This window comes from Periophthalmus magnuspinnatus, chromosome 22 (assembly GCF_009829125.3).
Source record: "Periophthalmus magnuspinnatus isolate fPerMag1 chromosome 22, fPerMag1.2.pri, whole genome shotgun sequence".
Classification (NCBI taxonomy): domain Eukaryota; kingdom Metazoa; phylum Chordata; class Actinopteri; order Gobiiformes; family Gobiidae; genus Periophthalmus; species Periophthalmus magnuspinnatus.
In genome coordinates this window covers 28,632,587-28,753,613 of record NC_047147.1, presented here as the reverse complement: position 1 = coordinate 28,753,613, position 121,027 = coordinate 28,632,587, and the positions used below count along the sequence as shown (strand labels likewise).

Sequence of the window (121,027 nt, the reverse complement as noted above, 5' to 3'; positions counted from 1 at the left end):
CTCGTCCAAGTCTCTTCTTCAGTTCTGGTCAGATTCCTGCTGGACACTGCCTTATATCTGTCTGAAGGGGGCGCTAACGAAGTCATTTTACAGTTTGTGTTTGTTGACTCTGTTGAGCTGCACTAAGTGAGCAGTGTGTCTTCATATTCACTCAGCTCTTCGTGGGAGCGTTCACACTGTTAGCATCCAGGCTACAGGACAGAAAGACGACGTCTCAGGCTCCGTCCCTGTTTAAAGGACGATCGTCTTTAACAAAAGTCTCTTCTTTAACTCTCCTGTCAAACCATTTCTTTTCTCTCAGATCTGACCCTCACTCTGTTCAAAGCAGTGGTCAGTGTGTTTAAGACACTGTGTGTGTGTGTGTGTGTGTGTCTGTGTGGGGGTGTGTCTGTGTGTGTGTGAGGGTGTGTGTGTGTCTGTTGTGTGTGTCTGTGTGTTGTGTGTGTGTGTGTGTGTGTTGGGTGTGTGTGTGTGTGTTGGGTGTGTGTGTGTTGTGTGTTGTGTGTGTGTGTCTGTGTGTGTGTGAGGGGGTGTGTGTGTCTGTGTCTGTGTGTGTGTGTTTCCTGTACACTTCTACCTGGAGTCTTGTTCCTCTCCTGTTGTCTCTGCTCAATCTAAAAGTTCAGTTTGTTCTTTCTTTCTTTCTTTCTTTCTTCTTCTTGTGTGAACTTGATGTTTGGATCCACAGGTTTAATATTTGTAAAATTCTCCAGATCTTTAGATTTTAGTCCAGTTGTCGTCCACATATCTATACCTGTGTGTGGGAGGAGCCTGTGTGTGGGAGGAGCCTGTGTGTGGGAGGAGTCTGTGTGTGGGAGGAGCCTGTGTGTGGGAGGAGCCTGTGTGTGGGAGGAGTCTGTGTGTGGGAGGAGCCTGTGTGTGGGAGGAGCCTGTGTGGGGGAGGAGCCTGTGTGTGGGAGGAGCCTGTGTGGGGGAGGAGCCTGTGTGTGGGAGGAGCCTGTGTGTGGGAGGAGCCTGTGTGGGGGAGGAGTCTGTGTGTGGGAGGAGCCTGTGTGTGGGAGGAGCCTGTGTGTGGGAGGAGCCTGTGTGTGGGAGGAGCCTGTGTGTGGGAGGAGCCTGTGTGTGGGAGGAGCCTGTGTTATAACAGGAGAGACACCGGTGCAGAAATAATCTGACCTGAAGAAACGTCTCGGACGAGCAGACAAATATTTTCAATCTTACAAAGATTTGTCCAGTTACAGATTTGACTTTTGGCGACTGAAGGAAACGGAAACATCTGAAACACGGATTAAATAAATGTTACTGTTACATCGACTTATTTAAATGATGTTTATTGTGACGCCTTTTTCAGCAGCAGCAGCATTAAAATGATTCACTGATGCTCCTGAGAGTCCACATGAACCTCCTGAACCTCCTCTTATGCTCCTCTTATGCTCCTCTTATACTCCTCTGAACCTCCTCTGAACCTCCTCTGATGCTCCTCTGAACCTCAACCAGATTTTCACAAAAAATAAACTTTTTTAAATTATTTATCTTCTATTTATTGAAGATGAATGAACAAAACAAAATAAACTCTTTTTTTGTGCATTTTAAACGATAAAAACGCAGCTCAGAGAGCAGCCAGGAGGGGGCGTGAGCTTCAGCGGCCTGTCTCCTGATTGGCTCTTTGGTCGCTATGACACTCGTGGAGTTTTATTCATTCAGTTTATACGAGCTCCACGTTTACACAGAGACACGTGCAGTTTAACGACTGAAACAACAAAACGACTGAAACAACAAAACGACTGAAACAACTGAGAGTAAAAGTCTGTGTTAGACCAAAGATAATATGAAATAAACAGTTTAAATCAGTGAATGTTTTGATAAACGAGACGCACAAATGTAGATGTGACAGAATAATTCGATAAAATATACAGAAAATATATCGATACAGCCGCCCACGATATCGATACTGTATCATTAAATAAAATGATACGATATTTCAATATTTTGATATTTTCACACATCCTCCAGACAGTGGCTCAGTTGGTAGAGTTTGTCCCCTGATCTGAAGGTTTGTGGTTCAAATGTCTCAGATCCACGGACTCACAGGACGGAGGTGTGAGTCCAACTCCCACAGCTGTCACTGTGCCCCTGAGCAAGACACTCGACCCACGTTGTGTACACTGGTGTGAGAATGTGTGTGTGTGTGTGTGAATGTGTGTGGGGGTGTGAGGGGGTGTGTGTGTGAATGTGTGTGTGGGGGTGTGTGTGTGAGTGTGAATGTGTGTGTGTGAATGTGTGTGGGGGTGTGTCTGAAGATGTGTGTGTGAATGTGTGTGTGTCACATGTGCCGTTTACCCTAAACTTTCCTGAGTGTTTTTAGTCGTTGCTGACGACATTTCGCCAGAGGATCATATTTGTCGTATTTGTGTCATATTTGTGTCGTAATCGTCGACGTGTTTGAACAGGACGAACCTCAAACTCGACAAACGGCTCCAGACACGTTTAAACTTTAATGTAAATTTAAAAAAGTACTTCCTTTAAGTTCTTCCTTTTCCAGGTGAGATGTGAACACGCTGCACGTGGCGCTGACGGCGTGGAGGCTGTGGGCGGGGCTGCTGATGGCGTGGAGGCTGTGGGCGGGGCTGCTGATGGCGTGGAGGCTGTGGGCGGGGCTGCTGATGGCGTGGAGGCTGTGGGCGGGGCTGCTGACGGCGTGGAGGCTGTGGGCGGGGCTGCTGATGGCGTGGAGGCTGTGGGCGGGGCTGCTCGCCGTGGGCTCTTTTGTGGGTACGTTTGAATCATTTTATTAAAGTTTATTTTCAAACTCTCAGGTGGAAATCGTGTGTGACTGACAGAGTCTTTGTGGACGTCCTTGTCTTTTCTAAACACAAACGATCGAGTTGTTTTGGTTTGAAAAGTTTGACGTGAGAAAAACACAAAGATTCAAATCATTGATGAGTTTTTCATTCTATAAAAACATCAGTTACAGTTTTATCCTCGTCACGTCTGAAAACTCTGGACACGTTCAGATGGAACATTTACACTTTATCTTCATATGTTTGTTTTCTTCTTTTGCGTCTCTTCTTTTACTTTGACATTTACACACGTCTGTCATGTGTCTCACACTTTTGTGCGTCATCTGTTCTGACACACACTTCATGTGGTAAATATTAATGTTTGCAAAATTAAAATACGAAAAAAAACGTCATCGGGCAAAATTGTATCAGGTGAAATACTCGTACAATAAAAGTAAACAGAAGTATTTATGAATGTAACTGAATAATAATCCATGGATTTAATGGGCCTCATGTTTGTGATCAATAAAAGTCAAATCACTTCATATTTGGACAGTTTGTTCTAAACTGATCAGTGTTTTTCTCATCAACTTGAGTTTATTTTTTATAATGTCATAATGTGACACATGATTATGTCACATTAAAGGAGCAAAAAAGTCAAAGTTTTTTACAGAAAAGAAAAGACAATAAAATCACAATAAAACAAATCAAAACAGAAATAATCATCTTAAAATGAACATTAAAAGAGAGTCCTTTTGGGTCCTGGTTCAGTCCTGGTTTAGTCCTGGTTTATTGACACATAGTGACGTTGTTTCTATTTTCTTTTCTATATCTTGGTGTTTTGTTTGTTGATGTTTGTCAGAGTCGCACACGTGTCTCATTTGTCTGGTCAGATTCTAAACACTTTGTCATTCTGTCCATCCCCAGTTCAGAGGAAACAGAAGCTTCTTCCTGAAACTTTGGTTCTGTAAAACTCGTCAGTCGAGATAAAAAAAACAGAACCATCAGAGCTGAGCCGAACTGAACCGAGCAAGTCCTAGAAATAACCCACAAGAAATGAAACCCGCGAAGTATCAGCTTTATTTTTACACTATTCTCTCTGTTTTTGTCTGTCAAACCCCTCACCACACACTTTATACACTTTTCTCACACAGGCGTTAACATTTTCTCACATTTCTCTCTCGTTTAAACTCTCTCAAAGTTCAAACCTTCGTAGGCGTCTTTGTCGGTGCAGAACGTTTCATCGACATTGTGGGTTTTGTCGGGGAGAAAACAAATCGCAAACGTACAGCACTTCAGAGTCACACTGAGATCCAACGTTTATGTAAATTTGTCTGAACACATTCTGTACTGGACAGGAGACACGGCACGGAGGAGACTGATGGACAATGGTCTACAGTCCAACAGCCAATCAGGACGCACGACACAATGGTCTACAGTCCAACAGCCAATCAGGACGCACGACACAATGGTCTACAGTCCAACAGCCAATCAGGACGCACGACACAATGGTCTACAGTCCAACAGCCAATCAGGACGCACGACACAATGCACGTTCATACACAGTACACACAGTACACACAGTACACAGAGTACACACAGTTGCAGTTTCTTCTCAGTTGTGACATTTTTGTTTATTTCTTGACTCTCAGTTTTAAACCACAGACTGAATCTGACTCAAACACAAACTGAACAAAAACTGTGTCGTTCTGAAGTTTGTGCAGCTCAGGGTTTTGTAGATTTACACAAACGTTTGTGTTTTAGATTGTGTTGTGTTTTAGATTGTGTTGTGTTTTAGATTGTGTTGTGTTTTAGATTGTGTTGTGTTTATTGTGGCATAAATTAGATTCAGTTTAATCTTTTATTGTCTTTATTTATTAACACACTTCAGAATGTGATTGTGTATCAGGCCTGGACAATATAAATATAGATATTGACCAAAAACGGTTTGATCTGTGATCGATAAAGTGATAAAATAATAAATAGGTTTATGTTTTGTGTTTAAGGCCGTTGTGTCGTTATATAAAATATTGTTTCTTTTGTGAGTCATTTGTTGTGACTCATTTGGTTTTGTCTAAAATAAATGTTTTAATAATAATCTGTGAAAGGGGGCGGAGCTTCTTCTGCTCCTTTTGTTTGTGTCGTAAAGTCAAGGCTCAGAACAGTTTTTATGTTAAACGTCTGATTCTTTTGTTTTTGACTTTTTAAATTGAACAAACAAAAAGAAATGACTTGAGCAACAAATGAAAACAATGAAAATAAACTTCTCAAATATTCTCACAGACATCGTTTCATCAGAACCAAATCTGCTTCAGTCCAGACGAGTTTCACTGAGGCCAGAGGTGAAAGTATTAAAGTACTGTATAAAGTACACATTTGAAGTATTTGTACTTTACTTTTGTAGATTCTAAAGTGGATACGTTTTACTTTTATTTTACTACATCTGAGAGCAGTATTTGTACTTTTACTCCACTACATTTATAACAGGACTGAAAAGTAAAAGTATTTTTATTCTTTTTTGAGATCTGCTGAAAACTCTGAGGGTTTATTTTTAACACATTTGTGTTTCAAGTGAACAGAAATAAATAAAAACAGTTGGAAACGAATCGATTCAGTCATTTCTGTTGAAGAAAAACTTTGTCACAAACTTTAACTTTTTACTCTAAGTGTCCCAGAACCACACGGGGCGACCTCCTGAATGACCTGCAGAGGGACCAAAGTAACAAAGGGACCATCAGTAACACACTACACCCCCAGGGACTCAAATCCTGCAGTGCCAGACGTGTCCCCTGTGAAGACAGGACATGTCCAGGCCCGTCTGAAGTTTGACAGAAGCATTTGGATGATCCAGAAGAGGATTGGGACAATGTCACAGGGTCAGATCAAACCAAAATACAACTGTTTGGTAAAAACTCCACGTGTCGTGTTTGGAGGAGAAAGAATGCTGCATCCAAAGAACATCAGACCTACTGTGAATCATGGGGGTGGAAACATCATGCTTTGGGGCTGTTTTTTCTGATGATCCCAAACACATCGCCCGGGCAACGAAGGAGTGGCTTCATAAGAAGCATTTCAAGGTCCTGGAGTGGCCCAGTCTCCAGATCTCAACCCCATAGAAAATCTTTGGAGGGAGTTGAAAGTCCGTGTTGTCCCAAAACATCACTGCTCTAGAGGAGATCTGCAGGAGGAACGGACCAAACTACAGCAACAGAGAAAACCTCTGGAGACAGAAAACGACCTGTCACTGCAACAAAGAGAATATAACAAAGTATGAGATGAACTTTTGTTATTGACCAAATGTTTATTTTACACCATAATTTACCAATATATTTTTAAAAAATCAGACAGTTTTATTCTTCTGCTCGTTCTGTCTCATAGTTGAAGTGAAACTATGATGAAAATTACAGGCGTCTCATCTTTTTAAGAGGGAGAACTTGAACAATTGGTGGATAAATAAATACTTTTGTGTCCCACTGTAAGTAATCGTCTCAGTGTCCTGAGAAAGGCCGCGTTTGTCCACATTTGTCCACGTTTGGCTCTGGTCACAGTTTGAAGCCCTTCAGCTTCAGTAAATCGTCTCTGCAGACGTGTGTTTTATTTGTGAGTTTATTTTGTTGAACAGAATCTTTTCACCGCACTCATATCTGTTGTTTAGACTTGGATTAGTTTAATAAACTGTTTTATTTTGTGTTCTCAGTGTTCTGCTCTGGCCTCAAAGCTCCTGCTCTGATTGGTTGTGTTTTCATCCACCGGGTCAATGTCACGTGTGATTGGACGCCCGGAGACGCCCAGACCACACACTACTCTCTGACTCTGCAGAGAATCACCCCACAGTGAGTCACCGGGACACGAGCCTCAGCACAAAACATTAAACACAGATGAGATTTATTTTACAGCTTCACCTTTTGAATCAAGTAAATCACCAAACTGCAAAATGTATTTACAATAAACTGTCAGAATATTGTCAAAATCTACTTTATTTATTCCAAAAGCACAAACCTGAGTGAGTTGGTGTCGTAATGTCTGGCGTAGTGCAGAACTCAGGGCATTTACAGTGTTTATTTACAGTTTGTGCAATAAGTGACAAGAGTTCATTAAACCAACGAGGAGCGGGAGCAGGGGGCGGGCCGGAGTCCGGGGATGCGTCGCGGAGGACAGGACCGGGACGAGGACAGGACCGGGACGAGGACAGGACCGGGAACGGAGCCAGAGAGAACCGAGCAGGAGCGGTCCGAGGAACGAGAGCCGGAGCGGGGAACGTGGAGCAAGCCAGAGTCCAAGACGAGACAAGGAGGTGAAGACAAGGAGTAGACTGTACCGGAGCCGAACCAGAGACCAGGAGCAGGGACGAGCGAGAGAGCAGGAATCTGAGGAGCAGCAAAATCCAGTCAGCATCAAAAAGTAGGTAACAAAGAAAACAAAAACAGAGCTGGAACATTCACGTTTGACACTTGAGCTGGTCCATCTTGTACCCGGCAGCAGGTGGAGGTGATTGTGCTGATGAGCTGCAGGTGCACGTGGGAGGAGCCAGGAACTCCACCCAGCTCCAGACTCAGACGGGTGAGGGAGGGGGAGAGCACAGGGAGACACAGGAGGCAGAGAAGGACATGGACAGAAACGTTTGACTTAAGTGTCGAGTTAAGATTTACACAAGTTTAAGATTAAAGGTTCTGATCCATGTTCTAATGATGTTAATGTGTCAGAAACACACTGGAGTTTTTTTTTTCATTCACATGTTTGAGTCACTTTATTATTAGTCTGTCACATCTACAAAGATCAAAACGCTCTGTTCCACCTTGTGATGTCATCAAGTGGTAGTTTTCATGTGAACATCTCCAGGACTGAAATGATCCAGATGATTCTGTAAATGAGGGTGGAGTTTAAAAACAGTGACAAACTGTGACTTTTTGGAGTTTCCTCCGTGTTATAATGTTACTCCCTCAGAAACTTGTCTGAAGAGTTTTATGTTTAATCCACACGTTTCAATGATCAGTGCAACTGATTAGACGAGGAGTGACTCTGGCGTGTTCTGCTCATCTTTAGCGTGTCTCTGTTGTGTCTCTGGCGTGTCTCTGGTGTGTCTCTGGTGTGTCTATGTCGTGTCTCTGTTCTGTCTCTGTCGTGTCTCTGTCGTGTCTCTGTCGTGTCTCTGTTGTGTCTCTGTCGTGTTCTGTCTCCTCGTCTTTATTCTTGAGGACTTTATTTCACACGTGTCAAACTGATGAAGTTCAGTCAGAGCCAAAAATAAAACTGGTGACGTTTAATAAACATGATAAACATTTGTGTGTTTTTTGGTCGTGTTGAGTCATAAACGTGGAGTTTGTCGTGACGTGTCACTTTTACGTGGAGTAAACTGAGTCCAACCTGTCGCCTCAGGAAATATAAAAATATATACAACACGTTTAAAACGTGCTCCTGAAAATGTGCATCACTGATGGAAATGTAGGAGTCACCACGACACACGTCTGTGTGAAATATGTAAATATGTAAATATTATAATTATGTGTTAATTATTAATAAAGTGTCAGTTTGAAGGATGTCAGTGCAAAGAAGAAACTCAAAAAAAATGACAAGTTTGATCATTTGTGTAGAGATCGAGTAAAGACACTTCCATCGATTAATCGGGGCGTGGCAAAAGCTCAACACTATTACAGTTACAGTTACTATTACTGTTACTATTACTGTCCCTATTCTCTGTGTATCTGACACAACCTGCACTGACAAACCTTCCCCTGCAGGGGGAGCTCACGCAGAAACTCTGTTTATATGAAGATCATGGGTTTAATCTGACTTTTTACAAATAAATACCAAATATTCAGTTACTTCATTCACTAACTTCTGCCCTGTGAACTAAATAAATGTCACAATGTCTGTCTTGCCTGTCCTCCTGTGTCCTCTCCCCCTCCCCTACCTGTCTGCCTGGAGCTGGGCGGAGTCCCTGACTCCTCCTGCACGCGCCTGGAGCGCATCACCACAATCACCGAACGTGCCTGTTCTCCCGCTCGTTCCTGCTCCTGCCTCTGCGCTCCAGCTCTGGTAAAGTTCACCCTTTGTCTTCGCCTCCTGTCCCGTCTGGGTTCCCGGCTCGTCTCCTCCGCCTTGGCTCTCACCTGTTGGATTATTCCTGCTCGGTCTCTCCTGGTCCTGTTCCTGGTCCCGTCTTGTCCCGGTTCTGGTCTGTCCTACCTTGTCCCGTCCTGCTCCCGCTCTGCCTCCTGCCCCCAGTTGTGACTATTACTATTGACTTTGAATCCCGCACCTTGTAAATAAAACACTGTAAATCTGTCCCTTTGGTCCTACACCCACAATACCACAATAAAAAGTGGATTCAGGCTAATTCTGGGTAATTTTTACTGATTTCGATGAAACGATGAAGGACTACGGCCCTGGACGTGTCAGTGATCATTTCTCTGTTTTTCTCTGTTTTTCTCTGTTTTTGTGCTGTAGGTTAAAGCTCTGGACGTGCTCCACCTTAAACACCACCTGTACGGTGCAGATGGAGCAGCTCTCTGTCAACTATAACTTCTGTGTCAGCGTCACAGCTCACGGTCGTCATGGCGACGTCACGACTGCCCCGCGGTGTCAGACGGGAGTTAATGAAAGTGAGAGAGTGAGAGAGTGTTTAATGAAGTGAGAGAGTGTTTAATGAAGTGAGAGAGTGAGAGAGTTTAATGAAGTGAGAGAGTGAGAGAGTGTTTAATGAAGTGAGAGAGTGAGAGAGTGAGAGAGTGTTTAATGAAGTGAGAGAGTGTTTAATGAAGTGAGAGAGTTTAATGAAGTGAGAGAGTGAGAGAGTGTTTAATGAAGTGAGAGAGTGAGAGAGTGTTTAATGAAGTGAGAGAGTGAGAGAGTTTAATGAAGTGAGAGAGTGAGAGAGTGTTTAATGAAGTGAGAGAGTGAGAGAGTGTTTAATGAAGTGAGAGAGTGAGAGAGTTTAATGAAGTGAGAGAGTGAGAGAGTGTTTAATGAAGTGAGAGAGTGAGAGAGTGTTTAATGAAGTGAGAGAGTGAGAGAGTTTAATGAAGTGAGAGAGTGAGAGAGTTTAATGAAGTGAGAGAGTGAGAGAGTGTTTAATGAAGTGAGAGAGTGAGAGAGTGTTTAATGAAGTGAGAGAGTGAGAGAGTGTTTAATGAAAATGAGAGAGTGAGAGAGAGTTTAATGAAGTGAGAGAGTGAGAGAGTGTTTAATGAAGTGAGAGAGAGAGAGAGTTTAATGAAGTGAGAGAGTGAGAGAGTGTTTAATGAAGTGAGAGAGTGAGAGAGTGAGAGAGTGTTTAATGAAGTGAGAGAGTGTTTAATGAAGTGAGAGAGTTTAATGAAGTGAGAGAGTGAGAGAGTTTAATGAAGTGAGAGAGTGAGAGAGTGTTTAATGAAGTGAGAGAGTGAGAGAGTGTTTAATGAAGTGAGAGAGTGAGAGAGTGTTTAATGAAGTGAGAGAGTGAGAGAGTTTAATGAAGTGAGAGAGTGAGAGAGTGTTTAATGAAGTGAGAGAGTGAGAGAGTGTTTAATGAAGTGAGAGAGTGAGAGAGTTTAATGAAGTGAGAGAGTGAGAGAGTTTAATGAAGTGAGAGAGTGAGAGAGTGTTTAATGAAGTGAGAGAGTGAGAGAGTGTTTAATGAAGTGAGAGAGTGAGAGAGTGTTTAATGAAAATGAGAGAGTGAGAGAGAGTTTAATGAAGTGAGAGAGTGAGAGAGTGTTTAATGAAGTGAGAGAGAGAGAGAGTTTAATGAAGTGAGAGAGTGAGAGAGTGTTTAATGAAGTGAGAGAGTGAGAGAGTGTTTAATGAAGTGAGAGAGTGAGAGAGTGTTTAATGAAGTGAGAGAGTGAGAGAGTGTTTAATGAAGTGAGAGAGTGTTTAATGAAGTGAGAGAGTGAGAGAGTTTTTAATGAAGTGAGAGAGTGAGAGAGTGTTTAATGAAGTGAGAGAGTGTTTAATGAAGTGAGAGAGTGAGAGAGTTTAATGAAGTGAGAGAGTGAGAGAGTGTTTAATGAAAGTGAGAGAGTGAGAGAGTGTTTAATGAAGTGAGAGAGTGAGAGAGTTTTTAATGAAGTGAGAGAGTGAGAGAGTGTTTAATGAAGTGAGAGAGAGAGTGTTTAATGAAGTGAGAGAGTGAGAGAGTTTAATGAAGTGAGAGAGTGAGAGAGTGTTTAATGAAAGTGAGAGAGTGAGAGAGAGTTTAATGAAGTGAGAGAGTGAGAGAGTTTAATGAAGTGAGAGAGTGAGAGAGTTTAATGAAGTGAGAGAGTGAGAGAGTGTTTAATGAAGTGAGAGAGTGAGAGAGTGTTTAATGAAGTGAGAGAGTGAGAGAGTGTTTAATGAAGTGAGAGAGTGAGAGAGAGTTTAATGAAGTGAGAGAGTGTTTAATGAAGTGAGAGAGTGTTTAATGAAGTGAGAGAGTGAGAGAGAGTTTAATGAAGTGAGAGAGTGTTTAATGAAGTGAGAGAGTGAGAGAGTTTAATGAAGTGAGAGAGTGAGAGAGAGTTTAATGAAGTGAGAGAGTTTTTAATGAAGTGAGAGAGTGAGAGAGTTTTTAATGAAGTGAGAGAGTGAGAGAGTGTTTAATGAAGTGAGAGAGTGAGAGAGTGTTTAATGAAGTGAGAGAGTGAGAGAGTGTTTAATGAAGTGAGAGAGTTTTTAATGAAGTGAGAGAGTGAGAGAGTGTTTAATGAAGTGAGAGAGTGAGAGAGTGTTTAATGAAGTGAGAGAGTGAGAGAGTGTTTAATGAAGTGAGAGAGTGAGAGAGTGTTTAATGAAGTGAGAGAGTGTTTAATGAAGTGAGAGAGTGTTTAATGAAGTGAGAGAGTGAGAGTTTTTAATGAAGTGAGAGAGTGAGAGAGTTTAATGAAGTGAGAGAGAGAGAGTGTTTAATGAAGTGAGAGAGAGAGAGAGTTTAATGAAGTGAGAGAGTGAGAGAGTGTTTAATGAAGTGAGAGAGTGAGAGAGTGTTTAATGAAGTGAGAGAGTGAGTGAGAGTTTAATGAAGTGAGAGAAGCTGAAGGTGAAATAAACCCTGATTAAAGAGGCAGTGTGTAACTTTTTTCCAGTGGAGTACACGACCCGCTCGTCTCCATGGAGATGTTTTTGTTTTGTCCCACGTGTTTTCTGCTCATGGGGACACGTCTCATGTGACGTGTGGACACACATACAGCAGGTTTAATGCCACTGTGGAACATTTGAGGCAAAGCAACAGCATCTCCATGGAGACAGTGGATGAACCCTCCACCAAAAAAGGTACATAGTGCATCTTTAACCCAAGAAAGTCCACTGAGGGACATGTATTTTATCTCTTTATGTTCACCCAGTCACCAGAGAGTCACCAGTTTGAGTCTCACTGATGATACGAGGATAAAAATACTGTAAATATTCTGTTTTTTCCAGTAAAGTTACATCCTGTAACATTAAACAGCGTCACTCAAGTGTCCGGCCGACCGCGATGTCTGACCCTGACATGGCAGAAAAGAGAAGTTCTGTTTCTGATCCCGACAAGTCAGATCTACGAAGGGAGGCTGAGGTCTCAGGTGGAGCTCCGAGCCCACGGACAGGTGTGTGTGTGTGTGTGTGTGTGTGTGTGTGTGTGTGTGTGTGTGAACAGTCAGGTGTTTATTTATTATATATCACATTATACGTGTGTTTGTTTGTGTTTATTTATTATATATCACATTATACGTGCGTTTGTGTTTATTATATATCACATTATACGTGCGTTTGTGTTTATTATATATCACATTATACGTGTGTTTGTGTTTATTATATATCACATTATACGTGTGTTTGTGTTTATTTATTATATATCACATTATACGTGTGTGTGTTTGTGTTTATTTATTATATATCACATTATACGTGCGTTTGTGTTTATTATATATCACATTATACGTGTGTTTGTGTTTATTTATTATATATCACATTATACGTGTGTTTGTTTGTGTTTATTTATTATATATCACATTATCGATCACAGGCGTCACAAGTGAAATATAAAAGTCAAACGTCACTGAAACAGACATGAGCTGCTTAAACTAAAGATTCACTATGACATTTTTCTGCTGGAGTCCACCACCTGCTCGTCTCTATGGAAATGTTACTACTATGCCTGAAATGTTGCAGAATGTGGCATTAGATCTGTGGAGAGGCGAGCTCAGAGTGCACCTGTATCTGAACAAATGAAAGAGTCAAACCCACAGTGTGATTAAACAGATGACTGTTCAGTCGTTTCCTCCAGTCTGTCGCTCTGAGGATGGACATTTTAGGCGTTACCACGGCGACACAATGCACACGTCAGTAAACACTGTCAAAGTTTGAAGATTGTCTGAAAACTCAAGAAAAAATACAAAATGGATTTAAACGACAGTCGGTCCGAGCTCATTCGGTTTAAGTGTTTGATTTTCAACAAAAACTGTGTGACCAGCTGGAAAAGCTAATGCTAATGCTAATGCTAGTGCTAATGCTAACTTGTGACTGTCATTTTATGTGTGAGACTTAGGCTCTTTATGGTCAGATTGTGTTAAAATAAAGCTCAGACAGAGCAGTGCCTCCCGTTAGAATCACACCCCAGAGTGTTCTGTGGATGATTGTGTGTGTGATTGTGTGTGTGATTGTGTGTGTGATTGTGTGTGTGATTGTGTGTGTGATTGTGTGTGTGTGATTGTGTGTGTGATTGTGTGTGTGATTGTGTGTGTGATTGTGTATGTGATTGTGTGTGTGATTGTGTGTGTGTGATTGTGTGTGTGATTGTGTGTGTGATTGTGTGTGTGTGATTGTGTGTGTGATTGTGTGTGTGATTGTGTGTGTGATTGTGTGTGGATTAAATGTTTAATCTGTATTCTTTTGTTGTTCGTCACTAAAGGCGGGTGTGAGCGTGGTTAACGTGACGGTGACCAGCTTCAGTTTTGTGGCGTGCGTGTTCCGCCCGTACACCGAGTACACGCTCAGGCTCCGGCATCGTTACCATAGCGACCGCAGTCCGTGGAGCCAATGGAGCAACGAGCTCCACGGCCGGACGGGAGAGGACGGTAACGTACACACACGCCGTCTGCAGCCGCACGGGCAAAACGCTCGTTTATTTTCTGATGCTTTTCTTCATTAAAATGTGATGGATTTGCCTGAAATGTTCCACAGTACGGCATTAAACACATCTGTCTTATTTCATTCCTTAAAAACGCCTCGTGAAACCTGCAGATCTGGTTCTTTGTCCTGTGGCGTCAACGTTTTCTCCTACACTTTTGATTTCCAAAGTGTTTGAGCAATAAAAAACTGCAGTGGAATAATTGGGCGTTAGATTATTTTAATAAGTTTAATGAGTTTAATGAGTTTAATGCCACACTGTGGAACATTCCAGGCAAAGTAATGACCTGCTCTGTGCCCGGTGCTTCTCCTTAAATCAAATCTTTCTGGCTCATAATTTTAATGAACCAATATTATAATAAAACGTCCCAGTGGAAAAGTCATTTTGTGTTTTATTTGTTCATCTCGTGTTTGTTTGATTTAAAATAATAAATCCTGACGTCGTTACATGATCTGATTTCGTTACATAATCTGATTTCGTTACATGATCTGATTTCGGTACATGATCTGATTTCGGTACATGATCTGATTTCGTTACATAATCTGACTTGGTGTTTCAGCTCCGTCTTCGGCGCCGATGTTCTGGAGACGAGTTATTGAGCGAGACGGACACAGACTCACGTCTCTGATGTGGAAGGTAAAGTTAAAACGACCGAACGGAGGAACATTTGACTTTATGAACTTTATAAATTTAATCATCACGTCGTTTATTTCTCTCGTCGTTATTAGTTTGTGTTTCCAAACGAAGCAGAAGAAAATAAACTCCACACGTCTGAGAATCTAAAACAAAATAAAAATGTACAACTGTTTCACTGAGCAAAGTACTTCATATTACTGTGGAGGAAGTACTCAGTTTTATTAAGTAAAAGTACAAGTACAGAGGTAAAAAGGTATAAAAGTATCACATTAAACTGCTTTTATTAAAGTAAAAGTATTTAAGTACCATTCAAAAATGTACTTTAAATATTAACACGTGTGAAATATTTTTACTCTTAAAGTGTTAAATTTAGTGATATTGATTCAAAAATTATACTTTTTTGGTGAACAGTAAAAACATGAATCAATATTTTAATTGTTCTGATGAGTTTTGTGTTTTTATTTTTGTTTTGCTCAAAGCCGAAGCTTCAACTCCAAAAGTTTAATAAAATAACTCCTCAAATCAAATGTAGTGGAGCAGAAAGTACAGATACTGCTAAAAAGTACACACTGTATCATGTACTTAAAGTACAGTACTGTATTTTCTGGAGTATAAGTCGCACCAGGAAAAACATGAAGAAAAAACAAATATTTCACTTATAAATCTGAGGATAAGTCGCACGTCGGCCAAAGTATAAAAAGTGCGACTTATGCTCCAGACTCCCCCGGACACTGAACAATAAAACACATTTTATTACAATAAAAACTGTTCATCAGTGACACCAGAAAAACACAAATGTCCTGAGTCCAGTGTTTGAGTCTGGACACATTTAAAAATGATTCTGTGCAGTTTTTTACAGAAAAAAGAACAAATGAACCAGACTCATGTTTTATCTGAACTTCTCCAGAGTCTGAGCTGATTCTGTTTCACTTCAGACTCAGTGAATCTGAGGAATGAGATTATTATTATTATTATTATTATTATTATTATTATTATTATTATTATTATTATTATTATTAATACATCAACTCACGTCAGTATGGATTATTAATACTACATGATGCTGGAGCTGTTTCCACGGCGACACGACGCAAACTCTGTCAAACATTTAGAGTCTGAAAACTCAAGAAGAAAATACAACATGTGTTTAAAATGTGCTCTGAGCTCATGGTCCAGTTTGATTTTCAACAAAAAGGTGAAAGTGACTCACTGAAAAACTGATGGCTAATGCTAATGCTAACACTAATGCTAATGCTAATGCTAATACTTATGCTCCAGATTTATTCTCCGACAAATACAGTCATGAAAAGTCTCAGCTCCTAAATCCTGATTCCTTCTTAAATGATTTGTTCATGTTTATTACATCAGTGCCGTTTTCATAAAGTTCATAAATTATTACGTCTTCAGAATCTCAGATGATGTCATAACCTCAGTGGCGTTTGTTTGTAGCCCCTCCCCCTCGGCTCGGCCAATGGGAGAGTCCTGTTCTACAACGTGACGTGTTTGGATGAAAACGCTCGACTTCTTCCAGACAAAGGAAACTGCAGCGATCTGGACTTTTCTCGTTCCTCGTGTTTGTTAAATCTGCCTCTTGGACGCTGCTCCTGCTCCGTCTCCGCCTCCACCTCGGCCGGAGCGTCGCCACAGACACAGATCTGGTTCGGTAAAGAGCGAGACCGAGGCGAGTACTTCAACTTTTACAAATACCACAAAGAAAATGCACATTTATCTCCTGTTATTGCTGCGCTTTAGAGCGGATGTGACGAGTGAATGTCTCTCCTGGATCTGATCATTATGTCACTTTTCTGAGGGGGAGGGGCCACCTGCTGGTCTCCATGGAGATGTCAGAGCTTTGTCTGGAATGTTCCACAGTGTTAAACTTATCCATCTACTGTGTTTTTATTGCTCAAAACAAACTTGAAAAACAAACGTCCAGTGTCCTCGCCTCTCCACAGATCTGACCTGTGACACGGCCATGTGTCTTCAGTCTCCATGGCGACAGTTTAAACTCTTTACTGTGGAACATTCCAGGCAACAGCATTTTTGTGGAGAATAGTCTGTGTCAGTTCAAGTTAACTCCTCCACTTGGGGCAGAGACTCTCCACCCGGAGAGAGCAAACCACCTTTTTCCGGTCGAGAACCATGGCCTCGGATTTGGAGGAGCTGATTCTCATCCCAGACACTTCACACTCGGCTCAAACCGCCCCAGTGCTGCAGGTCCTGGCTCGAAGAAGCATCAGGACAACATCATCTGCAAACAGCAGAGATGAAATCCTGTGGTTCCCGAACCAGACCCCCTCCGGCCCCTGAACCAGACCCCCTCCGGCCCCTGAACCAGGCCCCCTCCGGCCCCTGAACCAGGCCCCCTCCGGCCCCTGGCTGCGCCTAGAAATTCTGTCCATAAATATAATGAACAGAACCGGTGACAAAGGGCAGCCCTGGCGGAGTCCAACATGCACCAGGAACAGGTCTGACTTACTGCCGGCAATGAGAACACAGCTCCTGCTCCGGTCATACAGGGACCGGACAGCCCTTAGCAAAGAGCCCCGGACCCCATACTCCCAGAGCACCCCCCAAAGGACACCACGAGGGACACGGTCGAATGCCTTCTCCAGATCCACAAAACACATGTGGACTGTGGCAAACTCCCATGAGCCTCGAGGACCCGATGGAGAGTATAGAGCTGGTCCAGTGTTCCACGACCAGGACGAAAACCACACTGCTCCTCCTGAATCCGAGGTTCGACTATCGGTCGGATTCTCCTCTCCAGTCCCTGGAATAGACCTTACCGGGAAGGCTGAGGAGTGTGATTCCCCTGTAATTGGAACACACCCTCCGGTCCCCCTTCTTATACAGAGGGACCACCACCCCGGTCTGCCATTCCACAGGTACTGTCCCCGACCGCCACGCGATGTTGCAGAGACGTGTCAGCCAAGACAGTCCCACAACATCCAGAGACTTGAGGTACTCAGGACGGATCTCGTCCACCCCCGGAGCCTTGCCACCGAGGAGCTTGCCAACCACCTCAGTGACTTCAGCCAGGGTGATGGACGAGTCCGCCTCTGGGTCCCCAGTTTCTGCTTCCTCCTCTGAAGACGTGACAGTGGGATTGAGGAGATCCTCAAAGTATTCCTTCCACCGCCCGACAACATCCCCAGTCGAGGTCAGCAGCTCTCCACCCGCACTGTAAACAGTGTTGGTGAAGCACTGCTTCCCCCTCCTGAGGCGTCGGACGGTTTGCCAGAATCTCTTTGAGGCCGTCCGATAGTCCTCCTCCATGGCCTCCCCGAACTCCTCCCAACCCCGAGTTTTTGCCTCTGTGACCGCCCGAGCCGCGGCACGCTTGGCCCGCCGGTACTCATCAGCTGCCTCAGGAGTCCCACGAGCCAACAAGGCTCGATAGGACTCCTTCTTCAGCTTGACGGCATCCCTTACTTCCGGTGTCCACCACCGGGTTCGGGGATTGCCGCCGCGACAAGCACCACAGACCTTACGACCACAGCTACGAGCAGCCGCATCGACAATAGAGGTGGAGAACATGGCCCACTCGGAGTCCATGTCTCCAACCTCCCCCGGGATCAGGGAGAAGCTCTCCCGGAGGTGGGAGTTGAAGACCCCCCTGACGGAGGGCTCCGCCAGACGTTCCCAGCAGACCCTCACAATACGCTTGGGCCTGCCAGGTCTGTCCGGCTTCCTCCTCCGCCAGCGGATCCAACTCACCACCAGGTGGTGATCAGTTGACAGCTCAGCCCCTCTCTTCACCCGCAGAGTGGCCGGGCGCACCCTTAGGGATAGGGTGAGGAGCTCGGTCACACGGGAGGAGCTCAGAGTAGAGCCGCTGCTCCTACACGTTGAGAGGAACCAGCTGAGGTGGCTCGGGCATCTGCTCAGGATGCCTCCTGGACGCCTCCCTAGGGAGGTGTTCTGGGCATGTCCCACCGGGAGGAGGCCCCGGGGAAGACCCAGGACACGCTGGAGGGACTATGTCTCTCTGGCCTGGGAACGCCTTGGGGTCCCACCGGAGGAGCTGGAGGACGTGTCCGGGGTGAGGGAAGTCTGGGAGTCCCTGCTCAGACTGATGCCCCCGCGACCCGGCCCCGGATAAGAGGAAGAAAATGGATGGATGGATGGATAGTTCAAGTTAAAGGTTAAAGTGTGAAATGTGGCAGAAGCTCCAGTGGAAAAGTTCCAGAGTGGAGCTTTTACAGATGTTTGTGTTTTTACATTTCAGGTTTTGGATTTGTCTGTTTTTTAAAGTTTCTCATGATGTTCGTTTTGGTGCAGGATCCATCAGCTTGTTTCCATGGAGATTTTATTGCTTGTAAAGCCCCTAAGTGTGGCATTAAGTTATGTAAATTATGTAGAGGAGCGTTACAGGTCAGATCTCTGGAGCGGGGACCCTCCTGTTTTTTAAAGATGTAAAGATTCACTTCAGTTTTAATGTTTTTCAGATTTAAGGCTGAGCTGTAACGTCTCCGTAGAGACGAGTCGGCGGTGAACTCCTCACGAGGAAAGTTCCCTCGTGCAGCTTTAAGATTCCTTCATAATCTCGTGTTTATCGTCTCCTCAGAGTCTCCTCCTCGTCCGAGTCGACTGAACGTGACGCCGCTGGACGACGCGTGTCTGAGTCTGTCCTGGGCTCCGCCTCCAGACGCGGCGTCTCTCTGTGGGTTTGTGGTCCAGTGGTTTGTGGTGACGCAGAGAAACGGCGCCCCCTACCACTGGGAACGAGTCAACGGCTCCACGACGACCGTGAACATCACAGGTGTGAAAACGCCGTCAGATACTGAAGGAAAATCACCACGAAACAAAACACAACAACACACAGACAAAACACAACAAAACACAACAACACACAGAAAAAACACAACAACACACAGACAAAACACAACAACACACAGACAAAACACAACAACACACAGACAAAACACAACAACACACAAACATCTGACAAAACACGAACGAACGAGTGGATCAGGAGAAAAACAAGGAAGAGTTTTTTTTATTTTGTTTGTCATTTATTTTTTATTCTTTTGTAAAACTGGAGCATAAATGTGTCTGTTTTGTGTCAGGCTCATTTACATCTGCAGAACAACAACAACACAACAACAACAAGAGACAAAACACAACAACACACAAACACGTGATAATGGGTGAAACACAAACAGTACACATAGACACACACACACACACACAGTACAGTTACACTTTTGGCTGCTCTTGTTTCATGTCGTTCAGTCACTTTAAAAAAAAAACAAAAAAACATTTGTATTTTACATTTTTAAAATGTCAAAAGTTTAACCTCAGCCACGTTTTTAAAAAGACAAACTGTTTGAAATGTCTCAATGTGATTAAAATAATATTATTATATTATTATTTCATCATATTTGACTTTGAGACGGAGCAGAAAATATAATAAATATATTAAATATAATAAATATCCAAGAGGAGGAAACACAGATGTTTTGTCTGTTCCTCCTGCTCCTCAAACTCATGTTTCACTTTTATTCTTTTATAACATAAATCTGTATAAATGTTAAATCTGTATAAATATAAATAATATAATGTATAAATCTGTATAAATGTTAAATCTGTATAAATATAAATAATATAATGTATAAATGTGTATAAATGTGTGTCTTTTTCTGACAGAGGGACTGGAGCCGTTTCAACGTTTTGCAGTTTCAGTGTCAGCGATTTATGACGACGAGGAGCCAGGACAGAGTGAAACACAACATGTGTACACACGACAAGGAGGTACAACACACAACACAACACACACAACACAACACACAACACGACAAGGAGGTACAACACACAACACACACAACACGACAAGGAGGTACAACACAACACACAACACACACAACACGACAAGGAGGTACAACACAACACAACACACAACACACACAACACGACAAGGAGGTACAACACAACACACAACACAACACACGACAAGGAGGTACAACACAACACAACACACACAACACGACAAGGAGGTACAACACACAACACACAACACAACACACGACAAGGAGGTACAACACAACACACACACACAACACAACACACGACAAGGAGGTACAACACAACACAACACACACAACACACGACAAGGAGGTACAACACAACACAACACACAACACACACAACACGACAAGGAGGTACAACACAACACACAACACACACAACACACGACAAGGAGGTACAACACAACACACACAACACGACAAGGAGGTACAACACACAACACACACACAAAACACAACACACGACAAGGAGGTACAACACAACACACAACACAACACACGACAAGGAGGTACAACACACAACACACACAACACAACACACAACACGACAAGGAGGTACAACACACAACACGACAAGGAGGTACAACACACAACACACACAAAACACAACACACGACAAGGAGGTACAACACAACACACACAACACGACAAGGAGGTACAACACACACACAAAACACAACACACGACAAGGAGGTACAACACAACACACACTACACACGACAAGGAGGTACAACACACAACACACAACACACACAACACGACAAGGAGGTACAACACAACACACGACAAGGAGGTGAAACACACAACACACGACACACACAACACGACAAGGAGGTACAACACAACACAACACACACAAAACACAACACACGACAAGGAGGTACAACACACAACACACACAACACGATAAGGAGGTGAAACACACAACACACGACAAGGAGGTGAAACACACAACACGATAAGGAGGTGAAACACACAACACACACAACGCAGGGTCCAGGGGCAGGATCACTCAGGTACGAGGACGATCTGGCGCTGAGTGTCAGGTCCCGGCTCGTCTTATTCTCCTCAGGTGCGGCTGATTGTGGATTAGCCCCAGGTGTGTGTGGGAGGAGCCAGGTCTCCAGACTCAGACACGTGACCAAACGGGAAAAAATACACAAAATATGACAGACCAGGATCATGATGTTTAATTGTCTTCTCTCTGAGGGAGTCACTGCAGCTCTGACCTCCCAGAGCCTGAGGTCAGAGGTCATTTCCTACCGCTGTGGCCAAAGTCAGGACCAGAGGTGACAGACTATGGAACAGCGCCCTCTGTCTGTCCCTCCCTGGTATTTAACTGTGTGACCTGATTTATTTGTGTTTTATTCTTGTCCTGTCACTTTATCGTCTGTTTCTTGTTGAGTTTTTTGTGTGGTGCTTTGAGCTGAAGTTGTTTTTAAATGTTCTATATAAAGTTGTTTTGTGTGTGTACAGCGCCCTCTGCTGGCCCTCATGTGCGCGTGCAGACATCAGGCTTAAACGTGAGGCTCAGTTGGACGATTCCTGTGGAGAAACTTCATGGTTTTATTAAAAACTTCAGTCTTTACTACAGGACGACAGATCTGCCGCCCAAGAGTGAGTGAGACGTTTAGAATGACATTTCCTCATATTTAAGTTTTTAGAAACAATCACACGTTTGAATAAAGTCCTTCTGTTTTTGAGACTTGAGTTTCTGAAAATGTCTGTTTCCCCCCACCCCCTGTCTCCGCCCACTGCTCTGTACTTATTTGTGATTAGACCCTGGTTCAAAACGTCTTATTTATTTTTCAACAACAAAAATAAGTGAATGTTTCTCAGTTTGAGCAGGACGTCACGTTTGTGTTGATATTTGACTTAAACGACAGATAAAACTCGTTCTGTTTCAGGGTTTATTTTTTTGATCAGTGTCGACTCTGAAAGATGTTTTAATATTTCATTTAATCACTTTAGTATTTAATTTAGTCAGATTTTGTCCAGTTTTAACAGATTTTTCAGGCTCATTTTCAGTCAGATGTAGTTTATATTAAAGCTACGATATGTGTGTAATTTTATTATTTAATGTGACGACAAAGAGAAGAAGAAATTTAAGCCTTTTCACGTTTCTATTTTGAATGTCCCAAAAATTTATTTATTGTTTTTTTTTTACATTTATGTTTGTAAAAGTTTTTCTAAATTTGACTTCTTTCCTTTTCACCTGCAGCGTCTCGTTTAAATGTCACAGAAGACGACGAAATGGAAAAACTCATCCACAATTTTAAATGATTTTCAGTGATGTGACACAGTGCTCTGTCTCTGTCTCTGTCTCTGATTTGTTGTTTTTCTTGTCTTTTGTCTTTCAGGAGTGTTTCTTCCCGGGGACACGTGGCAGTCCTCTGTGTCTCTGTCCGCGGGACATTATGAGTTCTGGATGAGGGTCAGTACAGAGGTCGGGGAGGGGGAGGCCGGGCCGATCACCAGCGTGCACCTAAGTGAGCACAAACATTCAATCTGACGCCACGTGACTTTATTTTTGTGACGGTTTGGTTTGTTTTAGTCTCAGAGGACATGTCCCTGGTGACGTCTGTGCTCGTCCCTGTGTCTCTGCTGTCTCTGCTGCTCCTCTTCATCGGCTGTTTGGCAGAAAAGACCCTGTGAGCGACGTTATTCACTTTATTTTATCGCTTTAAATTCTCATCAGCTGCTATAATTTTGTGTTTATTTTTTTTCAGAGTAAAGAGAAAGTTGTGTGAGGACATTCCAGACCCGTCCCACAGCAGCGTGGCCAAGTGGAGCCCGAAGACGAAGACGGTACGAACGACAAACATTTTAATATTACAGTTGTCTCTCACTACGTCCTGATTGGCTGTTGGACTGTAGACCATTGTGTCGTGCGTCCTGATTGGCTGTTGGACTGTAGACCATTGTGTCGTGCGTCCTGATTGGCTGTTGGACTGTAGACCATTGTGTCGTGCGTCCTGATTGGCTGTTGGACTGTAGACCATTGTCCATCCGTCTCCTCCGTGCCGTGTCTCCTGTCCAGTACAGAATGTGTTCAGACAAATTTACATAAACGTTGGATCTCAGTGTGACTCTGAAGTGCTGTACGTTTGCAATTTGTTTTCTCCCCGACAAAACCCACAATGTCGATGAAACGTTCTGCACCGACAAAGACGCCGACGAAGGTTTGAACTTTGAGAGAGTTTAAACGAGAGAGAAATGTGAGAAAATGTTAACGCCTGTGTGAGAAAAGTGTATAAAGTGTGTGGTGAGGGGTTTTACAGACAAAAACAGAGAGAATAATGTGAAAAATAAAGATGATACTTCACGGATTATTTTTAGAACATAACCCCCGAGATAAACCAGGACCAGTGTAATATTTCAAAATAAACTTTATTTAAATCAGTGAAGTGCAGCTGTCATAGTTTTTGTCTGGTGGAATAAGAGTAAAAATACACGGCTGTAGTAATAATATAATAATATAATAGTAATAATAGTAAACGTAGTGTCACTGTGAGTACTGCAGTGGAACAGAGTACTGCACTGAAGTAAAGTACAGCTACCTCAGATTTATACTAGAGTACATTTTACAGTGTGTACTTTGTACTTTTACTTGAGTACATTTCAGAGCAGTATCTGTACTTTCTACTGCACTACATTTTGAACAGGACTGAAAATTAAAAGTATTTTTCTTATTGTGTGAGAGCTGCTGAAAAGGCTGAGTTTATTTTTACACATTTATAATTTCAACAAAACAAAAATAAAAAAATAAAAACAACTAGAAAAAAACAAAATTCAGCTCAAATCTGCGTCAAAATCACCAAATGTGCACCACATTCTTACTTTTTAATGTTTAAGTACATTTTTAAATGGGTACTTGAATACTTTTACTTCAGCAGATGTTTTCATGTGATGAGTAGTAGTAGTTGTAGTAGTAGTAGTAGTAGTAGTTGTAGTAGTAGTAGTAGTAGTAGTACTTTACTAAAAGATAAAACTATAGATTCAGTTGTTTGTATTGGACAAACTTCAGCTCAAATCTTCATTAAAATCTCTACATTTCTCTGACTAAATGTGACGTTAGAGTAAATGTTTGACCCTCGGTGTTTTCTCTGGAGTGAATCTCAGGATGTTTCACTTGTAAAACTTTCTCTCTCGTGTTTATTTATTTGCTTTTGTTCTTCCCAGGGTTTTTATTTATTTTTGTAGATTTAAATTTCTTTATAATTATTTTGATCCCGTTCCAGGGCCTGGCGTGTGTCAGTCCAGACACTAAATACTCTAAAGTTTTACTCCTCCAACGAGAACCTGACGCCCGTGAATCAGACCAGGACGAGTCGGAGTTTTACCTCAACTCCTCTCACCCCGACACTCCTCCGACCTACAAACCCTACACCCCTGAAACGCAGTCCTACCACCACAAAACTACAAACATGGCGGCGTTTCCCTCCTGTCCTGCTCTTTACTCCATCCTCCTCCCGTCGCCACCTGCTCCTCTGTCAGAGTCACACCACAGCTGCTCCCTGAGAGGAAAACGCCTCAAACCACCACCAGGGGGAGGTAGAGAGCTGCGAAACACCACCTCAGACACCACCTCAGACACCACCTCAGACACCACCTCAGACACCACCTCAGACACCACCTCAGACACCACCCACGTCCCACTGTACCAAAAGCAGCGCGCTAACGTTTGTCCTTATGATTTCACATCCGACTCTTCTCCTCAGCACAACTTTTCCTCGTCGCATTTACCTTTTCCTGATTTAATTCTGAAAGATTTAATGAATCTGTCCCAAACTTCAGCACAAAGTGACACTTATTTACCAATGGAACCTGTTTGACCTGGATCTAAACTCACGCAGCTGTGGATTTGTTTTGTAAACGACAATAAAACGATAAAATGTGACGTAATATTAAAGAAAAAGCAAAAAGTCAAATAATGTGAATAAATGAAAAGTCATGAAGCTCACGCAGCATTTAAGGAACTTTTCTGTCACTTTTGAGATGTTTCAGTCGCACGGTTCAGTGTCAGCCGTAAGTATCTCCATGGAGACGTGCAGATTGTATCACAAGGCTGAGTTACAGATCAGGTTTGTGGAGAGGCGAGCACACACTGTAAGAATGAATGTTTTCAGTGTATTTCTTTGTCATTTCTGTGTAATCCTGGAGTTATACAGGTCTGATCCAGAGTAAAAGATGAAATTAAATCAAATGGACAAATCGTTGGAGTGAAGACGTTTGACAAACATCTTCACTCAGCCACAGATTGAACAGATGCACTGGATTATTAACAGTTTTAAATCTTTTTTTTATTCTTTGTGCTTTATCTGATTGTGTTTCTTAAATATTTAGTCCTGTTTTTATCCTCGTGTCTCTGTGACTCAGAGGTTTGTCAATATTTTTGTGGCTGTTACTTTTCATAATATTTGTGCCTGTTTTATTAAAAAAAACAGTTTTGTACAGATTAATTCTATGATAACTGTGAATATGTTTAAGTGTGGGATCCAGAGAAATGTCCACTCTGAAAAATGTTTTAATATTTATTTAATCACTTTCCTCTTTAGAGTTTTAGTTGAGACGTTGCAGCGTCAAACTGTTTCTCCTCCACACGACGAGATGGAGAACTTCACGTCTGATTTAGTTTTAATTGATTTTTCAGGCACATTTTTAGTCAGATTTAGTTTATACTAAAACTACAATATTAAAAATCCACCGTTTAGTTTTATTAATTTTGTTATTTGAAAAAAGTCACATATAAGTCAAAATAAATACTGTAAACTTCATTGACACTTTGCCAAATAAAAATAAAAGTTAGAATAAATAAATAAAACGACAAACTACAGACCAGACATGAGAGACATATAATAATAATAATAATAATAATAATAATAATAATAATAATAATAATAGTATAAAATCATTTTAAATCTGTGTAATAATCCCAAATTTTGGCTGTTATGTTTATGCATTTTTTATTTATTTATTTATTTTTTTAGGTTAGTAAAAGTTTTTCTAAATTTCACCTGCAGCGTCTCGTCTAAATATTTTCAACTCATTTTTTGAGCTCAGGCTCCACAGAAGAAGATCAAATAGATTCTCAATTAATTTACAGTTTTAAATGATTTTCACTTTTCTTTGTTTTTCCCGGTGATGTGACTTAATTTTAATGAAACTAATGACTTGTCTGTGGTTCAGGTGTTTGTCAGTATTTTTTTTGTGGCTGTTACTTTTCTGTTTCATATTTGTGCCTGTATAAAAAAAAACTGTCATGATGTCAGTTTCCCTGTCCTCCCGTGCTCTCTCCCCCTCCCCTACCTGTGTGTCTGGAGCTGGGTGGAGTGCCTGACTCCTCCCGTGCACACCTGGGGTGCATCAGCCTAATCACCACCACCTGCTGCTGAGTACAAGAAGGCTTGGCAGTCTACACTCGGTGCCAGACCGTCCGCGTGTAAAACGTGAATGTTTCTTGCTAAGCTTTGTTATATGGTACTTTCCGGCAAATGCTCATTTGGATTTATGCACCCTCCAGATTCCTGCCTCTACTCGCCCAGCTCCTGCCGCCACGTTCCAGTCCCGGTATCGCTTCCAGCTCGTCTTGTCTCCTGCTCGTCTCGTCTCCTGCTCGTCTCGTCTCCTGCTCGTCTCGTCTCCTGCTCGTCTCGTCTCCTGTCCGGTCCTGGTCTCTGGTTTGTCACCCGCTCCCCGCTCTGGTCTTCGTCTGATCCGCCTGCCCTGGTACCGCACCTGCTTCTATCCCCGTCCTGGTCCTGTCCTGCCCGCCTCTACCTGCACCGCACCCGCCTGACCCGTCTCCCGCTCCCCGGTTCCTGTACCTGCTCTTGTGACCTGTTTAAAGACTGCATTTTCACCGCTGTAAATAAACACTGTTAAAACTGCTCTGGTCTGCATCCTTTGGTCCTATCCGCACCGTTACGACAGAACGGTCTGGCCACTATGGACCAAGCAGGCTCAGATCCGGACCAGATGCGCCGCCTCACGCACTCTCACCCCGAGGCGGTGCTGGGTCAGCACGAACAATCCATTCGAACTCTATTGGAGCTAAATCAGACATTGTCCCAGCAGGTGGCACAGCTTAACCACCAGGTGGCCGCGCTCCTCGTCACCCCGCCTGCTGCAGCTGGAGCGCCACCATGCCTCCCGGAGCCGAGAGGCACGGATCCGGAGCCGTATGCTGGACAACCTCACCTCTGTCGCGGATTCCTGTTCCAGTGCGAGTTCATGTTCCAGCAATGCCCTTCTCGTTTCAGCTCGGGGGCCACCAAGATCCGATATATATGTGGATTACTCCGGGGCAGAGCTCTCCAGTGGGCAGAGGCGCGCCTAATGAAGACGTCTGTGGATAGCCTGGATTTTAATGAATTTGTGTCCACGTTTAAGCTGGTGTTTGACCACCCGCACTACCAGGACAATGCTGCCTCCCGGTTATTGACTCTCAGCCAGGGCTCCAGGACGGTAGCGGATTATTCCATTGAATTCTGGACACATGCGGCGGAGCTGGACTGGACGGACAGCGCGCTGCGGGCTGTGTTTGTGCGGGGCCTGAACGAGACTTTGAAAGATGAATTGGTTTCCCGGGACGAACCCCCCGACCTGCGGACCCTCATCTCCCTCACTCACCGTATAGACAACCGCCTACGGGCTCGTCGCCGAGAGAGACGCCGGTCACCGGTCCCGCCGGAGCCACGCGCTGCCCCGCCCCCGCCGGATGAGCCCATGCAACTCGACAGGACCCTTGTGTCGACCGAGGAGCGTCAACGGAGGCGTCGTCTGGCCGGGGCTTGCCTCTACTGCGGTGAGCGCGGACATTATGTGGTCACTTGCCCAGTTCGGCCAAAAGGGGGGGCCCACCAGTAGCACTGGGAGTACTGGTGGGCGAGCAACACATCCTGGACTCTTCTAATAGACTGCGGCTCAGCGCCACCCTGTGCGTTCGCACAGAGACCTTATGCGTTTCCGCCCTTATCGACTCCGGGGCTGAGAGGGACTTTATTGATGCCCAAGTCGCGGAGCAGCTCGGGGTCTACCTGGAGCCCCTCGAACGCCCCTTAAATGCCCAGGGGCTCAATGGACGTTTTCTGGGGCACATCACTCACATCACAGAACCTGTCACCGTGATTCTGTCCGGCAACCACCAAGAGAACCGTCAGTTTCATGTCCTGTCCTCCTCCGCTTCTCCTCTGGTCCTTGGTTACCCCTGGCTACGCGCCCACAACCCTGTTTTCGATTGGGCCAGGGGCGGAGTTTCGGGCTGGAGTCCCGATTGCCACGCCAAGTGCCTTCGGTCCGCCCTCCCTCCGGCCGGGAGGTCCGTTCCTGTCGCTGATCCGTCCCCAGACACCCCCAATCTGTCCTCGGTGCCTGCTGAATATCACGACCTGGGGGAGGTTTTTAGCAAGAGCAAGGCCCTCTCTTTACCGCCCCACCGTCCATATGACTGCGCCATTGACCTCCTGCCGGGTGCCCCACTACCATCTAGCAGGCTATATAACCTGTCTAAACCTGAACGCGAGTCAATGGAGGACTATATCCGTGGGTCCCTGGCTGCCGGAATCATCCGCCCGTCCACTTCACCCGTGGGAGCGGGGTTCTTCTTTGTGGCTAAGAAGGACAAATCCCTGCGGCCTTGCATTGATTACCGGGGTCTGAACAATATAACCGTAAAGAATAAATACCCGCTTCCCTTACTGGACTCGGCATTTACGCCCCTCCACGGTGCGACCATCTTCTCAAAGTTGGATTTGCGGAATGCGTACCACCTGGTGCGCATCAGGGAGGGAGACGAATGGAAGACGGCCTTCAAGACACCCCTGGGACATTTCGAATACTTGGTTATGCCCTTCGGTCTCACCAACGCCCCTGCCGTATTCCAAGCCCTCATCAACGATGTGCTCCGTGATTTCCTTAACCGATTCGTCTTTGTCTACTTGGATGACATCTTGATTTTCTCGCGGTCCCCCCAGGAGCATCATCAGCACGTTCGCCAGGTTCTCCAGCGCCTCCTCGAGAATAAACTGTTCGTGAAAGCTGAGAAATGCGAGTTTCACGCAGAGGAGGTCAGCTTTTTGGGCTTCATTGTGGGGCGGGGCCAAGTAAGAGCTGACCCTGAAAAGATCCAGGCTGTCACTGAGTGGCCCGTTCCTACCAGCCGGAGACAGCTCCAGAGATTTATCGGCTTTGCCAATTTTTATAGACGTTTCATCCGGGATTTTAGTAGGGTTATCTCGCCCTTAACTAAACTCACCTCTCCTGCTTTGCCGTTTGCCTGGTCTCCTGAGGCGCAGACAGCCTTCGAGAAGCTTAAGAGACTATTTACCTCCGCTCCCATCCTGCACCAGCCCGACCCTTCACGGCAATTCATCGTGGAGGTCGACGCCTCCGACTCGGGAGTGGGGGCCGTGCTTTCGCAGAGGTTCGACCCCCACAACCGCCTCTGTCCCTGCGCCTTCTTTTCCCGGCGATTGTCCTCGGCCGAGGTCAATTATGATGTGGGGGATCGGGAGCTCCTTGCCGTAAAGCTGGCCTTGGAGGAGTGGCGCCACTGGCTCGAAGGGGCGGAGCAACCATTCATCGTCTGGACCGACCATAAAAACTTGGAGTACATCCAGTCCGCCAGGCGCCTCAATCCCCGTCAAGCTCGTTGGTCCCTCTTCTTCAGCCGCTTCAACTTTCTCCTCACCTACCGCCCCGGATCTCGGAACGTCAAACCAGATGCCCTCTCCCGCCAGTTCGCCCTGGAGGATAGCCCGGTCACCGCAGAAACAATTATCCCCTCCTCGTGTGTGGTGGCCGCGGTCCATTGGGATATCGAGGACACCGTCCGAGAGGCCCAGACCAACGACCCCGACCCAGGTAACGGCCCTCCAGATAAACTGTTTGTTCCCGATTCTGTCCGGTCTCAGGTGCTCCAGTGGGTCCATGCCTCCCGTTTCGCCTGCCATCCTGGTGCCGGTCGCTCTCTCTCCCTCCTCAGGAGACGCTTCTGGTGGCCCACGATGGACACAGACACCCGGGCTTATGTCGCCGCCTGCCAGGTATGTGCTCGGGCCAAGGCCTCCCACTCACCCCCTTCTGGTCTCTTGCATCCTCTCCCAGTTCCTCGTCGCCCTTGGTCCCACATCGCCTTGGACTTCGTGACGGGCCTTCCCCCTTCCCAGGGGAACACGGTGGTTCTCACCATTGTGGACCGCTTCTCCAAGGCCGCCCATTTCGTTGCCCTGCCTAAGCTCCCCACAGCCAAAGAAACTGCCGACCAGCTGACCAGTCATGTCTTCCGACTCCACGGCATCCCGGTGGACATCGTGTCCGACAGAGGGACCCAATTCACCTCTCAGGTATGGCGGTCTTTCTGCGACAGTTTGGGGGCCACGGTTAGCCTCACGTCCGGGTTCCATCCACAATCTAATGGGCAGACGGAGCGGGCCAACCAAGACCTGGAGTCGGCCCTACGGTGCACAGCCTCCGCCAACCCCGCGACCTGGAGTACTCACCTACCCTGGATAGAGTACGCTCACAACTCCCTCGTGAGTTCCGCCACTGGTATGTCCCCCTTCGAGGCATCGCTGGGATATCAACCCCCTCTCTTTCCCACGGAGGAGAGGGACCTCGCCGTCCCGTCTGTTCAGCGCCATCTCCAGCGCTGTCGCCGGATCTGGAAGAAGGCCAGGGCGGCCCTTCTTCGGGCTGGAGCGCGCACTAAGGCGACGGCCGATCGCCACCGTGTCCCGGCGCCCGTATACCAACCTGGCCAGATGGTTTGGCTCTCCGCCAAGACGGTCCCGCTGAAGACGGACTCCCGTAAGCTGTCCCCCCGATTCCTGGGACCGTTTAAGATCATGAGGATCATAAATCCATCGGCGGTGCGCCTCCAGTTACCCCCGTCTCTCCGGATTCATCCGACCTTTCACGTCTCCCAGGTTAAACCAGTCCGGACCAGCGACCTGTGCCCTCCGGCCGATCCCCCACCGCCCGCCCGAGTCATTGACGGCCACCCGGCGTTCACCGTCCGCCGCCTGATTGACGTTCGTCGCCGTGGTAGGGGCCTCCAGTACCTCGTCGATTGGGAGGGTTACGGTCCGGAGGAGCGATCCTGGGTGCCCAGGGCACGCATTCTGGACCCCGACATGGTGAGAGACTTCCACCGCGCTCATCCTGACAAGCCTGGGGGTCCACCAGGAGGTGGACCTTAGGGGGGGGGTACTGTCATGATGTCAGTTTCCCTGTCCTCCCGTGCTCTCTCCCCCTCCCCTACCTGTGTGTCTGGAGCTGGGTGGAGTGCCTGACTCCTCCCGTGCACACCTGGGGTGCATCAGCCTAATCACCACCACCTGCTGCTGAGTACAAGAAGGCTTGGCAGTCTACACTCGGTGCCAGACCGTCCGCGTGTAAAACGTGAATGTTTCTTGCTAAGCTTTGTTATATGGTACTTTCCGGCAAATGCTCATTTGGATTTATGCACCCTCCAGATTCCTGCCTCTACTCGCCCAGCTCCTGCCGCCACGTTCCAGTCCCGGTATCGCTTCCAGCTCGTCTTGTCTCCTGCTCGTCTCGTCTCCTGCTCGTCTCGTCTCCTGCTCGTCTCGTCTCCTGCTCGTCTCGTCTCCTGTCCGGTCCTGGTCTCTGGTTTGTCACCCGCTCCCCGCTCTGGTCTTCGTCTGATCCGCCTGCCCTGGTACCGCACCTGCTTCTATCCCCGTCCTGGTCCTGTCCTGCCCGCCTCTACCTGCACCGCACCCGCCTGACCCGTCTCCCGCTCCCCGGTTCCTGTACCTGCTCTTGTGACCTGTTTAAAGACTGCATTTTCACCGCTGTAAATAAACACTGTTAAAACTGCTCTGGTCTGCATCCTTTGGTCCTATCCGCACCGTTACGACAAAAACACAGTTTAATACAAATGAAATCTATTGTAACTGTGAATATATTTACTGTGACTTTAATGTGTTTTGTTCTGTAGATCTGTGTCTGTTTTTGTTTTTCATATTAAAGAGTTTCAAAACAAATGTCATTGTCATTTAAAGTTTGAGGCACCTTAAAGGAAAATGCACATGTGTTTGTTCATCTGCCCTGAGTCTTTTAAACTCCAAACTCTAAACTCATTTTAGTTTTGTCTTTGGGAGACGCCCCTGGAACCAGACCCCCCCGTGCGTAAAGAGGCTGTGCGTAAAGAGGCTGTGCGTAAAGAGGCTGTGCGTAAAGAGGCTGCGCGTAAAGAGGCTGTGCGTAAAGAGGCTGCGCGTAAAGAGGCTGTGCGTAAAGGGAGGCAGGGTTCACTCGTCCTCTGCGTGAGCACGTCCCCTGCTGCTCACCTGGCTCAGTGCAGGCGCGCGCTCAGGTGGAGAGACAGAGGTGCGGAGCCGGAAGAACAAGAGGATCGAGACTCACCAACAGAAAACACCGCAGTCTCTGCTCCAAACGTGTCGTGTGCGCATTTTCAGCCTCTCCACAGTTTATTTATGCAAGAGCACAGCACCGGCGGAGACATGACGGAACAAGGGAAGAAGCTGCTGCTGGTGGTGGTGGATATTCTGTGCGTCGTTGTGGGTGAGTCCTATTAACGCCTTTACACAACAACATGGCTGAAATGTGCGTTTATAACATCTGGAGCGAGAGGAGACATGTGCAGAGGGACAAGACACATGTCCACAAGTATCACCACACGAGGACTGAACTGATCATTACGCGCGTCTTTTACGCGGTAAAGTGCTTTTTTCAGTCTAATGTGAGTGTCCCTGATGCACAAATGGACATTATCTTTATTGTCTCTGTTTGCAGAGCTGAGTGCACTGAGCACAGACACATTTGTGTTGATCGTGTCTAAATGGACATGACTCTCCTCAGAGTCTCAGGCTGCTCTTTTCTCTGGAGTTTGTGCTGATGCTGTGGCTCCTGTGGTTTATCATTTCAGCAGAATTAGACATTATTCTAAACGCTGCTCTCTGAAAGAAACAGATCTGGAGCCTTGATGTGGTTTAAAGATGGAGCCAAATGCAACAGAACTTCAGAGTCAGAATGAGTCTGATTTATCGGGGCTTTGGACAAACACAAAGACGCAGGAGTCACTCATTTTGTGAAACAAGTTTTGAATCTTCTGCAATTGTTTTCTCGTTTGTATAAACTAAAGCCACTTTCACACTTTTATCCAGAGTTAATCCTGATGGAGACCTGGTTTAGTCCTGTTATAGTCCAGGTTTGATTGTGTTATACACCAGGTTTGGTCCTGGTTTGGTCCTGGTTTGGTCCTGGTTTGGTCCTGGTTTGGTCCTGGTTTGGTCCTGGTTTGGTCCAGGTTTGGTCCTGGTTTGGTTCTGGTTTGGTCTTGGTTTGGTCCAGGTTTGGTCTTGGTTTGGTCCAGGTTTGGTCCAGGTTTGGTCCTGGTTTGGTCCTGGTTTGGTCCAGGTTTGGTCCTGGTTTGGTTCTGGTTTGGTCTTGGTTTGGTCCAGGTTTGGTCTTGGTTTGGTCCAGGTTTGGTCCTGGTTTGGTCCTGGTTTGGTCCTGGTTTAGTCTCAGTTGCTGTTTTGTGTTGTACAGTTGTGTGTTTCTTATTGTCACTGACACTTTGACCAAACTTGATTCAAACGTTTGTTTCATGGACGTGGCCTGATCTTTATTTTTCTCTATAAAACATGATCCAGTGAATGTGACTCTGATACTGTGACCTGAATAATAATAATAATAATAATAATAATAATAATAACATTCTGATTTGGCACAATCAGTGGTGGAAAGTAACAAAGTAAAAGTAGTAAAGTACTGTACCTGTATGTACTTTTATAGTGTGTACTTTTTACTTTTACTCGAGTACATTATGGAGCAGTATCTTTTCTTTTTGATGCTGGTCGAGTCTGACGCTGCTCAAAGTTTCTCCAGCACAAAGATTCTCACTGGGGTTAAGGTCTGGACTCTGTGGTGGACGTGTGTGTCTGTCACAGTCTGAGCTCAATGAATCGTGACATCGTCGTCTTTGAATCTGCCCAAAAATCCACTGATGGAATAACCTGGTCATTCAGTTTATTCATGTGTCAGCTGACCTCACTCTGCTGAACCTCGACCGGACCGACTGCAGGAGACGACCTGTTTAGTTTAATGTGGAGATGTCCATGTGGAGACTCTTTTTTTTGTGCGTTCAGTGTGTGATGTGGTGATTTTGTTGGTACATGTGAGAGGGTGAGTGCTGTGGGTTTGACAGTTTTAATCGTGTTTTGTGTGTGTGTGTGCGTGTGTGTGTGGGGGTGTGTGTGTGTGTGCGTGGGGGTGTGTGTGTGTGGGGGGTGTGTGTGTGTGTGTGCGTGGGGGTGTGTGTGTGTGGGGGGGGGGGGTTGCTGTGAGACGGGAGGTGGGTTTCTGCTTCTTCTTCTGTTTCTGCTGCTGTTTTGTTTCTGAACACTGTACTGTGTGAACGTGTTGGAGCTTGTCCTGGACTTCAGAATGGGGCCCGGTACAGCAGCAGTGGCGGCGGCGGTGGAGGTGGCGGTGGAGGTGGCGGTGGAGGTGGAGGTGGTGGTGTTGATGAGCTGCAGGTGTGAGCTCTGTCTCTGTCTGTGCATCAAACAAACCCACAGATCCTGAACACACACTGGACTCACAGGAATGATAATGACAGTGTGGAGCAGAAGATGGATGTGCTGGACTCACTGTAGAGCCCAGAGGTGGACATGCCCCGCGGTGTGAAGAGACACGGAGACATAGAGACATAGAGACACAGAGACACGGGGAAAAGTGTGTCCTTATGTTTGTTTTACACCATTTTCATTGTGTGTCGAGATTTTGTTCAGATTTGCACATTTAAAAAGTCCAATATCACACGAAATAGACTCTGATGAGGTTAAATCCATGTTCTAACACTGTTATCTCCTCAAACACACACTGGAGTCGTGTTTTGTTTCATTCACATGTTTGAGTCACTTTATTATTAGTCTGTCACATCTACAAAGATCAAAATGCGACGTTCCACCTTGTGATGTCATCAAGTGGTAGTTTTTCAAGTGAACAGCTGCTTTTACCTTTAGTTTATTCGAGATAAGAGACAACTCCAGGACTGAAATGATCCAAGTGATTTTAGAAATGAAGGTGTGTGGAGTTTAAAAACACAGTGGAGCACTTCCTGTATCACCACATGATGACATCACAAGGTGGAACAGAGTGTTTTCAGTTTGAGAGAAGCTTAAATCTGCAGGTTTGTGTGAATGAAACAAACACAACTCCAGGTCTGTGTGTGAAGAGGAAACTTAGAACTGAGATGATAAAATAGTGAAATCTGAGCCTTTCACATGAGAAGAACCTTTTAGAAAAGTCTGAAATATTTTTTATAAACTGGAAAGTATTAGGACAAACAATTTACAACACGAATAATCTCCCAAATGAACCAAATTATAGTTTGACTCTGGTTATTTTCATTGATAAAACATGTGTAATGGGGCAGTATCGTTCCTTCATTTTTAAAGAACATGTGAAATCCAAATGTTCAAAGTGACAGTGGGTGAAGTTCATGTTTGTTCTCTGGTCCTCACTGAGTTTGATCTTTATCAGAATCAGAGAATCATTTCAGTGTTTCCTTCACTGTAAATATGGACTAAACCTGGACTAAACCTGGACTAAACCTGGACTAAACATGGACTAAACCAGGACTAAACATGGACTAAACATGGACTAAACCAGGACTAAACATGGACTAAACCAGGACTGAAGATGAACTAAACCTGGACTAAACATGGACTAAACATGGACTAAACATGGACTAAACCAGGACTGAAGATGAACTAAACATGGACTAAACCTGGACTAAACCTGGACTAAACATGGACTAAACATGGACTAAACATGGACTAAACCTGGACTAAACCAGGACTAAAGATGGACTAAACATGGACTAAACCAGGACTAAACCAGGACTAAAGATGGACTAAACATGGACTAAACCTGGACTAAACCTGGACTAAACCAGGACTGAAGATGAACTAAACATGGACTAAACCTGGACTAAACCAGGACTAAAGATGGACTAAACATGGACTAAACCAGGACTGAAGATGAACTAAACCTGGACTAAACATGGACTAAACATGGACTAAACATGGACTAAACATGGACTAAACATGGACTAAACCTGGACTAAACCAGGACTGAAGATGAACTAAACATGGACTAAACCTGGACTAAACCAGGACTAAAGATGGACTAAACATGGACTAAACCTGGACTAAAGATGGACTAAACATGGACTAAACATGGACTAAACATGGACTAAACCAGGACTAAACATGGACTAAACATGGACTAAACCAGGACTAAACCTGGACTGAAGATGAACTAAACATGGACTAAACCTGGACTAAACCTGGACTAAACCTGGACTAAACCAGGACTAAACATGGACTAAACATGGACTAAACCTGGACTAAACATGGACTAAACATGGACTAAACCAGGACTAAACATGGACTCAACCTGGACTCAACCTGGACTAAACGTGGACTAAACGTGGACTAAAGATGGACTAAACGTGGACTAAACGTGGACTAAACGTGGACTAAACGTGGACTAAACATGGACTAAAGATGGACTAAACATGGACTCAACCTGGACTAAACGTGGACTAAACGTGGACTAAACGTGGACTAAAGATGGACTAAAGATGGACTAAACCAGGACTAAACATGGACTAAACATGGACAAAATATGGACTAAACATGGACTAAACATGGACTCAACCTGGACTAAACGTGGACTAAAGCTGGACTAAACATGGTCTAAACCTGGACTAAACATGGACTAAACCAGGACTAAACATGGACTCAACCTGGACTCAACCTGGACTAAACGTGGACTAAACGTGGACAAAAGATGGACTAAACGTGGACTAAACGTGGACTAAACGTGGACTAAACGTGGACTAAACGTGGACTAAACGTGGACTAAACATGGACTCAACCTGGACTAAACGTGGACTAAACGTGGACTAAACGTGGACTAAACGTGGACTAAAGATGGACTAAAGATGGACTAAACCAGGACTAAACATGGACTCAACCTGGACTAAACGTGGACTAAAGCTGGACTAAACATGGACTAAACCAGGACTAAACCTGGACTAAACCTGGACTAAACCTGGACTAAACCTGGACTGAAGATGAACTAAACATGGACTAAACCTGGACTAAACCTGGACTAAACCTGGACTAAACCTGGACTAAACCAGGACTAAACATGGACTAAACATGGACTAAACCTGGACTAAACCTGGACTAAACCTGGACTAAACATGGACTAAACCAGGACTAAACATGGACTCAACCTGGACTAAACGTGGACTAAACGTGGACTAAACGTGGACTAAAGATGGACTAAACGTGGACTAAACGTGGACTAAACGTGGACTAAACATGGACTAAAGATGGACTAAAGATGGACTAAACCAGGACTAAACATGGACTAAATATGGACTAAACATGGACTAAACCTGGACTCAACCTGGACTAAACCAGGACTAAACATGGACTAAACATGGACTAAACCTGGACTAAACCTGGACTAAACCTGGACTAAACCTGGACTAAACATGGACTAAACCAGGACTAAACATGGACTAAACATGGACTAAACCTGGACTAAACATGGACTAAACCAGGACTAAACATGGACTCAACCTGGACTCAACCTGGACTAAACGTGGACTAAACGTGGACTAAAGATGGACTAAACGTGGACTAAACGTGGACTAAACGTGGACTAAGGGTGGACTAAACATGGACTAAAGATGGACTAAACCAGGACTAAACCAGGACTAAACCAGGACTAAACCTGGACTAAACATGGACTAAACCTGGACTAAACATGGACTAAACATGGACTAAACATGGACTAAACCTGGACTAAACCAGGACTAAACCAGGACTAAACCTGGACTAAACATGGACTAAACCTGGACTAAACATGGACTAAACATGGACTAAACCTGGACTAAACATGGACTAAACATGGACTAAACATGGACTAAACCTGGACTAAACCAGGACTAAACCAGGACTAAACCTGGACTAAACATGGACTAAACCTGGACTAAACACGGACTAAACATGGACTAAACCTGGACTGAAGATGAACTAAACATGGACTAAACCAGGACTAAACCAGGACTAAACCAGGACTAAACATGGACTAAACCAGGACTAAACACGGACTAAACATGGACTAAACCAGGACTGAAGATGAACTAAACATGGACTAAACCAGGACTAAACCAGGACTAAACCTGGACTAAACATGGACTAAAGATGGACTAAACATGGACTAGACCTGGAGTAAAGATGGACTAAACCTGGACTAAACCTGGACTCAACCTGGACTGAAGATGAACTAAAGATGGACTAAACCTGGACTAGAACAGGACCAAACTAAGTCCACATCAGGACTAAACTGGGCTCAAACCAGGACCAAACCAGGCCAAGTGTGCTGCTCCTTTAGGGCCTGATTCTTTTACACTTCACAGATAAAAGTCTGTGTATTTTTCAGTGTCATTCCACCAAACGTAAAACGATCTGCTCGTCTCAAAATGTTAAACGTCTCGATTAAAACATGTCGGTCCAGATCCTCCTCACACCCACAGACCGGACTGACCCCACCTCCTCTGACCCATTTACACAAGATAAAACTAATTATGGTCATTTAAACCCTTTCCCTTTTTTCCTAGAAGTATATTTTGGCTCTGATTCAAAGGCAGTAATGATGAGTGCAAACTGTAAGACGATCCACCCATTAATTATCCTGAAGTGAGAGTGAGCCGCTCAGTGAACATGTCGTTCTATTGAATCATCACTTTTCTTTATGTCGTATATTTGAAGTTCCTCAATGAAACAGTGACAGTAAAATGTGTTTGTGTCGTACTGATCTGTTCACTGTGAGGAACAAGAACAACTCACTGAGGTTCAGAGTGTACTGTTATGTCCTTATATTATCATATGACAGGGCAGTGTGTAGAGACAGACGATACACAAAATACTACAAACGTAAATCTTCATTTCTATACAGATGACACAGTAACGTAAAGCACATCATACACTCCACTACAAGATCTTCAACAACTTCAGATCACACCGATCAAAACACTCTCCTAAGTCTAAAACTCACCCTAAAAGTTTATGCTTTTCACAACTTTTAAAACACTTACTCCAAATCTCACTCAAATTTGCACGTCTGAAAGTACTCCACGTCTGAAAGTACTCCACGTCTGAAAGTACTCCACGTCTCAAAGTACTCCACGTCTGAAAGTACTCCACGTCTGAAAGTACTCCACGTCTGAAAGTACTCCACGTCTGAAAGTAATCCACGTCTCAAAGTACTCCACGTCTCAAAGTACTCCACGTCTCAAAGTACTCCATGTCTCAAAGTACTCCACGTCTCAAAGTACTCCAATTGAGTCAGTAGACAGATATAAGTATGTAGGTATATGGATCGACAGTTCAGTCTCATTCTCGTTTCACATACAACAAATTACAAAGAAACTGAGACTGAAATTATGATTTTTGTTTCAAATTCGGGCTTGTCTTTCTTTTGAGGCTTGTGTCTGTCACTTTCATGTCAGTGTTGGACTTTGGGGATGTGTTTTACATGAACACTTCAGCTCAGAGCCTGTGAGCTCTGGACTCAGCTGACCACGGAGCTCAGAGGTTCATCACTGGCCTCAAAGCGCCTACGCCCCACTGTGTGCTGTACACCCCACTGTGGGCTGTACACCCCACTGTGTGCTGTACGCTCGTGTGTGCTGTACGCTCGTGTGTGCTGTACGCTCGTGTGTGCTGTACGCTCGTGTGTGCTGTACGCTCGTGTGTGCTGTACGCTCGTGTGTGCTGTACGCTCGTGTGTGCTGTACACTCGTGTGTGCCGTACACTCGTGTGGACGTCTCTGGCCACACAGAGACTCAAACTCTTGTATCTACTTATATACACATGTTTTCTTGGTCAGTTCCTTCGTATTTGCAAAGGCACAGAGTCCAGAGAGGCTGGAGCTACAGCCTTCACCCGCAGGATCTGTTTTTATCATCTGTTCTCAGGGTTAGGTCTGAGTTTGGGAAAATGTTTTTCAGTTTTCTGCTCCTTGGGCCTGGAACCTGTTACAAAATGAGTTGAAATGAAAGGAGCTGGTCTCCTCAGATTCTTTTAAACATATCTTAAATAATAGGGACGTAGAATCATTAGTGTGTAATCGTTTTAATTGAACCTGTTGAAGCATTTTGACCGATCTGTGTTTTTAAATTGTGTGTATATGTTTGGGTTTTTTTGTACCTAAAACTGTGGCCTCTTGGCCAGGACGCTCTTGGAAAAGAGATTTTTAATCTCATTGAGTCTTTTCCTGGTTAAATAAAAATAAAAAATATGTACACTTTGCAGCGTATCGTTTATTGGCCTTAAAGTTCGTTTGGTCAAACAGCTTCCTCCATATGTGAAACTGAAGAAGTGACTGAGTCTGACGTCACCACAGCTTCAGCTCAAATGAAGCTCAGGCTGGAGCAGGTGTAGAGGATAATCATATTTGGAATTCCGAACACAGGTATCATAGCAACCAAAGAGCCAATCAGGAGCGAGGCTGTTGAAGGAGCGACTTCGGGGAAAGAAGGACCTGATTTGTCTGTTATTAATGTTCATATCTTGATTTACAGACACAATAGTGAAATAAAAACCCCAGGATCATGTAGAGGGTTAATACGAACATTTAAGACCAGAATGAGTCTGAAGCAGCAGAGACAGAGTCGATGGAACAGGAAGTGCCCCCATGATCACTTCCTGTTTGGAGCACGATGCTAGCAGGTTAGCTCTGTCCTTTTATATAAAGAGTCTTTGCTCCATACGCACAGAGAGAACGTGTAAAACTTTATTTATTTAAACACTTTACTCCAGAGAGAACGTGACCGTCTGTTCTCTTTTACAGTTTGTAATAAAACAAGATCTGATTCAAATTGGATCATTTGGGTAAAATTAACAAAATCAGCTCCAAAACATGAGCACAATTTATTTAGGCCGAAACAAACGACCTCAGAAAAACGCCGCTCGAGCTCCAGTCGTGTCATTATTAGTTTGAGCTTATGTTTTTTCTGTTTGTTTCCTGAATTATTCTACAGTTTGACATTCAACTTCTCTGTCTCCATGGAAACAAGGGTGCAACCAGGCAAAGTTACATGTCAGATCTGTGGAGAGGCGCTCACAGTAGGAACAGTTTGTCGAGGTATTTTTGAGCAGGATGGATCTTCAGACGAGGAAGAGAGAACAGCTCAGGTCGAGACAGAGCCAAAAAATACTCACATGAAAGTAAAAGTATCACATGAATACATTTACTAAAAAGTATTAAAGTACCTGTTTAAATATGTACTTAAAGAGAAAAAGGTAAAAGTATTTTGTGTATATTTTGAGATCTTATAAAGCTCCAAATGTATTGATTTTGTTCAGATTTTTTTTTCATATCTGTTTTTATTTGTATATTTTTGTTTTGCTCAGACTTGTGTTAAAATAAAACACGATAATAACAAATACTTTTACTTTTCAGTCCTGTTCAAAATGTAGTGGAGTAGAAAGTACAGATACTGCTCTCAAATGTACTCAAGTAAAGCACAGATACTTCAGTGTAGTACTTTATTACTTGTACTTGAGTACGTTCCACCTCTGTACGGCTCAGAGTTTTGTTTTATTATGTTCTCAGGATCTTATCAATAATATAAATGATTGATTATGGGCGGAGTCACTTTATCAGATCAAACTCACAGTTTATCAGCAGTGAAGTATTCATTTAACTTCCTGTATTTGTGTTTGTGATTTTTATTGTGGTTTTACCTTGTACAGTCCAGACGTAAAAAATGAGCAGAAACAGTCCAGGAAAAATAACAAATACAGAAGGAAAAAAATATCTACTTAAGTAAAGTATTGAAGTACCCATTTAAAAATGTACTTTAACAGATAAACAATACTTTTACTTTTTATGTTGAAAGTGTAAATGTAGTGATATCTCCTCCTCCTCCTCAAATCATATGAAAAGTACTTTTACTTCAATCCTGTTATAAATGTAGTGCAGTGAAAAGTACAGATACTTCTCTCTAATGTACTCAAGTAAAAGTAAAAAGTACACACTGTAAAATATAGTTCACATACCTAAAAGTTCTACTGAAGTACAGTACTTTACTAGTTGTACTTTGTTACCTTCCACCTCTGGTTCACGTGTATTTATATACACATATATACATATACATTTTTATTCACCATAAATACACACATTCACCATAAATACACACATTCCCCATAAATACACACATTCACAATAATCCACAGTACACGAGGCTCAGGTCACTCAGATAAAACAGGAAGTGACCTCAGATGTACTGACCTTTGACCTGTGGATCCTCTGGTCTCATGTTTCATCTGAAACAGCTTCACTCATGAGTCTTCAGACTATTCAGGCTCAGAGTGGTCAGTGTGGTCAGTGTGGTCAGTGTGGTCAGAGTGGTCAGTGTGGTCAGTGTGGTCAGTGTGGTCAGTGTGGTCAGAGTGGTCAGTGTGGTCAGAGTGGTCAGTGTGGTCACTGTGGTCAATGTGGTCAGAGTGGTCAGAGTGGTCGGTCAGTGTGGTCAGAGTGGTCAGTGTGGTCAGTGTGGTTAGAGTGGTCAGTATGGTCAGAGTGGTCAGTGTGGTCAGAGTGGTCGGTCAGTGTGGTCAGAGTGGTCAGTCAGTGTGATCAGTGTGGTCAGAGTGGTCAGTATGGTCAGTGTGGTCAGTGTGGTCAGAGTGGTCGGTGCGGTCAGTGCGGTCAGTGTGGTCAGTGTGGTCAGAGTGGTCAGTGTGGTCAGGGATGTTCTTAGTAGCCCTGACCACACTGAAGAGGTGTCTGGTGGAGATGGTATAGTGGTAGTATGGTGGTATTGTCCCTGTAGCGTCGGGTCCTCTCGTCGCCGTTAGACTTGCGGTTGCGGTTGTGGACTTTCCTGCAGCGTAACTCCGCCCCCAGTCGTGCTTCATGTAAATTCAAACGGCGTCTCAAAGTGGAGACACGGGGCTGTTTAAATATTTGACCCTCATTATGTTAATCTGCCTCTGATGTCCCTGGTGACGAATCAGAGCGCAGAGCTGTGGGGATTTTCACTCATTTATTTGATGCGTAAAATAAAAATACAGATGGATGTGTAAAATAGAAGTATTTGTGTGAAAAAAATGCAGTACATTCTGATACTTCGTTTAACATGATTTTTATGGTTAAATAATAAAAGTGGAGGTGAGCTGGCCCATAGCGCTCAGTCCTTAAAGGGTTAAGATTTAGACTGACAATTATTTTAATTAAATAATAATCATGATTAATGATATTATGATAATTATTAAACCGAGGTTTACAGTTTTTTTAAAGTCACTAAAACATCAATTACCGGACAATCTGCAGGTGTCTGAGCGTCACATTTAGTGTTTTGTTTGTTTTTTTTGCCACAAGTGAAATTAATAATGAAAGAATAATAAATGTGTTAATTATAAAACACATGAACCAACCTGAAAAAGGACATGATAAAGGACATGATGAAGGACATATAAGGACATGATGAAGGACATATAAGGACATGATAAAGGACATATAAGGACATGATAAAGGACATATAAGGACATGATAAAGGACATATAAGGACATATAAGGACATGATAAAGGACATGATAAAGGACATATAAGGACATGATGAAGGACATATAAGGACATGATAAAGGACATATAAGGACATGATAAAGGACATATAAGGACATGATAAAGGACATGATAAAGGACATATAAGGACATGATAAAGGACATATAAGGACATGATAAAGGACATATAAGGACATGATAAAGGACATATAAGGACATGATAAAGGACATATAAGGACATGATAAAGGACATATAAGGACATGATAAAGGACATATAAGGACATGATAAAGGACATGATAAAGGACATATAAGGACATGATAAAGGACATATAAGGACATGATAAAGGACATATAAGGACATGATAAAGGACATGATAAAGGACATATAAGGACATGATAAAGGACATATAAGGACATGATAAAGGACATATAAGGACATGATAAAGGACATATAAGGACATGATAAAGGACATATAAGGACATGATAAAGGACATGATAAAGGACATATAAGGACATGATAAAGGACATATAAGGACATGATAAAGGACATATAAGGACATGATAAAGGACATATAAGGACATGATAAAGGACATGATAAAGGACATGATAAAGGACATATAAGGACATGATAAAGGACATACGTCGTAGCCATCAGCTGTGCCAAATGTTGTTCAGCTCATTTTAACCCAGTGACAGCAAAGTGACACAAACACAGGTTCATACAAATCCAAACATATTCAGTGTTTGGATTTGTATGAATCACAAACGACATTTTTTATTGTGATTAGTGATATAACTGTTTATTGTCCCGTCACTAGAGTCTGGTTGTGATGTCACAATATGAGTTTTAGTTTTTTTGATTATTGTGAAATTGCTATTGAGAAACGTCATGATTTAAAGATTATTCACAAATAAATGATTCATATTTGTTTCATCCACATTGTGTAATGGAGGACACTTTCTCTGACGGACTAGAGCTTTGTGAAATAAAGTAAATGTGTCTTAAATCCATGTGATTGACTTTGTGGACAAATTGTACCATAATAAACTTGTCCTGCTTAAACAGCTAAAACAGCCAGATAAAAAAAGGATTTTACTTTTAGGTTCACTTTTTTGCAGAATAGATCAAACCTGGTCTGTTTCCGGAGGTAAATTTCCATAGATTTTTCCCATAGTCTTTCCGGAAAAAGAGTTCAGAGTTCAAAGACACGGCAGAGTATTTGTATTTGTACTTTTACTCAGGATACATTGAGGACTTCTCCTTTAACCCTGGAGTTTAGACTCATGAAACGTCCACAAGTGCATTTGATTCTTTAAGTTTAGACATTTTTGTGTTTTCTTTGTGCATTAAATTGAATCTTGATTTTTTTTTCTTCAAATGTCAGATCTGATCTCACTTTTGTAGTTTACATTTTTCCTGAGTGATTCATCCCTGGTGTTTGGTGTTGAAAGCACCAGCCTGGCCCTTTTTGGCTCTGCATCATTAAATGTGACAGAATTATCTTTAATTTTGGGGTGTATTGAATTGGATCAGGCCAAAAAGTCAATCACAGTGATAAGGTTTGAATTTCCGACGCATTAGATAATACACTTACTTAAAACGGACGGACAGGGAGGAAAGTGCAGCCTCAGGAGCCAGAGTCTTTATTTTGTATTGACTTAAATCACATGTGATTGAATTCACAGAATAAATATTTCATATACTTTTCTTCTACATCTGAGACAAGGAAAATGGAAAAGAGAGAGTGGGATCGGACTCTTTGTAGTTCTAGTGCAGTTGTTTTCCTGGTGGCAGAGTGGTTAGCCTCCTTGTATTTTGATGATGTTTTTGTTTCATCACTGGGACAAATTTCTGTCAAATGCAACTTTTAATTTACAGAAGAATAATTACTGAGCCAATATGATGATTTTAAGGAGTCATATTCTTGTTTGTTTTGTCCTACATACGTTGGTTGTATTTTGTGACTATAGTTTTCATTTTGGTTAAATTATTCACCTAAACTGTTTCATGTTTATTATTTAGGCAAAACATTTTATTTGTACAGCACCAATTTGCACACAAAGTAATTCAAAGTGTTTTACAGAATAAGAAAAACATTAAAATCACACAAATCAAAACATAAATCATCTTCATAAAATGGACATTAAAAGAGAAAAGTGCAAAATAAAACTCAGTCACAGATAAACAACAGAGTCTGGATTTAAACATCGTCAAAGGCCTGAGTCACATCCACAGGAAGAAAGAGATTTAAACTGAAACACTGATTCAACAAGATTAGTCCTGGTTCAGTCCCATTTTAGTCCCGGTTCAGTCCTTATTTAGTCCTGGTTTAGTCCTGGTTTAGTCCTGGTTTAGTCCTGGTTTAGACCTGGTTTAGTCCTGGTTTAGTCCTGGTTTAGTCCTGGTTCAGTCCTGGTTCAGTCCTGGTTTAGTCCTGGTCTTTTCTCTGTTTATTTACTGTGGACAGACTCATTTTATCCTGATAATCTGACACAGAGTTTACGTGGCTCATTTACAAAACCAGATCGTATAAAGACTTGTGACGATTGAGGTAAATAAATGTTATATAAAATGTTTGTTATATAAAATGTTTTTTTATATAAAATGCTCCTGTTTCTATATAAACTAAACGAGCTCAGATTTGAACATTTCTTGGTGCTTCATGTTCCCTCTGTGTGAAATGTGAAATGAAACCCTCATGTTCTCTGTGCTCTTCTCTATTTGTAATAATAATGTCCCAGAGCTGGTTTCAGATGCTGTGTTTTGGACGCCGTGTTTCGGACGCCGTGTTTCGGACGCCGTGTTTCGGACGCCGTGTTTCGGACGCCGTGTTTCGGACGCCGTGTTTCGGACGTGTTCTCATGGAGTGGACTGGACGCAGCTGTTGTTAAAGATCATTTATGTCCCGTTTTCACAGATCTCTGACACTTTTAAGAGGACGTCTTTGCCTCTGCGCAGACACACGGACTCCCTGTGTAAAACTCTGCCAAATATGTGTCAGCGCGGAGGGGGAGGCGTCCACTTTTGGTCTGTAACATTCACGTGTGAAAAGCCCAAAGACGCACAGCAGAGACGACCACGCGGCGTGTTTACGTGAGCGTGTAAAACAGAAGTGCGACGGGTCTGTGGGTTTGTGTCATGAGCTGATGTCACGTGTGACGAGACTGAAATGTCAAACTTTTCACTAAGGAATAAATTTGATGAGAATAAAAACACTCTTTATTTAGACAATAGAATGATTTTCAACGTTAAATAATAGTGTTTTCTTTTATACTCCCATGTGGCTTTGTGTCTGTGTAGTTCCTCACTTGTCCAGGTGTGTCATGGGGGCGTCGCACTGGGGGGCGGAGCAAAGGTACTGGGCCCAGTGCAGTACAGAATGTGTGCATTGTGTCGTGCGTCCTGATTGGCTGTTGGACTGTAGACCATTGTGTCGTGCGTCCTGATTGGCTGTTGGACTGTAGACCATTGTGTCGTGTGTCCTGATTGGCTGTTGGACTGTAGACCATTGTGTCGTGCGTCCTGATTGGCTGTTGGACTGTAGACCATTGTGTCGTGCGTCCTGATTGGCTGTTGGACTGTAGACCATCGTGTCATGCGTCCTGATTGGCTGTTGGACTGTAGACCATTGTCCATCAGTCTCCTCCGTGCCGTGTCTCCTGTCCAGTACAGAATGTGTTCAGACAAATTTACATAAACGTTGGATCTCAGTGTGACTCTGAAGTGCTGTACGTTTGCGATTTGTTTTCTCCCCGACAAAACCCACAATGTCGATGAAACGTTCTGCACCGACAAAGACGCCGACGAAGGTTTGAACTTTGAGAGAGTTTAAACGAGAGAGAAATGTGAGAAAATGTTAACGCCTGTGTGAGAAAAGTGTATAAAGTGTGTGGTGAGGGGTTGTACAGCTGTGAAACATAAGCCCGTGTCTTATACTTATACTAGTAGTAGTAGCAGTTGAAGTACTTTTGTTGTTGCTGCTGTTGAAGTTGTAGTACTTTTTGGTGGTGATATTTGTAGTAACGCGGCCGAACGACACAGTGACATAAATAACGTCGTGTTGTTTATGAACTTGTCAAACTGGAGTCGCTGTGAGTTTGTGAGTTTGTGTCGAGTCTTAGTCTGAGTCTTACACGATGTTAAAATTGTACAGATCATAAATGTAGATAAGTGATGAAGATAAGATAAATGCCGCACTGTGGAACATTCCAGACGTGAGCAGGTTATTTCCACACAGGCTGATGGACTGACTCCAGCAGAGGGAGAACAAACAAACTGGAGCAAAAAACATACTCAAGTAAAAGTATCACATGAAGTAAAAGTATTAGAGTACCTGTTTGAAAATGTACCAAAGAGTAAAACAAAAATATTCACACAGATTTTGAGATTTAATGAAGCTCCAAATGTGGTGATTTTAATACAGATTATTATTATTATTATTTTTATTTGTATATTTTTGTTGCTCAAACTCTGATGTATAAAATAAACCCTGAGCCTTTTCTGTTTCTCGTTGTGTCAGTTTCTCTCGTCGCCGTTTGACTCGTGGTTGTGGACGTAACATTATCGTAACTCCACAACCAGCTGTGCTTCATGTAAAGTCAAACGGCGTCTCAAAGACATGAGGCTCTTTAAATGTCTCTGTCATTAAACTGTCACAATCTGCTTATGTCATCACCAAAGACGACCAATCAGAGCGCAGGAGTCACCGGGATTCTCCCCGTCACATTTTTGATGCGTCATAAATAAGGATGAATGTGTGAAATAGAGGAGTTTGTGTGAAGAAATGCAGAAGTACAGGCCGATACTTCCTTAAACATGATATTTACGTCTAAAAAGAATAAAGCTGCTGGTCTATAATGTGCTCAGTCATTAAAGGGTTAAGTACAAACTCCTAAAATGTTTACTGAAGTACAGTACTTTATACTTTTACACTGAACCTGAGTATCAACTGACACCAAATAATGATAAATAAATACATCGATCAATACCTCGTTTAACCACAGAAGTACTGATGTGTATATGTACTGTGGGAGGATTCTTCATAGTACTAATACGTGTACTAGGAGCACTGAGCAGTACTGTGTGAAGAGGCAGTGTACTTGTGTGTTAGTAGAGGCAGTACTCTGGTGTATTGTGTGGTTTTTGAAGTACTTTCAGCTCAGTGGTGGTTCCTTCGCAGTGAGTACTTTCCTAAAACTGTATTTCTGTTTTCAATCTGAGGTCAGATCTCTTCTGGGGGGAATCGTGGCCTCGCACAGTCGTCCTCCAGTTTAGAAATCCAGTTATTTTTGGCTGAAACAAAATACAAATTACGCAACACAACCAACACTGCACAATCGCACAAATGATGAATGTTACAAGAGGAGGTGATTTCACAAAACCAGGATGAAAATGTACAATGTGTGAGGCAGAAAACGAGTGATGTTAAAACTTTATATGTTAAAACTTTATATGTTTGTATGTAAAAAACAGACATTGACCAGTTTAAATGTTGTTTCCTCCTCAAAAACACACGCTGGAGTTGTGTTTTGTTTCATTCACATGTTTGAGTCACTTTATTATTAGTCTGTTACATCTACAAAGCTCAAAACGCTCTGTACCACCGTGTGATGTCATCAAGTTGTAGTTTTCATGTTAACTCCTCCTCCTTTTATCTTTAGTTCAGTCGAGATAAGAGACAACTCCAGGACTGAAATGATCCAGATGATTCTATAAATGAAGGTGTGTGGAGTTTAAAAACACAGTGGAGCACTTCCTGTATCACCACATGATGACATCACAAGGTGAAACAGAGTGTAAATCTGCAGTTTGTGTGTTAAACGTGTGTGAATGAAACAAAACACAACTCCAGGTCTGTGTGACGAGGAAACATGAGAACAGAAAACAGCGTAAAAAAGGCTGTAAGACGATGTTATAGTGACCTCCTGACCTCCTGACCTTATAACCTCCTGACCTTCTGACCTTATGACCTTATGACCTTATGACCCCCTCTAATATAAATGAATAAAAAGAGGAGGCCCTGGAGCACAGACCCTTTGTCTCCCACGTTGACTCTGCTGCTTATGACTAAAACAAAACAGAAGGAATGTGTTTAGTTCAAACTGATGTTTCTGTTGTAAGACGTGTCCTTGAGCAAGACACCTCCCACCACAAATCCCTCAGATACATCCTGTACTTTTTCAATCCCCGTGATACTTTCTCAACACTTAATAATACTTTATTAGTAGAGTTATTTGAGTGTTTTGGTGTAGCTGGTGTGTAAATACCAGTCACATGTCAGATTTTGTGCAAGAAAAAATTTCCCAAATTGAGCCTCACAATAAAAATGCCACTGACCAAACGTCACATTTAGACCAGATTTGTTTCCATAGTAACAGCGACTGGACAAACACAGGAAAATATCTCAACTTCCCAAAGAGTTTGGACGTTTTTAACAGAGTAATTCACACTGACTTTAAGATGGACCGATATATCGGCCGATATTTGCACTTTTTAGTGCATTAACTCCTTAAATCTGATGTTTAGATTTGGTGGATTATATTTCACACAGAGTTTTATTTTTGCTTTATTTTAATACTTAAATACAATGAGACAATTGGACAAAACGACTCCTCAGTTTTATGGTAAAATACGGCTCTGGGGGAGTCAATTTAAATTGGGGAAACTAATAAAAAATCGTCCCAAAAATATCGGCAGGCCTCATCAACCTTCAGTTGAAGGTAAATAATCTGCATCTGCATGAGCCGTGAAACCCACATCTCTCCATCTCTACGGTGGATAAATGATGAAAAACGACACAGAAACAATAACCTGCTGGATTTAAATCAGCTCATTAAACTCCACAGACGTCTGCGCCGCAGCGTCTCCACCAGAAATGTGCCGCTCAAGTCTGAGTCAAAGTTTCAATCGACTTTAACCTTTTTGTACAATGGCCTTTCCTATTCCTCTTATTCCTCCTTTTCTTTCGCTCCGGCGGATGTGCCACAAATGACCATTTTGGACTTTCCCAGGAAAAGTCCCCGTCTCACAGGAAACAAAACTCCACAACAGAAGTTTAACACAAGATGGAGTCCAGCCCTCGATGAAGGAACGATTATAGAGAAGGAACACGACACACGACACACAACACACAACACGACACACAACACACGACACACAACACACAACACACAACACGACACACAACACACGACACACAACACACGACACACGACACACAACAAGACACACGACACACAACACACAACACACAACACGACACACGACACACGACACACAACACACAACACACGACACGACACACGACACACAACACACAACACACGACATGACACACAACACACGACACACGACATGACACACAACACACGACACGACACACGACACACAACACACGACACACGACACACAACACACGACACGACACACAACACACAACACACGACATGACACACAACACACGACACACGACATGACACACAACACACGACACACAACACACGACACACGACACACAACACACGACACACAACACATGACACACGACATGACACACAACACACGACACACGACACACGACACACGACACACAACACACGACACACAACACACGACACACGACATGACACACAACACACGACACACAACACACGACACACGACACACGACATGACACACAACACACGACACACAACACACGACACACGACACACGACATGACACACAACACACGACACACAACACACGACACACAACATGACACATGACATGACACACGACACACAACACACGACACACGACATGACACACAACATGCCACAAAACACATGACACGACACACGACACACAACACACGACACGACACACAACACACGACACACGACATGACACACGACACACAACACACGACATGACACACGACACACAACAAGACACATGACATGACACACAACACACGACACACAACACACGACACACAACATGACACACAACATGACACACAACACACGACACACAACACACGACACACAACACGACACACGACACACAACAAGACACATGACATGACACACAACACACGACACATGACATGACACACGCGTGTGCAAATGCTAATGCTAATGCTAACACTAACCCTGGGAAAACAGCAGAGTGACGGGCCAAAGTGAACGGGACGATACGAGACGTTTCTCTCATGAAAATACTTAAGAGTGTTCCATAGTGTGTGTTGTGGAAATTTTTTAATCTAAAATAGTAAAATAAAATCATAAAACAGAAAAAATTATATAAAATAATAATACAAATAAAAATAATATAAATAATAAAATTAAATAATAAAAATATAATAAAATTAATATAAATAATACATAAAATAAAAAATCTATTTCCAAAGCCTTGTGAGTCATGAAACAGAAAACACTTTTGAGTCACATGTCTCAGGTTTAACATGTGGAGTTAAAATAAAACGAGGCGGGACACATTTCAGGGACAGACGTTAAAGACGACTCTGATCTCAGTGTTTTTGAGTAAATACGACATAACGACGTAAACGAGACGGAACAAAACAAACGTGAAAATAAAATCAGTCTGAAGATGAAATAAAACATTTAATTTTCCATTACAGTTTGATAGAAAAACATTCAATTTCATTTTATTTTTTATTGCAAAAAACCCAAACCCGGTCGTCGTGTCTGTCAAAGGCGCCGCTGTCCACAGGAGCAGCAGAGCTCAGACCCACTGACCACAGGGGTGTGACTCCACAGATGAATACTGCTGTGTCCTTGAGCAAGACACTTGTGTGTGTGTGTGTGTGATGTGTGTGTATGTGTGTGTGTGTGATGTGTGATGTGTGGGTGTGTGTGATGTGTGTGTGTGATGTGTGTGTGATGTGTGTGTGATGTGATGTGTGTGTATGTGTGTGGGGGTGTGTAGGGGTGTGTGTGTGTGTGTGTGTGTGGGTGTGTGTGTACCACCACCACTACCACTGAAGTGCAGTGATATTGTGAGTCTCTCATGTCTCTCATGTCTCTGTCTCTTTGTCTCTCTGTCTCTGTGTCTCTCTCATGTCTCTGTCTCTGTCTCTCTGTCTCTCATGTCTCTGTCTCTCATGTCTCTGTCTCTCATGTCTCTGTCTCTCTGTCTCTCATGTCTCTGTCTCTCATGTCTCTGTCTCTCATGTCTCTGTCTCTGTCTCTCATGTCTCTGTCTCTCATGTCTCTGTCTCTCTGTCTCTCATGTCTCTGTCTCTCTGTCTCTCATGTCTCTGTCTCTCATGTCTCTGTCTCTGTCTCTCATGTCTCTGTCTCTTTGTCTCTCTGCTGTCTCTCATGTCTCTCTCTCTGTCTCTCTCTGTCTCTGTCTCTTTGTCTCTCATGTCTCTGTCTCTGTCTCTCATGTCTCTGTCTCTCATGTCTCTGTCTCTGTCTCTCATGTCTCTGTCTCTCATGTCTCTGTCTCTGTCTCTCATGTCTCTGTCTCTCATGTCTCTGTCTCTTTGTCTCTCTGCTGTCTCTCATGTCTCTCTCTCTGTCTCTCTCTGTCTCTGTCTCTTTGTCTCTCATGTCTCTCTCTCTGTCTCTCTCTGTCTCTGTCTCTCTGTCTCTCATGTTTCTGTCTCTCATGTCTCTGTCTCTCATGTCTCTGTCTCTCATGTCTCTGTCTCTGTCTCTCATGTCTCTGTCTCTCTGTCTCTGTCATTACTGTTACTACAGAGATGGTTTTAAAAAACAGGAAAACTCCAGATTTTTCCACTGGGGTCAAAGGTCGTGAGGAAGTGTTTCTCGTGATCCCAGATTCCAGAGTTTATTTTGTCAGAGTGAAATCAGGGCCGTTTCCAGGAGATTGTGAAAGTGTAAAACAATACTTTTTCTATCTTTTCCACAGTTTGTTGCAACATCTGAGTGTGTGCATTCCTCCTCCAGATGAGACGCTCCAATCAGACAAAATCTGACAAAACAGTTAGAGCTCGAGTGTGTGTTGCACAAGGGCACGAGGGCAGAACACAGTGAGGATTAAACCAACAACCTCTGTGTTTGATCCATCAGTTCTTTTCTTATATTTCCCGTTAAAGCTGCAGTATGTAACTTTTCTGATGGAGTGTCTGTCTCCATGGAGATGTCACTCCTTTGTCTGGAATGTCCCACACAAAAGCATTAAACTTATACACAGTGTATCGCCACCAGGTCTGATCTGTGGAGAGGCGATCCTGCTTTTTAAAGATATTTTTGGAAATAAAAAAAAACCTGGAGTTGAATAAAAACAAAATAGAAAAGTGCTGCACTGCGGAACATTGACAGCAGTAAACTCTCCCAGAGACGAGCAGATGCTGGATCCTCTACCAGAAAAGTTCCAGAGTGCAGCTTTTTTTTCTCCATATATTCAGTTATTAACAGAACTAAGCAAACTATTATAATGTCTCTGTTTATTTGTCAGGGACTATGTGCAGGTTTATTAAATTTATAAAGAAGAGATGATTTAAACCATAATAATAATAATAATTAAAGCCGCAAGCGGCATCGAACGGCCCTCGTGGGCCGTGCTTCGCACTAGGCCGACCCGGCACTCCCTGTGGGTGGCGCTGACGCGCCACTTGCCTCTGTTTTATTGCATCTTTGGGCTGCACTTGTCACCAAACAAGTCAAAACACATTGGAAGTGCTGATGCACAAAATGGAAAAATATGGGTTTTTCCAGGCGTTGCCATGGCAACACCGTGCAAAATACAAAGTTGGCCCCCTGGACTTTTCGAGGGGGACGACCTGAAGAATCACTGTACCAAATTTCATGTTCGTCGTTGAAGGTAATAAGTCGTTATAAGATTTTGAAATGTACAAAAATTAGTCCATTTTCCCATTAGGATAACATGGGCTGTTTTGTGCATCGCCATGGCAACACAGTGACAAATATGACATGGGTCCAGTTGACTTTTTTATCAGGATGACATGAAGAGTCATTGTGGCAATTTTGACAATATTCCATGAAATAAATGTTTTTCTGATGAATGGATAAATGTGGGAGGTTTCCCATTAGGATAACAGTTTGTCACATCGCCATGGCAACATGGAGCAAAAAACACATGGGTCTGATTGACTTTATTGATTGGGATGACCCAATAGACTCATCGTTTTATTTTATTTGTGGTTATTATTATTGTTTTTTATCTAAAAGCACAATTGAAAATTAAAGCCGCAAGCGGCATTGAACGGCCCTCACGGACCGTGCTTCGCACTCGGCCCCCGCACTCCCTGTGGGTGGCGCTAACGCGCCACTTGTCCCTTTTTTATTGCAGCTTTGGGCTGCACTTGTCACCAAACAAGTCAAAACACATTGGAAGTGCTGATGCAAAAAATGCAAAAACATGGGTTTTCCAGGCGTCGCCATGGCAACACCGTACAAAATACAAATTTGTCCCTCTGGACTTTTTGGACGGGACGACCTGAAGAATCACTGAGCCAAATGTCACATTCCTCCATGAAGCGAATAAGTCGTTATAAGATTTTGAAATGTACGCGCTGACATGCTAGCAACAACAAATATGCATGTCCCATGACTACGGCGTGGGTTGCTAGGATACAGGAGTCTGTGCTCGGGGCGACGCGGCCACGAAGTTGTGCGTATTTACAAGTGAAAATGTGATAAGATAGAAACAGTTTGAAAATCTGTGAAATGAATCAAATCAACATTAAACTAAATGTTTTTCACTAAATGTTTTTAGTGCAGTTGTATTTCTACACTTTGTCCACTAGGGGCGCATGTGTCACTCTGTGTCTCTGACAAATGTTTTTCTTGAACCAGAAAAATAAATAATGAGAATGATTCAAAAAAGAACAGAGACCTGCAACAGGAGGAGGAGGAGAGAGAGGAGGAGGAGGAGAGAGGAGGAGAGAGGAGGAGAGAGAGGAGGAGAGAGGAAGAGAAGAGAGAAAGAGGAGGAGGAGAGAGAGGAGGAGAGAGAGGAGGAGAGAGAGGAGGAGGAGAAGAAAGAGGAGGAGGAGGGAGAGGAGAGAGAGGAGGAGGAGGAGAGAGAGGAGGAGGAGGAGAGAGGAGGGGAGAGGAGGAGGAGAGAGAGGAGGAGAAGAGAGAAAGAGGAGGAGGAGAGAGAGGAGGAGGAGGGAGAGGAGGAGAGAGAGGAGGAGAGAGGAAGAGAAGAGAGAAAGAGGAGGAGGAGAAGAAAGAGGAGGAGGAGGGAGAGGAGAGAGAGGAGGAGGAGGAGAGAGAGGAGGAGGAGGAGAGAGAGGAGGAGGAGAAGAGAGGGGAGGAGGAAGAGGAGAAGAGAGAGAGGAGACGGAGAGAAGTAAACAATGACTGACCCCACATCAAAGCAGAGCAGAGTCGACCTGCACAAGTCCATATGAGGAGAGAGAGAAGAGAGGAAGAGGAGAGGAAGAGGAAGGAGAGGAGAGAAGGGAAAGAGAGAGGAAGAGGGAGACAGGAGAGGAGAGAGAGAAAACGTAAACAATGACTGGCCCCACTTCAAAGCAGAGCACATTTGGAGGAGAGAGAAAGAGAATGGACAGAGAGAGGAGGAGAGAGAACAGGAGAGAGGTATAAGAAGAGAGAGGCTGAGAGAGAGGAGGGAGGAGAGAGAGAGGAGGGAGGAGAGGAGAGAGAGAGGAGGGAAGAGAGAGAGAGGAGGGAGGAGAGGAGAGAGAGGAGGAGGTGAAGCAGAGGAGTGTTGTCCATATTAAGGAAACATCTTGTCTTGAGGGACATTAGTGGCTCTGGTTCAAAGTCAGTTGTTTGGTTCGTGTTTGTTTTTTGTCGTTTTCCTCGGGACGTGAGTCACTCTTTTTACCGTAAACGTGTTCATAAACGTGTTCATAAACGTGTTCATAAACGTGTTCATAAACGTGTTCATAAACATGTTCTTGAACACACAAGTCCACACTGTCGTTGTGTAACGATGATAAACTGAGGGTCGACACACAAACACATTTGAGTTTGTGATAATCAGACTTAATCAGAGGAGGATGAAGTTTAAATAAAGAACAGACACCAGAGTAAAACAGTACTCAAGTAAAAGTATTAAAGTATTAAAGTACCTGTTTAAACATGTACTTAAGGAGTAAAAGTAAAAGTATTTAATGCAGATTTTGACACAGTTTTGAGCTGAATTTTGTTCAATAGAAACAAATGAAACAAGTTTTATTCCAGCTGTTTTTATTTGTTTATTTGTTTTTTGTTTATTTGTTTATTTGTTTTATCATGTTAAGCAGGTCTCACATAATAAGAAAAATACTTTTACTTTTCAGTCCAATTCAAAAAGTAAAGTGAAGTTTGAATTCTAGAACGAGTTGTGGTGAAACAGCTCTGCCGCCACCTGCAGGACAATAATATATTTGAAAAATTTCAATCTGGATTCAGAGCTCACCACAGCACAGAGACTGCACTGCTTAAAGTAACAAATGATTTACTACTAGCTGCTGATAACGGGCTGGCTTCAGTCCTGGTCCTACTGGACCTCAGTGCAGCGTTTGACACCATTGATCACAACATTCTACTGCAGAGGTTAGAATGTGACATTGGAATCAGAGGGACCGCCCTCAAATGGTTTAAATCCTATCTATCAGATAGGTACCAGTTTGTTAGTATAAACCAGAGCACCTCTCCCTGTTCTAAAGTAGCCTGTGGTGTTCCACAAGGATCTGTGCTTGGTCCAATCCTATTTACTCTGTATATGTTGCCATTGGGTAACATTATCAGAAAACATGGCATTAATTTTCACTGCTACGCTGATGACACTCAGCTGTACTTATCAATGAAACCAAATCAGACTGATCAAATAGATAAACTCAGTGCCTGTGTGAAGGACATCAAAACCTGGATGACCTTGAATTACCTGCTCTTAAATCCTGAAAAAACAGAGGTCATTGTCGTTGGTCCCAAAGGTCAAAGAGATTCTCTGTCAGACCAGATAATCTCACTCGACAATGTGAGTTTAGCTTCTAGCCCTACTGTAAAAAATCTTGGAGTCCTATTTGATCAAAATCTCTCATTCACAGCCCATATAAACCTAGCTTGTAAAACCGCATACTTTCACCTGCGAAATATAACTAAAATTAGAAATATTTTACCTAAAAACGATGCTGAAAAACTCATCCATGCATTTGTTACTTCCAGACTTGATTACTGTAATTCTCTGCTCGCCGCCTGCCCCAAAAGTACTATAAAGTACTATAAAGTACTATAAAGTACTATAAAGTACTATAAAGTACTATAAAGTACTATAAAGTACTATAAGGAGCCTCCAGTTGGTCCAAAATGCAGCGGCCAGAGTCCTAACAGGAACTAAAAGAAGAGACCACATCAGTCCTGTACTAAAATATCTGCACTGGCTTCCTGTCGAGCTTAGAATCAAATTCAAAGTCCTCCTCCTGACATACAAAGCCCTAAACGGTATGGCCCCATCCTATCTGCAAGATGCTATTGTCCCGTACCAGCCAAACAGAGCACTCCGCTCTCAGAATGCAGGACTATTAGTGGTTCCTAGAGTGTCCAAAAGTACAGTGGGAGGGAGAGCATTCAGTTACCAAGCTCCTGTGCTATGGAATCAACTCCCTGCTGATGTTAAACAGGCCCCCACAGTCTCTGTATTTAAGACCAGGCTTAAAACCTTCCTCTTCGGTATAGACCAGGTTACATAGTGAGGGAGTTAGGGACAAACCCGGGATAAGATAAGCTGCAGTAGGAGTAACTAGCTGGGGGAAGTATGGCAACCTGAGCACTATCCTCTACTTTGCCCTATTTTCTCATCAGCAATGCTATTCACATGTTGTCCCCTGTCCCACTCCCCCTGTGGAGTGTATCTCTTTCAGATGCCCCGATGACAGTTGGACCTCCTCCTTGCCTGGCTCTCCTCCTCCTCGCCCGGCTCTCCTCCTCCTCGTCTGGTCTCCTGGCCGATTTCTTATGTTGTCTGATTTTTCCTGTTGTGTCTGATTTTTCCTGTTGTGTCTGATTTTCCTGTTGTGTCTGATTCTTCCTGTTGTTTTGTTTTTTGTGTCTTGGCGGCACGGTGACTGAGTGCCATCACTCATGTCTCACAGCAAGAAGGTTTGGTTCGATCCCCGGGTCACCAGGCCTTTCTGTGTGGAGTTTTTCATGTTTCTCCTCGTGTCTGGATGGGTTTCCTCCGGGTACTCCGGTTTCTCCCATCAACCAAAACATGAACGTCCTTCGAGACAACTGTTGTTGTGATTCTGGGCGTTACAAAAATAAATGAATTGAATTGAATTGAATTGAAGTTTAGTTTAAGTGCAGAGGCGTGAGTTTAACATCTTAAAGGTTTTAATCTTTTACTTTTCTTCTTTTGTGTTTTCTTTAAATATATTTGAGTGTTTAACTGTTGTGTTTTTAATTATGTTTCCACTTTAAAGACAAAGACCATGACTCATGATCTGATCCGTAAACTTCTGTAAACACCAGCGTTTGGTCTGAATCTACAGAGAAAAAAGAAATAAAGTAGAAATGAGAAAGTGACACGAGAGAAAACACTGCACATGATTTTTACAGTTTTAAAAATGTGAAAACAGAAACTCACTGGTCCTGGTTCATCTCAGGGTCACGTTCTAAAAATAACACACACAAGTCTCATCTTTATTTTTACATTATTCTCTGTTTTTGTCTGTAAAACCCCTCACCACACACTTTATACACTTTTCTCACATTTCTCTCGTCTAAACTCAAAGTTCACTTCAGAGTCACACTTTGATCCAAACAGAGCGGAACAGTAACGCTAACAACAGCTAACATGCTAACCACACACTTCCTGATACTCAGACCATAAAACTCGTCATAATTCGATGCAGATGAACTCGTTTTGACTCTGGACTGGGACACATTCAGCTCAGTGTGTAAAAAGTGTGAGTCGCACACGTCGCATTACATTATTTTAATGACAGATTATTTTTATGACACACTGTCCACTCTGTCCACTCTGTCCACACTCTGTCCACACTGTCCACACTGTCGACTCTGTCCACTCTGTCCACACTCTGTCCACACTCTGTCCACTCTGTCCACTCTGTCCACACTCTGTCCACACTGTCCACACTGTCGACTCTGTCCACACTCTGTCCACTTTGTCCACTCTGTCCACACTCTGTCCACACTCTGTCCACTCTGTCCACACTCTGTCCACTCTGTCCACTCTGTCCACACTGTCCACTCTGTCCACACTCTGTCCACACTCTGTCCACTCTGTCCACACTCTGTCCACTCTGTCCACTCTGTCCACTCTTTGTCCACACTCTGTCCACACTCTGTCCACACTCTGTCCACTCTGTCCACTCTGTCCACTCTGTCCACACTCTGTCCACACTCTGTCCACACTCTGTCCACTCTGTCCACTCTGTCCACACTCTGTCCACACTGTCCACACTGTCGACTCTGTCCACACTCTGTCCACTTTGTCCACTCTGTCCACACTCTGTCCACACTCTGTCCACTCTGTCCACACTCTGTCCACTCTGTCCACTCTGTCCACTCTGTCCACACTCTGTCCACTCTGTCCACACTCTGTCCACTCTGTCCACTCTTTGTCCACACTCTGTCCACACTCTGTCCACTCTGTCCACTCTGTCCACACTCTGTCCACTCTGTCCACTCTGTCCACACTGTCCACTCTGTCCACTCTGTCTGCTGCAGGTTTGGATTAAGTTCATATCTGGAGTTATTTTTGGACATTTTACAGCGTCTCATTTGTCCCTCGCCGTCACTTTCACTTTTATCTCTTGTTGTTACATCATCAGGTTTGGAAAAATCCAAACGGTTAAACGTGAATCTGAAAAGTGAAAGTTGTTTGGTTTCGTTTGGGTGGAGAAGATAATTAGTTTATTTATGTTTGAAAATACCACACGACTCACGATGTTCAACTGAAACTGAAGGAATGTGTTTAATGCCACACTGTGAAACATCCCAGGCAGACGGTGTCATCCTCTACAGGAAAAGTTCCATAGTGCAGCTTTAAAGCTCCATGTTGGAGTTTGTGTCAGTGTAAAGTGCAGTGCCCTCGAGTTTAATATGTGTATGTGTAATATGACAAAAGTACAAACATGTGACACCAGGAGACACAAAAGACGTTTAGCTACTGCAAAGAAGTACAGTGTAGTACTACAGTAAAGTAGTACAGTATAGTAGTACAGTATAGTAGTACAGTATAGTAGTACGGTTTAGTAGTACAATATTGTACTACAGTAAAGTAGTACAGTATAGTAGTACAGTATAGTACTACAGTATTGTAGTATAGTATTGTAGTACAGTATAGTACTACAGTATTGTAGTACAGTATAGTAGTACAGTATAGTAGTACAGTATAGTACTACAGTATTGTAGTACAGTATAGTACTACAGTATAGTACTACAGTAAAGTAGTACAGTATAGTACTACAGTAAAGTAGTACAGTATAGTAGTACAGTATAGTACTACAGTATAGTAGTACAGTATAGTAGTACATTATAGTACTACAGTATAGTAGTACAGTATTGTAGTACAGTATTGTAGTACAGTATAGTAGTACAGTATAGTAGTACAGTATAGTACTACAGTATAGTACTACAGTAAAGTAGTACAGTATAGTACTACAGTAAAGTAGTACAGTATAGTAGTACAGTATAGTACTACAGTATAGTAGTACAGTATAGTAGTACATTATAGTACTACAGTATAGTAGTACAGTATTGTAGTACAGTATTGTAGTACAGTATTGTAGTACAGTATATTAGTACCGTATAGTAGTACAGTATAGTACTACAGTATAGTAGTACAGTATTGTAGTACAGTATTGTAGTACAGTGTTGTAGTACAGTATTGTAGTACAGTGTTGTAGTACAGTGTTGTAGTACAGTATAGTAGTACAGTATTGTAGTACAGTATAGTAGTACAGTGTTGTAGTACAGTATTGTAGTACAGTATTGTAGTACAGTGTTGTAGTACAGTGTTGTAGTACAGTATTGTAGTACAGTATAGTAGTACAGTGTTGTAGTACAGTGTTGTAGTACAGTGTTGTAGTACAGTATAGTAGTACAGTATTGTAGTACAGTATAGTAGTACAGTATTGTAGTACAGTATTGTAGTACAGTGTTGTAGTACAGTGTTGTAGTACAGTGTTGTAGTACAGTATAGTAGTACAGTATTGTAGTACAGTGTTGTAGTACAGTGTTGTAGTACAGTATAGTAGTACAGTATTGTAGTACAGTGTTGTAGTACAGTATAGTAGTACAGTATTGTAGTACAGTATTGTAGTACAGTGTTGTAGTACAGTGTTGTAGTACAGTATAGTAGTACAGTATTGTAGTACAGTATTGTAGTACAGTATTGTAGTACAGTGTTGTAGTACAGTGTTGTAGTACAGTGTTGTAGTACAGTATAGTAGTACAGTATTGTAGTACAGTGTTGTAGTACAGTGTTGTAGTACAGTATAGTAGTACAGTATTGTAGTACAGTGTTGTAGTACAGTATAGTAGTACAGTGTTGTAGTACAGTATTGTAGTACAGTATTGTAGTACAGTGTTGTAGTACAGTGTTGTAGTACAGTATTGTAGTACAGTATAGTAGTACAGTGTTGTAGTACAGTGTTGTAGTACAGTGTTGTAGTACAGTGTTGTAGTACAGTATTGTAGTACAGTATAGTAGTACAGTATTGTAGTACAGTATAGTAGTACAGTATTGTAGTACAGTGTTGTAGTACAGTGTTGTAGTACAGTGTTGTAGTACAGTATAGTAGTACAGTATTGTAGTACAGTGTTGTAGTACAGTGTTGTAGTACAGTGTTGTAGTACAGTGTTGTAGTACAGTATAGTAGTACAGTATTGTAGTACAGTGTTGTAGTACAGTGTTGTAGTACAGTATAGTAGTACAGTATTGTAGTACAGTGTTGTAGTACAGTATAGTAGTACAGTGTTGTAGTACAGTATTGTAGTACAGTATTGTAGTACAGTGTTGTAGTACAGTGTTGTAGTACAGTGTTGTAGTACAGTATAGTAGTACAGTGTTGTAGTACAGTGTTGTAGTACAGTGTTGTAGTACAGTGTTGTAGTACAGTATTGTAGTACAGTATAGTAGTACAGTATTGTAGTACAGTATAGTAGTACAGTATTGTAGTACAGTGTTGTAGTACAGTGTTGTAGTACAGTGTTGTAGTACAGTATTGTAGTACAGTGTTGTAGTACAGTGTTGTAGTACAGTATAGTAGTACAGTGTTGTAGTACAGTGTTGTAGTACAGTGTTGTAGTACAGTGTTGTAGTACAGTATTGTAGTACAGTATAGTAGTACAGTATTGTAGTACAGTATAGTAGTACAGTATTGTAGTACAGTGTTGTAGTACAGTGTTGTAGTACAGTATTGTAGTACAGTGTTGTAGTACAGTATTGTAGTACAGTGTTGTAGTACAGTGTTGTAGTACAGTGTTGTAGTACAGTGTTGTAGTACAGTATAGTAGTACAGTATTGTAGTACAGTGTTGTAGTACAGTGTTGTAGTACAGTATAGTAGTACAGTGTTGTAGTACAGTATAGTAGTACAGTATTGTAGTACAGTGTTGTAGTACAGTGTTGTAGTACAGTATTGTAGTACAGTGTTGTAGTACAGTATTGTAGTACAGTGTTGTAGTACAGTGTTGTAGTACAGTGTTGTAGTACAGTGTTGTAGTACAGTATAGTAGTACAGTATTGTAGTACAGTGTTGTAGTACAGTGTTGTAGTACAGTATAGTAGTACAGTGTTGTAGTACAGTATAGTAGTACAGTATTGTAGTACAGTGTTGTAGTACAGTGTTGTAGTACAGTATAGTAGTACAGTGTTGTAGTACAGTATAGTAGTACAGTATTGTAGTACATATACATATAGTTGCAGACTGAGGAGCAGCAGTGGCTCTGTCTTTGTTCGACTCTGTTTAATCTCATGTTTCTCTCTCATTGTCATGTTTTTGTGTAGTTGTGCGTCTTATGTGTCGTCGTGTCAAACTCTCCGTCCTGACTCTGAGTTTTGTGTTTGTGAAACGTCTCAATGGTTTTACCAAATAAATACACGAGTCTCAGACGAGCTCTTTTCATTTGATTTAGTAAAAGTAAAAAGCCTGAACCTCGATTCTGATGAGTCCTAACAAATATAATGAGCAACATTTTCTTTATTAAAGCTGCATTATGGAACATTTCTGGTGGACGGTCCATCACCATGGAGATGTTAAAGTTTTTCCTGGAATGTTCCACAGCGTCAGTCTATGGAGCTTGTTTTTGCTTAAATATTGTAGTTTTACTGCTGAAACTCCCTGAGAACATGCATCCTCACCGAGAGGATCGCCTCTCCACAGATCTGACCTTGTTACTGGCTTGTCACCATGGAAATAGATCTGTTTAATGTTATACAGTGGAACATTTTAGGCAAAAAAATTAAATTTACATGGCAACAAGAGTTGACAGGACTCCTCCTTGAGCCTGACGACCTCCTTTATGTCCAGTGTCCACCACCGGGTTCAGGGTGACACGCCGCAGACCTTAGACCAGCTGTGCAGCCACGAGCGGACGCATCGACATCAGAGGAGAGAACATGGTCCACTCAGAGTCCATGTCCTCGGCCTCTGGGACCTGGGAGAAGATCTCCTGGAGGTGTGAGTTGAAGACCCCCCTGACGCTCCAGATGTTCCCAGCAGATCCTCACGATGCACTTGGGCCTGTTGGGTCTGTCCTTCCTCCTCCACCAACAGATCCAACTCTCCACCAGGTGGTGCTCTACAGCTCTGCCCCTCTCTTCACCAGAGTGTCCAAGACACACGGCCGGAGGTCAGATGACACGACAACAAAGTCGATCATCGACCTCTGACCTGGAGTGTCCTGGTGCCTCGTGCACTGATGGACCTTGTGCTGGAACATGGAGTTTGTTATGGACAAACTGTGACTCGCTCAGAAGAACAACAACAGAACACCTCCCAGGGAGTCCGAGAAGGAGTCCCCAGGAGGCACTACACATCTGTGAGAGACCTGTCCCAAAGGCGCAGGGACGTGACCCTCTCGTTTACCGGGGTTCTCCCCAACATGGTCAGAGGAATGGAGAGTCCAGCCCCTCTCCAGGAGTTGGGTTCCAGAGCCCAGACTGTGTGTGGAGGTGAGGCCGAGGAGGGTCACACTCAACCTCCAGCTCCTCCCCCCAGTCAGGAGACATTCCATGTCCCCAGAGACAGTCTCCAGGTCGTTGAGGCCCCGCCCTCTCTGCACCGCCCCTCATGGCTCCTCCCCCCGGTGGTGGGTCCACAAGAGGACGGCCCCATGTCGTTCCTTTGGGCTGAACCTGGCCGAGCCCCGTGGGGGGTGCCCCGTGGCCGCCCCAGGCCTGGCTCCAGGGTGGGGCCAGTACTTTTACTTTGTTACATTCACCACTGCCTTTGTATTTATAGTTTTAGTGAGTGACATTTCTTGAAAACAGGAAAAACTATTTCAGTCGTTTGTTTTGTTCAGCTCAGTGTGTGTTTAGATTTAAGAGACACTTTTATGTCATCTGCTCCTTTAAACATCAGAGTTTATAAAAAACAATTACACACGAAACTCTGAGACCAGAGAGAGAGAGGACTGTACACACGTGTGTAGAGTCACATGTACACACGTGTGTGTACAGACCCCACACAGGTGTGTGTGCTGATGCTGCAGTGACACTGAGACAAACACACATTTTGAATGAAGTTGTTGCTCGTGTGTACTACACAGAGATGTACTTGGATACTTGGATATTTGTAAAGTACAGTGTGAGCCACAGTGTGTTGTGCGTGTTCTGACTTGTCACTGGTGTGTGTGAGGTGTGCGTCTGTGTGAACCACATCCTGGGGTCACAGGGTCGTTGCCGCGGCGACAGGAGGGTCGAGCAACGTCTGTGAGTTTAGCTGTTTCCTGAAGATTTGTGTCCAGAGAAAAGATCAAATATTTAGAGAAGAAACTGAAAAAGAAAAGAAATAAAGACACACAGAAAATACACAAAAACAACTTTATACAACGCACAAAGAGATTAGAGTACTGTTAATGATTCAATAAAGTAAACAAACCAGCAGTAGCAGCAGTAGTAGTAGTAGTAGTAGTAGTAGTAGTAGTAGCAGCAGCAGCAGTAGTAGTAGTAGTAGTAGTAGTAGTAGTAGTAGTAGTAGTAGTAGCAGCAGTAGTAGTAGTAGTAGTAGCAGCAGCAGCAGCAGCAGTAGTAGTAGTAGTAGTAGTAGTAGTAGTAGTAGTAGTAGTAGTAGTAGTAGTAGCAGTAGTAGTAGTAGTAGTAGTAGTAGTAGTAATGGCGTGGAGCAGAAAGTACAGATGCTGCTCTCAAATTCTGTGAAGTAAAAAGAAAAAGTATCAGCTTTAAAATGTACTTAAGTAAAGTACAGATACCTGAAATGAGTACAGTACTTTAGTACTTTTACTTTGTAGTAAACAGCTGGAGTCGCCCTGAGACTCAGACTTTTCTCAGTGAGTTTAAAAAAACAAATGCAGGTAAATATATAACATTAAATTTATAATGTTTATATTATTTATATATATATATATATATATATATATATATATATATATATATATATATATATATATATATATATATATATATATATATATATATATATATATTATCAGTAAATAAACTGATAAATATTTTAAACTGTCGATTCACTTCAGCTACAAACTTTCCGCTCTGTCACTTCTGTGTCATTGACTTTAACCTGTATCTGTCTCTTTAAATCAGTGTAGATGTGACTCACACAGGCCTGTGTCGTGTGTGCGTTCAGTCGTTGTGTTACAGTTACACAACATGTGCGGTTTGAACTACACAGGTGAATAAAGAGGGTTCAAACTGTCAAAAAGTCAAGTTTTTGTTTTTGTTTTACTCAAATGATGCAAAATCTGACATAACTTTTGTGGTGGGGAGGGGGGTCCACTACATGTTTGTCTCTGTGAGGATGTAGGACAAATAACTTAGACAGTTAAATGTCATAATGTTAATACTGTTAAAGACAAACATATTATACAAAAGAAAAGCTGGTTAAAGTGAGTTGTGTTTTGTTTCTTGAGTGTTTCAATGATCCTTTTTTTCTCTGTGCTGCACCTTGTGATGTCACAGGGTGGTGGGCTCCTCCTTCAAGATTTGCTCCTTTGTTTTTAGTCTCTGCACTTTTACTTTTCTGATGCTCTTCAAAATACGCCCACAGTTCCCTCGACACTGTCCTCTGTGGAAACAGTATTTACATAAACATTTTGTCACTTTTAAACTTAACTTGATCAAATATTCCTGTAGTAAAAGTAAAAGTATGACGTTCGCTGTGTCTTTAAAAGTGTATTTCTGTGTGTTTTCAGCCGCTCTGCCGTCGGTCATACTGACCATCGTCTTTACTCCGTATCAGAGGGGAATCTACTGCGACGACGCCAGCATCAGTTACCCGTACAGACGAGACACCATCTCACACGGCGGCATGGCGGCCGTCACCATCACCTGCTCCATCGTCATCGTAAGAATCTGCACTTTAGAGTTTATTAAAACTGAGGAATGTTCCACCTTGTGATGTCATCATGTGATACAGGAAGTGCTCCACTGTGTTTTTAAACTCCACCTTCACTAGAATCATCTGGATCATTTCAGTCCTGGAGTTTTCTCTTATCTCGACTGAACTAAAGGTAAAAGGAGGAGGAACTTGAAAACTACCACTTGATGACATCACAAGGTGGAACGTCGCATTTTGATCTTTGTAGATGTTACAGACGAATAATAAAGTGACTCAAACATGTGAATGAAACAAAACACAACTCCAGGTCTGATTTTGAGGAGGATCTGCGTTAAAAGAGCCACTTTTGCATAATTTAGGACATTTAAATGAACAATTGCAATTAAAAAATATTGCCCATGTCCCACATTATAAATGAGCATTAATTAAAGGTGCACTGCGTAACTTTTCTGATCGAGGGGACGCCGTCTGCTTGACTTAAGCCGCAGTCACAGAGCCTGCATTTCAAAGTATGAAAAAAATAAAAACAATAACACCCAAATTGTCAAATAATACTAGATAATTAGAAGTTTAAAGTCATACTGTGGAACATCCAATGCAGGTAAAACGATTGCATCTCCATGGTGATAAGAAGGTGGTGTATCCTCCAACATGAGAGTTACATACGGCTCCTTTACCTTTACCTGTGTCTGCAAATAAAAGACGCTGAAAGATAATATATTTATTTATTTATATATTTATTTGACAGGGACAATCAGACACAGTTACAACATGAACATTGCAGCTGATGTGATGCAGACAGAGTTTATAGTCAGAGTTCATTCTCAACTCCCGTCCCTGGTTGAGCTTCTCCACAATTCACTAATATGCAAAATATATTAAAACACCTGCCCCTTAAAATAGTTACATCAGTGCACAAAAATACAGTCAACACTCACACGTTCTCTCACTCACCAACTGTCATACGACTTATTTACAAGTGGGGACAGTTTTGACTCATTTTGGTCCAGTTCTTAACCCTAGAGCTGAACATTTTCAACTCAGAAATGTTTTTTATTTCAGTGGGCAGTGAGTTCCACAGTTTGCAGCTCTGATATGAAAAGGCGGACTGTCCAAAAGAGGTTCTGCGTTGTGGGATTTTACAGTTCTTGTTTATGGTGCCTCTTGTCGCTCTGGTGCTGTTTAGTCTTTGTATTTTACTATTTTTATATATTTATTACACATTTCAGTCACAACAGTTTTTTCATAATAGATTCAAATTAATATATTTCTTATTTTTATTATTAAATTATATATGTATTTATTTATTTGTGTATGTGCATTTATTTATTTGTGTGCATTTATATATTTTTTGTGTATTTATTTAATTGGGTACGTGTATTTATTTATTTGTGTACATATTCACATCATATTCTCCCACGTTTCACACTGTGTGTTTTCCTCAGATCACCACGGGCGAGGCGTACCTCGTCTACGCCAACCGTCTTCGCTCCAACTCTCAGTTTAACCAGTATCTTTGTGCGCTTTATAAAATCGTGGGCACGTTCCTGTTCGGGGGCTCGGTCAGTCAGTCCCTCACAGACTTGGCCAAGTTCACCATCGGACGTCCCAGGCCAAACTTCCTGTCCGTGTGCGCCCCCACAGTTTGTAACGGGTACATGCTCCAGATCAACTGCACCGGAAACCCCCGGAACGTCACGGAGTCCAGGTGAGACTGTGTGTTTACGTTATATACTTTTACTCAAATTATATTTAAAGACCTAAAGCTGCTTTATGGAACTTTTCTGCTGCTGTTTGTCTTCATGGAGACGCCTGCCAGAGTTCACAGTATGACTTTAAAACAGATGTGCACTGGTCCTGGTTTATCTCATCTTTTTTTACACTATTCTCTCTGTTTTTGTCTGTAAACCCCTCACCACACACTTTATACACTTTTCTCACACAGGCGTTAACATTTTCTCACATTTCTCTCTCGTTTAAACTCTCTCAAAGTTCAAACCTTCGTAGGCGTCTTTGTCGGTGCAGAACGTTTCATCGACATTGTGGGTTTTGTCGGGGAGAAAACAAATTGCAAACGTACAGCACTTCAGAGTCACACTGAGATCCAACGTTTATGTAAATTTGTCTGAACACATTCTGTACTGGACAGGAGACACGGCACGGAGGAGACTGATGGACAATGGTCTACAGTCCAACAGCCAATCAGGACGCACGACACAATGGTCTACAGTCCAACAGCCAATCAGGACGCACGACACAATGCACGTTCAGACACTGTAAAAAGAGTGAAAGATGAACAGTGATGTAGTGAGGGACTGTAAAGTCTTTTTATTGCTCAAAAATGACTTTGAATTGATGCATAACCATTGTTAGCAGACTTGCCCCTCCACAGATCTGACTTGGTGTCGTAATGGCTGGTGTGAGGACCAGATAGTGCAGAACTCAGGGCAGATTTACAGTTTGTGAAAATAAGACAAGAGTTCATTAATCCAAGAGGGAGCGAGCCGGGGTCCGGGAGTACGTCTAAGTGAGCCGGAGCAGAGGGCGAGGACAGGACCGGGGCGAGGACAGGACCGGGGCGAGGACAGGACCGGGGCGAGGACAGGACCGGGGCGAGGACAGGACCGGGGCGAGGACAGGACCGGGGCGAGGACAGGACCGGGAACGAAGCCAGAGAGAGCCGAGCAGGAGTAGTCCAAGGAGCGGGAGACGAGGAGCAAGCCGGAGCCACAGATTAGACGAGGAGGTGAAGACAAGGCCTGGACTGTACCGGAGCTGGAGCGCAGAGTCAGGAGCAGAACCAAAGACCAGGAGCAGAACCAGAGACCAGGAGCAGAACCAGAGACCAGGAGTAGAACCAGAGACCAGGAGTAGAACCAGAGACCAGGAGCAGAACCAGAGACCAGGAGCAGGAGCAGGGACGAGCGAGAGAGCAGGAATCTGAGGAGTAGCAAGAATCCAGTCGGCATCAAAAATAGAGAACCAGAAATACAAAAAACAGAGCTGGAGCATTCACATGGACACGAGGATCGATCTGGCACCGAGTGTCTGAAGCTCGTCCATCTTATGCTCCGCAGCAGGTGGAGGTGATTGTGCTGATGTCCTCCAGGTGCGTGTGGGAGGAGCCAGGAACTCCGCCCCGCTCCAGACTCAGGTGTGGGAGAGACACAGGGAGACACAGGAGGCAGATGATGTGTGCGTCAGGACACTCGGAGACAGATAAATGTCCCACTGTGGACTCAGAGTAGATCGTCACTGTATTTAATTCTCCTCATTGAAAAGGACTTTGGAAAGGAGCTGATCTGGAACAAAAATACAGTTTGTTTTGTTTCAAAAGGTTAAATCCTAAATTCTAAAATGAATCATGTTGACTTTCTGGGTCATGGTTGTGTTAAGGTGCAGTTGTGTTTCAGACGTGGGGCAGGGCCATAAACTCTGACAGTTTCTCTGTTTATGATCCACAAACACTTCAGCGTCTCTTTGTTTGGGACTCGCTCCACAGACCTGCCTCGTACTGTAAATGTGCCGTATCCTGTAAATCTAACATGTGGTTGAATAAAGAAACAGCTCCTGAATCTGAAAAGTTCACTTTTGTTTTTACAGACAGATAATCCTCTGAACTCTGCTCCAGTTTTAGTTTCATTTGGCTCGACTCAGTGATATTAAAGTTAAACCAGATCAACGAGATGGACAGAAAAGTCCAGACTTCAGACGTGTGTCCAGTTTAAACTTTAATGTGTTTCAGCTTCACGTTACAGGCGACATTTTGAGGACTTTTGACCTGATATTCTGTTTATAATGTTTAAAGAGACAATTTTTACACAGTTTTCTGATCTGTGTGATAATGTCCCTCGTCACATAGACCTGCAGATTTACACTCTGTTCCACCTTGTGATGTCATCATGTGATACAGGAAGTGCTCCACTGTGTTTTTAAACTCCACACACCTTCATTCTCTCTGTTTTTGATGTGTTCAACTGGTTTAGTCCTGGTTTAGTCCCGGTTTAGTGCCGGTATAGTCCCGGTTTAGTCCCGGTTTAGTCCCGGTATAGTCCTGGTTTAGTCCTGGTATAGTCCTGGTTTAGTCCTGGTTTAGTCCTGGTTTAGTCCTGGTATAGTCCTGGTATAGTCCTGGTTTAGTCCTGGTTTAGTCCTGGTTTAGTCCTGGTTTAGTCCTGGTATAGTCCTGGTATAGTCCTGGTATAGTCCTGGTTTAGTCCTGGTTTAGTCCTGGTTTAGTCCTGGTATAGTCCTGGTATAGTCCTGGTTTAGTCCTGGTTTAGTCCTGGTTTAGTCCTGGTTTAGTCCTGGTGTAGTCCTGGTGTAGTCCTGGTGTAGTCCTGGTATAGTCCTGGTTTAGTCCTGGTTTAGTCCTGGTATAGTCCTGGTATAGTCCTGGTTTAGTCCTGGTTTAGTCCTGGTTTAGTCCTGGTTTAGTCCTGGTTTAGTCCTGGTTTAGTTCTGATGTTACAGACTAATAATAAAGTGTGACTCAAACATGTTTTTGAGGAGGTGCTGTCTCGTGGATTAAAGCTACAACAGGCAGTTTTGTGTATCACATGACCTTTAGTTACTATGGCAACAGCCCTTTACTCTCATCATCCTGGCAGGAGTCTGGATGAGGAGTCTGGGAATTTTTGGATGTTGTGACTTGAGCTCACACTGTTTGAATCTGTTTGAATAACAGTTTTTTGTGTGTTTTGTGTGTGTTTTGTTTGTGTTTTGTGTGTGTTTTGTGTGTGTTTTGTGTGTGTTTTGTTTGTGTTTTGTGTGTGTTTTGTGTGTGTTTTGTGTGTGTTTTGTTGCAGGTTGTCGTTTTACTCCGGTCACTCGTCCTTCGGGATGTACTGTATGCTCTTTCTGGCGGTGAGTGTGAGTCGTGTTTACATAAGTCCAGGCGTCAGTGTTTACTTTAAACATATCACTGCTGTAAAAATACACACTGCACAATGACCGGAAGACGACACATTTAACTTCAGAGTCTCAAACACGGCTCCTGTTTACGCTCAAACTGTTTTAAGACTTTTATTTAGCTTTGGGATTTTAGTTTGAACATTTTCAGTGACGTCTCTTTTTGGAGAAGTAGACGAGGAGATAATTTTACTTCTAATCCAGTAAAGTTCTCTCCTCGTGTCTGTGCAGACGTCTCTCAAACAGGGAGGTGTTTTCAGACGTCCCAGATGGAGGAGTGTGACGTCATGTACGACCACACAAATCTGGAGTTTTTGTGATCACATTTTTAAGAGAAAAATAAATGAATGAATAGAATATATAGTATTAAAATGTGTATAAAAGCCGTGGTAAATAATAACACGTTGTCCCGTCCTCAGTTGTACGTCCAGGCTCGGGTCCAGGGGAAATGGACTCGTTTGGTTCGTCCCACGATTCAGTTTTTCTTGGTGATGTTTGCGGTTTACGTGGGCTACACCCGAGTGTCCGACTACAAACACCACTGGAGCGACGTGCTGGTGGGACTCCTGCAGGGGGCGCTCATCGCCATCCTCACCGTGAGTCAAAGCAGAGAATTACAAACCTCTGTCTGCTTTTATATGACATTTATATAACATTTATATAACATTTATGTAACATTTATATAACATTTATATAACATATGACACATTTATACGACACATTTACTAAAAGGTAAGAAAAGTGTTTATTAAAAAGTTGTTGTTTTTTTTTACTGCCCAAAAACATTTATTCACATTTATATTTACTCTACAGATGATATATTTACTAAATAATCCACATATGTTGAACCTGATCATTTTTGTCTTAAATCACTGAGTTCACACTTGAATTCTGGGTTTGATCCTGATTTGAGAAAAATCAGGACGATTTAAAGACTCGGGCTGATCCTGGTTTAGTCCTGGTTTAGTTTAGTTTCAGTTTGTATAAATGTGTAAATGCTTCTTTACTATAATTCTCTCTCTCTATATAAATTTTTTGTCTTTTCATTTTTCAAGATCAGCCGCTAATTTATAAACAATAGAATTATATATTTTCTAGTGTCTTGTTTCTCCAAGATGAAAGAAAAGAAAGAGAAAGAAACTGAAGCATAAAGCACAATGTGTAGTGTTTGTGTGTGTGTTGTGTTATTTTGTGTGTGTTGTGTATGTGTGTCGTGTAGTGTTTGTGTTGTGTAGTGTTTGTGTTGTGTAGTGTTTGTGTTGTGTAGTGTTTGTGTTGTGTAGTGTTGTGTAGTGTTTGTGTAGTGTGTGTACATTTATCAGTGTCACATTCAGGAGGAAATAAAGTCCAGTTTGAAACGAGCTCTGAGTTTGACATCACCACATTCTGTGGTTCTATTTTTGAAGCAGGTGAAGTGTCTGCTTCAGCTTCTGCGTCTGCTTCAGTTTCCTGTTATGGACATTTACAGAACATTTTCCACTAAAAATAAAATCACCACGGCAACAGATCAAATGTTTCATGATTGAACCTCGTCACAATGACATCATCAGATTATTATTGTAGATTTATCCTGGAAATTTATCATGAACCAGATTATTATAGACGCACAATGTCACACACACTTACACACACACACATACATACATACACACACATACATACATACATACATACATACACACAAATACATACATACATACACACACATACATACACACACATACATACACATACATACATACACACACATACATACACACACATACATACATACATACACACACATACATACACACACATACATACACATACATACATACACATACATACACACACATACATACACATACATACATACACATACATACATACACACACATACATACACATACATACATACACACACATACATACACACACATACATACACATACATACATACATACATACATACATACATACACACACATACATACATACATACACACATACATACACACACATACATACACACACATACATACATACATACACACACATACATACACACACATACATACACATACATACATACACATACATACACACACATACATACACATACATACATACACATACATACATACACACACATACATACACACACATACACACACATACATACACACACATACATACACATACATACATACATACATACATACATACACACACATACATACATACATACACACATACATACACACACATACATACACATACATACATACACACACATACATACACACACATACATACATACATACACACACATACATACATACACACACATACATACACATACATACATACATACACATACATACACACACATACATACACACACATACATACACATACATACATACATACATACACACATACATACATACACACAGACACACACACACACACACATATTAAACTGGTTTGTTTCTTTCACTCTGTGCAGATTTTTCATGACCTTCTTCTTCTTCTTTCTCTTCTTCTTCTTCTTCTTCTTCGTCTTCTTCTTCTTCTTCAGGTTCGATACGTGTCTGACTTCTTCAAACAGCGCCCCCCTCTGTGCACCGAGACCAACACAACTGAAGTGGATCATTTGGACAATAAAGGCAATCCAGCTCCTCCAGACTCACAACACAGAAACCACTACAACTACACCGGCCCCGTATGAACCCCACCCTCCTGAACCCCACCCTCCTGAACCCCACCCTCCTGAGACCCACCCTCCTGAACCCCACCCTCCTGAGACCCACCCTCCTGAACCCCACCCTCCTGAGACCCACCCTCCTGCACCAGCCGTGTACTCCACACAGCCACAGTATTGTATTTAATATCTGAACTGTACATGCAACAATAAACAGGACTATGACAAGATTCAACTGAACTACAAGGTTAGACCAAGGAGCAAGCTAAATCAGGACTAAACCAGGACTAAACCAGGACTAAACCAGGACTAAACCAGGACTAAACCAGGACTAAACCAGGACTAAACCAGGACTAAACCAGGACTAAACCAGGACTAAACAACTAAACCAGGACTAAACCAGGACTAAACCAGGACTAAACCAGGACTAAACCAGGACTAAACAACTAAACCAGGACTAAACCAGGACTAAACCAGGACTAAACCAGGACTAAACCAGGACTAAACAACTAAACCAGGACTAAACCAGGACTAAACCAGGACTAAACAACTAAACCAGGACTAAACCAGGACTAAACCAGGACTAAACCAGGACTAAACCAGGACTAAACAACTAAACCAGGACTAAACCAGGACTAAACCAGGACTAAACCAGGACTAAACAACTAAACCAGGACTAAACCAGGACTAAACCAGGACTAAACAACTAAACCAGGACTAAACCAGGACTAAACCAGGACTAAACCAGGACTAAACCAGGACTAAACAACTAAACCAGGACTAAACCAGGACTAAACCAGGACTAAACAACTAAACCAGGACTAAACCAGGACTAAACCAGGACTAAACCAGGACTAAACCAGGACTAAACAACTAAACCAGGACTAAACCAGGACTAAACCAGGACTAAACCAGGACTAAACCAGGACTAAACAACTAAACCAGGACTAAACCAGGACTAAACCAGGACTAAACAACTAAACCAGGACTAAACCAGGACTAAACCAGGACTAAACCAGGACTAAACCAGGACTAAACAACTAAACCAGGACTAAACCAGGACTAAACCAGGACTAAACCAGGACTAAACAACTAAACCAGGACTAAACCAGGACTAAACCAGGACTAAACAACTAAACCAGGACTAAACCAGGACTAAACCAGGACTAAACCAGGACTAAACCAGGACTAAACCAGGACTAAACAACTAAACCAGGACTAAACCAGGACTAAACCAGGACTAAACCAGGTCTTCGTGGGGTCTGGACCATGGTCACTAAACTCAGTGACCTCACTCACTTAAATCAGAACTGGATCATCACTCATCCTAAAAAACAAAACTGAATCACAACAGAGACCAATTGGTAAAAGAACTAAACCAGGACTAACCCAGGACTAAGCCAGGACTAACCCAGGACTAACCCAGGACTAAGCCAGGACTAACCCAGGACTAACCCAGGACTAACCCAGGACTAACCCAGGACTAACCCAGGACTAACCCAGGACTAAACCAGGACTTAAAGGTCTCGTGAGGTTTAAATCATGTTCTAATGTTGTTTCCTCCTCAAAAACACACACTGGAGTTGTGTTTTATTTCATTCATGTTTGAGTCACACTTTATTATTAGTCTGTCACATCTACAAAGATCAAAACGCTCTGTTCCACCTTGTGATGTCATCAAGTGGTAGATTTTATGTTAACAGCTCCTTTTACCTTTAGTTCAGTCGAGATTGGAAATTCAAGGACTGAAATGATCCATAATGTTCTGGTTAAGGTGGAGTTTAAAAACACAGTGGAGCACTTCCTGTATCACCACATGATGACATCACAAGGTGGAACAGAGTGTTTTTAGTGTGAGAAAATAACACTAAATCAGCCTAAATCTGCAGTGTTTGTGTGTTAAACATGTGTGAATGAAACAAAACACAACTCCAGGTCTGTGTGTGACGAGGAAACGACGTTAACACAAATGTAATTTGATCCTTTAACCAGGACTGAACCGTTTAAGACAAACTGGACCAAACCGAGACTAAACCTGATTTAAACCCGACGAACTTCACTGTCGATAAAATCTACGGGACATTTCCGTGCTCCTCTGTCGTATTCAGCGTTTACCGCAGCTCGATAACCACTGCAGCTCGACTCACACTGAGGCCAAGATTACACAACCGTTTTACAACTATCAGAACTGCAGATTCCCAAAGGCCTGTTGGGACAGAAGCTGCTGCGTGTTTCAGTGTGAGGCGAGTCCTGCCACATACGTGTGATTTACATGTGTATTGTTGTATGACACTGTGCAATTTCAAATATGTTGTGTTTTTGGTTGTTTCTTTTAGACTTTTCTCCTGTTTGTCTTTAATGATGTTAATTTGACACTGGATCATTATCACTCAGATTTCTTGCCACATATTCACATGTTAAAGGTTCACTGTGTAACTTCTCTGGTTCAGGGTTCACCACCCGCTCATCTCCATGGATACGTTCTATGTGTTTAGTCTAGAATGTTCCACAGTGCGGCGTCTCCACGGCGACGAGCAGCTGAGACTCTGCCTCAGTGACATAATGCAGTGTTTTTAAATATTTTAAATATATTTTTATTCCATGTACGAGGCTTTTATCACCAAACATTTATGTGTCATTTGTTTATAACAAATTTATTCAAACATTGTGTTTTTGAGAATGTACCAAATATATAATAATACTGTGAAGTTATCAGTGTGTACAGTTTATTATGTCTGTGTCTGTGTCTTAGAACAAGAGAAATGAACGAGAGATGGACGAGTGAGAAACGAGAGATGGACGAGTGATGGACGAGTAAAGAACGAGTAAAGAACGAGAGAAGAACGAGAGATGGACGAGTGAAAAACGAGAGATGAACGAGTAAAGAACGAGTAAAGAATGAGAGATGAACGAGTGATGGACGAGTAAAGAACGAGTAAAGAACGAGTGATGAACGAGTAAAGAACAAGTAAAGAACGAGTGATGGACGAGTGAGAAATGAGAGATGAATGAGTGATGGACAAGAGATGGATGAGAAATGAACGAGTGATGTGACAGTGGCTCAGTCCGTAGAGTGACCTCTGACCCACAGTTTGGGGGTGCAATTCCTGCCTTATTCCCAGTGTGTGTGTGTGTGTACGTGTGTGTGTTGTGTGTTGTCGGTGTGTGTGTGTCTGTGTGTTCCCACAACACAGACACACACACACACACGCACACACATAAAATACTATGGGAACAAAGCGTTCAACTATAAATCCAGTGACCCGGCGTCTCCACGTCACAGACAGAGTGAACCCGGGGCCTTTGTCCACCTGACCCCGCCCCTCAGGCATCGCCATAGCAACACAATCACACCTACGGCTCCTACAGTTATGCTTTTGGAGACAAGTTGTTTAATTATCCAACTTTTGTCCAACTTTTGTCCAACTTTTCATAAATACTCAGGACTCCACATGTTTGAAGTAATAATAAGTATATTCCTGATCATTGTTCAGGTTCAGATTTATCACAGAGGTGGAGCTGCAGGAGAAATGGAAGAAGTACTCGGCTTTGTTACTTAAGTAAAAGTACAAATACCAGAGCAAAAAAAAAAGTAAAAGTATCACATGAAAAAAACAGTTTGAGTAAAAAGTATTAAAGTATCTGCTTGAAAAATGTCCCACACAAAAATAACAAATACTTTTTACTGTTCAGTCCAGTTCAAAGTGAAGTGGAGTAAAAGTACAGATACTGCTCTCAAATGTACTCAAATAGAAGTAAAAAGTATGCACTGTAAAACTGACTTAAGTAAAGTACAGATACCTCACATTTATACTTCAGTTCAGGACTTTATTCTTTTTATTTCATCTCTTTGCTCCTGTGGGTCACAGCTGTTTGAGACTCCAAAATGAAAATGTGCAGCTTTTCCTGAAAATAAATAAATAAATAAATAAATAAATATGGAGAAAGTTAAGAGCATTTTCCACGTCAGACGAGACTTTTCTGTGGAGTTTTAAACATGTTATGACACAAATTTCAAAGTTTTAAAGGCCTGATCCTTGACACAGATTTAAAACCACAGTAAAAATAAAACTCACATTCACTCAATATAAAGTCATTTCCACTTCTCTTTAAAACTCCTCTGTGTTTATCTCCAGTTCTGATGTAAATAAAACTTTTTCTAAAATGTCGTTTTTCTCTGTGTCTGTGAAGTTTTCAGTCCTGATTTTTGCTCAAATCAAAAGTTTAACAGTTTAGACATAAATGATTATTATTTTTGTTCATTTCTTTTTCAGCTGCGTGTTATTGTTCTGAGTCTCACTCACACACACCTGACCTACATATTTATATCTACAGTCGTGTGTGTTGTATCACAGCTGTTGTGCGTCACAGAGTGTGTGTCTTATTGTTCTCTGGATGTTGTGCAGTTCGTGTCTGGACGTGTCGTGGCGGTTGTGGGATTCCAGACTCAGTCTGGGCCTCGTGAACAGAGTCGAGTTAATGACTTTAAAATATTTACAGAGACAGAGACAGATGTGTCTGTGTGTCTCTGTGTTAGTGGTGTGTGTCTCTGTGTGTTAGTGGTGTGTGTCTCTGTGTTAGTGGTGTGTGTCTCTGTGTGTTAGTGGTGTGTGTCTCTGTGTTAGTGGTGTGTGTCTCTGTGTTAGTGGTGTGTGTCTCTGTGTTAGTGGTGTGTGTCTCTGTGTTAGTGGTGTGTGTCTCTGTGTTAGTGGTGTGTGTCTCTGTGTTAGTGGTGTGTGTCTCTGTGTGTTAGTGGTGTGTGTCTCTGTGTTAGTGGTGTGTGTCTCTGTGTTAGTGGTGTGTGTCTCTGTGTTAGTGGTGTGTGTCTCTGTGTGTTAGTGGTGTGTGTCTCTGTGTGTTAGTGGTGTCTGTGTTAGTGGTGTGTGTCTCTGTGTGTTAGTGGTGTGTGTCTGTGTTAGTGGTGTGTGTCTCTGTGTTAGTGGTGTGTGTCTCTGTGTTAGTGGTGTGTGTCTCTGTGTTAGTGGTGTGTGTCTCTGTGTTAGTGGTGTGTGTCTCTGTGTGTTAGTGGTGTGTGTCTCTGTGTTAGTGGTGTGTGTCTCTGTGTTAGTGGTGTGTGTCTCTGTGTGTTAGTGGTGTGTGTCTCTGTGTTAGTGGTGTGTGTCTCTGTGTTAGTGGTGTGTGTCTCTGTGTTAGTGGTGTGTGTCTCTGTGTGTTAGTGGTGTGTGTCTCTGTGTGTTAGTGGTGTGTGTCTCTGTGTTAGTGGTGTGTGTCTCTGTGTTAGTGGTGTGTGTCTCTGTGTTAGTGGTGTGTGTCTCTGTGTGTTAGTGGTGTGTGTCTCTGTGTGTTAGTGGTGTCTGTGTTAGTGGTGTGTGTCTCTGTGTGTTAGTGGTGTGTGTCTCTGTGTGTTAGTGGTGTCTGTGTTAGTGGTGTGTGTCTGTGTTAGTGGTGTGTGTCTCTGTGTTAGTGGTGTGTGTCTCTGTGTGTTAGTGGTGTGTGTCTCTGTGTTAGTGGTGTGTGTCTCTGTGTGTTAGTGGTGTGTGTCTCTGTGTGTTAGTGGTGTCTGTGTTAGTGGTGTGTGTCTCTGTGTGTTAGTGGTGTGTGTCTCTGTGTGTTAGTGGTGTCTGTGTTAGTGGTGTGTGTCTGTGTTAGTGGTGTGTGTCTCTGTGTTAGTGGTGTGTGTCTCTGTGTGTTAGTGGTGTGTGTCTCTGTGTTAGTGGTGTGTGTCTCTGTGTGTTAGTGGTGTGTGTCTCTGTGTGTTAGTGGTGTCTGTGTTAGTGGTGTGTGTCTCTGTGTGTTAGTGGTGTGTGTCTCTGTGTGTTAGTGGTGTGTGTCTCTGTGTGTTAGTTGTGTGTGTCTCTGTGTTAGTGGTGTGTGTCTCTGTGTTAGTGGTGTGTGTCTCTGTGTTAGTGAAGCAGTGCTTCACCAACACTGTTTACAGAGCGGGTGGAGAGCTGCTGACCTCGACTGGGGATGTTGTCGGGCGGTGAAAGGAAAACTTCATGTCTTCCGAGGAGGAAGCAGAAACTGGGGACCCAGAGGCGGACTCGTCCATCACCCTGGCTGAAGTCACTGAGGTGGTTCAAGCTCCTCGGTGGCTCTGGGGGTGGACGAGATCCGTCCTGAGTATCTCAAGTCTCTGGATGTTGTGGGTCTTGGCTGACACGTCTCTGTAACATCGCGTGGCGGTCGGGGACAGTACCTGTGGAATGGCAGACCGGGGTGGTCCCTCTGTATAAGAAGGGGGACCGGAGGGTGTGTTCCAATTACAGGGGAATCACACTCCTCAGCCTCAGGTCTACTCCAGGGACTGGAGAGGAGAATCCGACCGATAGTCGAACCTCAGATTCAGGAGGAGCAGTGTGGTTTTCATCCTGGTCGTGGAACACTGGACCAGCTCTATACTCTCCATCGGGTCCTCGAGGCTCATGGGAGTTTGCCACAGTCCACATGTGTTTTGTTGATCTGGAGAAGGCATTCGACCGTGTCCCTCGTGGTGTCCTTTGGGGGGTGCTCTGGGAGTATGGGGTCCGGGGCCCTTTGCTAAGGGCTGTCCGGTCCCTGTATGACCGGAGCAGGAGCTGTGTCTCTGCAGTGAGTCAGACCTGTTCCCGGTGCATGTTGGACTCAGGGCTGCCCTTTGTCACCGGTTCTGTTCATTATATTTATGGACAGAATTTCTAGGCGCAGCCAGGGGCCGGAGGGGGTCTGGTTCAGGGGCCGGAGGGGTCTGGTTCAGGGGCCGGAGGGGGCCTGGTTTGGGAACCACAGGATTTCATCTCTGCTGTTTGCAGATGACGTTGTCCTGATGCTTCTTCGAGCCAGGACCTGCAGCTCTGGGGCGGTTTGAGCCGAGTGTGAAGTGTCTGGGATGAGAATCAGCTCCTCCAAATCCGAGGCCATGGTTCTCGACCGGAAAAAGGTGGTTTGCTCTCTCCGGGTGGAGAGTCTCTGCCCCAAGTGGAGGAGTTCAAGTATCTCGGGGTCTTGTTCAGCGTCTGCAGTGATGCGGTCGCTGTATCGGTCCGTTGTGGTGAAGAAGGAGCTGAGCCCAAAGGCGAAGTTCTCGATTTACCCCAATCTACGTTCACCTCACCTATGGTCATGAGCTCTGGGTAATGACCGAAAGGACAAGGTCGCGGATACAAGCGGCTGAAATGGGTTTCCTCCGCAGAGTGGCCGGGCGCACCCTTAGGGATAGGGTGAGGAGCTCGGTCACACGGGAGGAGCTCGGAGTAGAGCCGCTGCTCCTACACGTTGAGAGGAACCAGCTGAGGCTCGGGCATCTGCTCAGGATGCCTCCTGGACGCCTCCCTAGGGAGGTGTTCTGGGCATGTCCCACCGGGAGGAGGCCCCGGGGAAGACCCAGGACACGCTGGAGGGACTATGTCTCTCTGGCCTGGGAACACCTTGGGGTCCCACCGGAGGAGCTGGAGGACGTGTCTGGGGTGAGGGAAGTCTGGGAGTCCCTGCTTAGACTGATGCCCCCGCGACCCGGCCCCGGAGAAGAGGAAGAAAATGGATGGATGGATACTAATGTAATACTACTGTAATACTGTATATAATGAGTAGTTTGGATATTAGTTTTTAAATCTCTGTATCGACCTTCTCACCAAACAGACTCCACATGAGCTGCAGTGTCATTTATACTGAAAACTGCCCCGTGTCAAACACATGTAGAAAAACACTTTATCACGACAAAAACACGACAAAAACACGATAAAAACAGGACAAAAACACGGCTCTCAATCACGTCGTTTATTTGTAAGGCACCAGAGAAGCTTCCTTACTGCTAAAATGTTGATCCATTCTGAATAGAGTACACAGTTGGTCGTTTACATCTTTCTGCCCCAAATATTTGAGAATGAGACAGTATTTTTCTGCACAAAAAGGATTTAACACATACAAACCTAAAAAAAAAAAAACATGCTAAAGTGATTGAGAATGTGAAAAAACAGCCAAAAATGACATGGTTTACAACATTGTGCCTCGTTAATGTTTAGGCTGCACACACACAACACCAAACTCGTCCAGTATACACACACGTTAAAAAGCAGCTTTGGGACATACAAAAATGCTTTAAAAATATGTATATTGATAAATTCATATGGATACAAATTGGCCCTTGACAGCAATAAAAATAATAAAAAGCACGATTCATGTGGAAAAAGAAACGAGGGCGAAAACGAGAGAAACTGGGCCCAAAAATATGAAGCAAAAAAGCTAAGTGCCTTTGAAATGATAAAAATATGAACCATGTGCTCTTAAAATGGTTTCAAAGTCAAAACACTGCTGCCCCCTGCTGTCAGAAACAAGAATACAAAGTGATTCATAGATTAAACTTTAAAAATGAAAAAAGAAAAGTGTAGGATTATTATTGAACTTTTTACAAGAACTCGTCCACAGTGGCACGTGTTTATTTAAATCTACTGTAAAGTTCAGCCTTTTGGGAAAGTACTTTTTAATATCGTTTATATGAATTAGGTCACGTTTACACTTGACCTTTCACATAAAACTGGTTCTAATCTGGGACTAAACTGGATTAAATCAGGACTAAACAAAGTCAGAACTAAACCAGGTCTAGTGTGGGACATAAACCTGGAAGATTAAACTTTGTCAATGTTAAAAAAGGAAAAATAAACAGTTGTGTGATGTTTTGTTGGCGTTTTGTAGAATGTGGAGTTTGAATCGGTTCCATCATCGTCACAGCAAATAAAAAATACAGTTTACGAAAAAAACAATTTGAATTTCTGAGTTAAACTGATAATAAAGTGGTTTACAGAGCGTCTGAATCACAAGGGCACAAATCCTTTAATAAACAAAGAAAGTGATGCATTAAACTAAAGATACAGTGTCGTTAAACTACTACAGAGGTACAGTGCTCGTCAAATAAATGTGGTCAGTTTGATGACGGACCAGCTCAGTGGAAGGGCGAGGGCTGAAGGAGAATACAAGAAGGTGCTTAAATTTTAAAAACACTTCACTTTTATCTAAGTCTGGCTTTAAGTTTTCAAAGCAGCATCTTTTAGCCAAAAAATGCCACAGTTCAATAAGTTTAAACATCGTCCCATCACATGAGACGACAAATCTCTAGTTTTGAGTTTGGTCGACAATTTCAATGTAAGAATAAACCTGATTTTACAAATGTCTTTTCAAAAATATTTAAATTATTATAAAGATTGGGAGATACGAACTGAATTGAGTAGGAAATTTTAAACATAAAAAGTAAAATTATGAGACAGTAAGACGATGTATTTTAGACAGGGCTGTGACTTTGTACTTCATCTGGATTTATACTAAAAAATGCACTAAAGTCTAAAAGCTTGAACTGAGCCTAAACAACAAAAGAAAAACACACGCAATCCTTTCCTTTTGGATCCAAATGATTTTTCATTCAGTCCTCTCCACCCTGTCGTCATAAACCCCGCCCCGCCGGACGACTTTTGGTCTGGTTTGAACTCAATTACCCAGCATGCCTCACTCCATCAGGACTGGGGATGTCAGGACTCCATTTTAAAAAAAGAAGAATTAGACGCCACAACAGAACCACTGAACACATGATTATATGATTTTAGAAGTAACGGCTGATTTAAGTCATCTCTGCTCCAAATGAACCTGTTTTTGTCACTGAGCAACAAAAAAATAGAATCTGCAAATTAGAAAGTTTGATTTAATAAGTCTGTTAAAGAAATGTGTGTGGGACTAAGAAGTGTCACCTTAAATGAACTGAAATCAGAAAGTGGATTTTAACCAGGTCTAAACCAGGTCTAAACCAGGTCTAAACCAGGTCTAAACCAGGTCTAAACCAGGTCTAAACCAGGTCTAAACCAGGTCTAAATGAGCCAGGACAAAACTGACTCCCGACTATAAACCAAAGCCCCAGAAAAGCCCCATTTCTCCCGTGTGACGAATTAAAGTAAAATTTAGGATTATTTTCTTTTTGAGGTCGTTGTGGGAGAATCACAGAATCTCTGTGTTTCTACAATAATCTTAAGAGTAAAATGTGATTTCCTGACATCCCCGCTCCAGACCGCGGCGTTCCCGTTTCTATCTGTGGCGTTAGTCGGACTTGTCTCCGTCCTCGGCTCGGGGGGGTCTCTCTGCGGAGTCCCGGCCCTTGTCGTCTTTGCCCGGCTGGGACGCTCCGTGGGAGTAGTTGGCGAGGATGGAGGAGAGAGAGAGGAGGCCGGCGCTGGAGGTGGGGGGCAGTGTGGGCGGAGTCAGACCCAGAGGCAGAGGAGCCACGGGGAGAGCCAGACCCTGCAACTGGGACAAATGCTGCACCTGGAGCTGTTGCTACGGCGACAAAAGACAAACGGACAGTTATGAACAAGGACGATCAAAGGACGAGAACTTTACAGAGGAAGAAGACGGAGGGACGAGATCTGTGAGACGGAGAGACGAGATCTGTGAGAGGGAGGGACGAGATCTGTGAGACGAGATCTGTGAGAGGGAGGGACGAGATCTGTGAGACGGAGAGACGAGATCTGTGAGAGGGAGGGACGAGATCTGTGAGACGGAGAGACGAGATCTGTGAGAGGGAGGGACGAGATCTGTGAGACGGAGAGACGAGATCTGTGAGAGGGACAGACCAGATCTGTGAGAGGGAGAGATGAGACGAGATCGTTTTCATCCCAGTGGAGGAGGTTCAGGTTAAGTTACACTTTACTGCCCCTGTGTCTCTGCATTTGACCCAACGACACTGGGTTAAACTCAGAGCAGTGAGAGCGACAACGTCTGGAACAGCTCCATGACTCTGAGATCACCTGGTCAGGACGGACTTAGCCCGAGAAATATCATGTATTTCTTCCTGGACTAAACCGGGACTAAACCGGGACTAAACCGGGACTAAACCGGGACTAAACCGGGACTAAACCGGGACCAAACCGGGACTAAACCGGGACCAAACTGGGACTAAACCGGGACCAAACCGGGACTAAACCGGGACCAAACCGGGACCAAACCGGGACTAAACCGGGACTAAACCGGGACTAAACCGGGACTAAACCGGGACTAAACCGGGACTAAACCGGGACTAAACTAATACTGCTACAAATCAGTCCAATCATCATTTACTCAACTAAAAAGAATTCATAAAAACACATGTTATATTCAGGGGTGGAAGAAGAAAAAAAAACTATGAACACTTAAAAAAACAAAACAAATTGTAGTGAAATAAAAGTAAAAAGTACAGACACTTTACTTTATTAGATTCCACCACTGATTAAATTAGTTTTGTCTCTTTGACCGTCTCTGCTCTAGATCCTCATGAGATTCAGAGGTGAACTCCTCTCTCCTCATCCTCACATCCTCAGAGTGTGTGACTGCAGATTACACGTCTTACATAAACAATTTACAGTTTAGAAAGAAGAAACGTGGACGTGCTACATCTTGTGTGTTTAAACGATTCCACACACAGACTCCACACTGTCTGCTCGTGAACATAAACATCGTGACATTATGTTCACGAACAGAAGAACGAACAAAACTAAATGTCTCACCCGGATGATGGAGTTCATCTCTGGAGGTGTGACCTGTTTGGCCCTCTCGATGGCGCCCATGACCTGCTGCTGGTGCTGAAACACAAACACGAACACATCAAGATCCACATGAGGATTTCACTTTAAAACAACAGTTAAAGGCGACACGCTGCAGTACTGAGCTTATCACCCAGAGTTTGAATATGTTTCTTATTCAAACCTGCATGAACTCTGTGAAAACATGATCAGAAAAAAACATCTAAACAATCTGCACTTACCTCCTGTGACAGATAAGGCAGCACCTGAGCACAGATGCCGTTCAGTCTTTTCACTATTTCAGCCTGAAACAAAGAAACATGACACAAATATATCACTTCAAAAGAATAAAGTCAAATCAAACTAAATGAATCATATTGTTGACTTACCTGTTTGTGCATTTCAATGTTTAGCCCGTAGGACATTTCATAGTACTGAGGACAGACCAGACACACGTCAATGTAGAGAAACACATTTTGTATAAAAAAAAACACGGCAAAATCCTCTATTGTTACTGAAGAAATAAATACCCAGATACCAGACACTTTCTCCAGTATCAAACCATAAACAAATATCATAACTGAAACCAAAATCATCCTCCGTGCCGTGTCTCCTGTCCAGTACAGAATGTGTTCAGACACATTTACAGTTGCAGTGTGACTCTGAAGTGCTGTGTGTTTGTGCTCGAAAAAAGACACGACAGCGACGCCAGGATGAAGAGGCGCGGTCAGAGGAAGTGTGAAGTACGAGTGAGTCACTATTAATCATTTCTTATGTGTTCAACCTCGTAGGCTGATCATTCAAATTAAATTTGTTACAGAATTTCTAAAAGTTGTTATTTTTATTTACAGTACAGGAAAATGTTTATATTTTTATTTTTTAAACAAATGTTTGAGCCTGAAAATAGCTCTTGATCTTTGATTTCGTTCTATAAAACTGTACTTATTTTTTTAAATCCACGAAGGTTTGAACATTGAGAGAGTTTAAACGAGAGAGAAATGTGAGAAAATGTTAACGCCTGTGTGAGAAAAGTGTATAAAGTGTGTGGTGAGGGGTTTTACAGACAAAAACAGAGAGAATAATGTCAAAAATAAAGATGATACTTCACCTATTGCGAGTTATTTTCAGAGCATAACTCCACCATGAACCAGGGACTGTCTTAATAAAATGTTCATTCAAAACGTCTAAAACCGAACGATAAATGTGGGAAAAACGTCGTGACTCACCATGATGTAGTGACGCTGCATCTCTGACTTTTCTGAGGCTAATTTGTCACACTCTAACTTCAAACTGCAGAAACACACAGTCAGTTAGTAGAGTTTTCAGATTGAGAAAATGTTAAAATGAGGATGTGTAAATCAGAAGTGGGATGTGAACCTGTGGTACTGAGCCTGGAGGAACTGAAACTCGTCCTTGATGCGGTCGCAGGAGTCGGATGTGGTGAACTTCAGAGCTTGGCCTGACTGCGAGGACGCCTGAGGAAAAGACGCTCACTTCAGACTCACAGCTTCAGTTTATGTTCCATGACAAATGTATTTCTACTGCACATTTTCAGCTTTAAGGCAAGGTTAGAAAAACAGGTTTAATCATTCGGCTTAAATAAACTCAAACTAAAATCATTAGTTTATGAACGTGCACCTGCTGAGGACTCATCTCCACTGACAAAGAAAAGGTTAGAAACAAAGATCTTATAACTTTACGTGTTACGACGGCGGTTTGATTTGCAGCTGATGTTTGGACAGCAGGATTCTGATCAAAGTTCAGATTTTAAACATCTAACCGTGACCATTTAAACTGCGATTTCGATTCGACTGTGATTAAACTTTTGTCCTTGGTGTATTGACTTTAGTTACTGTGACTTTTACGTTCACCTTTAGTCTCAAAAACACTTGGCTCAATCCTGAATCCCGACCATTTTACCACCAAATATCTTGTTTAGAGGATTATTACACATTTACTCAGTGTTTCCCATGAATACAGGAAACTATGGTGGCTCCAAATAATCTAATTTTTACTCCCATCGTCTCAAATTGGTGAAACTATTTACACTTTATACTTTTAGTGTTGTCATCAACATATAGAACTAATAGTTTTTCGTCTGTAATCAGTGTTTTTTTGTTTTCAGTGGAGCCAATAAGTGACATTTATGCAGTAAAATACAGTTTTAAACAGAACGATTCAAATGTGTCTGTTCCACCGTAGTCTTAGTATAAACCTGTGGGAAACACTGAGTCACTACATTATTCTTCTAGTTATTACTTTAAATCTTTTACAGTTTATCACTGTCGAAACACAGTTGCAAAAGTCAGTATAAAAAGCAGGAGGAAATCCCTGCGTTGTCCAAATAAAGTTGGACATTGTGAGCAGATTCTTGTCTGAACTTGTTTTAATGAGTTTGTGTTTGTTTAGTAACATCAGTTTGACCCATAAGATTAACCCTCAGAGAAGTCAACATTTTAACAGACTTGGACCATATGACAAAGTGATTTACTCTGAGAAAGTCCAGGGCAGTTTACTTTAAGCCTCGTAATAAACTTTATACTTTATATTGACTTTTCCTGGACAGATGTTGTGGACAAATTGATTGGGGACAGAGCGTTGAAGTGTTTACAGAAGATTAAAGTGAACCCACACAAACCGAACGTGATCCAACTGCGACGACGTGCAGCCGGAGCGCACTTAAAGCACCAGCCTCATCAGTAATCCTCCTGCGCCCTAAACCTTATTAATGTCTAAATAAACGGGAGGAGCACGAGTGGTTTCCAGCGGGATTATGGGAGAGCGGAGGGGATGACGGAGAGGTCAAAACTCAGCGTCTACTCTCAAACAATTAGTCCATTAATCTGCTGCATGGGTGTAACCAAACTATTAGAATCAGTGGAGGATTTCTATAAATAAACATGGTGATTAAAGTCGTATAAGGTTTTAATTTTGAGTAACTCTCCTTTTACAGTGTCTTTTGTTTATCATGGAGTCGTCAGATGACAAACTCCCACATCGTCTCTTTGGATAATCATTATATCGACTTAATAAATAACAGCTGGAACGATATATGGGGATCAATATTTACCGTGTGTGTATTTTCTTTGCTAAGTAGAGTTTTAAGACGACTCCCGCTCACTCTCTCACTCTTGGTTCACTTTTATTGGTGCAGCGTTTCAGTTCCTCTAATGTTTGTTATTTCATTTTTATGTGACATGATACGATCTGAGCTGGAGACGCTTGGAAAAGTCACTTCTATGGATAATTATTGGTCGTTCTGAGATTAAAACATTTAGTTAATGTTTCAAGAGTATTGTTTAATGTGAGGAGAGGCCTTCAAACAGACTTCCCTCACCCCCAGACACTTCCTCCAGAGGGTGGATTAACTACATGACGTTGTGGATATAAACTCACTGACGCCTTAGTATTAGTCGGTTGTAATAATCAGATGTGAATAATGTGAACTCAGATAAGATACATTTTATTTGTCCCACAAGTTTAAAATTATTTTCTATCAATGACAAAAAAGTTGCCTTTTTTTTTTTTTTTTTAATCATTTGGCTTAAATAAACTAAAATCACCTCACACATTTATGAACTTGCAGCTGTTTCGTACTTCTTTGCTAATCGCGGCTGTACAAATGTTATTTTGATTCAATTGTGATTAAACTTGCAGCCCTAGTAAAGAAAAACTAAAAGAAAAATCTAATTTGGGTGAGACCTAAAACAGCAAACGTCATTAGTTTTATTATATAATAGTTAAATTATAGTGAATACAGCCTTAACCTGTAAATCTACTCAATGAATCTGAATAGAACTGATGATTGTAAAGGACACTGTATTCTCCACATTATAAAGGTTTGACTGGAGTAATAAAAATAAACAAAAGGATTTGACCGGCTCATTTCGATGAGTCCTCAGATGGAAATTCATTAACACAAGTCAGGACATGTGAAGTTTTGTATTTGAACATTTAGTCTGTTCTGCTGAGTCAATCAGGGAATGTCACATGTTTTATAATCACTACATCATTTTATAACTTGTTTACTTTTTATTTTGAAATCCCATTTGGAACATTTCAATTTGATTTACAGGCAACTAAAAAACTCAACAGGGCTAATGATGAGTACAGATGACAACAAAGGAAAAAAATCCTCTTAAGGCCACAAACTGGATCTGGAGCCAAATCTTTATTAAAAAACCTGTAAACTGTGGCCTGGCACATGTAAAACACAAGAGCAGCACGAGAACAGACAGTTTGTCCTCAGAGCCCAGACTCCAGGCTCCAGAGGCTCCAGAGCTAATGCACAGATGCTAAGATGGACAGAGATGACAGCGGCTCAGCTGAGTTAGCTCACTGCGGCTCACTGCGGCTCACTGCTAACTCCACACACAACTTAATCCTGCAACAAAAACACAAACTTACCGAGTGTCTGGATTGAGGAAACATCATGTCAGCAGTTTGGATCTGCTTTTTTCCTCCGGTCACTCTGAAATGTAAGGCTAGACGGCTAAGCTAACAGGTCCCCAGATATTTAGTATAAATTGGAGACTGTATTTCCACTTTGTACTATGTCATGCTTTCAAACGTTAGCTAAACTCTGAGCTACAACCAACAAAGGCGCTTTTCTTTGCTTTGGACTGATCTAAACCGATGTGTCCGAGCGTGACCAAATAAAAAGCGCGTTGTAAAAAGGATCATCGGGTTTTGGATAAGGTTAAAGCGCCGTTTCCCCGGAGAGAGCTGGATGTTGACACACAGCGAGGCGCTTTCCTCTGCGCGGCGGAGAAGAGCGGCCCAGAGAGAGAAGGAGCCGGAGGAACCACAGCGCCCCCTGCGGCACAGAGGAGAAAGAGCAAGAGGAACCACAGCGCCCCCTGCGGCACAGAGGAGAAAGAGCAAGAGGAACCACAGCGCCCCCTGCGGCACAGAGGAGAAAGAGCAAGAGGAACCACAGCGCCCCCTGCGGCACAGAGGAGACAGAGCCAGAGGAACCACAGCGCCCCCTGCGGCACAGAGGAGAAAGAGCCAGGACAGACCACAGCGCCCCCTATGTGGCCGGCCCCAGAACTGCACCCACAGTGTCAAAAACAAGTTTAAAATGATCTACAGCTGGTTTATGGTCACATTTAATCAGTTATTACGCTGTAAAAAAAAATAAGGGAAATGGTTAAGACACGATTTAAACAGGAACTAGCCACAAATAAAACTTAAAGGTCAGTGTGGAGGAGTAGGCTTCAAACTGCACAATATGAGTGAGAGAAATAGAGAGAAAAAAGGGAAATACATAAATAGTGAAACAAAAATAAAGCTGTTTTCAGTCCTATGTTGTGTCTTTACACTCTAATGTAATGCTACCCAGTGTAAAAGTACTCAGAGTATTCAGAATGCAGTACTCTGATTACACCACGTGTCAGAATATGTTACAAAAGACATTTTAATGGAGCCATTCAGTATTTTGTAACTAAACACATTTTAAAGTATTCCTCCCATCACTGTGCAGTACTATAGTACTATACACTGCATCTGTACTATACACTGTATCTGTACTATACACTGTATCTGTACTATACACTGTATCTGTACTATACACTGCACCTGTACTATACACTGTATCTGTACTATACACTGTATCTGTACTATACACTGTATCTGTACTATACACTGTATCTGTACTATACACTGTATCTGTACTATACACTGCACCTGTACTATACACTGTATCTGTACTATACACTGTATCTGTACTATACACTGTATCTGTACTATACACTGTATCTGTACTATACACTGCACCTGTACTATACACTGCATCTGTACTATACACTGTATCTGTACTATACACTGCACCTGTACTATACACTGTATCTGTACTATACACTGTATCTGTACTATACACTGTATCTGTACTATACACTGTATCTGTACTATACACTGTATGTGGTGACGAGTCTAAACGGGACATGTGACCAACCGTCCTGGAGATTGTTTTTACTGTGACTGTTCCACAGTATGGCTTTAATCATAATGGTAAATATACAACCGTTCAGTCAAATGTATGATTAGTTTCACAAAAGAGTGGAGGGAAACATAAAAAAGTGCACTTTTTTATTTACTATATATATAATTTTATTTTAGTTTGTGTTGTGAAGCTGAAAAAATGTCATATTTGGCAACCTAAAACAGATTAGTATTATCTAGCTGTTGTGTTGCTACTTTAATCCCCTTAAAACCAGACAAGAGCGCACGGATTTGCACTTTACTCTTTCCTCTTTGTTCCATAATCCTGTTTTAGTTTCATTTTGAGCTTTTGTTTGACGTCGTCGTGTGATTTTCTGCGCTTTCTTCCTGGAGTTTGTATTTTCTCCCTGGCAACCCGCGCGTCATCACGTTGCGTTTGCGGACAGAGGACGCGCCTCGTCAGTCTCAGCTCCGCGGCTCCAGTTTGTCAAATATTTCCTCTGTCGCATGTTTTTTATTTGTGGAAGTTCCGTCGAGCGACAGAGGTGAAAATGTCCGCGGTTTCTCCTCCGTTAAACGAAAATCACGTCATTCACCGCCGAGATTTACTGGATTTACGTGAAAACAGCAGAATATCTCACACGGAGGAGCGCGTGCGCGGGGTTGCTCCGCACCCTGGGTCCTCTGGGTCCTCTGGGTACTCTGGGTCCTCTGGGTACTCTGGGTACTCTGGGTACTCTGCTCATTCTGCTCATCGGGTAAAGCAAAAGTACTTTTTTATATTTAACTGTTATTAGACACACGGATGATGACGTCACTGTGTGTGTTTAAATGTGTGTTTGTGTGTTTAACTGTGTGTTTAAATGTGTGTTTGTGTGTTTAAATGTGTGTTTGTGTGTCTAAATGTGTGTTTGTTAAAGGCTCTGGACTTAAGCTGTGGCCAGTGAAAGCTGCTTATGTCAGATGCCCTGGAGTCTGGAAAATAACAGAAAATAACACAAACAAACAGACGTAAAATAACAGACAGAAGATTATACAGAAAATAAGAGACAGAAAATAAAATGACATAATCTCATTAAATGTCCGTCAGGCGTCTGTGTGACATATAAAAATGTGATTATGTAAATATAATTTGTTTTTCCTGTTAACTCTTGAAGTGTTACATGTAAATAAATAAATGCAAACATAAGGATTTTCCACCTTCAAGGCAAAAAAGAAACACACACACACACACCCCCCCCACACACACACTCTATTATTATTATTATTGTTATTATTATTATTATTATTACATTATACAGATGTAAAGATAATCCTAATAACTTTTAACTGTCCATTTGTTAAACCATCCTGTATGAGACGTGTTTGTGTCCAGTATGAGACGTGTTTATGTCCAGTATGAGACGAGTTTGTGTCCAGTATGAGACGTGTTTATGTCCAGTATGAGACGTGTTTATGTCCAGTATGAGACGTGTTTGTGTCCAGTATGAGACGTGTTTATGTCCAGTATGAGACGAGTTTGTGTCCAGTATGAGACGTGTTTATGTCCAGTATGAGACGTGTTTATGTCCAGTATGAGACGTGTTTGTGTCCAGTATGAGACGAGTTTATGTCCAGTATGAGACGTGTTTGTGTCCAGTATGAGACGAGTTTGTGTCCAGTATGAGACGTGTTTGTGTCCAGTATGAGACGAGTTTGTGTCCAGTATGAGACGTGTTTATGTCCAGTATGAGACGTGTTTATGTCCAGTATGAGACGAGTTTATGTCCAGTATGAGACGAGTTTGTGTCCAGTATGAGACGTGTTTGTGTCCAGTATAAGACGTGTTTATGTCCATTATAAGACGTGTTTGTGTCCAGTATGAGACGAGTTTATGTCCATTATAAGACGTGTTTGTGTCCAGTATGAGACGTGTTTGTGTCCAGTGTTTATGTCCAGTATGAGACGTGTTTGTGTCCAGTATGAGACGTGTTTATGTCCAGTATGAGACGTGTTTGTGTCCAGTATGAGACGTGTTTATGTCCAGTGTTTATGTCCAGTATGAGACGACACGTCTTACATTCAGCCACAGTTCAAAGGTCACGTCATAAAGCCACTGTGGGACATTACTAATGACTCGTTGTAAATCATTGATCTGTTAAAGTCGTTTTTACACAAAGAGCAGCACAAACAGTCGAGGTTTTGTCTTCATGGACGGGACAAAAGTGTCACATTCTTCAACAAGTTCAGTCACATTTTACACAGACGCCACTGAACCTCAGATTTATTACTCCACTTTTACAATCTGTCTCCTAAAGTAAAGAAACACTGTCGTCTCTCAGATCTGTGAAGCAAAAAGGCAAAAAGTTTAATTAAATCTCAAAATGACCCTGGTTCAGTTTGGTTCATTCACAGTTTGAGACATTTACAAAACCAGTGAATCAAATTTACAGAAAATGATTAAACTAAATGTTTTTGTCTGACCTGGATAAGCTTCACGTGTTCATTATAATATTATAATATTATCACGTGTTCATTATAATATTAGTCATTTCGTTGCCAAACAGGTCAGTTGATCTTTGTAAAAACATGAGACGGAGGATTATGTCATCGAGTCATGGAGCCGGTGATTTAGTGAAGCCACAGGTTTAAGAGAAGGTTTCCTCTTTGTTTTCTCATTGTTTTCTCTTTGTTTTCTCATTGTTTGTGACATGTTTATTGTCACTGTTCTTTAACTGTTTCTATCTGTAAAAACATCTGGACTTTCCAGTTTAACGGTGAACGTGTCTGTGTCTGTCCTGAGGAAATGTTTTATCACACGTCACACTTACACATTTTATTTTTAGACACAAAAATAAAAAAATATATATAGTTTCAGCGTCGGATTATACATTATATACATATTCTTAGTGTTCATGCAGTGTTGAGGCTGTACCCTACGTGTGCATTAATGGTTTTATTGTGTAAACTCCATATTCTCATATTCACTGAGACTCAGGGTCTGATCTTGGTTCAAAATAGTTTTAAATTGTATAATTAAAAACATTTGGCAGTGTGGACGATATACAAATGTAATACAGTATTTTTTACTTTCTGTGCAGCAGTGGACAAATATCACACTGAGGGAAAATAACAGCCATGTCCTGGTCATTTTGGTTAAAACTCCATTTTTAATGTGTGACCCACAGTCTGGGTTTTATAAAACACTGAACACATCGTTTATCTATAGAATGTTTAACCCCGAGTTCTGTCAAACACTGCTGCAAGTTCAACTTCAGACTCTGTTTCAGACTCTGTTTCAGAATCAGAATCAGAATCAGAAGACTTTTATTGCCATAGTCTGTGAACACAGTTCACAAACTAGGAACTTGCTTCGGTGAAAAAGTGCAACATAAACACACTGAATAAATACAAATACAAATACAAATAAGGGCACACCAAATCACCAGGGCGACCGTATGTGGCGCCATCTTAGATGGAGTTCAGACTCTGTTTTAGATTCTGCTCAGGACACGACTGAGGCTGTTACTTTATGAATTTGAATATTTCCGGCGTGGCCTGTTTTATGTCAGAGCCTGAATCAGACCACCTAAAACACAGTGTAACTTTTCTGCTGGTCTGTCAGAAAAGTTCCGCAGTTCGGCTTTAAACTCATCTCACCTGACGTTTTCTGTCATAAGTCGTTTTGTTATAGATCAAACTCAAACGTGCTCCTGTCAAGTCTCACGTTTGTCTCCATAAAGGTCCATGAAAAGCAGTAACATCTCCATGGAGACCAGGAGTTGGCAGAACCCCAGCAGAAAAGTTACACAGTGAAACTTTAACGCTCACAAATGTTTAAATGCATGTTTTCTGACTTTTGTGGTCGTAACAGAACATGAAAACTCCATGTTGCACTTGTCTAACTCTGCGCTCTCCTTTAGGACCACAGGACCGCGCCCGCGCCGCACGGCTCCGGAGACGCCCCGCGCTCAGACGCCGACGACCCCACGACCCGGACGCCCGAGCTGGACGACTGCCAGAGGATGGGGAGTCTGTTTGGGATGATCAACAAATGTCTACGCGGCGTGGGCTTCAGTCAGATGTACTTTGGGGACAAAATCGTGGAGCCCGTGGTCATCGTGGTGTTTTGGATGCTGCTGTGGTTTCTGGGGATTCAGGCGCTCGGACTCGTGGGAACTCTGTGCATAATTATCATCTACATCCAGGACTAGAACCATCGGAGACGCCTGAAGTTTAGAAGAATGTCCCACACTAAATGACAATCCAAACGGAAGTGGCTTAAGGTTTTTATTCCTCATTAAAGCGGTTGCTACGGGAGATGATTGTAACTAGGGCTATTGATCATTTATCATATCACAAAACTGAAAATATCATAATCTTTAAATTGAACAGTGTCTTTCTTGTTTTCATTTATTTGAAAAGTGTCAAAATGTCGCCATAACGATACTCAAAAAAAACTCATCGCATCAGTTTTTTTTATTTATTTTTATCAGAAAGTCTCAACTGTAAAACGATCTGTCACTGAATCTCTGTGTTGTTTTGACCAGACCGCTGTACGTTGTTCCTTTTTGTTTCACGTATCACTGAGAAACCCAAAAACACTGAAGTCATTTTCTTGTATTTTTTCACGTTTCACTGAATCGGGCTTCTTCCGTTTCACTCCTTTTGCTTTAAAAATGTTAAATTGTTTGTGTTTTTAAACTGTTTTCACTGTGGAATGAGTAAAGATGAGGCCTTTTTAACTAAATTATCTTATAAAAACCAAAAACACTTGATTGTTGCTTCAGTGCACAGCATTTATCACAGGTTTAATCGTAGCTTTAAACTCTGCATGAATGTTTATGGTTTAAAACGAGGCAGAACAGCTGGAAACATTTCTGCAAACCGTAAATGCATGTGCAATATCGCCGCTTTTCGAGAGCCGTTTAAGGCTGTTTCTAAACGTCTAAAGTTGTTGTTTGCGAGTCCAGAGACAGGAAGTGATGTTCATTCTGTCGTTTTCCAGATGCACAGGAAGAAATGTGTCACCAGGTGTGAATCTAACAAAACCCAAAGACAGAATCCTCCACGTCCGTGTGACACTTTCTCTTTTGTGTCGTCGCGTTGAATCAGTTTCACGACAACTTATTGGGGAAAAATACTTTGAAAATGTGTTTAGTTGCAGAAACTGAATACCTGCGTTAAAATATTCACTGTCTGGACAAAAAAAAAGGTCACACACTTTAAAAAAACGCTCTTAATTTCACGTTTAAACACAACCCTGACTTCTTTCTACTGTTGTTTTTCTTCGATTTGATTTTACCGAACGTTTAAGTCGTCGCCGATCACGATTATTCAGGGTTTTTTTTTTTTCCCTCAAAGACGATGGGTCCCCACTGTTTTTCCAGTTTTTAATAAAGCTTTGGACAGTTTCTGCAATCTCCGAAGTTTAAATCTGTCGTTGTAAAGAGTCTAAAGTAAAAGTGAAGACGTTTGGCTGCTCGTCCAAGCCGTGGCTTGGACGAGCAGCCAAACGTCTTCACTTTTACGATTTAAACTCTGTCTTTTTGCAGATGTAAATCCATAAAATCCACAAGAACTGACATATTTTCTCATGTGTGACGATGTTTGAGATTTTAACAAAGCTTTTTTTGTGAAAAACCTGATGCGGCCCCCAGATAATTTGAGTTCGAGGCCCCTGACTTAGACGTTTTCTCTGCTCGATGTCGATGATTTGACGCTTCTCAAACAGACGGACATCTTTTGTGTCTTTCCACGTGTTTTTTTTTAAGAAACGAGAAGCGACTCATTGCACCAGTCGGGGTTAAATAACTTGTTGCAGTAATTATTCGACAGGAGGCACCAAAGTGTGTTGTTAAATTGACTTTTTTTTTGTCCAGACAGTGTATTTTCTAACATGTTCTGATACTTGGTCCAATCACAGTACTGTACTCTGAATACTTTGAATACTTTTACATTGAGTTGCATTTAAATTGTAGGGTAAAGACGCAGATTTAAAACAGTTTCATGTTTGTTTCTGTCGCTCGTTGGAGAAGGAAAAACCTGACAAACTCTCACTATAACAGTTTTGTTTCTGTGCGATTTGAATCTTAACCTGTGTGTGATTTAATCCTTTAATTTTAGAAAAGTAACTGTGCTCTGAAAACCACCAAATGAAAAAGTGACTGCACCAGAATTCACTCACAGATGATGCATTTTTGGTGCAGGTTTTCATTTATTTCCAAACGCTGCCTGTTGCGCAGAGACAGAAACACGAGACACGTTTATTATTCAAAACAAATGAAAAACATTACATCAGAAAATATGACAAGAAAAGTGAATATTGAAGTGTTTTCCTTCCACTGACGCAATAATCAGTCCAAAGACAGAGAGAATAAAACGCTTAAGTACTTCTCCAGTTTGTACTTTATATCATAGATTCCCTACAGCTAAAACACTGGGACACATTTATCTGTCGTTCTGGTGGTTTTCAGATTTGACTTATTGTTTATATTGAACTTTAAAATGAAAAAGCTCAAAGGTAAAAGCACAAACGTTGAATCTGATCATTTCTATCAGTGACTAAACCCAAGAACTCTCCGTTTTACAACATAAATCTGCATTTTAACAACATTTACTCCATCTGTGGTAAATATTCTTGGTCTACAGACTGTTTTTAATCTTGTAAAGTGAAGTGTGGCAGGGCAGGGCTCGTTTCAGTCAAAGAACATGACACTGAAACACTCCTGAAATGAAAAGGCAGGAAACTTCTCTTTGCAGGTGGCTCTAGAAGTATTTAAACTCTTCCTCCGTTTGAGCGTGACTTCCTGTACGATACTAAAGGAACGACGGGTGTTACTTTCATAGCACCACAGAGCTCGACTTTAAGTTTGTTCCTGGACAGATCTGGTGTTTTTATCCTGTTTTTGTAGATGTTTCGCTTGAATGTGTCACTACTGAAGAATCGATGCAGGGGGCGGCCATCTTGGTGTGACCGGTGGTTTTCTGCTGCACTTGAACCTGATTGTATTCAACGCATCAAATGTTTAAGATGAATCATTAAAAATAAGCCTTATTTAAACTTTAACTGGACTGGTGTTTCTTCTGTAAATAAGAAACAAGAAGCTCTGAAGAGTTTTGTGAACAAAGTAAAGTTAAAATATATTGATTGGCTCCTATTTCAAACACAAAATACACTTAAATGTTTTATTTATAACATTTACAAATGAGTCATGCTTAAAGTATATTCAACTTTGGATCGTCTTATCTGAAACACAGACTAAAACGTTTGCGTCACTGGGTTTTCCCCTCGTCATGGAGAAATGTGTTTGTGTTTGTTAAATAATAAAAGGAGAAAATGTAGTTTTTATGAGTTATTGTTTTATATAGAGGAAGGAAGTCGCCTTAAAACCCGACCATTTCCACAGCTAAAAGTAGAGACGCGTTTATTTACACAAAGATGATAAACTCACATCACTGAACATTTACAGTTTGAACTATACAGCGTGTTTAAAGGTGCAAAACGGAACTTTACAGGCTCTACAGTGGAACATTCAAGGCAAATCAAGCACATCTCCATAGAGACGAGAAGAGCTGGACCCTCCACCTGAAAAACTGCACCTGTAAACTGCCCACGGTCCTCGTCACAAACAGACCTGGAGTTGTGTTTTGTTTCATTCACACACAAACATTTCTTTTGTCGAACAGAAAACACTCTGTTCCACCTTGTGATGTCATCATGTGGTGATACAGGAAGTGCTCCACTGTGTTTTTAAACTCCACACACCTTCATTTATAGAATCATTTGGATCATTTCAGCTTCTGGAGTTGCCACTTTATACTGATCAAAACGTAAAAAAAGGAGCTGTTCACTACCACTTGATGACATCACAAGGTGGAACGTCGCATTTTGAGCTTTGTAGATGTTACAGACGAATAATAAAGTGTGAGTCAAACATGTGTGAATGTTTGAGGTCTGTTTTTGAGGAGGAACACAACATTATCACAGGGTTTAAAGTTCGTAAGGGTCAGTTTTGCGTAACGTCGGACTTTTAAGGAATAAATAAAAAGCAGTAACATTCTGTACAGGAAACGTTTACAAAAAAATGAACCTTTTATCACAATCAACAAAAACATTTTAAAAATAATGCACTTTATAAAAGAATCATCCGTGTTTGAACATTTACGTAAATACAGTCTGCTGTTAAACACCTGTAAGATTTAAAACTGTCCATTTACAGCATGAAAACAGGTTTTTACTTTCAGTTTGATGAGAGTCGAGGAGGAAGGACGCAGGGATCGAGGAGGAGGGACGCAGGGACCGAGGAGGAAGGACTGAGGAGGAAGGACGCAAGGAAGGACGCAGGGAAGGACGGAGGGAAGGACGCAGGGACCGAGGAGGAAGGACGCAGGGACCGAGGAGGAAGGACGCAGGGACTGAGGAGGAAGGACCGAGGAGGAAGGACTGAGGAGGAAGGACACAGGGAACCGAGGAGGAAGGACGCGGGGACCGGGTTTATTATTAAAACGTCCTTTTCTTTATGGTGTAACTTAAACCTCTGGAAACACCGTGCACTTTTCCACAGGTTTAGCGTCACTAACGGACTGATGGGTTTTTTATAATCAACAGAAACACGACCTATAATATTTAAACGTGTGTAATATAACCCTGATGTTATTCCTTTGACTGAAATGTTCTGCAGTGCGGCATTAAACGCACATTCAGTTAGTTGTTTTTATTACAGTTGTCCGTCGCGGTCTCGCTGTTTTAAGGATGTTTTTAGTACAATTTTGCATCTTTTTTTACACTGTATCGCGCTTGTTTAATGCCATACTGCGGGTTATTCTCGGCAGAGCAGTGACATCTGTGTGTAGTCGGAGCGAAGACGTTTGTCTGCGCATCCAAGCCGCGGCTTGGATGCGCAGACAAACGTCTTCGCTCCGACTACGATTTGTTTTAAACTTGGTCTTTTTCTATAATTAACACTTAACGTACGTCAGACGGCGGCGTTTTTTTGGCGCCCGTTGCCAGTGGCGTTTTCAGTGCCCGTTGCCTCCCTCCGTCAGGATGCGGCTCGGCTCGGTGAATTTGGCCGTGGCGATGTAAAACAGGGCGGGTCCCGGGACCAGCACCAGCAGAGGCAGGTCCTGCTCCAGTTTATCCAGACGAGAGATGGAGATGATCCCGTAGGCGTGGAGCAACCAGTGACTGAACAGCACGACCAGACGCTTCTTCTTCGCCCCCAGACTCTTGAACGACTGAAAACGAAAGACAAAAGTTGAATGAAGTGACGTAAATATAGTACGTAGAAAGTCAGGGAGGACTTTTGACCATTCAGATGATGGAATATATGGTTTTGAATCATTAATCGTTATAAAAACAGTCCTAACTTTTCATCATTCTGAACCTCATGGATAGTTGTATTCATGGGTTTCAGTTTCCCATTACGGACGCCATTTTGAGGACCTGTGACCATTCAGAAAATATATTTTGTTGTGAATTGTTGTTGTTGATGACTTTGGCAGCAGACCTTTTTTTAACTCTTTTTATTATGTTTTTGAAATATAGAACAAACGAAAAAAGAAAAAGATGATAATAATAATAATAATAATAGTAATTTAAAAAGAGAACTGAACCTGCACAAACATATACACACACATACAAATCTATACACATATTTATATTTATACACACAGGAGACTGTCTCAATGTTTATTTATTATTAAAATAATCAATAAAATGATGGTGTAAAAAGTTCTTGTTTGTTTCTCAGTGAGAATTTTATTTTTTCCAGTTGCTGCATTATGTGTCTCAGACTTTGGTGAGTTTGGGGTTTTTGCTTTTCCAGTTTAATAAAATGAAGCGTCCAACAGTGTAACGTAACTTGAGACGTTCTTTTTCTTGTTATTAAGACTTTTTTATTTTTTTTATTCTGAAACTCAAAGACTTAGAGACTCTGAGAACCTCAGGAGATAAACAGATTTTCTTTTGTGACTTTGGTTCATTTTTACCATCAGTGTTTTTTTTCTCAGGGATCAGGCTTCAAGATAATAAATGATGTAAAGTCACAAACTAACACTTCTCTGCTGCTGATGTATTTATGAAACACACGAGTCAGACCAAAGTGATGTACAAATGTGACTGATTATACTAATGTATCTGATTTAACGACGCATTTTGGAAAAGTTTTGAGGTAAAACAAACATCAAAATCAGCGACGAAACTAAAGGAGTCGGTGAGTTTGTACAAACACAGAGGCGTCGATTAAACTGGGTCACATTTTTATCTCACACCTTTAAGGCACACACACATTTACACACATTTACACACAATCACACACACATTTACACACAATCACACACACATTTACACACAATCACACACACATTTACACACACACACACACACACACACTGGGGCGAGGGGGTTACGTGTCTTGCCCAATGACACAACAGCATCATCTGTGGAGCTGGAAACGCCCCAATGTAATAATTTATAAAAGCGTTTGCCATTTTAGGCCCTCGGCTTAAATCTCGTGTTAATATTTAAACCAAAGCAAATCCAAAATGCAGTTACCTGAATCTCAGAGGCCGACATGTAAACGGCCAAAGTCACAAGAGAAAGAACCAGGATGATGTAAGGAAACGCGTAATCTGCAAAAACAACAAAACAGTTAGTTTTTGTGCATCTACATCATCAACACCAGGACTGAACCAGGTGAATCTGTGTTTCAGTTTTGTGTCGTCCTGATGTGACTCAGGCCTCGACTTTGACAATGTTTAAATTCAGACTCAAACTGTTCTGTTTATCTTCTGTGACCGAAAGGGTTTTATTCTGCACTTTTCTGTTTTAATGTTAAGTTTATGATGATTATTTGTGATTATTTATGTTTTGATTTGTGTGATTTTGATTTTCTTATTCTGTAAAACAGTTTGACCTTAGTAAAATGTAAAATGATCTGAAAACCTTTGCATTTTCATGAAACACCACAAAAAGGAGCATAAGGTAATACAAAAGAGAAATACAAATATATTCACAATGTAAAAATAAAACTGTCTACACTCTTTAACTTTAATCAAAGTGGGAAGTTTTACCAGTAAATAACCTCGCTCAAGTAAAAGTGAACTCAAAACCATCTCTTCATAGATTTATTCACAAATTTATTCACAGATTGATCTTCTGTTTCTAAATCTAGTGTCATGTTGCTTCATAAAGACTCACAGAGCAGCCCTCCTCCCACGGCCTGGAGCACGGTGAGAATAGGGAAGAAATACAGCGCAGCGTAGATGCTTTTGAACCGATCAGACTTTCCCAGACCACAGGCGATCTTCTTCACCAGCAGAGGGCGCAGCAGCATCATCATCACCAAACAAAAGGCGTAGTAAATCAACACGATGGTGTATCTGAGGAAGAGACTCGTGATTTAGAAACCAGAGCTACAACAAGCACTGAACGCAAAAGCCCAAATATATGCAACAGAACTGAGGTGTTTTAAGGTTTTAAAGTTAAATTATGTCACTTTTTTAGTGGGTGCTACTTGTTTGTCTCCATGGGCATGCTGGGAATGCTCCACAGTATGGCATTAAACTTATGCATCTGGCATTTGTTAAATTACAGCTGTTTTTATTGTGCTTCCTTACTTCGAGCGGGCCCGCCTCTCCACAGATCTGTCCTGTAACTTGGCTTGATTGCGCCATCTGCTTGTCTCCAGGGAGATAAGTGTGATATCGTACTGTGGAACATTCTATGGAGGCTAAGCAACGGCATCTCCATGGAAACAAGCAGGAGGTGTACTGTTTCCTCCACTAGAAATATTATAGTCTGTATTTCACATTTCTCTGCTGATGTTATTCACGAAGCTCAAACAAAACTATTAATGTGGTTTGTTAAATGAATTAAAAAGAAGAGAAACACATGTTTGTTTCCAGTGCTGCTTACAGAGGGTAGACGGCCTCCTGGGTGCAGTGCAGAGTGTTGACATAGTCTGGGCTCGGGTTGTAGAGCATCGTGTACCAGTCTGACAGCATCTGGACTCTACACGAGCGAATACTGAGCGTCCCCACAGGCTCAGTGACCAAAAGAGTGACCACAGCTGACACACTGCACTCCACCATGGCCATGATGTGCTGGAGCAGAGCACTGGAGCTGAAGGACAAAAAAAAGATTATGGAAGAGAAAACAAAGTAACAGACCGTCTTAAATCTCTCAAATTATAAGAAAATTCAGATAAAACTATAAATATATAGTGTTATAGTGATATAGACTTTCTATGGCAGTTATTTTAAGATTATCGGACTCATTCTCCTGACAGTTTGATTTCTACTTCACTCAGAATTCTTTACATTCACTCTAATGATCCAACAATACTGTAACACCATAAACATAGTTAAAATACTTTGTAAATTCATTAGGTCAGTAATTATTTTTCTGATCTGATAACATTTGAAGGTCATTGATAAATATCACTGTCAGTTGTTCACCTTTTCTTTCCTGAATACCACTCGATGAAGAACCAGTGCAGCACTAGAGGCAACATGGCCATGAATCCCAGGTACAGCCAGTCGTAGAGTTCAGGAGACTCTGTGCAGCGCTCACACACTTTCTGCTGGTTCGTCCGCTCGCCGCGGGGACAGACCTGAACGACCACAAACACATTTAGAGGCAACTAGTCAGTATAGGGCATTTCAAAAACGCCACCTCGTTGAAATTCATTGAAGTTGTCTATGCAGTTTTACTTACTCCACATTCTTCATCTATGGATCCACCGATGAGTCTCCTGCCACAGTACAGGCCTGGACACGTCAGGGTCATGGCTACAGCTGGAACATGAAGCTTTAGGTCAATAGAACGTAGTGCACAAATTAGAGAACATTAAATAACAAATCATTCCACATATTTGTAACGTCACATCTGAATTATTGTAATTCTTCCAGAACACTGCAGCTCGTCTCCTGACAAAAACAAAAACATAAAATCACGTCTGTGCAACCTGCACTTAGATCATATCAGGCACAATTCAGACTGTTATTGTGTTTAAATGTCTGTACACTATGGGTCCTCTTTTTCTGAGGGAGTCACTGCAGCCCTATACTCCACCCAGAGCCCTGAGGTCAGAGGTCAGAGGTCAGAGGTCAGCTCTTGCTGCTGAGCCCAAAGCTTCAAGACCAGAGACAGAGTCCAGACTGAAACCCACCTGTCCCTGGTATTTAACCCTTTGGGCTGAAGTTTTAAATGTTTTATATAAATAAGCCTGAACTGAACCTCACACATCTGCTTTATCCATGCACCAAAAGTGTTCAATAAGATGATACAAATAATTATTAATTATGTAAAATTAATACTGCCAAATGATGTTAAAATATAACCATATTTACTATGAGGCATCACAAGAACCACGAAAAAAAACACATGATCTTTACTTCTGATGTGACTTTTACAGAACAGAAATAAAACTGGACCTGAAGAAGCCACAGGGACATTAATCTACCTTTTTAATGAACCATAAGTGCAGTTTGAAGCCTTTGCTCTGAAACAGCTAACAGCTAACGGCTAACAGTTAGCATTAATGTTAGGAACGAGCCCATAATCCACCACAAAATGAGACAAATGACGAATCTGCGACTTGAAACAGTCACAATATATAAATAATAATGTTTCTTACACATATTGGGCCAGATAAAGGTGGAAATCCACGTTTCCGTCTCAGAAGTGTAATGTTTTCATTTGGGACACGCTCTTCTTCTCGTGGCCTTTGCTGTAGAAACAGCACAGCGCCCCCTGGTGTGAGGCAGGAAACACACACAAACACACAGCACAAAACAAACTGCACTTTTGGGTTTGTTCTGCTTTTATTCAACAAAACACAGCACTTGTATTATATTCAATATTTTCACTCCACATCAACAAAAACATCCAAAACAAATGTGTCATATTTTATGGAGTTTATAAAGTGTTTATGGGCTGAATCTTTATAATCTACAGTAAAACAGTTTTTAATCATGCCTTTATTTGATCAGAATCACATTTCTTAGAACTATTAATTGTTTTCTGTTGTACTTCAGATGACATCACAACATTTCCTTGGCCAATAATACTTAGGGCAGTAATAATTAATATAATAAGTTAAAATGCAGATTTTTGTTGCAGTAAGTTGAGTTTGTGGGTCTAGTCACTGATACAAATGATCAAGTTTAATATTTGTACATTGACATGAAATATCCAGAAGGTAAATGCACAAATATGGAACCTGATCATTTCTATTATTGATATTTTAACAATATTCATTTTATCTGCCCCCCTCTGTGTTAAATATTATTATTCTGTCGAATGTTGTGATGTCGTCCAGTAACATGAGCTCCACATCATTTGCTTTTTCACAAAATTAAAAGTCTGTTCTGTGGTTCTGTCTGTTTCCTTTGGAGTTTGAAGCTTCAACTAGAAGCTTCTAAAAATAAAATGACATTAGCTTCATTTGTAAATCACACGTTTGGTGAAACTGAACCATAGAAATCAGAAGCGTTAACACAACAGTAGGATGATGAAAAGTAGGTTTGAACAATAACAACAGAAGATTTGAACAAAAACAAAAACAGCATCACCTGAACTGAAACTGAAACCTTCAGTCAGACTGAAGCAATGGAAGAACAAAGAGGCGCTGTGGTTGTGGACAGTGGGTCTGGACTGTGTAAAGCTGGTTTTGCTGGAGACTCTAGTCCTCACACTGTGTTTCCTACGGTGGTAGGACGTCCTCACAGTCAGGTAGGACACTCCCTCAAACTTATGGAACCACTTATATCAGGATTTTAGACTAAATCAGATTTAATGGATTTTTTTAGAGCTGTTGTGAAGCAAAAAAATATTAAATTTGACTTTGAGGTCTACAATTAAATGTTACGTACAAACCATAGTCCTACTTGCTCCATGTAGGCCTACTGCTGAGACTGTGTGTGCAGTGCATTTATTAACTTTCCAGACGTAAGTTGTAACATGTTTTTCTCACGTTCCTTTTAGGGAACGGTTGGTGTGGGACATGAAGAGAGTTTTGTTGGATACAAACAGTTGACGTGGAGTGAAATAATGACCACGACACGTCCCATTGAGCGAGGTTTTGTGACACACTGGGACGATATGGAGAAAATCTGGCACCACATTTTCAACAATGAGCTGAGAGTTTCCCCAGAGGAGCATCCTGTCCTGCTCACAGAGACGCCCTCCAACTCTATGTCCAACAGAGAGAAGATGACTCAGGTACGACAGAAATAAACTAAACTCAACATGAGCTATGTCCCCACAGCTCTATGTCCCCACAGCTCTATGTCCCCACAGCTCTGTGTCCCCACAGCTCTATGTCCCCACAGCTCTGTGTCCCCACAGCTCTGTGTCCCCACAGCTCTATGTCCCCACAGCTCTATGTCCCCACAGCTCTGTGTCCCCACAGCTCTATGTCCCCACAGCTCTATGTCCCCACAGCTCTATGGTCCCACAGCTCTGTGTCCCCACAGCTCTGTGTCCCCACAGCTCTGTGTCCCCACAGCTCTGTGTCCCCACAGCTCTGTGTCCCCACAGCTCTATGTCCCCACAGCTCTGTGTCCCCACAGCTCTATGTCCCCACAGCTCTATGTCCCCACAGCTCTGTGTCCCCACAGCCCGGTTTTCCACATTTAAGAGATATTTTTAAAAATAAATCCAAAATCACAACCCTCCACAACCTTAATCATCACAAATATGAGAACAAAGAGCCTTTTTTCAAAGGAATTCAAACTGTTTTACTGAATAAGAAAGACAATCAAAAATACAAACAAATAAAACAGAATTATAATAAAAAAGAGCACAGTGCAAATTAAAATCATCTGTCATATGAACCACTGAACACAAAAGATTTTAATATAAACTCTTCCATGTTCTTTACCATATTTACCATATTCTCCATGTTTAGTCCCGACTTTGGCCCCTCTAGGAGGCCCTGAGGTCCCTGAGGTCCCTGAGGTCCCTGAGGTCCCTGAGGTCCCTGAGGTCTCTGAGACTAACATGTCTCCTAATTTCCCTATTAGAACATGAGCACTATGTGACAGTGTATAACTGTATAACTCGGTGTCGTTGCTCCAGCTCATGTTTGAGACGTTCCACACTCCGAGTCTGTTCGTGGGGATGCAGGCCGCGCTCTCGCTCTATCACACCTGTCGCACCACTGGAGTCGCCGTGGACTGTGGAGATGGAGCGACTCATGTCGTCCCTGTGTTTGAAGGATTTGCTTTGCCTCATGCCATTTCCAGACTGAATGTGTCAGGAGGAGACCTGACGGACTCTCTGAGGGACATGCTCAGTCTCAGAGGACACAGCTTCACCGGCCCAGGTACAAACAGGAACATTACACTGTTCAGTTATTATTGTGTTTAGTTTGTGATTCTCTGGATAAACGTCCCAGATGTTTGGATAAACAGATGTGGATCTTTAGTCTTTCACTGCAGATGTTCAGATGTTCACACACAGTTGTCTCTCACAGCTGATCGTGAGATTGTGCGTCACATTAAGGAGAAACTGTGTTACGTGGCAGAAGACTTTGACAAAGAAATGTCCAGAGCCGCTCGTCCCTCGTCTCTGCTGAAGAGTTTCGATCTGCCTGATGGACAGTCCATCACCATCGGAGAAGAAAGGTTCAGATGCCCTGAGTCCCTCTTCCAACCGTCTTTTCTCGGTGAGTCAACCACACGACAGGGACATATGTAAAACTGTTCTGAGCTTTTAAACATGTTATAACAAAGGGACGCACCGATCCAGTTTGTTCAGTTCCGATACCGATTTTCCGTACTAAAGCTTTAAGTATCTGCTGATACCTGATATTAGAGCTGTGCCAAAAACGGAACGACCGATAAATCACGATCAAAACCTTTAAGCTCATTTTAATGGACAGGTGTCCAGGTGTCCAGCCTGAGGCAGAAGAGCCTGAGGTCCTGCAGACGAGTCCTCGCTCTGTAGGTCAAAGGTCACAGCCCGTCTCTGCTTTATGTGTCCTCACGTGTCCCTGTGTTTCACAAGTTTGGACTTAAATCAATCAACAAACAATAAAACAATCTTCAACAATCTGGATAAAATTAAAGTCTGCACTGTCCAGTTCCCTCTGCCTCTGTGTATGTCTCCCTCTGTGTGTGTCTGTCTCCCTCTGTGTCTGTCTCTCCCTCTGTGTGTCTCTCCCTCTGTGTGTGTCTGTCTCCCTCTGTCTGTCTCCCTCTGTGTCTGTAGTGATCCTGCTGCTGTTTGGGCCTAAAGTCTTTTTTTGTTTGTTTGTTTGTCTTTGTTCTTAAGATGGAACAAGATAAATCGATAATTGACATGGATCTATCTGTCGATGAATCTGACCCAGTCTGTGCCTGATATGAACCGATATCAGAGCAGAGACGATTATTATATTAAAAAATCAAACAAAACTGTGGGTCAAACTCAGGGTTAAGCAGACGTCACATCTGAACAGTAAAAGTTCCCGGTGAACAGAATGTGACAGTGTGAGACTCAATACTTAAACAGAGTCTGTTCTACAAAGACTCACTTGTGTTTTTAGGTGTCGAGTCCAGTGGGATCGATGAAATCACCTTAAACTCCATCGTGAAGATCAGAAAAGACGTCCAGAAGCTCCTGTCCACAAACATAGTTCTGTCTGGAGGTACGACCCTGTGTCCGGGGTTTGCAGCTCGAATGAAGAAAGACATGAGCATCCGGGCAAAGAAAAGTGAAGAGAAGCTGAAACTGAAGGTCAGACCTGCCACGTGACTATTATTATTATTATTATTATTATTATTATTATTATTATTATTATTATTATTATTATTATTATTCATACTGCCCAGACTCAAAATGACAAACAAAAATAAAACAAACACGACAGACATTTAGAGCTGGAAGTAACTAAAGACCAAACACACGTCCTCAGAAAGTGCATTTATTCTGCACAGAGTCACAGAACAGAGTTTCTTTTCTAAAACAGGAGGAACACGGTGGTTCATGAGTTTTAAGCTTCAACCTGCAGAGGATTAGAAAAACAGAAAACATGGCTCTTGTGGTGTGTGCATGTTTTTTCTTCTCTAATCAGTGATAAATGAACAAAATAAGCACACACTATAATATAAAGTCTAATACAGCTCAGTATGAAAGTACACACTGTGACACAATACTTTAGTGAACACCTGCTTTAAAGTACATGGAGTATTCTGAAAGTAAATGCATTTTCAAAGTATTTTTGAGTCAGTGGGCTCTACACGGCCCTATAGATAACACAGATCACAATAGAACTGCTCTGATCATGTTTTTACTCCAGTCTCTTCTCTTCCACAGATCATCGTTCCCACACAGAGAGCGTTTGGCGTGTGGCTCGGAGGCTCCGCCCTGGCCTCTCTCTCCACCTTCCAGCACATGTGCATCAGTAAACAGGAGTACGCCGAGTGTGGCCCCGGGGTCGTCCACCACAAATGCTTTTAATCGAATCAACTCTCAATACTTAGTGTCCTTAAATGTTAAATATGTAGTTCACTGTTTTATGGCTGTTTCAGCCTCAGCTCTGGCTCCTGTTTGTGATTAAGTCTTTGATTATTTGACTAATTATTTCTGAGGGAGTTTATGGATTTATATGAACCACAACAGAACAGAAACATAAACCTCTCCACACAACAGGAGCCACAGCTGGAGTTTGTTTATGATGCTGCAGCTGATAAATACAGAGTGTCAGTCCTTCTCTGTGTGTTATTGTGTCTGTAGAGTTTAGACACAGGCAGAGCTGAAGGGAAACACCTTTCTTTCTTTCTTTCTTTCTTTTTCTCACCTTTTTGCTACAGCTTTATTCCACTGTGACTCTTTCTTTTGGTGAAACTGTTGATGTTTTACTGGATATTTTCTGTTTAAAATAAATACAAACTTGAATAAAGGCCGCCTGATTTTTATTGTCTTTCTAAAATTCTGTGTATTAAAAGACTTTAACACTTTAAAATAAGAGAAAACAGCAACAGCAACAGATCATATTTTTTTTTACCTACAATATCCCTTTGTGCCAGCAGAGGGCGCAGTCACGGCCCGATTCTATTGAGGAATAAACTGAATTTCGTTCATTTGGCTCTAAAATTATTTGTGATTCTGGGTCATAGCACAGATTAAGTCTTTTAATTAAAAATATATATAAATAAAATTGAATAACCTGCTTTTCATCATAATTCTCGGGTTTCCATAGCAACAGCCTCAAACGTCAGCGCGTGAACAGGAGGCAGGCCCCGCCCCCCGCATCAGACACAGAGCAGCCTCCAAACAGAACGATCCCAATCTGCTCCTCAGACCTGCACACGTGAACAGAGGAGGAAGAGGAAGAAGAGGAAGAAGAGGAAGAAGAGGGAGATAAAGACGAAGAGACATGGTTTTACCGAGGACACCTCCTCTGGATCCTCTGTGCTCTTCATCCTCTCTGTGCTCCTCATCTTCTCTGTGCTCCTCCTCCCCCCTGGATCCTCTGTGCTCCTCTCCTCCTCTCTGCTCCTCCTCTCTTCTGTGCTCCTCCTCTCTTCTGTCTCCTCTGTGCTCCTCTCCTCCTCTCTGCTCCTCCTCTCTTCTGTCTCCTCTCTGCTCCTCTTCTCCTCTGTGCTCCTCCTCTCTTCTGTCTCCTCTCTGCTCCTCTCCTCCTCTGTGCTCCTCCTCTCTTCTGTCTCCTCTGTGCTCCTCTCCTCCGCTCTGCTCCTCCTCCTCTCCTCCTCCTCTCTGCTCCTCTTCTCCTCTGGACCTGCGACGCTCTGCTCCTCTGCTCCTTTTGCGTCACTGAGCTGCGCTGATGGTAAACACTTATTTCTTGTTTTCTCACGATGGATGAAAAAGGCCGAGCAGATTCATCTCCAGACTCAGCTCCTCTGGAAACACAGAGAGTCTGAGCTGAAAAAGAGACTGAGGCAGAAAACACAGATGGATAAATGTAGAAAACAGAGATAAAACCCAGACTAAACTGAACTGAATGGACTAAAATGCAGCAGAACAGTCAGAGCTGGTGTTTTGTCTCTGTGTTGTTTTGTCTCTGTGTTGTTTTGTCTCTGTGTTGTTTTGTCTCTCTGTTGTTTTGTCTCAGTGTTGTTTTGTTTATCAAAATGTACTTGATGTGTTGGAAAAAAACATTTGTCTAAACCAGGACCAAACCAAGACCAAACCAGGACCAAACCAAGACCAAACTAGGACCAAACCAGGACCAAACCAGGACCAAACCAAGACCAAACCAGGACCAAACTAGGACCAAACCAGGACCAAACCAGGACCAAACCCGGCCTGTGTGGCTCAGACCACACAGAAAAATCAAATAAACTGCTGCACTGTGGGATCTTGCCACCTGTTTGTCTCTATGGAGATGTTATTGTTTTGCCTTACATGTTCCACATTATGGCTTTAAACTTACCTGTCATCATGAAGACAACCGAGTGACAGGTCAGGTCTGTGGAGGGAGCTTGTGTTTGAAGGTCTATGTGAGCATGAACAGCAGATAGTTTGGATGATACATGAGCAGGTGTTGGACCCAAACAAGAAAAGTTACACAGTGCGTCTTTAAGCCCAGTTACTCTGTTTTTCTGCTCCTGTTTTGTAGGAATCTGAAAAAGACGTGGATGAAGGGGAGCTGTGTGCGGCTGTGTCTGGATCCAGGACAGTGGTGTTTGTGCTCGGCTCAGGTCTGAATGAACGCACATGAGGATGAGTTTGACTGTGTGGTCTCTGCGCTGTCGTGATGGACCAGTCTGTTACTACAGCCCTGCAGGAAAACACCACCCAGCACCCACCCAGCACCCACCACCACCCCAGCACCCTGTCCCCTCTCATACCCAGGTAAGACAGGTTTAACACTGAGCCTCTCATACCTCTCATACTCTGCAGAGGAAACTCATTTCAGCCGCTCGTATCCGCGACCTTGTCCTTTCGGTCATGACCCAGAGCTCATAGGTGAGGGTAGAACGTAGACTGAGGTAAATCGAGAGCTTTGCCTTTGGACTCAGCTCCTTCTTCACCACAACAGACGATACAGAGACAACATCACTGCAGACGCTGATCCAACTGTCAATCTCACGCTCCATCCTCCCCTCACTCGAGAACAAGACCCTGAGATACTTGAACTGCTCCACTTGAGGTAGAGACTCTCCACCACACAGAGAGGGCGCCACCTTTTTCCGGTTGCTTTTTACCACCCCAGTGGCCTCAGCCAGGGTGATGGACGAGTCCGCCTCCGAGTCCCCATTCTCTGCTTCCTCCTCAGAAGATGTGATGGTGGGATTGAGGAGATCCTCAAAGTATTCCTTCCACCGCCCGACAACATCCCCAGTCGAGGTCAGCACTCTCCGCCTACACTGTAATCAGTGTTGGTGAAGCACTGCTTCTCCCTCCTGAGGCATCAGATAGTTTGCCAGAATCTCTTTGAGTCCGTCCGATAGTCCTCCTCCATGGCCTCCCCGAACTCCTCGACAACCCCGAGTTTTTGCCTCTGTAACTGCCCGAGCCGCGGCACGCTTGGCCTGCTGGTACTCCCTCTTCAGCTTGACGGCATCCCTTACTTCCGGTGTCCACCACGGGCTTCGGGGGTTGCCACCGCGACAAACACTGTAGACCTTATGACCACAACTACGAGCAGCTGCATCGACAATAGAGGTGGAGAACATGGTCCACTCAGAGTCCATGTCCTCAGCCTCTCCCGGGATCAGGGAGTTCTTGCGGAGGTGATTTGAAGATCCCCCTGACAGAGGGTTCCACCAGACGTTCCCAGCAGACCCTCCCAGTACGCTTGGGCCTGCCTGGTCTGTCCGGCCTCCTCCTCCACCAGATTCAACTCTCCACCAGGGGGTGCTCTACACCTCTGCCCCTCTCTTCACCCGGGTGTCCAAGACACGCAACTGGAAATCAGATGACACAACGACAAAGTTGATCATTGACCTCTGACCTGGAGTGTCCTGGTGCCACGTCCAATAACAGAACACCACTCAGGTTCAGATCGGGGAGGTCGTTCTTCCCGATCACCCCCCTCCAGGTGTCACTGTCGTTGCCCACGTGGGCATTGAAGTCTCCCTGACTCGAAGGTGCAGGGACGCAACCCTCTCATTCACCGAGGTGAACCCCAACACGAGGCGGCTGAGCTGTGGAGCAATGAGCCCACACCAGCTCGCCGCCATTCCCCGAGGTTGGTTTGGTGGGTTTGGTTCCAGAGCCCAAGCTGTGCGTGGAGGTGAGGCCGACTATATCTAGTCTGTAACGCTCAACCTCCCGCACAAGCTCCGGCTCAGTGAGGTGACATTCCATGATCCCAGAGCCAGTTTCCATGTCCGGAGATCTGGTCACCGAGGCCCCCGCCTTCGACTGCTGCCCAGATCTCCATGCATCGGCCCCTTACGGCTCTTCCCGCAGTTAGTGGGTCCACGGAGAGACGGCCACACGTCGCTACTTCAGGCTGAGCCCCGTGGGGAAAGGCCACCAGGCGCTCGCTCTGGAGCACCCACCCCAGGCAGGGGAGAGGGTTGTCGTATTAAACTTACAGCTCAAATCCTCTCAACTCTGCTGTCGCTGGACTTAATAAGGCTGTGGTTCTCGAGGGTCGCAAAGTTTTTTCAGGAAGCCCCAGATGATATGGAGAAAATTTAAATTTCAGTATGTATAAGGCCTGACACCCTCCAAATGTCAAACGTGCACCTCCGAATGAGTTTATCTGGGCCTATGTGCTGAAAATCAAACTAAGACAAGTGTTTTATGTTTGGAGTTTGTGACTGACAAAGGTTGTGCTGTTGCGCTGACAGAGAAGACACGTTCACCATAAATCAGCAATCTGCAAATTCTAAAATATATAGTTTGAAAAATCAAGATGTTGATTTATGTGAAATCGCCACACGGCTCAGACAGATCTGTGAACATTATTACTGTGGATCTATTAACCATAAAGATTCTGTTATGATTCAAACATTTGCATTTTGACAATCTCAGTTTTACACAACACACTTTATAAATGTTTTGTTTTCAGGGTGGTCTCCATAGTAACCAGCCTGGTCACAGCCGCCGCAGAGGACACGGCGGTGACCCACGGCAACCAGTCCACCCCGGGTGACCTGAGCCCCGCCCGCCTCCCGCCCACCCCCTTCACCCCTCTGAGCGCGGCCGACACCAGCTCCATCCTTCAGGGCATCGCCGTGGCAGCGCAGGCCCTCATCCTCCTCTCCATCTTCCTCCTGTCCAGTCTGGGGAACTCCGCCGTCGTCATCGTCATCATCAAACACAGGCAACTCCGCACAGTCACCAACGCGTTCATAATGTCGCTCTCTTTATCGGATTTCCTCACGGCCGTGCTCTGCCTGCCTTTTTCCTTCGTCATGCTCTTCAGTAAGGATGGCATTTGGATGTTCGGGGACCGGTTTTGCGTCGCCAACGGGTTTTTCAACACGTGTTTTGGTATTATTTCCACTCTGACCATGACTTTGATATCTTTTGATCGATACTACGCCATCGTGAGGCAGCCCCAAGCGAAAATTGGACGGCAAAAAGCAACCCAGCTCCTCATAGCGGTTTGGTTAACTGCAGTAATATTTTCTCTACCTTGGTATTTGCTTGTTCGAACTCCAGCTGAAATCCACAAACGCGGTTTCTATCACTGTATGTATGTGTTTCACTCCGGGACGTCGCGCATGGGCACGGCCTACAGCATCAGCCTCATAGTGATCTGTTACCTGCTGCCGTTTTCTCTCATGTGTTTTTGTCATTATAACATTTGCAAGACGGTCCGACTCTCTGAAATCCGCGTCCGACCCGTCACCACGTACGCCTACTTGCTGCGTTTTTACAGCGAGATGCGAACGGCGACTACAGTTTTGATCATGATCGTCTTTATCATTTTCTGTTGGGGGCCGTACTGTCTGATGGGACTCGTCACCGCGATGGGGAACTATACCTTCAACCCAGCAATGGACACTGTCGCAATCTGGCTAGCCTGGGCGAACGGAGCCATCAACCCGCTCATTTACGCTCTGAGGAATCCAAATATTTCGATGTTACTTGGAAGAAGTCGAGAGGAGGGATATAGGACCAGAAATATCGCCGCGTATTTATCAAGTCACAACCAGAACAGAGAGATTAGATTAAACCAAGCAGAGAGAATAAGAGACAGGTACGTCAGCCGAGTCGGAGTCAACAACAACAGCCGTTTGTCCAACTCCAGTCCGGGGAAGGGAGGAGGAGGTGGAGGAGGAGGTGGAGGAGGAGGTGGAGGAGGTGGAGGAGGAGAGGTGGCCATGTGGGCGTGTAAGAATCCCGCTGTGTTCTTCTGCAGAGACGCTCAGCCCGACACCACGGCTGTGGCCAACTCTGTGAGCGGTCCAAAGAACAAGACGGCCGACACGTCCCTGTGACATTCAGACGGACACGGGACTTTAGGGACAGAGTGTTTGTGTTTTTGTGTTCAGGCTGGGACTTTAGGGACAGAGTGTTTGTGTTTTTGTGTTCAGGCTGGGACTTTAGGGACAGAGTGTTTGTGTTTTTGTGTTCAGCTTTTACAGTACAGACATTTTTAACTCTAAAAACCACACACTCATTTAAAAAGTACTTTTTATAGAGTGTTTTTATCATGTAACAGTTTATTATTGTATTTATTATTTTACTCACATCACACAGAGCAACAACTTTAACTGTCCACCACCTGCCTGTCTCCATGGAGACTGCTTTGGCTGAAATGTTCCACAGTATGGATTTAAATGTCTATCTGTCCGTCTTGCATTGATTAGTGTGAATTCTATGTGGGGTTATGTACTTGTCTCCATGGAGATAGATGTGTTTAATGCCATACTGTGGTAATATTCCAGGCACAGCAGTGTCATCTCCATGGAGACGGGCAGAAAGTGGACCACCCACCAGAAAAAGTTACATATTGCATCTTTAAGAAGTGTCGGGATGAAGGACGACACTGCTCTGAGGAGGAAAAATGAAGTTAGAGCAAAGATGTAAAGTTTTACCACAGTTTTCATTAATCTACTATGAGTAAAAAAGTGAATTATATTTGGTGGTTTTGATTTGAAGTCGTCTTCACCTGTAGAAAAGAAACACACAGAGCTGCTCAGAGACAGTGGGGTCTGACTCCACTGAGAAACAGAAATACAGAAAATATGTAAAGAAACAGGTGAAGTTTAATCTGATGAACAAAGAGCAGAAAGAATGAACCAAGACACAGAACAAATGTTTATTTATTTTACACAGACCAAAAGTATCAGGACTGAAACATGTGAACTGTGTCAACATCATTTATACACAATTTTAAACAGTATTTTTGACACTTTTATAAGTGAAGCCTGTGGAGAAGTGAACGAATAAAGAGCCAAAAAGCGATTCTGTAAATGTGACGTCAGCGTGGGTCAAGTTTGTCTTTACAAAAACCAAAAACATTTAAAAATATAAACATTTGTTTTGTTTATTTAGGCCCGTTTATGTCCAGGGTTTGTGGTCACTTTTTGGATTGTGTTTCTTTGTCTGTGCGGTTATAATATGTTCATGAAAATATGTAAAGGTCCCGTATTATGTCTTTACAGGGTACTCTTCTTCTTACAATATAAAATTATTCTTAAACTCTTGACTTTCTACGAGATTTTATTTTCATTTTAAGGCAACAGTAAAATGTGTGACTGTTGTTGAAATGTCCCCGAGCTCCAGCTGCTCTTTGTGTCGCTCCAGACTGAAACAAAACGCCTCATGAACATCGAAAAACAAATAAAACAAATAAAACTACTAAAACAAATAAAACTACTAAAACTACTAAAACTATTAGATCAGAGCTGGTGTCGTGCTGAGCAGTGCAACATTTATAACTTCACTATTTTCACACATAAATAACATGATGTGACTGTAGTGAGTGTAACAGCCTCCAGGGGGCGTCTGTGTCACTTTTTCAGCCTTTATTTTTCACTTTATCCTTCACTGAGGAGCCTGAACACTGCACCAACACATTACTCACATTTTTCTGACATCACCAGATCAACAGTCGAGCTCACGCACATTAATAAAATAAAAATATATTAAACATTCTCTATAATAAATGAATTTGAAGAGGTTATTCCTGATTTAAAATGTGCTTATTACACAATATTTTCTTTATATTTCATTGTAAAATTGTATTTTTCTGTGGTTTGAGAAGCCCCCGCCTGACCCTGTGCAGAAAAGTGTCTGTCCTGTTTTAAAAAAGTACAATTTAAAGATGAATCAGGGACATTTTTGGCGGCGTTGGTTTATTTGTGCAGAGTTTGACACAGAGCATCATGTCACAGTGTGGAGGTTTGTTTACTCCACCCGTTTATCTCCACACAAGAATGTCACCTGACCTCATCACAGAGAGAGAGAGAGAGAGAGAGGGGGGGAACGAGGAGAGAGAGACAGAAAAGGGAAGGGAAGAAGAGGTAGATGGGAGAAAATAAAAAAGAGGGAGCAGAAAGAGGATGGGAGACAAAGAGAAGAGAGGGAAGGAGAGAGGGACAGACAGATGGAAAGGATGAGTGAGAAAGTGTGGGAGAAAATGAAAAAGAAAGAGAGTGATGGAAACATAACAGAGATGTACAAAGAGGACGAGAGGATGAGTGGGAGGGAGAGGAAACGAATGACACTGGAGAAGGGAAAGAAGAAAGAGAGTGTGAAAGAGAGAAAGACAAAGGATGAGTGTGAGAAAGGGATGAAGACGGAGGTGTAGGGTTTGTGTGACGTGTGTAAAACCTGGTGATGTGTGAGACGATGAAGAGTCTTTAGGAGGAAGACGACGCAAGATCAGACACAAACGCAGCTCAAAACTGTTTCAGAGTCAAAACACCAGCGTCTGATGTGAAGTGCAGAGGAGATAAAGTCACATGTGAGCTCCTTTCACACAAAAGAACTAAAACTAGGCCAAGATCCTGTCGCCCCAGAGACTCTAAACTTGTTCAACTTTAATATAAAACACACTGAGCGACATCCAGGACAGGGTTTAGTTTACACAATCTCACTGTGGTTTGTGTAAATCCACTTTATATTTGCCACGAAACCAAATATTCAAGACTGAAAAACACATGAACCTCCTCAGACTCGAGCTCTTTCAGGGTTTTATTCATTTCTCTTTGTTTTTTGGGCTGATTGGACCTGATCAGAACAAAGAATTATATTTTTACTTTATGAGGAAAATAATGTCACAATGAGGATAATCGCTCTACTTTTGAATCATTTTGATAAAACATTTGAATAATCATTTAGAAAAACTATTTAAGTGCCTGAAACAGCAACATTTGTCCTGAGTAAAAACAAAATGAGAAACATTTTGTGCCTCTTGGAAAAATGTGTCTCCTGTGAAGATCTGCAGGAGAAACATGAGCCTTTAACATCAGGAATCTAAATATAAAATATAAAACTCTTCTGTCTCTTTAAGTGACAGTTTAAGACAAGTCAAGTTTATTTTTACAGCACAATTCATACACAAGGTAATTCAAAACAAATCAAAAGATAAATAATCACAAATAATCCTCATAAAATGAACATTAAAGGAGAAAAGTGCAGAATAAACCCCTTAAATGACGTCATGTGGGAATAAAGATGAAGAATAAAAACACAATTAGATTTTTACACCTGTGGGTTTGACAGTGACGAGACGGATCATTACCATAGCGATTAAAAATATAAAACAAAATATTATATCTTTTAAGAAAAAGTCGTCAAAATGTTGCATAAAACACAAAGATGAAACCCACAAATAAAGTGCATTTGATTTTATTTTATCCTATTTAAATGGTGACACATTATTACACACATTAGTGCAGCTGTAGGATTATTTTTTGAACACAAAGTCCACAGCACAATTCAAAACAAACAAAAAACCCTGCGTCTTTTGATTGGTCAGTGGTCCTCAAAATGGCTCCATGAAACAGGAAGTGAACGTGATGTTTCTGTTCAGGACTCACCTCCGTCCACTGCTCTGATCTTTTATCATTAAAACAACAACCACATGGACATGAAGTACATGATCCCTGACCCGCCCCGCGCTCGTCCCGGCCGTGGTGTAATTGTGAGGTGTGTGTAAACGAGCGGCTACGCCCTGTTCAGATAAACACAAACTCTCTTTAATTACACATAATTAAACACAAACGCTCGTCACATCTGCTCCGTCCGACACAAAACGAGCTCTGACGTAAAGGATTTTGGTCTAAATGTTTTAAGAGTCTGTTGTTTTATTGAAGGAGTGTGTTTGTACAGAAATATGAGTTTTAAAAACAAACAATTTATTTTATTTTATTTTACCTTTATTTTACCAGGCAAAACATTAACAACAAATTCTTATTTACAGTGTTGGCCTGGGCCAGAGCAGCCGAGGGAAGAGAAGTTAACACAATTAGACTCACATCATGTCATTAAAATATAAAACAAACATTTACATCTGTCACTAAAAAAATCTCCTTTTGTATCATTAGTAAAACTTTTACACATCTTTAAAAATGACCTTCAGTTTACATTTAAAAGCAGAAAGAGAAATGAAGGAGTCCAGTTTAAGTGACAACAACAACAACACACACATATAACAACACACACATATAACAACACACACATATAACAACACACACATATAACAACAACACACACATATAACAACACACACATATAACAACACACACATATAACAACACACACATATAACAACAACACACACATATAACAACACACA

General features: G+C 42.6%; 7 protein-coding genes across 8 annotated transcripts; 5 read left to right on the top strand and 2 right to left on the bottom strand.

The window, feature by feature from the left end:
* The first annotated feature begins 2,684 nt into the window (after positions 1-2,684).
* On the top strand, positions 2,685-25,087 carry LOC129457327 (interleukin-6 receptor subunit beta). Its single transcript, XM_055230947.1, has 14 exons — positions 2,685-2,733; positions 6,439-6,574; positions 9,189-9,343; positions 12,120-12,283; positions 13,588-13,753; positions 14,366-14,442; positions 15,892-16,123; positions 19,013-19,207; positions 20,095-20,199; positions 21,729-21,869; positions 22,613-22,741; positions 22,807-22,903; positions 22,982-23,060; positions 24,494-25,087. The coding sequence occupies exons 1-14, from the start codon at positions 2,685-2,687 to the stop codon at positions 25,085-25,087; spliced, it is 2,319 nt and encodes a 772-aa protein (XP_055086922.1).
* A 7,496-nt stretch (positions 25,088-32,583) lies between these two features.
* LOC117390306 (phospholipid phosphatase 2-like) lies at positions 32,584-75,019 on the top strand. The gene is made up of 6 exons (XM_033988012.2): positions 32,584-32,804; positions 67,219-67,370; positions 68,810-69,072; positions 72,173-72,230; positions 72,695-72,871; positions 74,839-75,019. The coding sequence occupies exons 1-6, from the start codon at positions 32,717-32,719 to the stop codon at positions 74,986-74,988; spliced, it is 888 nt and encodes a 295-aa protein (XP_033843903.1). The 5' UTR covers positions 32,584-32,716; the 3' UTR covers positions 74,989-75,019.
* Positions 75,020-82,661: 7,642 nt separating this feature from the next.
* On the bottom strand, positions 82,662-91,196 carry LOC117390308 (TLE family member 5-like). The gene is made up of 7 exons (XM_033988013.2): positions 90,843-91,196; positions 87,813-87,910; positions 87,662-87,725; positions 86,825-86,869; positions 86,678-86,740; positions 86,421-86,495; positions 82,662-85,215 (listed from the first exon to the last, which is right to left on the bottom strand). Exons 1-7 carry the CDS (start codon positions 90,867-90,869, stop codon positions 84,979-84,981), a joined length of 609 nt encoding a protein of 202 aa, XP_033843904.1. The 5' UTR covers positions 90,870-91,196; the 3' UTR covers positions 82,662-84,978.
* Positions 91,197-92,850: 1,654 nt separating this feature from the next.
* On the top strand, positions 92,851-97,820 carry fam241a (family with sequence similarity 241 member A). Its single transcript, XM_033988413.2, has 2 exons — positions 92,851-93,136; positions 96,281-97,820. The coding sequence occupies exons 1-2, from the start codon at positions 92,930-92,932 to the stop codon at positions 96,569-96,571; spliced, it is 498 nt and encodes a 165-aa protein (XP_033844304.1). The 5' UTR covers positions 92,851-92,929; the 3' UTR covers positions 96,572-97,820.
* Positions 97,821-101,319: 3,499 nt separating this feature from the next.
* jkamp (jnk1/mapk8 associated membrane protein) lies at positions 101,320-106,078 on the bottom strand. Its single transcript, XM_033988875.2, has 7 exons — positions 106,001-106,078; positions 105,079-105,158; positions 104,820-104,974; positions 104,278-104,484; positions 103,561-103,742; positions 102,916-102,992; positions 101,320-101,597 (listed from the first exon to the last, which is right to left on the bottom strand). Exons 1-7 carry the CDS (start codon positions 106,002-106,004, stop codon positions 101,379-101,381), a joined length of 924 nt encoding a protein of 307 aa, XP_033844766.1. The 5' UTR covers positions 106,005-106,078; the 3' UTR covers positions 101,320-101,378.
* An 896-nt stretch (positions 106,079-106,974) lies between these two features.
* On the top strand, positions 106,975-111,023 carry LOC117391060 (actin-2-like). 2 transcript variants are annotated; one of them, XM_033988874.1, is made up of 6 exons: positions 106,975-107,097; positions 107,350-107,586; positions 108,445-108,691; positions 108,842-109,033; positions 109,895-110,085; positions 110,665-111,023. In XM_033988874.1, exons 1-6 carry the CDS (start codon positions 106,975-106,977, stop codon positions 110,806-110,808), a joined length of 1,134 nt encoding a protein of 377 aa, XP_033844765.1. In that variant the 3' UTR covers positions 110,809-111,023. The 2 variants fall into 2 exon arrangements, with proteins under 2 accessions (XP_033844765.1, XP_055087327.1); XM_055231352.1 differs by lacking the exon at positions 108,842-109,033.
* Positions 111,024-113,071: 2,048 nt separating this feature from the next.
* LOC117390671 (G-protein coupled receptor 135) lies at positions 113,072-116,717 on the top strand. The gene is made up of 3 exons (XM_055230946.1): positions 113,072-113,169; positions 115,340-116,547; positions 116,587-116,717. The coding sequence occupies exons 1-3, from the start codon at positions 113,072-113,074 to the stop codon at positions 116,715-116,717; spliced, it is 1,437 nt and encodes a 478-aa protein (XP_055086921.1).
* Positions 116,718-121,027: the final 4,310 nt, after the last annotated feature.

What these genes read in the sequence shown, in the direction of transcription:
- LOC129457327 (XM_055230947.1), top strand. Translation starts at nt 2,685, where the DNA reads ATGGCGTGGAGGCTGTGGGCGGGGCTGCTCGCCGTGGGCTCTTTTGTG. An exon ending in CGCCGTGGGCTCTTTTGTGG is followed by an intron (nt 2,734 to 6,438) that starts GTACGTTTGAAT and finishes TTGTGTTCTCAG; the next exon opens with TGTTCTGCTCTGGCCTCAAA. An exon ending in CGGCCGGACGGGAGAGGACG is followed by an intron (nt 13,754 to 14,365) that starts GTAACGTACACA and finishes TTGGTGTTTCAG; the next exon opens with CTCCGTCTTCGGCGCCGATG.
- LOC117390671 (XM_055230946.1), top strand. Translation starts at nt 113,072, where the DNA reads ATGGACCAGTCTGTTACTACAGCCCTGCAGGAAAACACCACCCAGCAC. An exon ending in CTGTCCCCTCTCATACCCAG is followed by an intron (nt 113,170 to 115,339) that starts GTAAGACAGGTT and finishes TTTTGTTTTCAG; the next exon opens with GGTGGTCTCCATAGTAACCA. An exon ending in TCCGGGGAAGGGAGGAGGAG is followed by an intron (nt 116,548 to 116,586) that starts GTGGAGGAGGAG and finishes GAGGAGGTGGAG; the next exon opens with GAGGAGAGGTGGCCATGTGG.
- LOC117391060 (XM_033988874.1), top strand. Translation starts at nt 106,975, where the DNA reads ATGGAAGAACAAAGAGGCGCTGTGGTTGTGGACAGTGGGTCTGGACTG. An exon ending in TAGGACGTCCTCACAGTCAG is followed by an intron (nt 107,098 to 107,349) that starts GTAGGACACTCC and finishes CGTTCCTTTTAG; the next exon opens with GGAACGGTTGGTGTGGGACA. An exon ending in ACACAGCTTCACCGGCCCAG is followed by an intron (nt 108,692 to 108,841) that starts GTACAAACAGGA and finishes TGTCTCTCACAG; the next exon opens with CTGATCGTGAGATTGTGCGT.
- LOC117390308 (XM_033988013.2), bottom strand. Translation starts at nt 90,869, where the DNA reads ATGATGTTTCCTCAATCCAGACACTCG. An exon ending in TGCAGCGTCACTACATCATG is followed by an intron (nt 86,870 to 87,661) that starts GTGAGTCACGAC and finishes GTCTGTCCTCAG; the next exon opens with TACTATGAAATGTCCTACGG. An exon ending in TGCCTTATCTGTCACAGGAG is followed by an intron (nt 86,496 to 86,677) that starts GTAAGTGCAGAT and finishes TTTGTGTTTCAG; the next exon opens with CACCAGCAGCAGGTCATGGG.
- fam241a (XM_033988413.2), top strand. Translation starts at nt 92,930, where the DNA reads ATGTCCGCGGTTTCTCCTCCGTTAAACGAAAATCACGTCATTCACCGC. An exon ending in CTGCTCATTCTGCTCATCGG is followed by an intron (nt 93,137 to 96,280) that starts GTAAAGCAAAAG and finishes GCTCTCCTTTAG; the next exon opens with GACCACAGGACCGCGCCCGC.
- LOC117390306 (XM_033988012.2), top strand. Translation starts at nt 32,717, where the DNA reads ATGCAAGAGCACAGCACCGGCGGAGACATGACGGAACAAGGGAAGAAG. An exon ending in TATTCTGTGCGTCGTTGTGG is followed by an intron (nt 32,805 to 67,218) that starts GTGAGTCCTATT and finishes GTGTGTTTTCAG; the next exon opens with CCGCTCTGCCGTCGGTCATA. An exon ending in CGCTCATCGCCATCCTCACC is followed by an intron (nt 72,872 to 74,838) that starts GTGAGTCAAAGC and finishes CTTCTTCTTCAG; the next exon opens with GTTCGATACGTGTCTGACTT.
- jkamp (XM_033988875.2), bottom strand. An exon ending in CAGGAGGCCGTCTACCCTCT is followed by an intron (nt 103,743 to 104,277) that starts GTAAGCAGCACT and finishes TCTCTTCCTCAG; the next exon opens with ATACACCATCGTGTTGATTT. An exon ending in TGTCGGCCTCTGAGATTCAG is followed by an intron (nt 101,598 to 102,915) that starts GTAACTGCATTT and finishes TTTCGTTTTCAG; the next exon opens with TCGTTCAAGAGTCTGGGGGC.